The sequence below is a fragment of the Bombina bombina genome, chromosome 6, assembly GCF_027579735.1.
Source record: "Bombina bombina isolate aBomBom1 chromosome 6, aBomBom1.pri, whole genome shotgun sequence".
NCBI classification, from domain to species: Eukaryota; Metazoa; Chordata; class Amphibia; order Anura; family Bombinatoridae; genus Bombina; species Bombina bombina.
This window is the reverse complement of record NC_069504.1, coordinates 958186426-958330604: the sequence shown is the minus strand read 5'-3', so window position 1 is coordinate 958330604 and position 144179 is coordinate 958186426. Positions and strand designations below refer to the sequence as shown.

At 38.6% G+C, this 144179-nt stretch overlaps 1 protein-coding gene across 1 annotated transcript; it reads left to right on the top strand.

The window, feature by feature from the left end:
• Window positions 1–40380: 40380 nt before the first annotated feature.
• HDAC3 (histone deacetylase 3) lies at window positions 40381–114829 on the top strand. Its single transcript, XM_053718608.1, has 15 exons — window positions 40381–40518; window positions 54445–54527; window positions 64687–64829; window positions 65597–65678; window positions 73736–73792; window positions 73877–73932; window positions 74121–74254; window positions 75033–75113; window positions 75255–75328; window positions 77278–77342; window positions 81215–81304; window positions 91241–91299; window positions 92312–92391; window positions 113676–113833; window positions 114238–114829. The coding sequence occupies exons 1-15, from the start codon at window positions 40464–40466 to the stop codon at window positions 114305–114307; spliced, it is 1287 nt and encodes a 428-aa protein (XP_053574583.1). The 5' UTR covers window positions 40381–40463; the 3' UTR covers window positions 114308–114829.
• The last annotated feature ends 29350 nt before the right edge of the window (window positions 114830–144179 follow it).

Genomic DNA, 144179 nt, shown 5'->3' with positions numbered 1-144179 from the left:
CCAAGCGGGGGGCTGAAGAGCGACGTCCATCCTCGGGCTGAAGTCTGGATCCAAGCGGCGACTGAAGAAATCCATCCTCGGGCTGAAGTCGGAAGTCCATCATCTGGATGAAGTCTTCTATCAAGCCGCATCTTCAATCTTCTTTCTTCTGGAGCGGAGCGGAACCATCTTCTTCCAAGCCGACGCGGAACATCCTCTTCAACCGACGACTAGACGACGAATGACGGTTCCTTTAAATGACGTCATCCAAGATGGCGTCCCTCGAATTCCGATTGGCTGATAGGATTCTATCAGCCAATCAGAATTAAGGTAGGAATATTCTGATTGGCTGATGGAATCAGCCAATCAGAATCAAGTTCAATCCGATTGGCTGATCCAATGACGTCATTTAAAGGAACCGTCATTCGTCAGGAAGTCATCGTCGGAAGAAGATGGGTCCGCGGTGGAGGTCTTCAAGATGGAGCCGGTCCTCATCGGATGAAGATAGAAGATGCCGCTTGGAAGAAGATGGTTGCTGGTCCGGATCTACTTTTCTTCCCGGATAGGATGAAGACTTTGGACCCTCTTCTGGACTTCTTCAGCCGTCGGATGATGGATGTCTAGCCCCCTCTTGGGTTGGATGAAGATATCGGAGCCAGGACGGATCGGTGTGATACCCGGTGAGGTGAAGACAAGGTAGGAAGATCTTCAGGGGCTTAGTGTTAGGTTTATTTAAGGGGGGTTTGGGTTAGATTAGGGGTATGTGGGTGGTGGGTTGTAATGTTGGGGGGGGTATTGTATGTTTTATTTTACAGGCAAAAGAGCTGAATTTCTTGGGGCATGCCCCGCAAAGGGCCCTGTTCAGGGCTGGTAAGGTAAAAGAGCTTTGAACTTTAGTAATTTAGAATAGGGTAGGGCATTTTTTTATTTTGGGGGTCTTTGTTATTTTATTAGGGGGCTTAGAGTAGGTGTAATTAGTTTAAAATTGTTGTAATATTTTTCTGATGTTTGTAAATATTTTTTTATTTTTTTGTAACTTAGTTCTTTTTTATTTTTTGTACTTTAGTTAGTTTATTTCATTGTATTTATTTGTAGATATTGTATTTAATTAATGTATTGATAGTGTAGTGTTAGGTTTAATTGTATGTAATTGTAGGTATTTTATTTAATTAATTTATTGATAGTGTAGTGTTAGGTTTAATTGTAACTTAGGTTAGGATTTATTTTACAGGTAATTTTGTAATTATTTTAACTATTTTAGCTATTAAATAGTTCTTAACTATTTAATAGCTATTGTACCTGGTTAAAATAAATACAAAGTTACCTTTAAAATAAATATAAATCCTAAAATAGCTATAATATAATTATAATTTATATTGTAGCTATATTAGGATTTATTTTACAGGTAAGTATTTAGCTTTAAATAGGAATCATTTATTTAATAAGAGTTAATTAATTTCGTTAGATTTAAATTATATTTAACTTAGGGTTAGACTTAGCTTTAGGGGTTAATACATTTATTAGAATAGCGGTGAGCTCCAGTCGGCAGATTAGGGGTTAATGTTTGAAGTTAGGTATCGGCGATGTTAGGGAGGGCAGATTAGGGGTTAATACTATTTATTATAGGGTTAGTGAGGCGGATTAGGGGTTAATAACTTTATTATAGTAGCGGTGCGGTCCGCTCGGCAGATTAGGGGTTAATAAGTGTAGGCAGGTGGAGGGGACGTTGAGGGGGGCAGATTAGGGGTTAATAAATATAATATAGGGGTCGGCGGTGTTAGGGGCAGCAGATTAGGGGTACATAGCTATAATGTAGGTGGCGGCGGCGTGCGGACGGACGGCAGATTAGGGGTTAATTATTGTAGGTAGCTGGCGGCGACGTTGTGGGGGGCAGGTTAGGGGTTAATAAATATAATATAGGGGTCGGCGGTGTTAGGGGCAGCAGATTAGGGGTACATAAGTATAACGTAGGTGGCGGTCGGCAGATTAGGGGTTAAAAAATTTAATTGAGTGGCGGCGATGTGGGGGGACCTCGGTTTAGGGGTACATAGGTAGTTTATGGGTGTTAGTGTACTTTAGAGCACAGTAGTTAAGAGCTTTATGAACCGGCGTTAGCCCAGAAAGCTCTTAACTACTGACTTTTCTCTGCTGCTGGAGTTTTGTCGTTAGATTTCTAACGCTCACTTCAGCCACGACTCTAAATACCGGAGTTAAAAAGATCCCATTGAAAAGATAGGATACGCAAATGACGTAAGGGGATCTGTGGTATGGAAAAGTCGCGGCTGAAAAGTGAGCGTTAGATCCTTTTTTGACTGACTCCAAATACCGGCGGTAGACTAAAACCAGCGTTAGGAGCCTCTAACGCTGGTTTTCACGGCTACCGCCAAACTCCAAATCTAGGCCTTAGTTACAAAAAATAAAAAAACACAGTATCAAAAATAAAAAAGAATTACACCTGGGGGGGGCAGAGCTTAGCCACGCAGGCGAATGGCTGTGTTTTGAACAAGCTCCTGAATTCTCTGGCAGTACAGCAAGATAAATATGGCATTTCCCTAGCCCACTTCCCCAAACTTATGGGGGATAACAAGGCACATCTCCCTGCCTAGCTGGACTTTGTAAATTCTGTCTGTTTGCCCTGGTATATCTTTTGAGAGGAGCAGGGGGGCCCGGAGCACACAGGCCGGACGGAGCAGGAGACCTTTTGCACCGGATCTACCACCACAGGCACCACTTACCGCTCTCAATCCGGATACACAGAACGGGAGAGGAGGCACAGAGGGGAGAAACGGTCTGGAGCCAGTGGCGAGGAGTGCGGAGACGATATTGCAGCCGCCGCTGCAGGGTAAGAAACAAGCATAAATACACGCACCGCCACGTGGCCACACTACATGCGCTCCGCTCCCTATATACCGCTTTCCCTGCACACATAATCCTCTGGGACTGTACTTGGGCAGCACTAGAGCTGAATTCATGCCACCAACATACCACCTATCGGATGTGAGACCCTCTAACACATGCACCTTTGCGAAGAACGCTGCGCAGCACTGTGGCACCATCCTCCATCTTCTCAGCTCATAAACAACACAGCATCCCTTATCAGAGTAAAGTGATCACAGCATTGACCACCACGCTTCACTCTGGCTCTGGCTGAGCACCCTAGTCATCTTAATATCGTAACCTCAGGATTATTGAATACTTTCTGCACATAAAAAAGGGGAAGAAAAATATTCTATAAATAAAAAAAAAGCAGGCAAGGTTCAGCTCACACATTCTCCTGGAACAGGGGCCTGCTCAGTTATGCCTTGCAAGAAAAATAATAAAACAGATAAAAATACACCTGTCCGCACTCTGAGTGGCTATCTAAAACAAGTGGAACACAACACTTTGGAGAATCAGTGCAGCACAGACTCCCACCAAACTGCACCTCTACCACCTTTGCAAATCACAGACACCTGTAGACAGGGGGACCCTGGTGTTCCGGGACAGAACTGCTTCTACACAGTTATCAGGGGTTCGCCCTGGGCCTGTGATGGGTGCTTGGGGTGACGGAGAAACACAGAACTATTTCAAAAGTTATCTTTATTGCTAAGTGTTTATAGTTCAATGTATGCATGCGTTGTCTAGTTTTAACACCGAGTAAAAAATGTAAAAATGAAGCTCTCCAAAATGCCAAAGTTTCAAAGCTTTATTTTAGAAAGTGCAGAGTCAAACAGCCACGACGTTTCGGGGAGCTATGCCCCTTAATCATGTGGTAAGTGATAGTACAGGTACACCTGTTTAAATAGCTCACCTTGGGATTTTAACCCTTACAATCTTGTATTCCACATTCTATAAATGCAACAGCACCATCTGCTGGTGGAAAGATAGGTAGACCATGTACAAAAATTAAAAACAAAAACAGCTATGAAGCCCCTATACCAGAACCACATCTACACAAACAATAAACACTGCAATTTATGTATTAGAGCTTATTTAAACAACATTAGGCTCCAAGATTTAAAACCAATATTGCAGAATATAAGAACACAAGAGCAACACCAGATTAGTAGAACACAGACCAGTCTATCTCTCTATTGAGCCCCCTAGGTTCCAGGGTATCCAACTTAAAAATCCAATAGGATTCACGTTGTTTCAAAAGGATATCCCTATTGCCACCTCTACGGGGGGTCCTAATTTGTTCGATTACCTGGAACCTAAGTTGGCTAATAGGATGTCCCATAGCCAAAAAATGATAAGCTACTGGTGCAGTGAATACCTTACACCTGATGTTGCTCTTGTGTTCAGTGATCCGATCCCGTACCCTCCTAGAGGACTCGCCAATGTAGGCTTTCCCACATGGGCATTTGATCATGTAAATAACATAATTGCTATTGCAAGTAAAGTAGTCCCTATAATGAAATTTATAACCACTATGTGGGTGTAAAAAATAGGGACTCTTTATTATAGAATAGCAATTGCTGCACCCTAAACAGGGAAAACAGCCCAAATTCTTTTTGGTGATAAACCGCTGAGATAGTGTTCTACCAGGGCCAATGTCAGCTTTAATCAAAGAGTCCCTCAAGCTCTTACTACGCTTATATGCTGGCATAGGCATTTGGTCAAATTCAACAACCTCCGAATTGCAATCTTTCAGGATACCCCAATGTTTTCTGATAATTTTCCACACCTGATCACTTTGTCTGGAAAATTCAGATACAAAAATCATTCTCTTTGAATCTTTTTTAGAAGACAACCCAGGTTGTAACAATGATTTTCGATCCAATTGGGACACCTGATTGATGGTGTCAACAATAAGATCTCTGGGGTACCCACGTTGCACAAATTTGTCACCCATTTCTGAAAGTCGCAAGGGTACTAACGATTCCTCTGCAACTATGCGCTTAACTCTAAGCAATTGACTCTTTGGCAATGATCTGACTAGTGAAGGATGATGTGCACTGCTATATAATAGCAGGTTATTCCTATCAGTTTTCTGGCTGAAAATATCAGTCTTGAAATTGCACCCATCCTTCAAAACAGTCACATCCAAAAAATCAATTGAAATTTCGCTATAAGTAAGTGTAAACTTAATACTGTTTGTCGAATCATTTAACTCCCTAACAAAAAGTTCAAGGGCTCCAACGCTGCCCAACCATATGCCGAAAATATCATCAATGTAGCGCCACCAGGTGGCGCCACACTGACGAAATAAATAATTTTCAAAAACAAATTTTTCTTCAAAAAGATTCATAAAAATATTTGCATAGTTAGGGGCAACGTTGGAGCCCATGGCTGTACCCTGTAACTGAAGGTAAAAAAAGTCTTCAAATAAAAAATAATTGTTAAAAAGTATAATTTCCAACAGTTGCATAATAAACCAAATCTGTGAAATGGAATATAAACCAGAAGTAAAAAGTGCATGTTTAACAGCTCCCAGTCCGCTCTCATGGGTGATTGAGGTATATAAACTTGTCACATCCAGACTGAAAAGAATGAATTTATCAGTCTGGAGTTGCAAGTTGTTCAATTTGACCAAAAAATCATTAGTATCTTTAATGAAAGTACTTGACTGCTCCACCAGGGGTCTCAAAAGTTTATCCAAGAAGATGGATATCCCTGAGAACACAGAGTTAGTTCCAGCCACAATCGGTCGCCCAGGTGGAGCAGTCAAGGACTTATGAATTTTGGGCAGTACATATAGTACTGGCGAGATCGGATCTTTAACAATAAGATATTTAGCTGTTTTATCATCAATGATGCCATTGTTGAGTGCAAATTTAACAGTGACAGATATCTCTTTAGTAATCTTAGATAGAGGATTAGCAGCAATTTTTTTATATACATTCCCAGCACTTAACTGACGATAAACCTCAGACCTATAGTCAGTTTTGTTCAAGATCACAGTAGCACCGCCCTTATCAGCTTGCTTTAAAATCACCTTGTCATTAGATTTAAGTGACTTCAGGGCAAGATGGTCAGCTGCTGTGAAGTTGACAAAAACAGATTTTACCTTATGCCTCTGTTGAGAAACCTTAGACTGCAATTTCTGTACGTCCAAAAGGACAAGTTTCTCAAAAGTAGCAATGCTATGATCAGTGACCACAGGATAAAATGAACTCTTATTAAACAACCCCACATTCTTAATGCTTAAAGTATTAGTTTTATTGACACATTTCTCAGCAGGGTCAGAGCTAACAGCAGTGGTACCAATATCGCTATTAGACTGTGATAACCCCTTATCCTTACTACAATGCCAGAATTTTAATCTTACATTTCTGAAAAATTTATGTAAATCCTTGTTAAGGTTAAAGAAATCACAGTCACTCAATGGGCAAAACGATAGTCCTTTTTGCAGAACATCCGCTTCCCTTGGATCAAGCGGGCAATCAGATATGTTGACCACTATATCTTCTTGCGTGCCCTGGTGATCCTGTTGGTTAACGCTCTGTTGGTCTTGTTTACCTTGGTTGCCTTGCTTGTGCCCCCGATGTTTCCGGCCCCTTCTCCTGCACTGTCGGAGGCCTCTGTTTGTAAAAAATCAGAGGATGAGTCGGAGCTGCTGCCTGACGCTGCATTGCGTCGCTGTTGCCTTCTCCTTGCGCCGGAAGTGACGTAGCGCTCTTTTCCCATAGGGTCGTATACCCAGCGGTAAATTCGATTGGAGGAATAATCATCAGAGTCCCTTTGGAACTTTAACCTCTTCCTTTCCTCGATCGTAGCCCTCATCTCAGTGAGTAATTCTTTATTAGCAGATATTAGTTTGTCCCATTCATCTGTAGAAATGCTCTGACGAATTTCCTCCTCCAATGTAGCAATGGCCACTTTGATGTTATTGAGGTCAATCTGTAAATATTCTACTGTGAGGACAATCAGGTCAAAGGAGCATTTGTTTAAAATCTGCTCAAACTTCTTGCAATACTCCTGATTGTCCTTCAACAGTGTCGGTCTAGTGTTCATCCGTAAACCCCTGGGAATCCTCTTAACTCTGTGGTATTCAGCCAGAGTAGTGGCGTGGAGGTCATATGCCAGCTGCCTCTTAGTTAATTTCTCATACTCGTTACTTGCCATTTGTTTAGGTGCAGTGTGTAGAAAATTCCGTGATCCTTTCACCAGTGTAGTGATTCTAGAGGCTTCAAATTCTGTGTAGGTAAAAGTTTGTGACCCTGCAGGCTCCTCTTGGCTTAACATCCTCTAGAATCACTACACTGGTGAAAGGATCACGGAATTTTCTACACACTGCACCTAAACAAATGGCAAGTAACGAGTATGAGAAATTAACTAAGAGGCAGCTGGCATATGACCTCCACGCCACTACTCTGGCTGAATACCACAGAGTTAAGAGGATTCCCAGGGGTTTACGGATGAACACTAGACCGACACTGTTGAAGGACAATCAGGAGTATTGCAAGAAGTTTGAGCAGATTTTAAACAAATGCTCCTTTGACCTGATTGTCCTCACAGTAGAATATTTACAGATTGACCTCAATAACATCAAAGTGGCCATTGCTACATTGGAGGAGGAAATTCGTCAGAGCATTTCTACAGATGAATGGGACAAACTAATATCTGCTAATAAAGAATTACTCACTGAGATGAGGGCTACGATCGAGGAAAGGAAGAGGTTAAAGTTCCAAAGGGACTCTGATGATTATTCCTCCAATCGAATTTACCGCTGGGTATACGACCCTATGGGAAAAGAGCGCTACGTCACTTCCGGCGCAAGGAGAAGGCAACAGCGACGCAATGCAGCGTCAGGCAGCAGCTCCGACTCATCCTCTGATTTTTTACAAACAGAGGCCTCCGACAGTGCAGGAGAAGGGGCCGGAAACATCGGGGGCACAAGCAAGGCAACCAAGGTAAACAAGACCAACAGAGTGTTAACCAACAGGATCACCAGGGCACGCAAGAAGATATAGTGGTCAACATATCTGATTGCCCGCTTGATCCAAGGGAAGCGGATGTTCTGCAAAAAGGACTATCGTTTTGCCCATTGAGTGACTGTGATTTCTTTAACCTTAACAAGGATTTACATAAATTTTTCAGAAATGTAAGATTAAAATTCTGGCATTGTAGTAAGGATAAGGGGTTATCACAGTCTAATAGCGATATTGGTACCACTGCTGTTAGCTCTGACCCTGCTGAGAAATGTGTCAATAAAACTAATACTTTAAGCATTAAGAATGTGGGGTTGTTTAATAAGAGTTCATTTTATCCTGTGGTCACTGATCATAGCATTGCTACTTTTGAGAAACTTGTCCTTTTGGACGTACAGAAATTGCAGTCTAAGGTTTCTCAACAGAGGCATAAGGTAAAATCTGTTTTTGTCAACTTCACAGCAGCTGACCATCTTGCCCTGAAGTCACTTAAATCTAATGACAAGGTGATTTTAAAGCAAGCTGATAAGGGCGGTGCTACTGTGATCTTGAACAAAACTGACTATAGGTCTGAGGTTTATCGTCAGTTAAGTGCTGGGAATGTATATAAAAAAATTGCTGCTAATCCTCTATCTAAGATTACTAAAGAGATATCTGTCACTGTTAAATTTGCACTCAACAATGGCATCATTGATGATAAAACAGCTAAATATCTTATTGTTAAAGATCCGATCTCGCCAGTACTATATGTACTGCCCAAAATTCATAAGTCCTTGACTGCTCCACCTGGGCGACCGATTGTGGCTGGAACTAACTCTGTGTTCTCAGGGATATCCATCTTCTTGGATAAACTTTTGAGACCCCTGGTGGAGCAGTCAAGTACTTTCATTAAAGATACTAATGATTTTTTGGTCAAATTGAACAACTTGCAACTCCAGACTGATAAATTCATTCTTTTCAGTCTGGATGTGACAAGTTTATATACCTCAATCACCCATGAGAGCGGACTGGGAGCTGTTAAACATGCACTTTTTACTTCTGGTTTATATTCCATTTCACAGATTTGGTTTATTATGCAACTATTGGAAATTATACTTTTTAACAATTATTTTTTATTTGAAGACTTTTTTTACCTTCAGTTACAGGGTACAGCCATGGGCTCCAACGTTGCCCCTAACTATGCAAATATTTTTATGAATCTTTTTGAAGAAAAATTTGTTTTTGAAAATTATTTATTTCGTCAGTGTGGCGCCACCTGGTGGCGCTACATTGATGATATTTTCGGCATATGGTTGGGCAGCGTTGGAGCCCTTGAACTTTTTGTTAGGGAGTTAAATGATTCGACAAACAGTATTAAGTTTACACTTACTTATAGCGAAATTTCAATTGATTTTTTGGATGTGACTGTTTTGAAGGATGGGTGCAATTTCAAGACTGATATTTTCAGCAAGAAAACTGATAGGAATAACCTGCTATTATATAGCAGTGCACATCATCCTTCACTAGTCAGATCATTGCCAAAGAGTCAATTGCTTAGAGTTAAGCGCGTAGTTGCAGAGGAATCGTTAGTACCCTTGCGACTTTCAGAAATGGGTGACAAATTTGTGCAACGTGGGTACCCCAGAGATCTTATTGTTGACACCATCAATCAGGTGTCCCAATTGGATCGAAAATCATTGTTACAACCTGGGTTGTCTTCTAAAAAAGATTCAAAGAGAATGATTTTTGTATCTGAATTTTCCAGACAAAGTGATCAGGTGTGGAAAATTATCAGAAAACATTGGGGTATCCTGAAAGATTGCAATTCGGAGGTTGTTGAATTTGACCAAATGCCTATGCCAGCATATAAGCGTAGTAAGAGCTTGAGGGACTCTTTGATTAAAGCTGACATTGGCCCTGGTAGAACACTATCTCAGCGGTTTATCACCAAAAAGAATTTGGGCTGTTTTCCCTGTTTAGGGTGCAGCAATTGCAATTCTATAATAAAGAGTCCCTATTTTTTACACCCACATAGTGGTTATAAATTTCATTATAGGGACTACTTTACTTGCAATAGCAATTATGTTATTTACATGATCAAATGCCCATGTGGGAAAGCCTACATTGGCGAGTCCTCTAGGAGGGTACGGGATCGGATCACTGAACACAAGAGCAACATCAGGTGTAAGGTATTCACTGCACCAGTAGCTTATCATTTTTTGGCTATGGGACATCCTATTAGCCAACTTAGGTTCCAGGTAATCGAACAAATTAGGACCCCCCGTAGAGGTGGCAATAGGGATATCCTTTTGAAACAACGTGAATCCTATTGGATTTTTAAGTTGGATACCCTGGAACCTAGGGGGCTCAATAGAGAGATAGACTGGTCTGTGTTCTACTAATCTGGTGTTGCTCTTGTGTTCTTATATTCTGCAATATTGGTTTTAAATCTTGGAGCCTAATGTTGTTTAAATAAGCTCTAATACATAAATTGCAGTGTTTATTGTTTGTGTAGATGTGGTTCTGGTATAGGGGCTTCATAGCTGTTTTTGTTTTTAATTTTTGTACATGGTCTACCTATCTTTCCACCAGCAGATGGTGCTGTTGCATTTATAGAATGTGGAATACAAGATTGTAAGGGTTAAAATCCCAAGGTGAGCTATTTAAACAGGTGTACCTGTACTATCACTTACCACATGATTAAGGGGCATAGCTCCCCGAAACGTCGTGGCTGTTTGACTCTGCACTTTCTAAAATAAAGCTTTGAAACTTTGGCATTTTGGAGAGCTTCATTTTTACATTTTTTACTATTGTTGGGGAGTTTTGTAGTGACTCCTTGAAGCTCTGACCTGTGAGTATTGCTGCTGGATGTATTGCACTATTTTGTTAGTTTTAACACCGACACAGAAAATTTCATGCACTTATGTTGTTGTTTGAATAGGTTTATGCTGCTGCCCCATTGGGCAAGGTTTTCGTGATGACAATGTAATTGACTGCCTTGTTCTCCCCTCCTTCCCACCCTTGCTCTTTCCTCCCCCCCATTTCCCCCCTCCTTCCTTTGTCCTCCCCTCCCCCCCTTCTTTCCCCTTCACTTTGGGCCCTCAACGAGTTTGTGCGATACAAAAAACCATAGAGCTGTTTCAAAAGTCACGTTTTATAATTGAATGGCTATAAATGTCTATCTGTAGAAGTAGGTCACCTCAACTACTAGTTTTAAAAAAAATATTACAGTACTCCCTGAACCCACAATAGGTTCAAGAGGTGACATAGAAAAATTAGGCTACTCTAAAAGTCATTCCCACTGCTATATGGTTACAGCTTGTAGTATGTATGTGTTTAATAATTATGCCATTGACACTGAAAATACCCTGTTCTTATGTTGAGGCTTGAAAACATTTATGCTTCTACTCTGTTGGGCACAATCTCGCGTAAATAATGTAACAAATATCCTTGCTCCCTCCTCTCCTCCACCCTCCACTTCCTTCTTCCATCCCCCTCCTCTCCCTCCCTCCCTCCCTCGTACTTCCCTTTTCCCCCCTAATACTCTGGGTCTTATATGAGTCTTTGAGGCGAATAGAATTACAAAAACACCTCAGAAGGCACACTCTACTGCTCAATAGCTATAGTTATTTTAGCAAATGATAGCCAATGTCGCTGATGACACGGAAAACTGCATTTATTTTTGATGATATTTAAAAATTGTTCATGTTGATACTCTGTTAAGCATAGTTGTGTGATTATAAAGTAATTGATTATTTTGTATACCTCTTCCCCAGTAGTCCTTCTCCTCCCCTCTCTCCTTTCCCCCTCCCATTCACCCTTCCCCTTCCCTACCTCCCCCCTCCCCTCCTCCCTTCCCCTCCCCCCTCCCCCCACCCTCTCCTCACCCCTCCCCCACCCTATCCCCTTCCCCCCCTCCTATCACCCTCCCTCCCCTTTCCCTCTCCCTTCCCCATCCTCCCTCCCCTTCCCCTCTCCCCCCTTTTTCCCCCTTCCTCCATTCCTCTCCTCATCTTTCCCTTTTTCCACCTTCCTTTCTCCATCATTACTTCTTTCCCCCTCTTCCCTCCCCACTTGCCCCTTTTCCCCACTCCCCTTCCCTTACCTGATGCCATACCAGTAACACCTTCAGGGCCTGGGAATTCCTACACTCTGGAAATCTTTAATGACGTAACAAAGTTTGTACTTGCCAGAGGATTACTATCCCTTTCTCACCTCTACTTCTACGCGGGTGGTTTCCTTTAACGACCCGAGTAGCTGCTACTTCCTTCACTTCAACAGAGACCTCTCTCTTTTTCTTTCCCCTTGTCTTTTTACTCTTCATCCCACTTTCGTTCACTTCTTTTAGTTGTCTGCTCTACGTTAGGCAACTCTTGTTTTTCTTCTCCCCTGCAGTGTACCTTCCCTCTCTACGCTCACTTGCTCGCCACATCACTCTCTCTCCTTTCCCTTTTTTTTTTTTTTTCTCCCTTGTCCTCCCACACAAGATGCCCCATTCACAAAGTAAGTTTGGCCTACATAGCCTTAATCTCACCACAATAAATGCAAAAGGTCTTAATGACCCAGGTAAAAGATCAATAGACGACTACTTATCCAAGATAGGACTACCTCGACTGAGTGGCGAGGATAGGGACTCCCTCGATGCTCCTATCACCATCGATGAACTTTCCCAGGCCATAAAATACCTCCCTGGTGGGAAGAGCCCTGGCCCAGATGGGTTTACTCCTAGATACTACAGGACATTCCAGGAGATTCTGGACCTCCCATTCTAAACCTATTTAACTCTCTTATACACGAACCGGCACTTGCGAGCTCGATGCTAGAGGCCCATATTGCGGTCATACCTAAGCCCGGAAAGCCCCCTACCTCCCCTGCCAATTTTCGCCCTATCTCCTTGCTCAACTCTGACGTGAAGATCTTTGCCAAGGTTTTAGCAAAGAGACTCAACAAATTCCTTCCCGATCTGGTCGATTCCGACCCGGTCGGATTTATACCCGGCCGAGAAGCGCGTGACAATATGAACAAGGTGATTCAACTAATCAACCACGCTCAAATTGGAGGCACGCCCATGGTCCTCTTCTCGACCGACGCGGAGAAGGCCTTCGACCGCGTCGATTGGCTTTTTCTGCGCCGAGTCATGACAGCCATGAATTTTGGCGAACCCTTTATTAATATGGCTTTCGCATTATACTCAAAACCAAACGCACGAATTCGGGTTAATGGCACGCTCTCAGAAACTTTTAAAATCACGAACGGGACTAGGCAGGGCTGCCCCCTATCCCCGCTTCTTTTTGCGCTGTCTATTGAAGCACTAGCGCACAAGGTGAGAGAGAACCCACTGATCACAGGGCTGCGAGTTGGCGAAATCGAAATTAAACAAGCGCTCTATGCGGATGACATTCTGTACACACTCACAGATGTGGAAACATCTGTTCCAGAGCTACTGCGCGAGTTAGAGCAATACGGGAGACTTTCAAACTTCCATTTAAACTTATCTAAATCCGAACTATTGAATATTAATGCCCCTTCAGAACACATACAGAACCTAGCCTTAAATCACAAGATCACAATAGCACCTTCCAAGCTGAAGTATTTGGGTATATACCTGTCTGCCAATTCAGCTGACCTCTTCAAAAACAACTATTTAACAATAAAAAAGGAAATTACCAATGACTTATCCTCCTGGAGAAATAAAATGTTGTCATGGCTAGGAAAAATTGGCTTAATCAAAATGAATATTTTACCCCGCATTCTTTACATAATGCAAAGACTCCTTACCCAAAGACTTTATAGCCCAACTACAACGCTCCATTGAACAGTTTGTATGGTCTGGTACAAGACCTAGGGTTCCTAGGAAAACCTTATACCTCCCTCGTGACAGAGGTGGGCTGGGATTTCCGGACTTGTCTTGATATAGACGAGCTATACTACTACAGAGACTGATCGAATGGTCACGAAACACGACGCAAAAACAATGGGTCAGATTAGATGGTCAAATTTTTAAACAAAATAACATTGGCGCCATGGCGTGGATACCTGCCTCCCGCCGCCCCAAACTGATATTTAAATACCACCTAACCCTCACAACCTTACAGGAATGGGATAAACTTCTAGCCACTAGCACTCACATTTCGTCGATTTATTCCCCAATGATACCTATCATAGAAAACCCCGAGTTACCATATTATACCTTAGGCACGCGACTGGGCTCTAGCTACAGCCTTCGCGACGGTATCTTGCATTCTGCTCTTGATGCAGGAAAGCTCTGCTCGCAACGTGATCTTGCAGAACAACATGGAGACATTTTTCAATCCTGGCTTAGGTATCACCAGCTATCACACTTCCTACTACAACATAAACATAGGGAGAGCTTCGGAAGAGAGCTTACCCCGTTTGAAGCCCTATGCGTGGCCGTTTCCTCGCCTAGAAGGTTGATCTCTAAAGTTTACAAACTTTTACTTCTCCCGCCTGACGCCCAGCTCCCTGCCTATACACGGGCCTGGTGTAGTGATCTAAACAATACAATAGACGAGGAGGCATGGCTAAGAGCATTTATTCTAACAAAAAGATCCTCAGTCTCAGCGATAGTTCAAGAAATACACCTTAAGTTGTTAACCAGGTGGTACTACACCCCGGTGAGGCTACATAGGCTCTTCCCATCAGCCAGCCCCTTGTGTTGGAGGGGCTGCGGTGGTCATGGCACACTTCTTCACATATGGTGGACATGCCCTAAGCTACAGGGTTACTGGACAACTGTACTTGACGCTATGTCACACAAATTACGTACCCCTATCCCACACACCCCTGAGACAGTTTTACTCTTACAGCTCCCCAAGACTAGAGACGTTCCCACTGCGGCCCTCATGCTAATTATGCTCACAAGCGCCAAGAAACTTATTCCTAAGAGATGGATATCCCCAAGAATTCCCACTCTTGACGAATGGCACTCCACAGTAGAGGAACTACTGAACCTGGAAAGACTACATTACCTAAAAATTAAACAACTAGGAACCCATGAGATGATGTTAGCAACATGGAATGACACCTTACCTTAATTACCACCACAGGGTGGAGTAGTATTTACTCTGTAGACGTCCTTTAACCCCAAACCAAATTTTTTTTTTTTTTGTCTCTTCCTTTCCCTCTCTTCCCTCTCCCTTACGGAATCTTCCCCCTCTTTTTCTTCACTTCTCTCTCCTTATTCATCCTCTCCAGAACTCTACCAGTTATACACAATTTTGTCTTATAAGATTGATGTTGGATTGAATATCTTCTAATGTTACAAATTTTTTGAACTATAAAACTGTCAGGCTTTGTGGATTGGATTGGACTCAAGGACTGATACGAATGTTTTTGAAAGCTACTACTGGAGAACAAAAACATCTCTCTCCCCACTGGGGGACAAGACCTAAGACGGACTTTGTTTACAGTTTTACATCTCTCTGCTTTTGTGAGCCACATTGTATTCCGAAGTATTTTTTTTTTTAATATTGTATCGATGTCTGATGTTTTCAATAAAGCCTGTTTAAAAAAAAAAAAAAAAGAATTACACCTAATTAAATAGCCCTATCAAAATAAAAAAGCCCCCCCCCCAAATAAAAAAAAACCCTAGCTTACAATAAACTACCAATGGCCCTTAAAAGGGGCTTTTGCAGGACATTGCTCCCAAGAAATCAGCTCTTTTACCTATAAAAACAAATACAAACACCCCCCAACAGGAAAACCCACCACCCACACAACCAACCCCCCAAATAAAAACCCTATCTAAAAAACCTAAGCTCCCCATTGCCCTGAAAAGGGCATTTGTATGGGCATTGTTCCAATCAGCCAGTAGGATTTAGCTCTCATCCTATTAGCTGATTGGAACAGCCAATAGGATTTTAGCGGCTCTAATACTATTGGCTGATTGGAACCTTTCAGCCAATAGGAATGCAAGGGACGCCATCTTGGATGACGTCACTTGCATTCAAGATCTAGTTTACGGTGGAGACCGTATTGAAGAGGAGCTCCTCGTCGGATGTCTTCAGGATGGACCCGCTCCGCGCCGGATGTCTTCAGGATGGACCCGCTCCTCGCCGGATGGATGAAGATAGAAGAGGCCGCATGGATGAAGACTTCTCCGGCTGGATGAAGATGGAAGAGGCCACCCGGATGAAGACTTCTTGCCGGCTGGATGGATCCTTTAAGTGGAACTTCAAAAACTGTAAGTGGATCGTCGGGGGTTAGTGTTAGGTTTATTTAAGGGTTTTTTGGTGGGTTTTATTTTTAGAGTAGGGTCTGGGCAGTAAAAGAGCTAAATGCCCTTTTAAGGGCAATGCCCATACAAATTTTTTAGATAGGGTTTTTATTTGGGGGTGTTGGTTGTGTGGGTGGTGTTTGTATTTTTTTTACAGGTAAAAGAGCTGATTTCTTTGAGGCAATAACCCGCAAAAGGCCCTTTTAAGGGCCATTGGTAGTTTATTTTAGGCTAGGTTTTTTTTTATTTTGGGGGGGCTTTTTTATTTTGATAGGGATATTAGATTAGGTGTAATTCTTTTTTTATTTTTGATACTGTGGTTTTTTATTTTTTGTAACTTAGTGTTTATTTTTTTGTAATTTAGTAATTTTTAACTGTAGATTTCAATAATTTGAGTAGGGTTAGGTTTTTAAATATGTAATATAGTTAATTTAATTGGTAGTTTAATGTAATTTTAGTATAATAGTCAGGGTAGATTAATTAATAGTTTAATATAGTTTAATTTAATTCTACAGGTAAGTTTAAATTTATTATAAGATAGGGATGTTGTAATTTTAATGTAAAGTTAGCGGGTTGTTAGGTTAAGGGGTTAATAGCTTAATTTAGTTTATGGCGATGTGGGGGGCTGGCAGTTTAGGGGTTAATAGGTTTAGTAAGTGGTAGTGATGTGGGAGGCCAGGGGTTTAGGACTTAATACATTTATTTAGTTGCTGGGGGGTCCAAGAGGGGCGGGATAGGGGTTAAAATTTTTAGTATAGTGGCGGTGTTTAGTGACAGGGTATAAATAAAGTTGATAAAAAGCCGAATAGCAGCAAGATCGATGACTGCTAGTTAACAACAGTCCGCTGCTCATCGCTCCGGACTTGGTGCATGGCTTTTTGACGGCTTTTTTAATAAATATGGAGATCGTATTCAGGTCCGCGGCTGTGATGTTAGGCGATGTTAGGCAAGCGTATTGGTGCCGTTGAATACAAGAAAGTTGACGGCTTGATAGATAGGCCTCTATGTCTACACAAGACAACAGTGACATGACTAGCACTGATAGAGAGATAAATGAAATTGAGACAGATTTTCAGATGCCCCCCAAAAACTCAGCAGGAGGAGGAGGAAGAGGAGCCCAGGGAGGGGAAATCCCAAAAACCCATCAGGCACACTATCCTCAGAGACAGGGGAAGAAATCAAACAAATACCAACTATAGGAAAGGAAAAAGGTCATCTTAATGTAGTTAACCTTAGTAGTTATACACCTAGTGACACAGAACTAAAAGTTTTGAGCTATGGGCTTGGTTTTGTTCCCACTTCCAGATTTAATCTTTTCCAGACCCTAGTGGATGTCAATAGATTAATACGGCTAGTCACATTGAAAAAACACTACCTTTCTCAGCCTGAAAAACTTAGTATAGACACACAAGTTTCCCCTCATACTAATCAAAGCATTGATGTAAGTACACTATACCTAAACTTTGATGAACAAAGAGATCTAACTAACCTAAGATCTTTAGAAATGGAAAATTATACTGATCCGGTCACCATCAACTCTTATATAGGATTTAAACCAAAGTCTATTTTTTATCCTGTACAAGATAGAGGTGATATTTTGGTTGGCTTTCAAAAAAGAGTGGAAGCTGACCTGATCATTTTATCAAAACAGCCTAGACACAATAATCACTCTAATCTGTCTAAAGAGGAACGAGACTCAGTAGAGAAATTAAAAAACAATAAAGAGCTAGTGATTAAATCAGCGGACAAGGGAGGAAGTGTTGTCTTATGGGATAAGTCCTCATATGTCGAAGAAGTTATGAAACAAATCACTAATACTGAAGATTATAGAGTATTACCCTATGCTAAAATTTCAGAAAGAACTATATTCTTTACTAGATGGTGGCTTACACCTAGGACATGTAGATAGAGAAACATTTGATTATCTCAATGTAGAAAAACCAGTAATCCCAATATTTCACATTTTACCAAAGGTGCACAAGTCTATTGAACAAGTAAAAGGTAGACCAATTGTGTCGGGTATTGGTTCCTTGTGTGAGCCCCTTTCACAATGGCTCGATAGCATACTGCAACCACTAGTGGTTAAGCTAGAAAGCTATCTAGGGGATACAAAACATCTTCTCCTGAAACTTGAACACATTAAATGGAAAGATTACTATGGGTGGCTCACTATAGATGTAGTGTCACTTTATTCCTCAATACCACATGAGATGGGAATGGAAGCTATAAAACTGTATTTAAATACAGAGACCACTTTTAGCAAAGAATTAATTAATTACATACTTGGGCCTCGATCCGATATACAGCGTCGCCCGCAGAAGCTGGCGACGCCAAAATTTGCGTGGGTTTTGTATCCTATATACAACGTAACCTAGAAGTTACGCTCGTATATTACTTCCCGACAAATGTGGTTCCTTTAAATGACGTCATCCAAGATGGCGTCAGTCGAATTCCGATTGGCTGATAGGATTCTATCAGCCAATCGGATTTTTCCTACCTTAATTCCGATTGGCTGATAGAATCCTATCAGCCAATCGGAATTCGACTGACGCCATCTTGGATGACGTCATTTAAAGGAACCACATTTGTCGGGAAGTCGTCGTGCCGGATGGATGTTCCGCGTCGGAGGAGCGAAGAAAGAAGATTGAAGATGCCGCTTGATTGAAGATATAGCCCGGATGGAAGACTTCTTCTTTGCCGCTTGATTGAAGACATCGCCCGGATGGAAGACTTCTTCTTTGCCAATTGATTGAAGACATCGCCCGGATGAAAGACTTCTTCTCTGCCGCTTGATTGAAGACATCGCCCGGATCGGATGAAGAGTTCGGCCCGGCTGGGTGAAGACAAGGTAGGGAGATCTTCAGGGGGGTAGTGTTAGGTTTATTTAAGGGGGGTTTGGGTTAGAGTAGTGGCATGTGGGTGGTGGGTTGTAATGTTGGGGGGTGGTATTGTGTTTTTTTTTTACAGGCAAAAGAGCTGATTTCTTTGGGGCATGCCCCGCAAAAAAGCCCTTTTAAGGGCTGGTAAGGTAATAGAGCTGTTAACTTTTTTTAATTTAGAATAGGGTAGGGAATTTTTTTATTTTGGGGAGCTTTATTATTTTATTAGGGGGCTTAGAATAGGTGTAATTAGCTTAAAAATCTTGTAATCTTTTTTTATTTTTTGTAATTTAGTTTAGTTTATTTAATTGTATTTTAGTTTAGATATTTGTAGTTTATTTAATGTATTGATAGTGTAGGTGTATTATTTTACAGGTAATTTGGTAATTATTTTAACTAGGTAGCTATTAAATAGTTATTAACTATTTAATAGCTATTGTACCGAGTTAAAATAAATACCAAGTGACCTGTAAAATAAATATAAACCCTAAAATAGCTACAATGTAATTATTAATTACATTGTAGCTATCTTAGGGTTTATTTTATAGGTAAGTATTTAGATTTAAATAGGAATATTTTAATTAATAATATTAACATTAATTAGATTTATTTTAATAAGAATTTAGTTAGGGATGTTAGAATTAGATAGAGTTATTATACTTAATATATATATAATATAATAACGATATTAACTATATTAACCCTAATATAATTAGGGTTAATATAGTTAATATATATAATATAATAACTATATTAACTATATTAACCCTAATATAATTAGGGTTAATATAGTTAATATAGGTGGCGGCGGTGTAGGGGGATTAGATTAGGGGGTAATACATTTATTATAGGTGGCGGCGGTTTAGGGGGATTTAGATTAGATGCAAAAGAGCTGATTACTTTGTGACAATGCCCTGCAAAAAGCCCTTTTAAGGGCTGGTAAAAGAGCTGATTTCTTTGGGGCATGCCCCGCAAAAAGCCCTTTTAAGGGCTGGCAATAGAGCTGTTACTTTGAGGCAATGTCACGCAAAAGGCCTTTTTAAGGGCTGGTAATAGAGGTGATTACTTTGAGGCAATGTCACACAAAAAGCCCTTTTAAGGGCTGGCAATAGAGCTGTTACTTTGAGGCAATGTCACGCAAAAGGCCTTTTTAAGGGCTGGTAATAGAGGTGATTACTTTAGGGGGATTAGATTAGGGGGTTAATTAATTGAATATAGCTGGCAGCGGGGTAGGGGTATTAGATTAGGGGTTAATAATTTTAATATAGCTGGCGGCGGGGTAGGGGGATTAGATTAGGGGTTAATAATTTTAATATAGCTGGCGGCGGGGTAGGGGGATTAGATTAGGGGTAAATAATTTTAATATAGCTGGCGGCGGGGTAGGAGCTCACATTAGGGGGTAGTTTAATGTAGCTGGTGGCGGTGTAAGGGGCTCACATTAGGGGGTAGTTTAATGTAGGTGGCGACGGGGTAGGAGCTCACATTAGGGGGTAGTTTAATGTAGGTGGCGGCGGGGTAGGAGCTCACATTAGGGGGTAGTTTAATGTAGGTGGCGGTGGGGTAGGAGCTCACATTAGGGGGTAGTTAATGTAGGTGGCGGCGGGGTAGGAGCTCAAATTAGGGGGTAGTTTAATGTAGGTGGCGGCGGGGTAGGAGCTCACATTAGGGGGTAGTTTAATGTAGGTGGTGGCGGGGTCCGGGAGCGGCGGTTTAGGGGTTAAAACATTTTTTATTATTAGTAGAGTGAGGGGGGATAGCAGATAGAGGGTTAGACATGTCGGGCTATGTTTGGGAGGCGTGTTAGACAGTACAGGAGATTTAATAATTTAGTCAGGTTTTGTAGGCGCCGGCAGTTCCTAAAGTGCCGTAAGTCACTGGCGACTCCAGAAATTTGTACTTACGCAGATTTCTGGACATCACTGGTTTGTCAGACTTACGGCACTTTAGCATCTGACGGGGCCGTATATGTGATAGCTCCTATCAGCCAATCGGAATTCGAGGGACGCCATCTTGAATGACGTCACTTAAAGGAACCTTCATTCGTCGTCTAGTAAGGTCAAGAAGGATGTTCCGCGCCGGAGGTCTTGAAGATGGAGCCGCTCCTCGTCGGATGGATGAAGATAGAAGATGCTGCTTGGATGAAGATGTCTGCCGGTCTGGATGTCCTCTTCTGCCCGGATAGGATGAAGACTTCTGCCGCTCCGGATGTCTTCTTTTGGTCCATCGGTGCCCGGTTGGGTGAAGACGACTCAAGGTAGGGAGATCTTCAGGGGGGTAGTGTTAGGTTTATTTAAGGTGGGTTTGGGTTAGAGTAGGGGTATGTGGGTGGTGGGTTGTAATGTTGGGGGGTGGTATTGTGTTTTTTTTTACAGGCAAAAGAGCTGATTTCTTTGGGGCATGCCCCGCAAAAAGCCCTTTTAAGGGCTGGTAAGGTAATAGAGCTGTTAACTTTTTTAATTTAGATTAGGGTAGGGAATTTTTTTTATTTTGGGGGCTTTGTTATTTTATTAGGGGGCTTAGAGTAGGTGTAATTAGCTTAAAATTCTTGTAATCTTTTTTTATTTTTTGTAATTTAGTGTTTGTTTTTTTGGTAATTTAGTTTATTTAATTGTATGTAATTGTAGTTAATTTATTTAATTAATTTATTGATAGTGTAGTGTTAGGTTTAATTGTAACTTAGGTTAGGATTTATTTTACAGGTAATTTTGTAATTATTTTAACTAGGTAGCTATTAAATAGTAAATAACTATTTAATAGCTATTGTACCTAGTTAAAATAAATACAAAGTTGCCTGTAAAATAAATATAAATCCTAAAATAGCTACAATATAATTATTCGTTATATTGTCGCTATATTAGGGTTTATTTTACAGGTAAGCATTTAGTTTTAAATAGGAATACTTTATTTAATAAGAGTTAATTTATTTTGTTAGAATAAAATTATATTTAAGGGGGGTGTTAGAGTTAGGGTAAGACTTAGCTTTAGGGGTTAATACATTTATTAGAGTAGCGGCGAGGTCCGGTCGGCAGATTAGGGGTTAATAAGTGTAGGTAAGGTAGCGGCGACGGTGGGGGGGGCAGATTAGGGGTTAATAGATATTATGTAGGTGTGTCAGAACTTCTGTGTAGGTGTATATACCTTTAAGTATTACCTCCAATCAAACCACCTCACCTGTTTTAAAACCACACCTTTCACTAAGCACATTGCTTAGTATTTTGTTTGTTACCGACATAGGAACATTCTCCTCTAAGCTTCTGATTTCTCTTATTGGAAATCTCACTCAAGAACTTTGCTTTTCAATTGCAACTACTGTCTAAACTTTTGTGTGAGCTAATTCTCTTTTCAGCCCTGCCGTTCATTGGTCCTTACCGCAACAACTCTGGATTACTGACTGGATATATTTCTGTTTCTAACAATAGCAGCAGTTGCCAAATCAAGTGAAGGATTTGCTCCAAGGTACATTTATTACATTTGTGTCTTTTTCGAACTGTTACAATTTCAAAGCTTTCTTACCGCAGTAACTACGAGTCAGCTCCGCTGACGTCAGACTCCATACCACGGTTTAGCTAATCGGAGCATCCGATCTCTCCGCCGAGTCCGCTCCTCTCTGCCACTCAGCTCCGTGTTACACGGAATGGACTTTCCACTAAACAACAAGGTATGCACTCACTCTGTGATAAAGTACGGATTCTCTCCTTAAGTATTATCCTGATTTACTAAGCATATGAACTTTATGATACGGTCTATCTAAACTGCTGCAATACAAATAGTATACATTTATCCTGACTTTCCTGGTCACTCATTAAGTCCATAGAAACTTTTGGGCTCTTTATAAATCACACTGAAACTTAATGTTCATACTTCCTCTTAGTGTGAATTACGATTTTGGGGTAACAAATCATATATTTTGAGACCAGTTTGTTTTTGCACTCTATATTTTTATCACGATACTGAAACATTGTCACCCATACACTCAGAGTTTCAGTACTCGTTACATAATACTAAGCCTGAAAACAAAAGGGTAAGGTTAAGATGGAACAACCCGAACTGCCGCAGGTTGTATATAACCTCTCCCAAAAAGTAGATCAGATGGGACAAGCCATTCATGACTTGCAATTAGAAAATCAGGTGCTTAGGGAACTACTTAAAGAATCTAGAGAGCAACATGCTGCCGCTCCTGAACCTCAAGTATGTGTGCCTGAAATTTTTACTGGTGAAAGAAAATTGTACAGGCAATTTAAAAATGCTTGTCAGTTATTGTACAATCTGAAACCTAGAACATATCCGTCTGATAGAGTAAAAGTTCTCACCACGATTTCTTTCCTAAGATCTGAACCAAGGATATGGGCTGACCAATTGTGTGAAGCTAATGCCCCCATCCTAAATTCGTTAACTGATTTCTTCCAGGCAATGGATGAACTATATAGTGATACTGACGTACAATTATCAGCTGAACAAAAAATGAGAAACTTAAGACAAGGTAAAAAACCAGTGGAAGATTATATTACTGAATTTAAGCTTTATGCTTCAGATTCATCTTGGAGTTTGGTGTCCTTGCGTAACCAGTTCAGATTAGGACTGTCGGAGACGCTTAAAGATGAGCTTGCACGTGTAGAACTGCCCACTTCCTTAGAATCTCTAATGAAGCTTGCCACACAAATAGACAGGAGGTTGAGAGAAAGAAAGGCTGAGCGGGCTCATACCGAATAAGGCCACAAATCTCAAGCCTCAGGATATTCCTCACCATCTACAGTTACTCAAGAACAAGTTACTCCCATGGAGATAGGCATCTTAAGGGGACCATTATCGCCTCCGGAAAGATTACGCAGAAGGACGCAGAATTTATGTATGTACTGCGCAAATCCTTCACATACTGTCACAGACTGTCCTGCTCTAAGAAAAAATAAAAAAGAGTAAGTTCATGTTTATTCATAATTCTTATACAGTAAAAAATAAACAAACTTACTGCAATCTCTCTCTCCTCTTACAGTGGGACCTTAAAAGGATAAAGACGAACGCCATAATCGATTCAGGAGCCTTTGGCAACTTTATTGATAAATCCACTGTTATGTCTAATAAAATACCTGTTATAGCAAAGAAAAACCCTGTCTCTCTCAAAGTCATTGACGTTTCCACAATTACAACCGGACCAATAACACACCACACTATTCCACTGTTGGTCACTACTGAGTCAGGTCATATTGAACATTTAACATTTGACGTTATTCCTTCCCCCCATTTTACTGTAGTACTAGGATTACCTTGGTTGCAACTTCACAACCCAATTATCAACTGGAACAGTTTAGAGATAGATTTCCACTCTGACTACTGTACCAATACTTGCTTCCCTCAACAGTTTCTACTACAGACTACTTCAGCTAAAATTTCTCTTCCAGATCAATACTCTGATTTCGCAGACGTATTTAGTAAAACCGAAGCCGAATCCTTACCTCCTCACCGGGTGTACGATTGTCCTATCGAATTAATACCTGGTAGCACACTACCTGTAGGACACCTATATCCCCTCAATCAACCAGAACTTATACACCTAAAACAGTACCTACAAGATAACCTCCGCAAGGGTTTTATTCGACCATCAACCTCACCGACAGCCGCTGGCATGTTTTTCGTGACAAATAAGGATGCTACATTAAGACCAATAATTGATTACCGTGAGTTAAATAAATGCACAGTAAAGAATCGCTATCCCCTTCCTCTTATACCTGAATTAATTGAAAGGTTGAGTAATGCTGTAATTTTCACCAAACTAGATCTTGTGGTGCGTATAATTTAATTCGTATAAGAGAAGGGGATGAGTGGCTCACAGCCTTTAGGACCCGCTACGGGTTGTTTGAGTATCTTGTAATGCCATTCGGCTTATGCAATGCCCCAGCGACGTTCCAGCATTTTATAAACGATATCTTCAGAGATCTCCTGGACGTCTGCATGGTGGTATACCTCGATGACATCTTGATTTACTCAAACAGCTTGGAAGATCATATCAAACACGTGAGATGGGTCCTATCCAGGTTAAGGGTTCATAAACTATACGCAAAACCAGAGAAATGTTCATTTCATAATACAACTGTTTCCTTTTTGGGCTATAAGATATCCTCGTCTGGTATACAAATGCAACCCGAGAAGGTTGACGCTGTTAACAGTTGGCCAATACCTACCAATAAAAAAGAACTACAAAGGTTCTTAGGATTTTCCAATTATTATAGAAAATTTATAAGGAATTTCTCCCATATCGTAAAACCACTCACCCATTTAACAGGTTCCAACACACCTTTTGTTTGGACTCCTAATTTAACTCACATTTTCAACTATTTGAAGAAATGTTTCACAACTGCACCTATACTATCATTTCCTGACGCCAACCTACCATATATCTTGGAGGTGGATTCATCTGATCATGCTATTCGAGCAGTATTATCTCAACAGGATTCCACATCAAAAACCTCTCATCCGATTTCGTTTTTTTCTAAAAGTATGACATCCGCTGAAAGGAATTATGCAATAGGTGACAAAGAACTTTTGGCAATCCGACGTTCACTAGAATTCTGGAGACATCTTCTAGAAGGGGCAACACACCCAATAACAATTTACACGGATCACAAGAATCTCCAGTTCCTTCAAAGTAACAAAACCTTGTCAGCCAGACAGGTCCGATGGAGCCTATACTTTTCGAGGTTTGACTTCCAAATCATATATCGTCCAGCCTGCAGAAATACCAAAGCAGATGCACTCTCAAGACAACATAACCCACCTATGGTCCCAAACAACCCAACTTCAATCATTCCTCCTGAAAAATTTATCGGACTGACCACCGACTTCCTAACAGAAATAAGGAAAGCAACCAAAGACTCATCTGAGGTTCTAAATAAGACTCTACTCAATAACAATGGAATATTTTACTACAAACAAAGAATGTTCATACCTCCTAAATTCAGACAAAACTTACTTGAAGACCATCATGATTCTCCCATGGCAGGACATCCCGGAGTCAAACAAACTCATGATCTTCTTTCCAGAACATACTGGTGGCCAAAGATGTTTCAGACTGTAAAGGAGTATGTTAAGACTTGTGCTACGTGCCAGACTTACAAAACAGAAAAGAAGCCTCCTTACGGACTATTAATGCTATTACCAGTATCAGATAGACCTTGGCAACAGATAAGCTTAGACTTCATAGTTGAACTTCCGCTATCAAAAAACCAAAACACAATTCTAGTCGTCGTTGATACATTCACAAAAATGGCTCACTTTCTACCATTTCACATAATACCAACCTCATCTGAAACAGCTACTCTCTTCCTCCAGCATGTAGTAAACAAATGTGTATTGTTGCACTATGAAATATGTGATGGTTATTATTCTTATTTTGGCAAACATATTTAAATACTCTAAAATTATTTTGTATTAATTTCAAACTCTATATGGTTCAATTTTCATTTTGTTAACAACTAGTAAGGTTGATACAATTAATTCCTATTGTGTTTTCAATGGTATTGTGATTAGTGAACATTGTATCGAAAAGCACTGTTCTGTTCTGACATTATTATTTTGAGTTAAGTTAAACATTTATTTGTCTAGAAACTGTGTATGCTTGACATGATCTCGATATTGTGTCAGTCTAGTATCAGTGTCTTTTATAACATATAGCAAACTAGAATTTTTGATAAATTAGAATATTAATATGTTAGTGCTGAGCAAGGTTCTTTACAGATTATTTTCTGGGAAAATAAGATTTATGTGATTTAACTTCTAGCAACATTACAGTACCGACAGATTAAATAATATTTTATATAATTTAGGATTAATGTATCTTTATGATTTCTTATCCTGTAATATTTGGTTTAGATCTGTTGCGTTTTACTAGTATCAACTTTAGTCGATATCTATTTATTTATCTTGTAACTTTGAGCTCATATGCTATGATTCTACTATGTATTTAAAGTGCATCAGAAGTATAATAGCCCTTTAAATGTAACCAGAAGCTAAACATGTGACTAAAATGTACTACCAATAGAAATGAAGGCTTTCGTTTAAATTATACGTTTTTTTTTTAAGTAAGGTCATGTCTATGATTAAGGCACCTATGCCAAAACATGTTAGACTCTCCTAGCTGACTTTTTTAATTTGGTAAAATAAAAGCTTAGTTTTTAATTAGCATTGAGGATTCTTGCGGTTTTTTTCTTGATCATGTTTGCAACTTATCCTCACACACCTGGCGTTTTCCTCATTTGCTGAATTGGGCTGGAATCATTTGGAAGCAGGTGCATAGCGGTCAGGTGAGCAGGCAAACACTGAGGGAGTTGACATCTGGTCTGAACAAACAGTACACCGCAGTGGATACGTTTCACTGAATTTGCTACAACAGCGAGGAAAAATACAGCACTAAGGACTACCGTACTGGCAATCAAAGGGAGAAGCCTGAAGGTGGAGTTGCATAGTTCCAGAGGAACTGATGGGGAGCATAGCTTGCTCCGCACATTGATCGAGGCACATACATAGTGCACCCCGAAGCTGGAAGGTATTTCTTCTATGACAGCAATGTGATATTGGCTATACAAGGCATCATAAGACTGTTTGTATTCAGAATCCCTACTCCCGCCTGCCACTGATACATTTTTTGATTCATTATATATATATATATATATATATATATATATATACAGTAGATTTGCACTCTCACCTTCCAATGCCACTACCAGGGTTTCAGGATATTATAATAAATGCAATAGTCATAGAATCCGCACTCACTGGATTTTCACAAATCCCAAGCTTTATTTGGTTTGGTGACATTTTGTGGAGTATCACTCCCCTTTCTCTGAGCAAAATATTTAGGCAGATACTGTAAACTGAAAATGCTTTCAAAAAAAGAAATATTAATAGTTTTGTTTTTATCAATTAACAAATTACAAAGTTAGTGCGTTAAAGTGAAAGTCAACCAGAGCGTTTTTGTAACGCTAGGATTGACTGTTGAAACAAATAAAGGGCACTTTCATTCATGAAGTATAAGATACTTCATGCAGAAAGTGCCTTTATTCTTTTCAACCGTTCGCCATTCTTAGCTGCTACAGCAGCCCACATCAAAAAAATATTTTGATAAGAGGTGAGGTTATCTTATACTTCATGAATGAAAGTGCCCTTTATTTGTTTCAACAGTCAATCCTAGCGTTTCAAAAACGCTATGGTTGACTTTCACTTTAACAGAAGAAAAATCCACATCAAATCAGTATTTTGCTGTGACCACCCTTTGTCTTCAAAACAGCATTAATACTTCTAGGTACACTTGCACACAGTTTATTTTAAGGAATTCAGTAGGTAGGTTGTTCAAAACAGCTTGGATAACTAGCCACAGTTGTTCTGTGGATTTAGCAGCTTCATTTGTTTCTGTATCTTCATGAAATCACATACAGACTTGATGATTTTAAGTTCTTCTTTACGCTGAAGATAGTTCTTAATGACGTTGGCTGTATGTTTGGGGTTGTTGTCATGCTGCAAAATAAATAAAATGCCTCCCTGATGGTATTGCATGATGGATAAGTATCTGCCTGTACTTCTCAACATTGAGGAGACCATTTATTTTCACCAAATCTCCAACACCATGTGTCTCTGTTGTCTGCAGACACTCATTTTTGTACCACTCTCCAGGCATTCAGTAAGCAAATTGCCTTATACTACAGTCAAATGTTGACTCATCAGTCCAAAGCACCTGCTGTCATTTTTCTGCACCCCAGTTCCTGTGTTTTGATGCCTAGTTCAATCAAGCCTTGTTTCCACATCACAAATATGGCTTTTTGGCCACAAGTCTTCCATGAAGACCACTTCTGACCAGACTTCTTCGGACAGTACATGGGTGTACTAGGATCCCACTGGTTTCTGCCAATTCTGAGCTAAGTTAATTGCACTGCTGGACATTTTCCATTTGTGAAGGGAAGTAAGCATGATATGTCATTCATCTGCTGCACTCAGATTCCAAGGCCAACTCAACATCGGCTGTTTCTTTGTGCTTTTTCAGAAGAGCTTGGAATGCACATCAGGAAACCCCTGTCTGCCTTGAAATTTCTACATGGGAGAGACCTTGCTGATGCAGTATGTCTTGCTGCTGTGCTCAGTCTTGCCATGGTGTGTGAGTTTTGTCAATAAACTGTCTTCAGCACCCTCACCTTGTTAGTGGAGTTTGGTTGTTTCTCACTAACAAGAAATGCTTGTTTGGTGCACAGCTGGTTAACAGCATAGACGCTTCTTGGATGATATTGATTAGCAGTGATAGAGAAACAAGCAGAAAAACAAAAAGTCTTTATTTTCTACAAATTAACACTAAGCCCCTGAAGATCTTCCTACCTTGTCTTCACCATCCAGGTATCACCGATCCGTCCTGGCATCCGGTGCTGAAGAGGTCCAGAAGAGGGTCCAAAGTCTTCCTCCTATCCGGCAAGAAGAGGACATCCGGACCGGCAAACATCTTCTCCAAGCGGCATCTTCGATCTTCTTCCATCCGGTGCGGAGCGGGTCCATCTTGAAGCAGCCGACGCGGATCCATCCTCTTCTTCCGTTGTCTCCCGACGAATGACGGTTCCTTTAAGGGACGTCATCCAATCGGAATTAAGGTAGGAATATTCTGATTGGCTGATGGAATCAGCCAATCAGAATCAAGTTCAATCCTATTGGCTGATCCAATCAGCCAATCAGATTGAGCTCGCATTCTATTGGCTGTTCCGATCAGCCAATAGAATGCGAGCTCAATCTGATTGGCTGATTGGATCAGCCAATTGGATTGAACTTGATTCTGATTGGCTGATTCCATCAGCCAATCAGAATATTCCTACCTTAATTCCGATTGGCTGATAGAATCCTATCAGCCAATCGGAATTCGAGGGACGCCATCTTGGATGACGTCATTTAAAGGAACCGTCATTCGTCGTTCAGTCGTCGGCCAGGATGGATGTTCCGCGGTGGAGGTCTTCAGGATGCTGCCGCTTCGCTCCGGATGGATGCCGCTTGGATGAAGACTTCAATCGGATGGAAGAACTCTTCTGCCCCGCTTGGATGAAGACTTCAGCTGGATCATGGACCTCTTCAGCCCCCCGCTTGGGCTTGGATCAGGACATCGGAGGAGCTCTTCTGGACCGATCGGTGAACCTGGTATGGTGAAGACAAGGTAGGAAGATCTTCAGGGGCTTAGTGTTAGGTTTATTTAAGGGGGGTTTGGGTTAGATTAGGGGTATGTGGGTGGTGGGTTGTAATGTTGGGGGGGGTATTGTATGTTTTTTTTTACAGGCAAAAGAGCTGATTTTCTTGGGGCATGCCCCGCAAAGGGCCCTGTTCAGGGCTGGTAAGGTAAAAGAGCTTTTAAATGTATTAATTTAGAATAGGGTAGGGCATTTTTTTATTTTGGGGGTCTTTGTTATTTTATTAGGGGGCTTAGAGTAGGTGTAATTAGTTTAAAATTGTTGTAATATTTTTCTTATGTTTGTAAATATTTTTTTATTTTTTGTAACTTAGTTCTTTTTTATTTTTTGTACTTTAGCTAGTTTATGTAATTGTAGTTATTTGTAGGAATTGTATTTAATTTATTTATTGATAGTGTAGTGTTAGGTTAATTGTAGGTAATTGTAGGTATTTTATTTAATTAATTTATTGATAGGGTAGTGTTAGGTTTAATTATAACTTAGGTTAGGATTTATTTTACAGGTAATTTTGTTATTATTTTAACTAGGTAACTATTAAATAGTTCTTAACTATTTAATAGCTATTGTACCTGGTTAAAATAATTACCAAGTTGCCTGTAAAATAAATATTAATCCTAAAATAGCTATAATATAATTATAATTTATATTGTAGTTATATTAGGATTTTTTTTTACAGGTAAGTATTTAACTTTAAATAGGAATAAGTTATTTAATAAGAGTTAATTTATTTCGTTAGATTTAAATTATATTTAAGTTAGGGGGGTGTTAGTGTTAGGGTTAGACTTAGCTTTAGGGGTTAATACATTTATTAGAATAGTGGTGAGCTCCGGTCGTCAGATTAAGGGTTAATAATTGAAGTTAGGTGTCGGCGATGTTAGGGAGGGCAGATTAGGGGTTAATACTATTTATGATAGGGTTAGTGAGGCGGATTAGGGGTTAATAACTTTATTATAGTAGCGCTCAGGTCCGCTCGGCAGATTAGGGGTTAATAAGTGTAGGCAGGTGTCGGCGACGTTGTGGGGGGCAGATTAGGGGTTAATAAATATAATATAGGGGTCGGCGGTGTTAGGGGCAGCAGATTAGGGGTACATAAGGATAACGTAGGTGGCGGCGCTTTGCGGTCGGAAGATTAGGGGTTAATTATTGTAGGTAGCTGGCGGCGACGTTGTGGGGGGCAGGTTAGGGGTTAATAAATATAATATAGGGGTCGGCGGTGTTAGGGGCAGCAGATTAGGGGTACATAGGGATAACGTAGGTAGCGGCGGTTTACGGAGCGGAAGATTAGGGGTTAATAATATAATGCAGGGGTCAGCGATAGCGGGGGTGGCAGATTAGGGGTTAATAAGTGTAAGGTTAGGGGTGTTTAGACTCGGGGTACATGTTAGAGTGTTAGGTGCAGACGTAGGAAGTGTTTCCCCATAGAAAACAATGGGGCTGCGTTAGGAGCTGAATGCTGCTTTTTTGCAGGTGTTAGGTTTTTTTTCAGCTCAAACAGCCCCATTGTTTCCTATGGGGGAATCGTGCACGAGCACGTTTTTGAGGCTGGCCGCGTCCGTAAGCAACTCTGGTATCGAGAGTTGCATTTGCGGTAAAAATGCTCTACGCTCCTTTTTTGGAGCCTAACGCAGCCTTTTTTTGAACTCTCGATACCAGAGTTATTTTTATGGTGCGGCCAGAAAAAAGCCCGCGGAGCGTTAACAGCCCTTCTACCGCCAAACTCCAAATCTAGGCCTTTGTCTTCAAAACCCTTTGTCTTCAAAAGCATTAATACTTCTAGGTACACTTGCACACAGTTTTTTTAAGGAATTCAGTAGGTATGTTGTTTAAAACAGCTTGGATAACAGTTCTTTTGTGGATTTAGGCAGCTTCATTTGTTTCTGTCTCTTCATGAAATCACATACAGACTTGATGATTTTAAGTTCTTCTTTATGCTGAAGATAGTTCTTAATGACTTTGGCTGTATGTTTGGGGTTGTTTTCATGCTGCAAAATTAATTTGGGGCCAATAAAATGCCTCCCTGATGGTATTGCGTGATGGATAAGTATCTGCTTGTACTTCTCAACATTGAGGAGACCATTTATTTTCACCAAATCTCCAACACCATGTGTCTCTGTTGTCTGCAGACACTCATTTTTGTACCACTCTCCAGACATTCAGTAAGCAAATTGCCTTATACTACAGTCAAATTTTGACTCATCAGTCCAAAGCACCTGCTGTCATTTTTCTGCACCCCCGTTCCTGTGTTTTGATGCCTAGTTGAATCAAGCCTTGTTTCCACATCACAAATATGGCTTTTTGGCCACAAGTCTTCCATGAAGACCACTTCTGACCAGACTTCTTCGGACAGTACATGGGTGTACTAGGATCCCACTGGTTTCTGCCAATTCTGAACTAAGTTAATTGCACTGCTGGACATTTTCCATTTGTGAAGGGAAGTAAGCATGATATGTCATTCATCTGCTGCACTCAGATTCCAAGGCCAACTCAACATCGGCTGTTTCTTTGTGCTTTTTCAGAAGAGCTTAGAATGCACATCAGGAAACCCCTGTCTGCCTTGAAATTTCTACATGGGAGAGACCTTGTTGATGCAGTATATCTTGCTGTTGTGCTCAGTCTTGCCATGGTGTATGAGTTTTGTCAATAAACTGTCTTCAGCACCCTCACCTTGTTAGTGAAGTTTGGTTGTTTCTCACTAACAAGAAATGCTTGTTTGGTGCACAGCTGGTTAGCAGCATAGACGCTTCTTGGATGATATTGATTAGTAGTGATAGAGAAACAAGCAGAAAAACAAAAAGTCTATATTTTCTACACATTAACATCCTCTTTCCAAAAAAAGAAAAGAGATGTAAACTTTTTAAAATGGGTGTGTGTTACTCAATCAGACAATCTCAATTCAGGACCAAAATGGGGAGGGAAACTACAAGACCCATGGTGCAATAGGGTGTAGATTCAGTGGCGAAATAAGGTGCAAATACTACAGTCAAAAGAAATATGAGTTTGAGCCTAATTTGTATTTTTTTACTGTATTTTAAAATGTCATCTTTTAGATGTAACAGAAAATATGAATTTCATGTTCATTTAAGCTAAAGTGATCCTATATATGAGTCAATACATTAAAAAAAAAATATTTAGGCACATGATGGGTTACATCGGAATTATTTTGACATATTATAACTACTTGTTGGTTCGTTACCAGTCTGGTGTGCATTCTTTAAAGGTACAACCAGGTAATATAATGTATTAATTAATCTACTAAATTGTTTACTGTCTAAATTTGGTTATACTTATTGTACAAAATAAATGTTATACAAAGTGCAGGTGTTCTTTGTACTTTGTATGAATATCAATGGAAAACAATGACATAAAATAACTTTCAATGCAAAATAAGGATTTTTTTTTTTTTTTTTAATAAAGTTTTTTTATTGAGGTGTTCGGAACATACATCAAATGATCAGACTTTAACATTCTAGAGACAAATTGCTCACAGTACAAACTAAGAAATTACAATTCTATTAACATCACAATTGTCGACAAAGATATGATATTGATATACAAAAAAAAAGAAGGATATAGCGATCCATAAAGTACTGTGCAGAAAAGTATTTTACTTTAGATATAAGGAGAAGTAGTGAAGAATGATGTTAAGTCTGTATGGTAAGGACCTCATTTTCTGTATTATAAATTGAGTTATGGTAACTACTGCTCAGGTGTTCTACAAAAAGAGGAGAAAAGTGACAATGGCACTATTTAAATAGGCAATCCCCACTTAGTTTTTAATACTATGGTCACACTTGATTTAGAGAATATACAAATGTGCTGTAATCCACTGTTGATTATTATGTGGGTTGGTGCTCTGCATAAATTAATTTGACACTGGAAATAGTGGATAAGAATTACCCACAAAAAAAGTATGCAAATAGCACTCTTATGCCCAGACTTCAGAAGTTAGCGGTATTCCTAAATTAAAACATAACCTTTATTTCAATAACGTAAAATTGTGAACACTCCAACACAACATCCATACATTTAAAATATCTAAACTCTGAGGTCATAGATTAATAATTAAAGAAGGTGAAATCAGTTAATAATACCTGGCCTTGTAGACAGTTAAGTTTCCACGCCAGTGATATACAGTTCATGACAATATGTGATTTTCTCAATATATCACATTAGAACATTTGACTGTCAGAATTTCTCTAATCTGAAATTTCATATAAAACAGTATATCTCACTAGCAACTGAGTGGAATTTGAAATTAATGTTTGAATATCAAGTAGTTGTTCTACAACTATACTCTCTATAGCTTCTCACAAAAGTGTATTAACACACATATTAATATTAGAAGGTGTTATTAACTGTCTACAAGGCCAGGTATTATTAACTGATTTCACCTTCTTTAATTATTAATCTATGACCTCAGAGTTTAGATATTTTAAATGTATGGATGTTGTGTTGGAGTGTTCACAATTTTAAGTTATTGAAATAAAGGTTATGTTTTAACTTAGGAATACCGCTAACTTCTGAAGTCTGGGCATAAGAGTGCTATTTGCATACTTTTTTGTGGGTAATTCTTATCCACTATTTCCACTGCTCAGGTGTTGTATGGTCTAAATGGAAAACAACTTATGTAAGTTAAAAGTAGCTTGAAGCGTTAATTTAAGACTAATTAATTATATAATTGCAAAAAATCATTCAAGTGTATATATGGTGAGCATGGTTAATTAGATGATAAATGGGATAAGGGGATGCAGCGGGCAAGAGCCGCTCGAAATAGAGTGGGGGGTGGGATTGGATGGGGAGCTGAGCCATTTAGGAAGTCAAGATGGTATAGCGGGAGGGAAGAGTGGAGGTCATGCTGTCTGAGTATAGGGATGAGTTCCTGTGGGATTAATTTTCTGTTGGTTTAACAACAAAAAAGAAGGGGCAGGGTCTAGTCTAAGAATCTTAGCTCATAGAAAAATGCCTATCTGTTGTGTGTGATGGACAAAAGAAAGCTCAAAATATAGTACCCGCAGCCTGGGAACAGCAGGAAATGATAAGTGATGCTCCGTATGATGTGCAGTAACTGATCTATTTCACTGTAAATAGAGCCTAGTGTTAGGTCAGATATAATGGATAAGTAGTGAGACCCCGGGGTCCCGGCCGCAGAACCCAGAGCACTCCACTATAAATATTAAATATAATGAACTAAACAAATTTGCTGCCCAAGCTGAAGACCTTCTGACTATAAATATAGTTATAGGCTGCTATCTTAATAAATTATTTCTCTTACAGCTTCAGAAAAGAACCCCAGTCCTTATAGAAATAGAGAGAGTAACTATCCAACACGGTGGGCCCTATTGAGACTAGTAGATTTGGTGCTTTGTACATAGTATATGTTAGGGCTTTGCACTATGTAAATCTCTTGTGTCCAATTGTCCCAGTAAACATAGAAATCTGTGAAGGAGCAAGAGCATTCTGCTAAGAGTTAGGTGGGTATGTTTTGAAAAGGGGTCAGTGTTAGGTGCCTAACCACTATACCTATATGGCACATGTACATACAATGACAAACATAATGGATGAACATGAAATATCTGTCTGGATGAGCATAGTGAGTAATCTCTCCTAAGTAACAACAGGTGTAGGGCATGCAGAAAGTGCATTAAGTAAACCTAGACTAAAAACTGTACCCATGAGAGAGGCATACAAGTGGCTCCTAAAGTGTGTGGGACATCATACATGAGTAGTATGGACCTATGTTGAGTACTGTGCTGGCTAATAAGTTAGAGATATATTCTAAATGATAATAATAGCCCTGAGGAAATATATGGGTCTGTTACCTCATTTGAATTACCAGAATATCCTATACGAGATACAGTCAAAAGTGTGAGTTTATATAGGATCGAAATTATTATTAAAAGGAGGTCTCTTGATATAAGGATAGGCGTATATGACCTGGTCCGGGCTGCAAGTATTGTGATATGGCCACCCAGATGTAGAGACCTGCCTTTATGAAATATAATATAGGGTCTAGGGAAGGCTGAGTGGGGTGCATAAGGGAGAAGGCAGAGTAATGAGTTACTGAAGTGACTAAAATAAAGTGAACCACATACATAACAATAGTAACTTGTATCCCAGGCTAAGGAGAACAACTATCTTAGGTATACATTTGAAATTATCTAGGGTAACTCAAGTATGGGTAGCTTACAATAGATTAACATAAAAGCCATAATAATAACATTAAGCATGCTATGCAAATATGATCTAAACCATTTAGTACATACTAAGATTACCCATAAAACAAACACACATAGAAAAAGTATAATAAAACTTGTAAAAGAAAGAAACTAGATTACCAAGATCAGGTTATGTGAATGACTAGCAGTTCACCCCTTAGGTAAAAACAATGCTAGGAGATATAACATTTTCCCCCAATATCATAAATTAAAGAGAAAAATAAGCACGGTAAGGGGGTTAACATGCATCACTAAACAACATTAAAAATTAGAGCATAAACAGGAAACTTGTTGTAGAATAAGCACAGTCCCATGTATTTTAGTGATTATTAATGTAAACCGGCAAGTTATAGTTAGAAACCCTTATACAACAATATTGTGAAATGGCTAAAAACGCATGGGCATGGTATGAATTAGGGTATCATTGCTAAGCATTTGCAGCTAAGTTATAGGGTTTAAATAAATACTGTGGTAAAGAAGGTATAAAGTAGTAATACAAGCACAATAAGTACTAGGTTCACGGTTAAGGATTCAGCCTAGCTAACTGTGTCCCACTAGACAGAGTTAAGTATGGATACCTGACTAGGATTACTTGTTTAATTTCAGACCCATAGTTAAGTGTCTCCTATAGCGCACAACTTCTAAATTATATAGCTATATAGACATAAAGAGGAGGATCTCTTGATAAACAGCTGAATATCTGTGGCCTGGCCAGGGCCACTAATATTATGTAATATCTACCCAAATGTATAAACATACAGATATGACCTAGTATAACAACAGCGCTATTCTTTCTTTAATGTGTCTCTATAACGTAACAGCTTATGCTAATGTTTAGAAGGGACTAAGTGGGATGTACATGGGAACAGATAGGATAAGGGATTGCTGGAGTGAATGAGAGAAAATAGACTACACACTCAGTATCCTTAACTGATACCCTGATCTAATTAATTCAGGACATTAGTGCACATATTGCTAGGTATCCAGGGTTAAACAGTAATAAACATCATACCAAGATCTAAATCTAAACTCCAAACAGAATAAACAAATTGCGGCTGTCTAATATATCAACCTACCTAATATGTATAATTAACGTCCATGATGAAGGAGGGGATAGCGGCTGAGTCTTTTAGCCTACTCCGATTACTGGTAACCCCAAACGTGTAGACAATAGAAGGCTTAGGCCTCTTAGGGTTAAAAGAGGAGTTGAGGTGTTGCAGGGCGAACCCAGAGAATTTACTGTGACGGAGGGTCTATGCATTAGGCAACTCAGCTGGCTTGTGGGCCTCCTTAGAATCTTCAGGTTACCATCTCCAAAGGGAAGAGATATGCCTGTGTCGCTAGAGATTTTAGTTGTAGGCTTATCTTCCTTAACTCCCGCTCCGACCGGAGCAGGAGCCGGGTGTACTGCGGCCAAGTCGAGAGCAACCTCAGGATATGCCTTTGGACTAGGAGCAGGACTGACCTGAGACTCCGTCCTAATAGGCCACTCGAACAATGTGGATAAGTCTCCATGTGTCTCACCCGTCTTCTTGTCTTGGGGATGTAGATTCTGCGGGATGGCCTCTTCCGGCGAGTTAGCCGCAATAGCTTGCAGTTTGTTTAGTTCACCCTTAGCAGCGTCCATCCGGCCCTCCCGAGCAAGAGCTAGGTCCAGTAGAAGAGTATTAAACTGAGTATCCATCCGTAGTTCTAGTGCAGCTAGTGCGCTTTTAATTTGGGAGTCCATCTTTGCGTCTGGTTGCGGTATCCAATCTGTCCGCACAAAATGAGCTTTAAATGAGAGTCCGGGATCTAGGCTCTAATAGATTAAAATGTTTGGGGGTTCAGATGACAGTGGTGGAGGTAACTGGCCCTTCTACCTCAGTTAGATCACTGTGTCCGAGACATCATTTGGGATTGGAATTTAAGTATGGGGGTAGTCTTGTATCGACCTAGGTGTCTTTTATTTATAGGGTAAAAGTTTATTATATCTCCACTAGCCTCTCCTGGATATCTAGGTGGTAGGAATCATATGATATGCTCAGCATCAAGTAAATCAAGCTCCAACCGAACAGGGTCCGTGGCCATGATGTTAATATGAGCTGTAGATAACCTTGTGGCCTTACCGAAAGACGTTGGTCAGGACTGCAGATCAATTTCGGCTTCAAACCTCTAGAAAGTGATGATGAGGATAATATATATGGTTGAAGTGTAGATAAACTTTCTAAATAGTATGAAAATCCATATATAAGCCACTAAAATCAGACTTATAGCTAGGAGCTCTTGATGTGTGCTTCCGGCTGCTTCGGTAGTTGGCTCCGCCCCCCCCAAATAAGGATTTTAAACAACATCCAGTAAATGTTTCTTTAACAGGCCTCGTTTAACCCCTTAGATGCAGGTGATGATTCATTGTTGTCATGTGTATCAATTCTTCAGTGCAGATGATGACCATGTGTTATCATCCTGGGAATACCCACACTGTATTTGGGGAAAGAGCTTGTTGCCTCTTGATGAAAGGTATGGTGACGTCATCACGGGCACACGTAGTGAAATCGTGGGGGGAGGAGGGAACTCATAGAAAAGTGAGCCTGGGGTTTGGGGGAAGGTCTTTGAAAGCCTATATTAAAGGGACATGAAACCTAATTTTTTTTCTTTCATGATTTAGAAGGAGCATGCAATTTTAAACAACTTTCTAATTTACTTCTATTATCTAACTTGCTTCGTTCTCTCAATGTACTTTGCTGAAAAGCATATCTACATAGGCTCAGTAGATGCTGATTGGTTGCTGCACATAGATGCCTAATGTGATTGGCTCACCCATGTGCATTGCAATTTCTTCAACAAAGGATATCTAAAGACTGAAGCACATTAGATAATAGAAGTAAATTAGAATGCTGTTTATAATTGTATTCTCTACTTCAATCATGAAATAATTTTTTGGGGTTTAGTGTCACTTTAAAGTTTCTTTTTAGAAGCCTTTCTTGGGCATTTTCACTGCAGAGCTCTCTAGTGTTCCTGCACTTCCTGAACTTCCTGAACTAAAGGATAGTGCTTTCACATATAAGGGTCCCAGACATGAGCACAACTGAAAACATAATCAGGAGTTTGTACGTTTAAAACACAATATAAGGGGGGGGGGGGTTAGGGTTTAATCTCTAAATTGGGTCTTTTTAGGACTCATTGGTCAAATGTAAACATATATTTCCCCCTAGGCTTTAAAACATAAAATTAAAATGTTGTGAGTAAATCAATAGAAACAAGATAGGTTCACCTCTAAAAATCCAGGCTTTAGAAATAACTTTTACTAGAAGCATACAACATACACACATCTATATAAAGACTGCAGTAGGTATTGCCAGGGCTGCTGTAAATGTCTGTATACAGTAAACAGTTACAAATGTATAAAATCTGAGTTTAGCGTTCTAAATTATTTTCTCGGCCTTATAGTATTATTTTACTCAAAAAAATGGTATGGTGTTCAGATGAGGTCTACTAACAATACTCAGTGTCTATGTCTCCAGGAACAAAAAGGGGAGCCATAATGTTGGGGTGCAAGTCCCTGTTTTCCCCATAGACTTTCCCTAGCCAGCTCTTCTCACCTACGTGTATACATTGTATGAAACCTTGAGCCTACATGTTTTTATACATTTCTGCAGGATTGTTATAAAGCATACACGCACATTTCAATTGTAACTACAATTGTCCTATATATACAGTATATAAATGTAAATTGTGCGAGTGCGTATAATAAAGAGAAAAACTTGAGACAGGAGAGACTTGAAACCGGGGCTTGACAATAAAATCTAGATAAATCTAATTTTGAAAACAGAAAAACATGTTTTATGCCAACACCAAAACGAGCCTTTACTGTGTGCAACTTTAAACCCTATTGTTCTCTACGAACAAAATTTACTGCGACATCTGCCGGTGAAACAAGAAATATACGTCTAAGAAGAGTTACCATTCCACATAGCAACTAATGATGCCGTCGGGCTGGTACTGTTGCAGTACTGCGCTATGTTACTTTCAGTTACAGCCGACTGATGACGAAGTTCCGGTGCGTCTCCGGAATTGGTTTTGAGCCTGGTGGTATAGAGAGTTTGCAGCTTACTATAGTCGTGTCGTTTGCTGTCACTGAAATGTCAAAAACTGTCGCTTATTTTTACGACCCGGATGTGGGGAACTTTCATTATGGTAAGATATTGTCTGGAAGGTATAAGTTTGTGAAAACTAGAGATTCCTCCATTGTTATTAGGCTAATGCAAATAAGGACGAGCAAGGAGAAGTTACATTTCTGGACACTTGTTTCAATGGGAAATAAATGGCCACTTGTGATTTCTACCCCTTTTTCCTTTTCTGCTGTAACATAAACAGTCTTATGTTGATAATACTGATATTCAGTACTTTGTTTAATTGTACCTTTGCACTGCTAAATTGTTATTTTAATATATTCACTCACCCTGACTCTGTGTATGGTCTCTTACAACCCATGGCATGTTAGGGACATCAGCTCCCCATGACACACAGACACTGAGTAAGAGCTCGCCTCCAAGGCTACCTATTGCTTTTTGATAGCCAATGTTAGACTTTACTTTTTTTATGGCTGACTTCATACTTCAAAGAAAATATAATTTTGTACTTTATCTCATTCTTATAATTTTTTTTTTTTTTAAATCAATTCGAGAAATAATACACCATCATAGGACAATTTCAGCTAAATGGTTACTGCAATTATGTGACAGTGTAAAGAAATGTAAAACTGAGAGAGTGGACCTGAGTTGCTGTAAAACATGTAAATAACAATGAATGGATTTTAATCTATCTCTAAGAAAAAGCTAATCTGAATAAATACAGTATTCTTAGTAATAATTGGTTTGTAGTATTATGTTCATAATCTAGAAACTGGCAGACTTGGTTTGTCCAGATGTATATTGGGTACTACTTAATTGAAGAGTGCATGTTTAAATAAGTTTTAGTGACCTTAATATATCCTCCTTTTGGCAGTGATTATAATTCAGTATTTAAATACAGAGGAATACAATGTTTTGCACATGGGTGGCTTTAATGGACAGATTGTTTAAATTACCATGTTTGTCAATTTGCTCACTAAGGTTATATGCTAAACCAAAAAAACACATATGCTGTGCTTTAGCTTGTTTTCACTTGACAAGCTGCAATATCTTTGACAGTGTGGTGTATTGATGTACCTGTTTAATTAAGCAGAACTAGACAGACACATACAGTATATTGGACATCCTTCAGTTTTTTTTATCACCTATAACTGCTGCTCAAACATCAAAACTGTTATTATAAGAACATAGTTTTGAAAAAATCTTTATTTGCTCAGACCCATACAGTTACCATAAATAAAAAGAGAGAAGCGCTCAACCTGGGAAAGAACAATAGCATAATAGCTTGTTCTATGGTTAGTTACCACCCTAGAAGCAGCCTCTTTTTACTCAATGTGTGCCTTTCACAGAGAAGAACTTTCCTGTAGCATATCAGTCTGATCCTGACTTCACAGTACAGTCCAGCACCGAAATACCAGGCAATCCCTCTCTGAACGAGAGAAACGGCAAAACCCCAGACGTACGTTTCGGCCTATTGTGGGCCACATCAGTGAGGTGCAGCCATATCCCTCTAGGCACACTGAGCAACGGGTCCACGTCTGGATTCCCGCATCACACTTAGGGAGACTTCCCTAAGTGTCATAATTTGCATAAATAAAAAGAGAGTTACCAGTATGGATAAGTTAGATTTGGAGAGTTAGATACAATTAATTGAACTAGCCTGGTGTAAAAGAAGGGAACTTTAATCTGTTAAATTATATAGCTAGTTCTGATAAATCAGGGGACCTATGTTTTAAGTTTAGAGTTTTAAAGGGATAGTCAACATATAATTGTTGTTTAAAAAGATATATAATCCCTTTTATCTTGGCCCCCCTGGTAATACTTACCAGTGAGAACCCCCTCTCCCGAGGGGCATAGACAGAGCTATCCACTCCCCTCATTTACCACATAAAGCTTCTAGAAAGACACCACCCCTTCCTTCTCCTAGTTCTGTCCAGCCTGCTAGGTGGACAGGGCTAGGAATCCCTCTCCGTTTCTTACCTTCTGGGCTTTAAGTTTTCAATTTTTTCTTTGGCTTCCTGTTGCCGATTGTGAGCTGGTAATCCTTCCAGCTGTCAGCACCAGTTGTCACTGGATTGGCAATTTTGGCGGTAGGAATTCCGTTTCCTACGGTTTCCTTGTGGGGGCCGCCATGTTACAGTAGCATCATCAGTAGGGGATGTCAAGGGGACTACGTCTGAACGGTGCACGCACACAAATCCATTTTTAGACTTTGGTGTGGTTTTCGAGTGTAGTACTTTACTCCTACTCTCTCGGAGGAAAATACTTTTCTACGAAATCTCTTTGTGGCGTTTGGTATCTGTATACTGGTAAGCGCTATGCACTCGTTTTTTGGCACCCAAATGCTTTTATATTAATAATTCTCGGGCTTAACATATTTTATTACAAATTAAAAAATTGCATTTTAAGCTTCTTGCGCTTAAAGTGAAGGTAAAGTTACCCGGTATTGCAGCTAACCAACCATTTCTCAATAGTACTTTAATGTATTCGCAAAGTTTTTTTTTTTTTACTACTGGTATTTTTATCCATAAAAATATATTTCACATTCCCTCACCGTTTGGCCGCCGACTCCTCCCAAGCCCTACTTCCCTGTTCTGCAAGCTGTGACCTCTTGAGCAGTCCCACCCGCTCTCAACAGCGCGTTCATGATTCGGAATTAAACTGTGCATGCGCTACTCTCCGATGCTGCCTACCACTTATTTAGGGATTCCTACCTGAAACTATAACGCATGTTCAAAAGGGGTGCGCGCGCAGTGTGGAATCCACAGAAAAATTTATTGCGCATGCACTCTTGAATAAGTGGGCGGATGACGTCTAGTGACGGTCACCTAACGGCCTACATTTCAATAGGACAATAAAAAAACGTAATCAATAGGTAAAAAAAAATATATATATATATATATATATATATATATATATATATATATATATATATATATATATATATTTTCGGGTTGACTAAAAATGTTTAATAAATTGCATTAAAACAGTTTATAACTTGGTTTATACATAGAGCTGAAAAAAATGATGAGTGAAACCTATATTTATTTGACTCCATAAACGGAATACTGGATAGAGACTAAGGTTACTTTACCTTCACTTTAACATATTTTATTAAGATATGTGTTCAGCATTTTCATAGAGGATATAAATGATCCAGGTCAGCTTCAACCTCCAACTTACAGCCTGGGAGGAATTAGGGCTAACTACAAGGTGTGATATTTTTTATGTCTTGTAAATTCATATTGTTTATTCATTATGGCTGGTTATACTTTTTTTTATGGTAATACAGCCCAGCCTATGCCCACCTGTTCCCTTTGTGCTAACCCTTGCTGGCAAGACAATAAACTTTGTAAAGTGTATATTGGGCAGATTTATAGTGGAAGCTTCTTTTTCTGAATCACCTGAGGGTTCTATGGATAATATTAAAAATCCTGACTGTGCCTGTGATAGTGAAGATTTAGAAACCGACTTTCCTATCATGTTTGAATATGCAAATATTTCTAAATAAATTGATTGTGTCCTGTATTGTTGACTGGTCCTTTAATGGGATTTAGAGTTCCCTGGGCATTGAAGATGAATTGTCTCAAATATCACCTGATTGGTTTAGTTCAAATTTTTCATCAGACCAGTATTCCCATGTCTCTGACGCTTTAAAGCATTATATGTTCATATATTTTTTGTAAGATCTGTAAAGCAGTTTGCGATATATGAAAACATATATAAAAATGTTTTCACATTTTTATGATGCTAGATCTTTTACAGATGTAATAGATAAAAGAATGGAGCATAATCTGAGAGGAATTTATCTCCATCAGGGAGTCTTATTTTTTTGTAGGCAAAGCTAGTCTACAAGCTGTATACTTTTCATTATGTGATAATATAAAGTTTTAAGCACAATTACAAACATGTAAAATGTATTTCATCTCCTTTTTGGTGAAAACATTTACTTTTTTCTGAGCTTTTGTTTAAAGTCAGATAGTATTTATTCTTGCCTTTTTTGGTTTCTCTGTTTTTATGCTGCATGTTTTTTTCCATGGTCTAATTTTTTACCTATGCTCCTTTTTAATAACCTACCTTTAATTATCTAGGGAGCATTTAGGAGACACACCCTGATTGATTTTCTCCTGCTTGTACTTGAGTTAAAAAAAAAAAAAGAATTGATTTTTGAGTATTTGAGTCTAAAATTTACATTTTTGGGTTAGAATATATAATTTGCATTTATCTCTTTTTTTTCTTTTGAGTTTTTATAGTCGGACTTTGTTTTATACAAAAAGTATAAAGGAAGTCAGTTATATTCTACCCAGGCTGGGCTTTACATGTTCAGCCTCTTGATGTATTTTCTGTCTGTTTTTACCTTGGCTATGCTTTAACTGTGTAGCCTGTTATGTTTTTCCTGATTATTTTTTTTCTAAAGCTAACAATCTTTTTACCTTCTCTTGCAGATTTTCAGAAAACAAAACACTTTTCTCTGTCAAACTATGTACTAGTTATTTTAACATTTTTCCTGAATTTATGGTTTCCACAAGTCTGGTAAGAAGGGCCTTAAGGCTCCAATATTTTTTATCTCATTATGTTTCAGAAATTAACTTAATCCTAGCTGTTTTGAAAAACATAAATGGTTGTGCTTGACATAAATATGGTTTAAGTGATTGTTACACCACTAAAAAAAAAAGAATGTTTATTGCACAAAACTTGTGTTTATTTAAAGTATTTTGATTATTTATTTCGAAAAATAAATAAATAACACTACTTTTCTTTATAGGCAAGAAGAATCAGAATTTAGATTCTTTTCACATAATACTTTGTTTAGTACATTTTGGAGCTAACAGCCTGGTCTGTGATCTGATACAGAGTACACAATTTTTTCTGTGATTCTATTGTAATTTTTCGTACAGGGCATTCTTTTCCAGTCTTGTTTTTTTATCCTATTAATTTACTTTTTTTTGCCTCTGCTTGTAAGCAACTTTCCATCTTGGAGACATTTTTAATCTTGATTTTTGCTCTGGTATATTTCCACTCCCTAAGAATCTTTGAAATTACTGTGAAATTTCAGTTCATTAGAAGTCTTTAGTAACTGAGGGTTATAGTTTCAAGTATTTATCTGTTATTTCTAGAAACAGTTGATTTTTTCTTTCACTGCATTCTCCCTTTTCAGTTATTTATATATATTTTTTAATCTGTCAGAGGTCTGTCCTGTTAGAACCAAATTGAACCAAATTGGTTCATTTTGCAATGGAGTAACAAGAACTCCGTTAGTCCTGAAGGAGAATTTTATTATGTATTTTTACGGGCTTAATGCAAGTTTCTAATAGCCATTCATATTTCAGGTTTTATGTGCCTCTGCACAAACTTCCTTATCAGGGAGAAGGTATTTCCAACAGATTGTTAAGTCTACAATTTTAGTTTTTGTAGGATTATGGACAAATGGAATCTTCCATATATAAATCTATGGCTTCTAGTTTATTTTGTCAATTTCACAATATATCTATTTTTTCCAGATGTTCAAGTCCTAGGATTGGATACTCCTGTTTTGGAAGTTCACTCTGATCTATGGGTTTTCATTATTTTTCTGATTCCTTATCTACAAGATACTTTTTAGGGGAAGAAATTATTTGTAATTCTTCCCTTTTTTCATGCAGGCTTTCCTCTGGGGCACTGGTTTTCGGGTCTGTTTTCTGGCTTCCCTAAGTGGGCCTCATTTTTTGGGGCAAAGGTGTAATATCAGCTGATTGCCTATTTCTATTCTGTTGGGAAGGCCTGGAGGCAAATTTGGGGACCGGCGCCTAGTGCTAAGGTCAACGAGCTCACATAGTTATTTTCATATTTTGAGTTTTAGATTTAAGGCTTGGTTGATGAAAGTGTCGGTTACTGCAGTTTCATTTGTTGCCTTAATGTTTTGTTTACACATTCTTGATCTATTTTTTTCTTTTGGATAGTCCAATATTATATTTGTATAGCAGATATTCTGCTTTCTGTTGGCATTCTGCTAATAAGGTTATATCTTAGTTTATTCCAAAATTTTTGCCTTTTTTGTCAGACACTTGTGCTCCAACACCTGAGGCTTTAGATCTTTTAGTTTTGTTAACTTTTCAAGTCTTAGTCCATTCCCAATTTACTTGGAGTTTTACACATTCATCCTGGGTTTTTACTTTTGGATCCTTCTTAGTTTTATCTATATCTGGTCTCTCATTGAAACTATTTTTTCCAGAGACTATTTCAACACCAGGTATGCTTCGGATTTTAGTTACTTTATGTGATATTGTTATACCTTATTTTATCATGATGGAATAGTCTTGAGATCTGTTACCTATATTGTCTCTGACTTTTATTTAAGTCAAGACATTCTTTTTTCCTTCCTGCAGTCTTGGTAAGTAGCGGTATCAAATTAACTCATTTTTAACCTCTTGGTTGTGATCTTTTTTAAGTTCTCTGCTAGAGGACTCAATTCCTTTTTGTAGCTGTTTTTTCTTTTTGAAACAAGGTCCTCATTTTGAGTAGACATTCTAGGTCTACCATCTTTACTTGGTTTGTTCGTTATTTTTGTGTTCAAACAAGTAATAGAATGAGCAAGTTGCAGAGGGCTCATCATATTCTCGTTAGGTCTGGCTCTTTCTGGATCTACCATCTTTAATTTGGTTGTACAGATGTTTTATATGGTTTCAGAAAAAAGGGAACTTTATTTTTATTTTCAACTTGTTGTTTGCCTATCAGCTTCTGCTAAATTTGGTTGTAAGATTTTGTCTTCAGTTTCATTTGTATGGATTTATATTATTATTAGTATCAATGTTTTTATTTATTTACCACCCTTTCTTTAATTATTGCTCTGTATTACCAGGGGGACCAATATAATTGGAAATTAACAACAAAATATAAGCAATTTCTATATCTTGTCCAATACCCTGGGTAATACTTACCAGGCCCCCTCCCTTTTGCCTTGTTCACCCATTTTGGCTGGACCTCACTAGGAGGAGGAAGGGGTGGTGTCTCTCTAGAAGCTTTATGTGGTAAGTGAGGGGAGTGGATAGCTCTGTCCACGCCCTTCGGGAGAGGGGTCTCACTGGTACGTATTACCCAGGTTATACTTGGGTTATTACTTGGTTATTCTACCACCAAGTAAGACACTTCCTGACTACTCATAAGTCAAACAAAGATATGTTAAGACAACTTACAGTATTCAAAACTCTTTGCACATCGTTGCTACATCCAAAAAAAGTTATTTCATTAATGTACCGATACCTTCTCAAATCACACTACCCTACATTCCCGAATTACACTCTTAAATGGGAAAAGGAAATTAATTTACCAATCTCCACTAAACAGTGGTCCTCATGGTTCAAGGCCACTGCCAAATCTGCCCATTCTGCAGCGGGTTTAGAAACTAATTTAAAGGTTATTACTAGATGGTACTTAACCCCTAGCAAGTTAAAACATATGTTCAAAAATGCAAGTGACAGATGTTGGAGAGGCTGCGGCCGAGCAGGTACTATGTATCATATTTGGTGGGATTGTGAGGTGATAAATCTCTTTTGGGCACAAATTCATTCACTAGCTTGTCACATTATAGGCATCCATTTTGACCTCTCCCCAGAGACAATTTTATTTAATGCTTTATTTGATATTCCATGTAAAATCAGGAGACACCTATACCAAATTTTGTTAAATGTGGCCAAGAGACTCATTCCTACACTTTGGAAAAGTCCCTTGATGCGTACTATCCCCCAATGTATTGACCTAGTAAAAAATACTTTGACCCTAGAGAGATATTATTATTTTAAGATTGGCCGTATGGATTTCTTTCAAGATATGATGCTGTTATGGGAACAATACATTTATAATAAATAAAGAACTTTATGGCCAATATATGCTGACTTAGTGTGACGGGAGCCCTTGAGCCTTTCACTCTTTCTCTCTTGAATAGAATCTTATAGAATGTCACTTTTCGAGCTTATACTGTTTTAACACTGTTTATTGTGTGATGTTTGTATTGCAATTCCCTGACTGTTTAGTTTTGTTGTTGTTTGTTTCTACTTTATTTCTGTTTGAATAACCACACAGCCTTTGCTTGGATCATAGAGAGACTTTGTTTTTCTCCCAATCCGGAAACCACTTGACTCACCATACTTGGACTAACTCCTCATAGATATGTGTTGTTCTTGTATGTAAAAAATAGATATGAAGTACAGCGCTTAAAACTCTGCCCACCTAGCCTATCTGGGATTACTACCTCCTTCCTAGGTAGTTATTTGGGTAATTAGAGATTTAAATGTATACAGATGGCGCTGAAAAGCTGTGGGTTTTTAGTAATAAAAATGGCAGATTATTCTGTTCTTACTAACCTTTAATCTACTTCTAAGGAAACCTTTATATTAATAGACTGTAATTGAATCTTATTTTAGATTTATAAAATATTCCTTTAAACCAATGTCACTTTCTTAAATAGTGCCTTTATTTTTACCGAATTTCTTTTACAAAAAATTAATTAAACCATATATCTAAAAATTCATTTATTTATTCAATTAATAGTTGCACATAAAATAACTAACTAAAATACATTCAATATCAGACGTTCCACATTCATTCACTCTTACTACTAACAGTTCATCTAATTGCGATTAAATCAATCAATATTGCATTAGATCAATCAATTTTGCATTAACATTTATAGTATTGCAACATTTAATTAATAACCTAAGAAGCCAATATTAAAATATTTGATAAAAAATGCTAGTAAAAAGACCGGTATAATAAACACTATAGTTGAAACAATATTCTTTAGATAAGCAGCAGTTGCGATCTTGTGTTATACACAACAGTAGTCCCAATAGCACACAGGTTCTTTACAAGTAGCGTGATATTAGCCCCTCTCTTATTCTCAAAAAGTTTGTCCGGCTATGGGAAAAGGCTTGTCCGGCTATGGGATAAACACTCCTTACAGCTTAGCGATGATAGATTTTAAATTTAAGTCTATGAGCCTTCTCCACCCTGGGGGCTCTCATACCTCGCCTCTCAGCCAAGGGTTTCTCTGGGGTGTGAGCTACGATAATTCTCCTCCTGTGTAATGCCGCACCGATGTGCTCCCTTCCTCCGGGTCTTCCACGCTGTGCGTGTGACGTCACCCGGTTACCTGGTGATACTTGCGCAAGTATAGAAAATATTATGGTTCTTTATTCCAGCTTGTCAAATCCACACTCTGCCCTTCAGTACAACAGTACACAGAGATATCGGAACTTTCTCACCAGTTATCCTTCAACTGGCTCAACGGTGTGTAGATTTTGAAATATCTCATCACAGATGCACAGTTTCTAACTAACCTCATATATATTTTTATCCAAAGTTACTACATAGTATGACTACTCATTTTAGAATACTGGAAGTGACTATTCCCATCTTCTAATTAGTCTAACTTTAGTAACCTTTTTTATTAATTTGTGTTATTTTGAACCAAGAGTCTAATCCATATATGAAATATATGGACTTATACATCAGATATGTAGATGATGTCTTGATTCTGTGGACAGGCACACGGATGGATTTTGAAAATGTTATGCTATGGCTAAATAACAACACAGATGGGATTTTGGTATACCTCCACGATAAATCCTGCACAAATTTCCTTTCTGGATTTGATAATCAGAAAAGAAACTGATGGTACTCTGAACACTAAACTTTATAGAAAAGAGACATCAACCAATAGTCTTCTAAAATGGGAGAGTTTTCACCCTAAAAAAACAAAAAATGGGCATTCCGTTTGGCCAATATTTAAGAGCTAGACGCAACTGCAGCACTGAATCAGACTTCGAAGCAGAAGCAGGGGAACTAAGAAGAAGATTTAGGGAAAGGGGGTACCCAGGAAGATGTTTAAAAAGAGCATACCAGAGAGCAAAGGCCCTAGATAGAGCCTCACTCTTGGATAATTCAAACAAGGTGAAACCGGAAAGTAATGAGCCACAGCCTGTAAGAATTATAGGGACCTTTGATGATAAAAATGTATGTATCAGAAACATCTTCCAACGACACTGGCATGTACTCCAAGAGGAAGAGGACCTGAGAGAGTTAATCTCAGACAAACCAGTAATAACATATAGAAGGTCACGAAATCTGAAAGACCTTCTAATGAATAGCCATTATTCAAAGGAACAACCTAGAACTTGGCTTAGAGAGACAAAAGGCTTCCACAAATGTGGGAGATGCCAAGCCTGTAAAAATATGGCCCCCACTAAAATCTTCATACATCCAGATATAAAGAAACAATATGAAATTAAAGATTTTTTGAATTGCAGATCTAAAAGAGTGATCTATGTTGCTATGTGTAAATGTCCCAGAATCTATGTGGGTGAAACCTCAAGAGAGCTACGTACCAGAGTACTAGAACACATAGGTGATATAAAATGGAACAGAAATGTACCAGTGGCACAACATATGAACAGTGTGCATCAGGAGCATAAATACGATATTTTCTTTTTTGCAATAGAGCAACTAAAAGTAAAAGGTAGACGGGGTGACATTACGAGAATGTTGTTAAAAAAGGAATGCAGATGGATTCATGAACTAAAATCCACTGCACCCAGAGGCCTGAATGAGGCTATATCATATAAATGCTTCCTATAAATCTGACAGATATTAAGAAGCCTGAATTAGGTAGTAACATACAATGCTTTTGGTTATTTTGACAGATACACAACATATAATCTGGACTTAAGAGGACTATAAGTACTATACACAGCATCTCTTTATCTTATTTATTATAAGAGTAAGTTGAACTGGGTTAATCAGCGGTATTCCTCAATTAAATTTATAAGTCTATATTAATTAGTGCATGGACGTTTTTACATGATCATACGTAATCGTTCTAATATGAAGGCATGACTGTACAGACCGAAATTGAATTAAGAATACATATACTTTTCCCTTAAAACGACGAGGGGATTACCCAGCGTGTTTTTGATGATAATTATCACAGAACACATAATATAATAATGTATTAGGATGCTGTGAGTACTTCTGGAATGAGGATATGAGGATAATACAGGATATATATATATATATATATACACAAATTTTTCTCCACTTTTTTGTGTTTTTGTATCCTGTACACAGCATTACTAGTCTGTCTATATTCCCTTTCTCCAACAATACCCATTGTCACAAATACATTTTCTGTAAAAGTATGTATTTTACCCCTGAACCAAATGAATGAAATATATGCTATATACTAATTGAATAGAACTATTAACTTGTGAAGATAATGTTTAATAACATCTGATGTTCCTCAATTTAGTCACCAAACTTGTGTATTTATAATATGCAATTATCGCTATTCTGAATCATTACATACTGATCAGACTGAGTACATATGAATGATTTTTATAATTGTTTTTGAGACATACCAATAAAGTAAATACTTGTTCACAGAAATGATCTCAAAGTTTACATCGGAATCAGCCAGGGCGGTGTTACACTTCCGCAAATAACCAAGGAGGCAATAAACACGTTACTATGACAACCGCTGATAATAAATAGCGTAGTCTTACGCTGGGCTGGCCCTATGCCCTGACGAAGTCACGTTCAAGTGACAGAAACGCGTCGGTGGGCGTGGCCTGGTGTACAGCGTATCTCAAAACAAACACTGAGCATTCGTTATAGCTGTCCTGTATTACAACCGCTATTGGATATTTTAAGTGCTTGTACTGTGGTGTGATATGATGTTGGGTATAATTAAGGAAGGGTTACAAATTTGCTAATCCATGTTGAATATGGCAATATAGTCCTAACAACATAACGCAGTTACCATAAGCACAGCTTATATATTGACAATTCTTAGTGTATATTGGTTTGGCATAAAATCGATCACTTAGAGCTATTACCTATTTGTCATACTCTGTGAAATATGAATGCTTTGGATGTATGTTATTTGTATATGCAATTTACTATTTAGAGATTTTAGCTAGCAATCGGCTGACTTTGTTTAATCAAAGCAGTACGCAGGTAGGAGGACACCTTTGAGCGCATAGCTTGTCCTGCATGATTTGTGAATACATATGCAAGTGTGATTGTGATCCCCTGATACCCTGCTACTAGCCTTATCCCTAGCTTTACTACACGCTCACTGGGTCCACTAGCCCTCATATATATTTTTATCCAAGGTTACTACATAGTATGGCTACTCATTTTAGAATACTGGAAGTGACTATTCCTATCTTCTAATTAGTCTAACTTTAGTAACCTTTTTTATTAATTTGTGTTAATACCAATAGGTAGGTGCTGAACAATAGGGAATCTCTGATAAAGGGTTTTGGAAGTGATAATACCCTCCTTACCTATGGCAGCACCTTCCCCTTGAAATTGTCTATTTTGCATAAATGTTAATTAAAGTGTAATTTTTAACCCTTTTTCTAGATAAAATGAACTGTTAGTAGTAAGAGTGAATGAATGTGCAACATCTGATATTGAATGTATTTTAGTTAGTTATTTTATGTGCAACTATTAATTGAATAAATAAATGAATTTTTAGATATATGGTTTAATTTTTTGTAAAAGAAATTCGGTAAAAATAAAGGCACTATTTAAAAAAGTGACATTGGTTTAAAGGAATATTTTATAAATCTAAAATAAGATTCATTTATAGTCTATTACTATAAAGGTTTCCTTAGAAGTAGATTAAAGGTTGTTCTTGTATGTGCCATGAAGAAAATGGCTATGTTTTTACTTTTACTTTCAACCGAATGTATATGATGTAACGTGTTTTTGGAAAATAAAGAAACAAGATGTAAAAAAATAAAAATAATAATAAATGATAAATAATGGATCCTTGAGGGATAGCGAGTTCCTTCCCAGATTTGGTGGGAAATGTGAAAAAAGTATATTGTGAAATTATAAAACCTAAAAATCCGTGTTAGTGAGCAAAAACTGGCTAAAAAAGGACTAAATAGTGACTTAAAAATGGAACAAGTTTAAAAAGTGAAAAAAATTGCAAAGATGAAAAAATAGGTAAAAATAAGAAATAAAAAAATAATAAATTATTAAAAAATGAAAAATAAATGAAAAATGAAATGATGAAAAATTGTATGTGTAGAGAAAAAGTAAAAATGGTGTGGTTTTAGAAGCTGGGAAATACAGTTTAGGTGCTTTTAGTGTTAATCCTGTGGATGAAAAAAATACAACATGGTGCAATAATGCTAAAATATTGTATGAATAATCAGAATGAAGCTTACTATAAATGTCTTGATAAAGGCCTAAGGAAAGGCCGAAACGCGTTGACTTTTATGGTAAGCTTCAGGAGACCCAGCAGATTCAAACTATACCATTTTTTTAATGATGTGCGAAACCTGCCACAAAAAGTGTGAAAAATGCATTTGTCATTAAAATTTAATTAAAAAAGGTTATATGAATAGTATGTGTGTGTTTGTTTCCTAAACAGTAGTAAAAAGAAGTGGTTATCCTTGCCCTTAAGGCCTCTTTTTTTATTTAAAGCATACCTAGGTAGGCTTAGAAGAAGCAATTATTGTTTATTCGTATAGTGCGGCAATATCTTGTAGCACTGGGTACAGAGATAGGGCTACACAATGACAGAGATTTGTGATAAGATACAACAAAACATAACAGACCAAACAAAACTAGTAGAGGAGGAGGAGAGCCCTGCTCCGAAGAGCTTATAGTATACAGGTTGAGGATGCAGAGACCTAAGATTTGGGGAGTTTGTCACATGGATTGCAGCTGCAGCAGTGAGTCAAGGCAGTTAAAAGATTTATTTTGGGTAGGGTGAGAAGAGATGGTAAGCCTATCTGAATAGGTGCGTTTTCAAAGAGTGTCTACTCTAAAGCTATACAAGGTTGGAGACAGTCTGATGGAGCAGGGTAGACAGTTCCAGAGGACAAGAGCAATGTGTGAAAAGTCTTGGAGGCAAGAGAAATAGTAAAGCATAAACTATTTGGTCTAAGAAATTCTAATGCAAAAATTAGATGCACTAACCTTTTTCCCTGTCTCGTAGGCACTGGTCATCCAATGAAACCTCACCGTTTGGCTCTTACACACAGTCTGGTTCTCCACTATGGTCTTTATAAGAAGATGATTGTAAGTGGCGCAAGTTATTGTTGGCTGCTGATTTTCTACATCTGTGTGTTAAATTTGTATTGCAATACAAATTAATAGTCAACAAAACTTTTAAAGTTGTTCCCCATTGATCTTATGCAGACATTCAATTTCTAAGAAAGTCATTGTGACGAATCAAACCTTCTCAACGTCACAATAGAGGGGTGTGAGCATAAAGGGGTTAATGGCACACAGCTTTGGTTCCCTTAACCTTGCAACTCCTTTCTGCCACCACCAAAACTTCTACATTAAAGGGGCGTTTTGGGAACCCCCAAAAACTCACACAATTTAACAATTAGGTAACGTGCCTTTCAACGGAGTGTGAATTCAGATATTAGAGCCCAAAAGACAGAATGAGATTTTCAATGTGTTTAATAAAAAAAATATCAATACAGGTTACACTGTGCAAAATTATAAAGACATTTAAAATAACATACAATTGCAAAGTTACAATTCTTTAAAACGAGAAGGGGGCACAAAAATAATAGAAACACAATATCTTACTTATTACCAAATTCCTTTAGATATGTGGAGAACTGCTGTTAATGATGTTAGTGGCTTGGGTCCCAGGACAATTCTACCCAAAAGTCTTTCTGTTACATACCCTTAAACTGAACTTTCTTTGTCTTGTTAAAGACACCGCCCTGGTTATAATTTACGAGTTCAGCCAATGCAAATAAGTCTTAGCTCCCAGTAGGGGAGGAGCTTTTTGCATTCCTACACACAGTTACAGGTATACCTCACTTTACAGCGCTTCGCTAATACAGCGCTTTGTGGAGCTGAAGTACAACCTCCAAGGATTTTGAAACAGTGCTGTAATATTTGTGAGAAAAGTGACTGGCACCATTTTGTTATGCGCAGTTCACTCTGTTTACAGCATTACAGTGCAATCTGTGTCTCAGTGTTATAGTCTGGAAAATTTTACTACAGTAATTGTCACTATTTCTCCTACATTGGTGTATCCGGTCCACGGCTTCATCCTTACTTGTGGGATATTCTCAATCCCTACAGGAAGTGGCAAAGAGAGCACACAGCAATGCTGTCCATATAGCTCCCCTCCGGCTCCGCCTCCCCAGTCATTCTCTTTGCCGCTCTAACTAGTAGCATCTCCATGGGGGTGGTAAAGAGTATGTGGTGTTAGTTGTAGTTTTTTATATCTTCTATCAAGAGTTTGTTATTTTAAAATAGTGCCGGCTTGTACTATTTACTCTGCAGCAGAAAGTGATGAAGATTTCTGCTGAGAGGAGTATGATTTTAGCACCAGTAACTAAAATCCATTGCTGTTCCCACGCAGGACTGTTGAAACCAGAGAACTTCAGTTGGGGGGAACAGTTTGCAGGCTTAACTGCTTCAGGTATGATCAGTCATTTCTCTTGTTAAGTGTATCCAGTCCACGGATCATCCATTACTTATGGGATATTAACTCCTCCCCAACAGGAAGTGCAAGAGGATTCACCCAGCAGAGCTGCTATATAGCTCCTCCCCTAACTGCCATTACCAGTCATTCTCTTGCACCCAACGACTAGATAGGATGTGTGAGAGGACTATGGGAACGAAAAGAAGAGTTCTCTCTTTCCACTCACAAGAGTTCCCTTCTTGGGGACTCTTATAGATTCTGTAGAAATGAAGATTTATCTGACAGAAGACAGGTTAACAAAGCTTCAAAATGCATGCCGTGTCCTTCATTCCATTCAACACCCGTCAGTAGCTCAATGCATGGAGGTGATCGGCTTAATGGTAGCAGCAATGGACATAGTACCCTTTGCACGCCTACATCTCAGACCGCTGCAATTGTGCATGCTAAGTCAGTGGAATGGGGATTACTCAGACTTGTCCCCTACTCTGAATCTGGATCAAGAGACCAGAAATTCTCTTCTATGGTGGCTTTCTCGGCCACATCTGTCCAGGGGGATGCCATTCAGCAGGCCGGACTGGACAATTGTAACAACAGACGCCAGCCTACTAGGTTGGGGCGCTGTCTGGAATTCTCTGAAGGCTCAGGGACAATGGAATCAGGAGGAGAGTCTCCTACCAATAAACATTCTGGAATTGAGAGCAGTTCTCAATGCCCTTCTGGCTTGGCCCCAGTTAACAACTCGGGGGTTCATCAGGTTTCAGTCGGACAACATCACGACTGTAGCTTACATCAACCATCAGGGAGGGACAAGAAGCTCCCTAGCAATGATGGAAGTATCAAAGATAATTCGCTGGGCAGAGTCTCACTCTTGCCACCTGTCAGCAATCCACATCCCGGGAGTGGAGAACTGGGAGGCGGATTTCTTAAGTCGTCAGACTTTTCATCCGGGGGAGTGGGAACTTCATCCGGAGGTCTTTGCCCAAATACTTCGACGTTGGGGCAAACCAGAGATAGATCTCATGGCGTCTCGACAGAACGCCAAGCTTCCTCGTTACGGGTCCAGATCCAGGGATCCGGGAGCGGTTCTGATAGATGCTTTGACAGCACCTTGGACCTTCGGGATGGCTTATGTGTTTCCACCCTTCCCGATGCTTCCTCGATTGATTGCCAGAATCAAACAGGAGAGAGCATCAGTGATTCTAATAGCGCCTGCATGGCCACGCAGGACTTGGTATGCAGATCTAGTGGACATGTCATCCTGTCCACCTTGGTCGCTACCTCTGAAACAGGACCTTCTGATCCAGGGTCCCTTCAAACATCAAAATCTAATTTCTCTGAAGCTGACTGCTTGGAAATTGAACGCTTGATTTTATCAAAACGTGGTTTTTCTGAGTCAGTTATTGATACCTTAATACAGGCTAGGAAGCCTGTTACCAGAAAGATTTACCATAAGATATGGCGCAAATACTTATATTGGTGCGAATCCAAGAGTTACTCATGGAGTAAGGTTAGGATTCCGAGGATATTGTCTTTTCTACAAGAAGGTTTAGAAAAGGGTTTATCCGCTAGTTCCTTAAAGGGACAGATTTCAGCTCTGTCCATTCTTTTACACAAACGTCTGTCAGAAGTTCCGGACGTTCAAGCTTTTTGTCAGGCTTTAGCTAGGATCAAGCCTGTGTTTAAAACTGTTGCTCCACCATGGAGTTTGAACTTAGTTCTTAATGTTTTACAGGGGGTTCCGTTTGAACCCCTTCATTCCATTGATATCAAGTTGTTATCTTGGAAAGTTCTGTTTTTAATGGCGATTTCCTCGGCTCGAAGAGTCTCTGAGTTATCTGCCTTACATTGTGATTCTCCTTATCTGATTTTTCATTCAGAAAAGGTAGTTCTGCGTACTAAACCTGGGTTCCTACCTAAGGTGGTCACTAACAGGAATATCAATCAAGAGATTGTGGTTCCATCTTTGTGTCCTAATCCTTCTTCGAAAAAGGAACGTCTGCTACACAATCTAGATGTAGTCCGTGCCCTGAAATTTTATCTACAGGCAACTAAGGATTTTCGACAAACGTCTTCCCTGTTTGTCGTTTATTCTGGTCAGAGGAGAGGTCAAAAAGCTTCGGCTACCTCTCTCTCCTTTTGGCTTGGTAGCATAATACGGTTAGCCTATGAGACTGCTGGACAGCAGCCTCCTGAAAGAATTACAGCACATTCTACTAGAGCTGTGGCTTCCACTTGGGCCTTTAAGAATGAGGCTTCTGTTGAACAGATTTGCAAGGCTGCAACTTGGTCTTCTCTTCATACTTTTTCCAAATTTGACACTTTTGCTTCTTCGGAGGCTGTTTTTGGGAGAAAGGTTCTTCAGGCAGTGGTTCCTTCCGTATAAAGAGCCTGCCTGTCCCTCCCGTCATCCGTGTACTTTAGCTTTGGTATTGGTATCCCATAAGTAATGGATGATCCGTGGACTGGATACACTTAACAAGAGAAAACATAATTTATGCTTACCTGATAAATTTATTTCTCTTGTAGTGTATCCAGTCCACGGCCCGCCCTGTCACTTTAAGGCAGGTAATTTTTCCATTAAACTACAGTCACCACTGCACCCTATGGTTTTCCTTTCTCTGCATGTTTTCGGTCGAATGACTGGTAATGGCAGTTAGGGGAGGAGCTATATAGCAGCTCTGCTGGGTGAATCCTCTTGCACTTCCTGTTGGGGAGGAGTTAATATCCCATAAGTAATGGATGATCCGTGGACTGGATACACTACAAGAGAAATAAATTTATCAGGTAAGCATAAATTATGTTTTTTCTAACAAGACCAAGTAATGCTAGAAGACTGTCAGAAATCCCCTCTGGGATAGGTAAGCCATTTTTCTTAGACTCTGTATAAAATTATGGCTTATATTAAGGGCTCTATGCTGGTTGACACTATTGTGGGCTAAATCGATTGCTTTTTGGCATGTTTGAAGTAGAAATAAGGTGTTTTTTTCAGACTTTGAAACACTTATGGGGTTTAATATTACGCCTGGCAGTTACTTAGACACCTAATCTAGTCAGAAAGGCCCCTCCACTCTGGAATGTAGAGGAAGGAGGCCTCATTTTCACGCCTCAATTGCGCAGTTGTTTTCACTAGGCAGTTCATACAGCTTCACGTGGGGAGTCCAGAGGCTTCAGAAAGGACTTCAGAGAGGCTTATTTCTTACTAAAATAATCCCTAAGGAAGGTAAAGGCCACAGTAGAGACTGTGGCATGGGACTGTAGTGTTTTTAACCGGTTAACTGCTGTTATTAGCTCTGGTTTAGGCATTATGGGGTTAATTGGTTTGAAAATTTGTGTGCAATCTTCTCAAAGCATTAAGACACTGTGGTGAAAATTTCATTAAAATCGGATGTTTATTTGATGGTTTTCTGATGTTTCAGTAATAAAGTGTGCACTTTTATTATTTAAAGAGACAGTATCGTTTTTGTCAAAAATAATTTTTATTGCATTGAAGTTCTGTCTAAGTCTGTCAAACATGTCTGACCCCTCAGATAGCCTATGTTCTGTATGTGTAAAGGCCAAGGTGGTTCCCCCATTAAATTTATGTGTGAAGTGTGCCATAGCGTCCAAGCAGCTTAAGGACCGTAAAATCACGCTTAAAGATGTAGCCCAAGATGATTCTTTAGCTGAAGGTAGTGAGGATAGCTCGCTATTCCCTCCTTCTGTGTCAACACCAGCTATGCCCGCGCAAGCGATGCCCAGTACATCTAGCGCTCCAATTGCTATTACTATGCAGCAGTTAGCAGCAGTAATGGATAATTCTCTCGCAGCATTTTTATCCAAACTGCCAGCTTTTCCAAGGAAGCGTGATTGCTCAGTTTTAAATACAGAAAATGAGCAAGCAGACGCAGAGGATAATTTATCTGTAGTGCCCTCACATCAATCTGACTTGGCGGTGAGGGAGGGCCTGTCTGAGGGAGAAATTTCTGACACAGGAAAAATTTCTCAGCAGGCAGAGCCTGATACCATAGCATTTAAATTTAAGCTAGAACACCTCCGCGCCCTACTTAAGGAGGTCCTAGATACGCTTGATGATTGTGACCCCTTGGTGTTCCCAGAAAAATTGTGTAAAATGGATAAATTCTTAGAGGTCCCAGTACACACTGATGCGTTTCCGATACCTAAGAGGGTGGCGGATATAGTGAATAAGGAGTGGGAGAAGCCAGGTGTACCTTTTGTTCCCCCTCCTATATTTAAGAAAATGTTCCCAATTGTTGACCCCAGAAGGGACGCGTGGCAGACGGTCCCCAAGGTAGAGGGGGCAGTTTCAACGCTAGCTAAGCGCACGACTTTACCAATAGAAGACAGTTGCGCTTTCAAAGATCCTATGGATAAAAAATTAGAAGGTTTACTTAAGAAAATTTTTGTTCAACAAGGTTTTCTTCTTCAACCAATTTCTTGCATTATTCCTGTAACCACTGCAGCGGCTTTTTGGTTTGAGGAACTAGAAAACTCGCTCCAGAAGGAGACTTCTTATGATGAAGTCATGGACAGAATTCACGCCCTGAAGTTGGCTAATTCTTTCATTACAGATGCCGCTTTTCAGTTAGCTAAATTAGCGGCGAAAAATTCTGGTTTTGCAATCGTGGCGCGCAGAGCGCTTTGGCTAAAATCTTGGTCGGCGGACGTGTCGTCCAAAACAAAATTGCTTAATATTCCTTTCAAGGGTAAGACCCTATTCGGACCAGAGTTGAAAGAAATTATTTCAGATATCACCGGGGGAAAGGGCCATGCCCTTCCACAGGATAGACCTTTCAAAGCTAAAAATTTCAGGAACGACCGGCTTCTACCTCTACAGCCTCTGGGCAAGAGGGTAATGCATCCCAGCCCAAACCAGCATGGAAACCATTGCAAGGCTGGAACAAGGGTATACAGGCCAAGAAGCCTGCTGCTGCTACCAAGACAGCATGAAGGGGTAGCCCCCGATCCGGGACCGGATCTAGTAGGGGGCAGACTTTCTCTCTTTGCTCAGGCTTGGGCAAGAGATGTTCCAGACCTCTGGGCTCTAGAAATTGTCTCTCAGGGGTATCTTTTAGAATTCAAGGACCTTTCTCCAAAGGGAAGGTTCCACATGTCTCGCTTGTCTTTAGACCAGATAAAGAGACGGGCATTCTTACATTGCGTAGAAGACCTTTTAAAAATGGGAGTGATAAACCCAGTTCCAACAGCAGAACAAGGACTGGGTTTTTACTCAAACCTGTTTGTAGTTCCCAAAAAGGAAGGAACTTTCAGGCCAATTCTGGATTTAAAAATCCTAAACAAATTCCTCAGAGATCCATCATTCAAAATGGAAACCATTCGGACAATTTTACCAATGATCCAGGAGGGTCAATATATGACTACCGTGGACTTAAAGGATGCGTACCTGCATATTCCTATCCACAAAGATCACTATCAGTTCCTAAGGTTCGCCTTTCTGGACAAGCATTACCAGTTCGTGGCTCTTCCCTTCGGATTGGCCACTGCCCCCAGAATTTTCACAAAGGTGCTAGGGTCCCTTCTAGCGGTGCTAAGGCCAAGGGGCATTGCAGTAGCACCTTACCTAGACGACATCTTAATACAAGCGTCGTCCTTTCACAAAGCAAAGGCTCGTACGGACATTGTTCTAGCCTTTCTAAGGTCTCACGGGTGGAAGGTGAACATAGAAAAGAGTTCCCTGTCCCCGTTCACAAGGGTTCCATTCCCGGGAACAATAATAGACTCGGTAGAAATGAAGATCTTTCTGACGGAGGTCAGGAAGTTAAAACTTTTAAACACTTGTCGAGTTCTTCAATCCATTCCTCAACCCTCCATAGCTCAGTGCATGGAGGTAATAGGACTAATGGTTGCGGCAATGGACGTGGTTCCCTTTGCTCTAATTCATTTACGACCACTGCAACTGTGCATGCTCAAACAGTGGAATGGGGATTATGCAGATTTGTCTCCCCAAATACAAATGGACCAGAAAACCAGAGACTTACTCCTCTGGTGGTTGGCTCAGGATCACCTGTCTCAGGGAATGAGTTTCCGCAGACCAGAGTGGATCATCAAATGGGCAGAGGATCACTCCTGCCATCTATCAGCAATTCACATCCCAGGAGTGGACAACTGGGAAGCGGATTATCTGAGTCGTCAGACTTTCCATCCGGGGGAGTGGGAACTTCACCCGGAGGTTTTTGCCCAGTTAACTCAACTATGGGGCCTTCCAGATCTGGATCTGATGGCGTCACGTCAGAACTCCAAAGTTCCACGTTACGGGTCCAGGTCCAGGGATCCCAAGGCGACATTGGTAGATGCCTTAGCGGCGCCTTGGTCGTTCAATCTAGCTTATGTCTTTCCACCGTTTCCTCTTCTCCCCCGGCTAGTAGCCAGGATCAAACAGGAGAAGGCTTCGGTAATTCTAATAGCTCCCGCGTGGCCACGCAGGACTTGGTATGCAGACCTGGTGAATATGTCATCGGTTCCACCATGGAAGCTACCTTAGAGACAGGACCTTCTAATCCAAGGTCCATTCGAACATCCAAACCTAGTTTCTCTGCAACTGACTGCTTGGAGATTGAACGCTTGATTCTAGCTAAGTGTGGGTTTTCGGAATCCGTTATAGATACTCTGATTCAGGCTAGAAAGCCTGTCACCAGGAAAATTTACCATAAGATATGGCGGAAATATCTTTGCTGGTGCGAATCCAAGGGTTACTCATGGAGTAAGATTAGGATTCCAAGGATACTATCTTTTCTCCAAGAAGGATTGGAGAAAGGTCTGTCAGCTAGTTCCCTAAAAGGACAGAGATCTGCTCTGTCTGTTTTGTTGCACAAGCGTCAGGCAGCCGTGCCAGATGTTCAGGCGTTCGTACAGGCTTTAATCAGAATCAAGCCTGTCTACAGACCTGTGGCTCCTCCATGGAATCTTAATTTAGTTCTTTCAGTTCTTCAAGGGGTTCCGTTTGAACCTCTACATTCCATAGATATTAAGTTACTATCTTGGAAAGTTTTGTTTTTGGTTGCTATTTCTTCTGCTAGAAGAGTTTCTGAATTGTCTGCTTTGCAGTGTAATTCACCCTATCTGGTGTTTCATACAGATAAGGTCGTTTTACGTACCAAGCCTGGTTTTCTTCCAAAAGTGGTTTCCAATAAGAATATTAACCAGGAAATAGTTGTTCCTTCTCTGTGTCCTAACCCAGTTTCTAACAAGGAACGTCTGTTACACAATCTTGATGTGGTTTGTGCTTTGAAGTTTTATCTAAAAGCAACTAAAGACTTCAGACAAACATCGTCCTTGTTTGTCGTCTATTCTGGCAAGAGGAGAGGTCAAAAGGTGACTGCGACCTCTCTTTCCTTCTGGCTGAAAAGCATCATCCGGTTGGCTTATGAGACTGCTGGAAGGCATCCTCCTGAACGAATTACAGCTCACTCTACTAGAGCTGTGGCTTCCACATGGGCTTTCAAGAATGAGGCTTCTGTTGAACAGATCTGTAAGGCAGCGACTTGGTCTTCACTGCATACATTTGCCAAATTTTACAAATTCGATACTTATGCTTCTTCGGAGGCTATTTTTGGGAGAAAGGTTTTACAAGCAGTGGTGCCTTCCGTTTAGGTTACCTGACTTGTTCCCTCCCTTCATCCGTGTCCTAAAGCTTTGGTATTGGTTCCCACAAGTAAGGATGAAGCCGTGGACCGGATACACCAATGTAGGAGAAAACAGAATTTATGTTTACCTGATAAATTTCTTTCTCCTACAGTGTATCCGGTCCACAGCCCACCCTGGCATTTGGTCAGGTTTAAATTTTTATTTTTGTAAACTACAGTCACCACTGCACCCTATGGTTCTCATTTTTCTCCTAACCGTCGGTCGAATGACTGGGGGGGCAGAGCCTGAGGGGAGCTATATGGACAGCTTTGCTGTGTGCTCTCTTTGCCACTTCCTGTAGGGATTGAGAATATCCCACAAGTAAGGATGAAGCCGTGGACCGGATACACCGTAGGAGAAAGAAATTTATCAGGTTAACATAAATTCTGTTTTTACAGGTACAGTATTTATTGAATACTGTGCTGTGCGATTGTTAAACTAAACCTAGCACTATTGCACCCCTAATATATGTTAGTTCAAATATGTTTTAAAGTTTTTAAACACACTGATAATTGAAAAGAAAAGTTATAACTGCCATGTTTCGCTTTAAGGCAGTTTTCACTTTACAGCGGGGCTCCAGTCCCTAACCCGCTGTATGAGCGGGGTATACCTGTACACAAAGAACACTTCACCTCAGACCTGTGACAGACTCAGGAGGGGGGGGGGGTCTCAGCTTACAGCTTTTCTGAAAACCGATTTCACACAAAGAAAAAGCAATTCACATTAACCCTTTCCAGGCTGAGACCACAATACCACCTCTGCCAGGTAACCAATCCAGGTAGCAACTACTCCACATGATTGTATGACAGTCATCAGTTTTACTGTGAAATAACACGTACTAAAACCTGTTATTGGGAATAAATAATGAATAACTGATATAAATAACAAATAACTTTTCATCATACATAATGTAATAAAAAAATGCAGGATTTCCATGTTTTTTAATTAAATTTCCAGCACCCACTCAGAATTTTAAATCTTTAAAAGATGTATGTTTTTTTTTTGTAATATACATGAAATGAAAACAATTTAGTTTAGTTTTATTACAGGCATAAGTAGATTATTGAGACTATTACTATGTGTAAATTCAAGCAATAATTTGTGTAACTGTCCAGTTTCACCCCTCTCTTTTTTATTTTATAGATGTTTAAGCCCTACCAGGCTTCACAACATGACATGTGCCGCTTCCACTCAGAAGATTATATAGACTTCCTGCAGAGGGTTAGCCCCAATAACATGCAGGGCTTCACCAAGAGCCTCAATGCATTCAACGTTGGTGATGACTGGTAGGTGACTGTACAAGTACCATATACAGTATCCTGTTGGAGACAGAAAAATAAGACACAGTGTCTGAATAAAAAACGCAAGTTTAAAAAGATATGGAATTATCGGTCTGTTCACTGATAATCTATACTTAACACAGTGTGCCTTTGTGCTTTTAATAAATAAGTTGATTATTTAAAAAAACAAAAAAACATTGAGAGCACATCCACTTCTTCAGAAATTGAACCTGTTGAGTTGATTGATGTTTTCATAGTTCTAGTAACCCAATGCTTCATTCAGCATATATGTAATGCTGATGTTAGTTTCTTCTAATTAAGGGGTCATTAAAAATCGTGTACAAAGATATATCTAATGATATTTCTACAAAATTCAACATTAAAGGGACAGTGTACTGTAAAATTGATCTCTCTAAGGGCTTGATATTTTAAAGCTCACCAGCATGGAGAGACATCTTGCAAAATATTTTGAATTTTTTTTTTTTTTAGACCTTGTGTTGTAATTTAGGTGTCTCTTATTCGAATGCAAAACCCTGCGCAGTGAGATAAATATCTTTCAAATTAAAATTTGTGTTTCTAACATTTTTTTAGGGACCTCTCCATAATGATGAGATGTCTTAGTTCATCTCACTTGAGCAGCGAGCTTTTTAATATCATGCCCTAAATGTCTTTTCAGTGACTTGTTCTCTTTTCTCTTTCGTTTTCTCTTCTCTCTTTTTTTGAGAAATTAAGTAGACTTTTTATCTATTACATTTTTTTCTTTTCTTTTTCAGCCCAGTTTTTCCCGGCCTGTTTGAATTCTGTTCTCGTTATACTGGAGCCTCTCTCCAAGGAGCAACACAGCTAAATAACAAGGTGGGCAAGAGGTTTTGAAAGGCCCTTCCCAACAACTAATATTTTTATAGTCCAAAGACTAGTATTTTATTTCGTCAGATACCTGGCATAACAAGAACACGACCAATTATTTTTTGTATTTTTATATGTTTTAACCCCTTGTTGACCGTTTGGGACCAGGGCTATTTTTACATTTCTGCTGTGTTTATGTTAAGCGGTAATTTTCCTCTTACTCATTTACTGTACCACACATATATACTGTTTTTCTCGCCATTAAATGGACCTTCTAAAGATACCATTTTTTTCATCATGTCTTATAATTTTCTATAAAACAATTTATAAAATATGATGAAAAAATGGAAAAAAAACACACTTTTTCTAACTTTGACCCTCAAAATCTGTTACACATCTACAACCACCCAAAAACACCCATGCTAAATAGTTTCTAATGTTTGTCCTGAGTTTAGAAATACCCAATGTTTACATGTTGTTTGCTTTTTTTTGCAAGTTATAGGGCAATAAGTACAAGTAGCACTTTGCTATTTCCATTTTTTTTTTTCTTCAAAATTAGAGATAGTTACAATGGAACACAGATATCTGTCAGGAATCCCTGAATAACCCTTGACATGTATAAAAAAAAAAATTTTTAGTAGACAACCCAAAGTATTGATCTAGGCCCATTTTGGTATATTTCATGCCACCATTTCACTGCCAAATGCGATCAAATAAAAAAAATAGTTCATTTTTTCACAAACTTTAGGTTTCTCACTGAAATTATTTACAAACCGCTTGTGCAATTATGGCACAAATGGTTGTAAATGCTTCTCTGGGATCCCCTTTGTTCAGAAATAGCAGACATATATGACTTTGGCATTGCTTTTTGGTAATTAGAAGGCCGCTAAATGCTGCTGCGCACCACATGTGTATTATATAAGAAGAGAAAGGGCGCCTCCTAGTGTAGCCAATACACAATTAGATAATAATACAAACGATGTGAAATGGTACTCACAATTTTGGAAGGCAAAGATAATGCCTAGGGCCTAGATTTGGAGTTTGGCGGTAGAAGGGCTGTTAACGCTCCGCGGGTTTTTTTCTGGCCGCACCATAAATTTAACTCTGGTATAGAGAGTTCAAACAAATGCTGCGTTAGGCTCCAAAAAAGGAGCGTAGAGCATTTTTACCGCAAATGCAACTCTCGATACCAGAGTTGCTTACAGACGCGGCCAGCCTCAAAAACGTGCTCGTGCACGATTCTCCCATAGGAAACAATGGGGCTGTTTGAGCTGAAAAAAAACCTAACACCTGCAAAAAAGCAGCGTTCAGCTCCTAACGCAGCCCCATTGTTTCCTATGGGGAAACACTTCCTACGTCTGCACCTAACACTCTAACATGTACCCCGAGTCTAAACACCCCTAGCCTTACACTTATTAACCTCTAATCTGTCGCCCCCGCTATCGCTGACCCCTGCATATTTTTTTTAACCCCTAATCTGCCGCTCCGTAAACCGCCGCAACCTACGTTATCCCTATGTACCCCTAATCTGCTGCTCTAACATCGCCGACCTCTATATTATATTTATTAACCCCTAATCTGCCCCCCTCAACGTCGCCGACACCTGCCTACACTTATTAACCCCTAATCTGCCGAGCGGACCTGAGCGCTACTATAATAAAGTTATTAACCCCTAATCTGCCGCTCCGTAAACCGCCGCAACCTACGTTATCCCTATGTACCCCTAATCTGCTGCTCTAACATCGCCGACCCCTATATTATATTTATTAACCCCTAATCTGCCCCCCTCAACGTCGCCGACACCTGCCTACACTTATTAACCCCTAATCTGCCGAGCGGACCTGAGCGCTACTATAATAAAGTTATTAACCCCTAATCCGCCTCACTAACCCTATCATAAATAGTATTAACCCCTAATCTGCCCTCCCTAACATCGCCGACACCTACCTTCAATTATTAACCCCTAATCTGCCGAGCGGACCTCACCGCTATTCTAATAAATGTATTAACCCCTAAAGCTAAGTCTAACACTAACACCCCCCTAACTTAAATATAATTTACATCTAACGAAATAAATTAACTCTTATTAAATAACTTATTCCTATTTAAAGCTAAATACTTACCTGTAAAATACATCCTAATATAGCTACAATATAAATTATAATTATATTATAGCTATTTTAGGATTAATATTTATTTTACAGGCAACTTTGTAATTATTTTAACCAGGTACAATAGCTATTAAATAGTTAAGAACTATTTAATAGTTACCTAGTTAAAATAATAAAAAATTTACCTGTAAAATAAATCCTAACCTAAGATATAATTAAACCTAACACTACCCTATCAATAAATTAATTAAATAAACTACCTACAATTAACCTAACACTACACTATCAATAAATTAATTAAACACAATTCCTACAAATAAATACAATTACATAAACTAGCTAAAGTACAAAAAATAAAAAAGAACTAAGTTACAAAAAATAAAAAAATATTTACAAACATAAGAAAAATATTACAACAATTTTAAACTAATTACACCTACTCTAAGCCCCCTAATAAAATAACAAAGCCCCCCAAAATAAAAAATCCCCTACCCTATTCTAAATTAAAAAAGTTAAAAGCTCTTTTACCTTACCAGCCCTGAACAGGGCCCTTTGCGGGGCATGCCCCAAGAATTTCAGCTCTTTTGCCTGTAAAAAAAAACATACAATACCCCCCCCCCCCCCCAACATTACAACCCACCACCCACATACCCCTAATCTAACCCAAACCCCCCTTAAATAAACCTAACACTAAGCCCCTGAAGATCTTCCTACCTTGTCTTCACCATCCAGGTTCACCGATCCGTCCTGAAGAGCTCCTCCGATGTCCTGATCCAAGCCCAAGCGGGGGGCTGAAGAGGTCCATGATCCGGTCAAAGTCTTCATCCAAGCGGGGCAGAAGAGGATCTTCCATCCGATTGAAGTCATCATCCAGGCGGCATCTTCTATGGTCTTCCATCCGGAGCGAAGCGGCAGGATCCTGAAGACCTCCAGCGCGGAACATCCATCCGGCCCGACGACTGAACGACGAATGACTGTTCCTTTAAGGGACGTCATCCAAGATGGCGTCCCTCGAATTCCGATTGGCTGATAGGATTCTATCAGCCAATCGGAATTAAGGTAGGAATTTTCTGATTGGCTGATGGAATCAGCCAATCAGAATCAAGTTTAATACGATTGGCTGATCCAATCAGCCAATCAGATTGAGCTCGCATTCTATTGGCTGTTCCGATCAGCCAATAGAATGCAAGCTCAATCTGATTGGCTGATTGGATCAGCCAATCGGATTGAACTTGATTCTGATTGGCTGATTCCATCAGCCAATTAGAAAATTCCTACCTTAATTCCGATTGGCTGATAGAATCCTATCAGCCAATCGGAATTCGAGGGACGCCATCTTGGATGACGTCCCTTAAAGGAACAGTCATTCGTCGTTCAGTCGTCGGGCCGGATGGATGTTCCGCGCTGGAGGTCTTCAGGATCCTGCCGCTTCGCTCCGGATGGAAGACCATAGAAGATGCCGCCTGGATGATGACTTCAATCGGATGGAAGATCCTCTTCTGCCCCGCTTGGATGAAGACTTTGACCGGATCATGGACCTCTTCAGCCCCCCGCTTGGGCTTGGATCAGGACATCGGAGGAGCTCTTCAGGACGGATCGGTGAACCTGGATGGTGAAGACAAGGTAGGAAGATCTTCAGGGGCTTAGTGTTAGGTTTATTTAAGGGGGGTTTGGGTTAGATTAGGGGTATGTGGGTGGTGGGTTGTAATGTTGGGGGGGGTATTGTATGTATTTTTTTACAGGCAAAAGAGCTGAAATTCTTGGGGCATGCCCCGCAAAGGGCCCTGTTCAGGGCTGGTAAGGTAAAAGAGCTTTTAACTTTTTTAATTTAGAATAGGGTAGGGAATTTTTTATTTTGGGGGGCTTTGTTATTTTATTAGGGGGCTTAGAGTAGGTGTAATTAGTTTAAAATTGTTGTAATATTTTTCTTATGTTTGTAAATATTTTTTTATTTTTTGTAACTTAGTTCTTTTTTATTTTTTGTACTTTAGCTAGTTTATGTAATTGTATTTATTTGTAGGAATTGTGTTTAATTAATTTATTGATAGTGTAGTGTTAGGTTAATTGTAGGTAGTTTATTTAATTAATTTATTGATAGGGTAGTGTTAGGTTTAATTATATCTTAGGTTAGGATTTATTTTACAGGTAAATTTGTTATTATTTTAACTAGGTAACTATTAAATAGTTCTTAACTATTTAATAGCTATTGTACCTGGTTAAAATAATTACAAAGTTGCCTGTAAAATAAATATTAATCCTAAAATAGCTATAATATAATTATAATTTATATTGTAGCTATATTAGGATGTATTTTACAGGTAAGTATTTAGCTTTAAATAGGAATAAGTTATTTAATAAGAGTTAATTTATTTCGTTAGATTTAAATTATATTTAACTTAGGGGGGTGTTAGTGTTAGGGTTAGACTTAGCTTTAGGGGTTAATACATTTATTATAGTAGCGATGAGCTCCGGTCGGCAGATTAGGGGTTAATAATTGAAGGTAGGTGTCGGCGATGTTAGGGAGGGCAGATTAGGGGTTAATACTATTTATGATAGTGTTAGTGAGGCGGATTAGGGGTTAATAACTTTATTATAGTAGCGCTCAGGTCCGCTCGGCAGATTAGGGGTTAATAAGTGTAGGCAGGTGTCGGCGACGTTGAGGGGGGCAGATTAGGGGTTAATAAATATAATATAGGGGTCGGCGGTGTTAGGGGCAGCAGATTAGGGGTACATAAGGATAACGTAGGTGGCGGCGCTTTGCGGTCGGAAGATTAGGGGTTAATTATTGTAAGTAGCTGGCGGCGACGTTGTGGTGGGCAGGTTAGGGGTTAATAAATGTAATACAGGGGTCGGCGGTGTTAGGGGCAGCAGATTAGGGGTACATAAGTATAACGTAGGTGGCGGTCGGCAGATTAGGGGTTAAAAAATTTAAATCGAGTGGCGGCGATGTGGGGGGACCTCGGTTTAGGGGTACATAGGTAGTTTATGGGTGTTAGTGTACTTTAGGGTACAGTAGTTAAGAGCTTTATGAACCGGCGTTAGCCCAGAAAGCTCTTAACTCCTGCTATTTTCAGGCGGCTGGAGTTTTGTCGTTAGAGCTCTAACGCTCACTTCAGAAACGACTCTAAATACCAGCGTTAGAAAGATCCCATTGAAAAGATAGGATACGCAATTGACGTAAGGGGATCTGCGGTATGGAAAAGTCGCGGCTGAAAAGTGAGCGTTAGACCCTTTAATCACTGACTCCAAATACCAGCGGGCGGCCAAAACCAGCGTTAGGAGCCTCTAACGCTGGTTTTCACGGCTACCGCCGAACTCTAAATCTAGGCCTAGGTGTGTAGTCTGGAAACTCTGCAGTGTCCCAGTAACTGTGCACGATTGCAAGGGCAGCTCCTCTTAGCTGTAGTGGATTCTGCAGTCTAGAAATTGAAAAGAAGGAAGAGGGCGACTCCTAGTGCAGATCAATCATTCATATAGGCACCCACTGGTAGCTACCAATAAAATGGATACTCACATGGCCTAAAGCACACTATAGTGCTAGTGAAGCGAGCTAGGACTATTGTAGTGGCACAGCGCACATAAAATCCTAGGTTGTAGTCTTATTCCAGGAACATCAGTAAGAAACAGGAGACTTCAGTAAATAAAAAAAAATTGCTTTATGATCCAAAAAAGTTCATGTACAGTTAATCAAATAAAATACAAAGTAATAAAAAATCAGTAAAACACGCTACCCGTTTCTCAGCGCTAACCACGCTGTTTCTTCAGGCAGGTAGTACTGATGTTGACTGAAGTCTCCTATTTATGCTGCCTCTAGCTACTGGTATAGCAGGCTCCACCCTGGTGCAACCTTAATTAGCAGGTGTTACAATCATTAATTGTTTAGACATATTCTTTTAACAAACATCTCACTGAAATTATTTGCAAACAGTTAGTGCAATCATGGCACAAATGGATGTAAATGCTTCTCTGGGATCCCCTTTGTTCAGAAATAGCAGACATATATGGCTTTGGCATAGCTTTTTGGTAATTAGAAGGCAGCTAAATTCTGCTGCGCACCACACGTGTATTATGCCCAGCAGTGAAGGGGTTAATTAGGTAGCTTGTATGGTTAATTTTTGCTTTAGTTTAGAGATCAACCTCTCACCTGACACATGCCACCCCTGATCCCTCCCAAATAGCTCTCTTCCCTCCCCCACCCCACAATTGTCCCCGCCATCTTAAGTACTGACAGAAAGTCTGCCAGTACTAAAATAAAAGGCTTTCTTATTATTATTTTGTTTTTAAATATATATATATATATATATATATATATTCAGCAGTGATGGATCCCCCCCTTAGCTTCCAACCTCCCTGATTCCACCCCCACCCCCGCTACCTATTTGCACCCATAGCTGTTTGCCAGTACCCAGTTTGCCATATAATTTTTTTTGTTTTTTTAAAAAGTCAGTCCAAATTTTTCTGTAGGGTAGCCTACCCCCCACCCCCTCCCAGGTCCCGTGGATAATATTTACCCTTCCCTGCATCAATTACACTTTTACATAGTGTAGCGGTGCGCGCTCCAGGTGCCCCTGCGCACAATCCAGCCCCCCTCTGATGCATTTCCCCCAGCGATGGGCCACCTCCCTGCAATGGCTCCCACCCACCAACGATCGGCACCATCGCTGGTCGATGCAGAGAGGGCCAGAAAGGTATTGCAGTGATGCCTCAATATTGAGGCATCACTGCAATAACTTGAAAACTTTTTTTGTTATTGTTTATTTGTTTTGATACAAAGTATCGTATAACAGTTATCTTTCTGATATTTTTGTGATATTTTTACCCTTCCTATTTCTTTAACTATTACCTTATTTACATATCCTTAGGAAGAGGATTGTTTGGGAGAGGCAGTGAGTAAGGAGTACAGTGCAGCACTTATTTTTTAAATACTAACATGAATTGCACGCCAGACCATCGCATCCAACATCAGTGCCTAACTTCACAAATGCTCTTTTGGCTGAATGGGCACAAATTGCAACAGACACACTAATAGACACACTAATAAATCTTGTGGAAAGCCTTCCCAGAAGAGTGCCTTCTGTTATAGCTGCAAAGGGTGATGGGGGTAGCAACTAAGGTCATATAGGTGTGATGGTCGGTTGTCCACATATTGGACATATAGTGTATATACAGTATTTGATATATTGTATAGATATATACTGTATATGTATTTAGATATATATACACAGTGGAAACTGAAACTATCTGGCTCTTGGATTTTTATCAATGTTTTAAGCAAATGATTAAAGGGACAATCATGTCCAAAAAAAACTTTCATGATTCAAATAGGGCATGTAATTCTAAACAACTTACCAATTTACTTTTATCACCATTTTGCTTTGTTCTCTTGGTATTTTTAGTTAAAAGCTAAACCTAGGAGGTTCATATGCTAATTTCTTAGACCTTGAAGGCCGCCTCTGCATTTGGCAGTTTTTCACCACTAGAGGGCAATAGTTCATGTATTTCATATAGATAACATTGAGCTCATGCACGTGAATTTACCGAGGAGTGAGCACCGATTGGCTAAATAAAATGTAAGTCTGTCAAAAGAACTGATATAAGGGAGCAGTCTTCAGAGGCTTAGATGCAAGATAATCACAGAGGTAAAACATGTATTATTATAACTGCGTTGGTTATGCAAAACTAAGGAATAGGTAATTAAGGGATTATCTATCTTTTAAAACAACAAAAATTCTGGTGTTGACTGTCCCTTTAAGATGAGATAAAGAGGAGTAAAATACCATAGCACACAGTTGTTGTTGTTTTTTTTCTAAATTCAGAGGTATCAAAATCTACACAAATTATTGATATTTATTTTACCTAAATATGTCTTACAGTTAATTTTTTTAATGTTTGCTTGAATAAATGTAAGCATTTTAACATCATCTGCTTCTTACTTTTTATGGGGTTAACATGCAGATCTGTGATATTGCAATTAACTGGGCTGGAGGACTGCACCATGCCAAAAAATTTGAGGTAAACTTTGTAAAACTTGCGTAAACAAAAGAAATGTAAGGATTTTTTTCCCCGTATTTTATAATGGATGTCTCTCCACAATAGGCATCTGGATTTTGCTACGTTAACGACATTGTTATCGGCATTCTGGAACTACTCAAGTGAGGATATTATCTATATTTTGGAATGTTTGATTATAATGTGAGGCAAAGTAATATTTTCTGGTGATTTCAGTTTACATACTACATTTTAAAAGTATACATCTTCTATGTCTATATACTATCTTGTTGATTGAAGTTTTTGTACATGTATTAAAAATAAACTTTTTTGTATTTATTTTTCTTTTCAGATATCATCCACGAGTTTTGTACGTAGATATTGATATACATCATGGAGATGGGGTACAGGAAGCATTCTATCTTACTGATCGAGTCATGACAGTGTCTTTTCACAAATATGGAAACTATTTTTTCCCTGGCACAGGTGAGCAAAGTTCATGATACTTGTTCTAAGCCAATGGAAAATGAGTTATTTGGTTGAGTATTACAATAGAAAAGATTTAATACAGATGATTAATATTTTAGGACTGCTTTTATAACCTATTTGGCCATGTAACACAATTTTAGGGCTAGATCCCATGCTATGTGGTAGCATTAACCCAGTGCATACTCTTACTCAGTCCGTTACTATGCTATCCTCCCAACTTAAACACTCGCCCTCCTCCTTGGTGATGTCTCTTTAAGGGTGAACTGATCCATGTGAAAGGTCAATGTTAAACCCCAATAAGAATAATGCTGCATGAAACTTTGATATTACCCCACTTATGTTGAATGGCAGATTGTTTTGTTTTTATTTTTACTAGTATTTCTTTACTTTCTTTAGGATTCATAAAATCCTTTTTTTTTTTTAAGTTATGACTCTTGGTGGCAAAGGTCAAATGAAACATGGTAGTGACATCATGCAGCATTATAGTTACGACTATAGGATACTGACTCTACAATGCTATTGCCGATCCTATACAAAGTATACCAGGTTGCTACCTACAACTACCTGGCTTGCGATATGATTTTTAGTGCGAGTAGGATAGCTAGAAGTGCTGACCTCATTGTATACAAATTAAAATTAATTTATTTTTTGTGAGTAGCTTACCAAATTATGATGAAATTATTAAGCCTTTACTGTGTAAAGAGAAAACTGTGAGGCGAGGACAATAGAACATTTGTTGTTATGTCACAATCCTGATTTTCAAATTTTGGTTTAGGTGACATGTATGAGGTTGGAGCTGAAAGTGGGAGATATTACTGTCTGAATGTTCCTTTGAGAGATGGAATAGATGATCAAAGTAAGTGTTCACGTTTTACACAACTGTTATCAAATCTTACTTTAATAATTATTTTTATAATGTGTTGTACTGATTTATATTTACATCTATACTCTGTGATGGGAGAGACATAAAATGATCTTGTTGGGTTTTTTTTTTCAGGTTACAGACACCTTTTCCAGCCGGTCATCAAACAAGTAATAGACTTTTACCAGCCAACCTGTATTGTTTTACAGGTAAAAATATAAATCTAGGGATATGATTTTCTTGCAGATTAGTCTTAGAATTGATGAGTGAAGTTTGGCTTATTTACCATTTGTTAGAACTTACAATAGGATTACTTAGATACCCTGTGCATAAAAGAATACAAATCATCCATTTTAATGTGTCATCCATAACCAAAGAAGCATATGGTCATTCATTTTTTACATAAAACGACGCTAAAGTATGTATGTTTTATACATTAAATATAAACACAATCAATTAAAGGGACATTGCCGCCAAAATTTAAATCCACATGGATGAGTTTCAGTTTTTTATTATACATGTATTAGCAAAAATGCTTCTTCTAATAAAAACTATAGCTGCTTCAAAAGAGTATTTAAGTATGCACGTGCACCAGCATTTTAAGCACAGTACTTGTTCAGAGAGCCTAAGGTGTTTGTACCATCTGGCAAATGACTCAATTTGTTAATTGCGGACATGATACAATCACCACAGGCGCTCTGAGCAGCTGCAGTATTTAAAATGCTGGTGCACTGAGAATATCTAGCTATGCTTCACATGCACGTGCATAGAAAAATGTTAACACTAAAATAGTGATATGTTTTACTAGAAGCATTTTTGCCAATACATGAATATTGTAAATATGTTTCTATTTAAAGATGTAATTCATCTATGTGCACAATTTTTACCGGAATGTGCCTTTTAAGCACTGCAAAATATCTTTATACAAAATAATAGTTTTTTAAACTGCCATTTGTTTGCACTCCAGGGATATACCCATTGAAAAGATTTGGGGGGTTTTTGGCATTAGTTTTGGCAGTGAAAAAAAGTATAATTTTTGTTATATAATACCTCTTTAAAATTGTTTGGTATTGCCTTTATAACTTATGGAAAAATGTATAATTTCAGCTAGGTTACATACATGGAAGAAAATACCTGCTAATTTAACCTAAACATGAAACATTTTTTTCTGTAATGTCATATGGTTTCATTAAATCTACATTCTGTATTAAAGGGACGAAAAGGGAAAATTAAACTTTAAAGTTTCATGATTCAGATAGGGCATGCAATTTTAAACAACTTTCCAATTTACTTCTTTACTACATTAGCTTTGTTATCTTGGTAACCCTTGTTGAAGACTAAAACTAGGTAGACTTATTGTAGCTTAGGAGCATGCACGTGTCTATGGCAGCAATATTTGTAACTATGTATAACACTGTTGTATACAATGTTGCAAACACTGCTGCCATATGTCTTAAGACAAGTGCCCTCTCCTGAGCTCACCCAGGATTACTTTTTAACTATGGATACAAAGAGAACTAAGCCAAATTGATAGCATAAGTACATTTGGAAAGTTGTTTAAAATGTTAAGCTCTATCCAATTAATTTGTTTAATTTTGACTTTACTGTCTTTTTAAAAGTTGAATGTGGTTGTCCATTGAATTTTACCCAGTCCCCACTTTCCCATCTAAGCTATTCCATCAATTTTTGCAACAGTGTGGTTTTCTCCAATTAAGTCATTGCTTTGCTTTCGATACGTATATGAATTCAAGGACACGTTTTATACATTTTAGTTATTCTTTTGACAAATAAATAAGAGTACAAATATTTTGTCTAACATTCATTATTTTATTCAGTGTCTCTATCTAGTAGAACAAATAAATGAACAAATGTTGTGTTTGTTCATTCTGTTAAATATTTTGCCCAAAACATTTGTTCATTTGGTACACAATTTTTTTTTTTATCCATGTGTAGTTTACACCCCTGGTTTGAAATATAGTATTTTTTGTATTGCAAGGTGAGATATTTTCATGCTTTATGACATATTTGTTTATGAGTGTAGGCTTTTACCAAATTTAATAAGTGGAAAACAAATACTGTTAATACTCATCTAAGTTCTACTTTGACTCTTTTTAATTAAGCTTCTGTTCAGCTATATTTGCTTACATATCTTTTTCAGTGTGGAGCAGACTCACTTGGCTGTGATCGTCTGGGCTGCTTTAACTTGAGTATAAGAGGACATGGGTAAGCTAGAAACCACAGTTCATATCAATATGATATTATAGCTAATCACATCATAAGTTAAAGGGACATGACGCCCAACATTTTTCTTGCATGATTCGGATAGACAATACAATTTTAAACAACTTTCCAATTTACTTTGTGCTTTGTTGCAGTGGAGTATTTAGGTTTCGTGCTGTCATGGGTACTCATAATTCTGCTGCTCCCCCTCCCAGGTTTTAGGCATTTTTAGCCATATTATAATAGAATACAGGAGAGAAGAGAATGGAGAAGGGGTGGGAGAGATGTCAAATGAGGAAGGGGAGTAGAGAGGGAGAGGAGATAAACTTGATTTTCATTGGTGGCACACATAAAGACACTTTCTCACACACACATAAAAAGACACACATGGACATAAAGACACTGACCTACACAGACACTTACTCTCATGCGCACACATAAAGACACTTTCTTACTCACGCACATACACACAAAGATACTCATGCGCACACAGAAACCTTTCACACTGACACACGCACAAACAGACACTCTCACATACACACACTGAGCATTACCCAGGTGGCACTATCACTGCTAAACTTGTGTAATAGAGCAGAGTACAGTGCATATGGTAAGACTGTGCTTAGAAATATCAGGAGAGAATAAGCAACAACTGTTACAAATCATATTGAGTGGCCTGACCTGCCCACAAGATAGGTGATTAGAATCTTCCCATCTCTGGGCATTGTGTGGGAAATTGGTGGTCAGGACGACCTATGAAGCAGATAAAGTTTTGTGTGGTCGCTGTCACCTCCAGTCCAGATAAACCCACAGGGAGGCAACACATCACACAGCATAAATATCTGCAAATTAACCATGTGTGCTGCCAGCAGCAAAATGTGTCAATGCATAATTGTATATGATATATGCATTTAACCCCCGACATCATTCAACTGCCAACCCCTTACCTTTTTGTGCTTCTACTGGTAGGGCAGTGCCAGCCATGACATGTCTGTAAGAAATTGCTGCCACATTTTATTGTCTGGGTCAGAGGAAACAAAAACGATCTTCACGCAGTTCTGGGTTTTGTAGTAGGCCTGGCAGGAGCTACAAGCAAGGAGCGCTCACTCTGCAGCCCAACAGGGAGACTCCGAAAGCCAGAGCCTGTTCATCCAGCTCAGCTGTCACAGCTTCTCCCCTAGCAACTCCAGTCCACCATTATCCCAGGGTCCGACATACTGCTGCTTAGCCTGACCCCTCCTGATTTGTCTAAACGGTTTCACAATTATTTGTAATCTGCAGAAAATAACTACTGTGAAAAATAACCTGTAACAAGACCAGCCCTTTAACTGCATAAAGGGTCAGTGTACATACATGCTATCTAAATATAATTTATATGAAATAACGCAAAAGCCACTTTAAGCATTATGAAACATGAAATAGTGGGGGGTTTTTATTTTTACCTCCAATTTTACAGCTCCCGTGCATCCATCGTGAAATCCTGGCAGGCCCTCAAAAAGGGCTGAGCATAGCTCTCATAGTAACCCTCCCCCCCCCCCCCCCCCCCCCACACACACACCTATATGTAAATTCCAATTTCTGCAGGATAAAAATAGGTTCAAATTATTATTATTTGCATAGTGCGCTTTACAGACAGACATATGTGTTTTGTTAACTTAAGTTATTTTTTTTATTTTTTTTTTTAATGCTTCCACTAAATGATTACAAAAAGAGTGAAAGGAGTCAGGACTGCAGTCTCATCCCCGCAAGCAGTCACCTTCTTGGCTTTGCTGTAGATCTTGGCCAAGGAGGTGGCATTCTTTTCACCCAGTTTGCGGGATCATGTTTATGACCAGCTAGCTATATCTGCCTGGCTGGTTGTTCTTAGCATAAGCTGTATCACTTGTAGGCGCCGTGATGCCGTCTGCTGTGTCTTAGAGCCGCTGGCTCCTCCTATTTATATCCACGGAGTGCAGACCGTTTTGAGAATAACCACTTCCGGCACCTGTCAGCTCCCAGTTGTTTTTTTTTCCTACCACATACTTGCCTTATTTCCACATCCCATGCACAGAGGCACCATGCAACGGCCACATTAGAATCTCCAGATGGTGATTTGTGAATATCAAAGGAAGAACTGTGAATATTCTGTCAGATTATCGGAGAAATCCGCCTGGGAAGCCGCACACCCCAGCCAGAGGGAGAGACGCTGCAGAGGGGAGGCGTGGGATTTGGGGGGCTATAAACTCGAGGGGTAAACGGGAGTGAAGCATAGGGTATGCTAGTACAGGTGACATGCTTGGGGATGTGTACACTCTAAATATATAAATTCTTGAAAATATCAGCTGGTGAAATAAACATAAGACATTATCGCCCCTCCCCACAGGAGCAGGGAACTGTACAGAACGTATGTTTGATTCTTACTAACTAAGGCTTGGCTGGGGGAGTTTATTGTTTTAACTACGGTGGATGGGGGAGCGGGCAGCGCCTAGAACTATATACCTGCTACACTATAAAGAAGACCCCCTAATAGGTCTAATAGGAAATATAATTGTGGGTAAATAGGAGCGCCAAAGGCTAAGGTATAATTCAGGTACCAGTACTCTGTTCAATCAAAATGGTTTAAACTATTTATTACATTATCATGAAAAACAAACAAAAAATGGTAAATAAAAACCACATTAGTTAAAATCGCAATGAGTATATAAAAACAATGAGTATATTAAAAATCACAATGAGAATATTAAAACGTGTGTTAGAAAGTGGATCCACATGAAAGAAGGAGCTTAGCTGGAGGCAAAAAAGGGGAGGAGGAGGGGGAGACAGCTCCACCATCCAATTCAATAGAACCAATAGGATACTTCAATAAGAAGATGGCGATCTGGTGTTTCACCACATACAATAATGAATAAAGGTGCTTATAGTATTGTGTACAAGAAGTCCATTCCAGAAAAAATAGAACCATAAAAAACATAAAAATAAATCAATCCGATGTGGAGTGACAACTCAAAAAATGTGTGTAACGGCGTGTGATAAAACAGCGTGTAAAAAATAACGTGTGAAAAATAAAAAATATATGAATATAAAAATATTGAGGATAAACCGGTTGGTACAATGAAAAATAATATTGCTATTGTGTTCAAAAAGATGAAAACGTTTTCAAAATCAAAAATTAAAAAATACTGAGTGATCCAAATCTCAGATACAAAAGCTAACCGTGTACATAGGGGTGTATTAGATCAAAGTCAAATTAAATATTCAAACAGCGTGTGGCAAATATCAAATGGCAAAACATAGAACAATTGATAACTTGGAACATATGAATAAAACAAAAAAAACAAGTGGGTAAGATAAATCCTAGAAACATCCTATAAAATGTTCATTACAAAAGTCCAACTTGTGGTAAGGAACCACTGAATAAACGATCCAAGGAGCTTGTCCTGATCCAGTATCCTAGTCTGTCAAAAACATGGACCTGAAATCAAAAGGAAAAAAGAACTCCTCAACAAACAGGGCCTATGGGGTGTAGCTTATCGGTAAATAAACTTACCCCAAACGCCGGTTGATCCTGGTAGAATATGAAGCCTCACAGATCTCTTAGTTAGTCTACGCGTTTCGGCCCAACAGTAGGGCCTTTTTCAAGACATCTTTATTGTTTTAAATATTTTTTACTTATTTTCAAGCTAAACTGTTGACAAAATGACCTCGACAGACAATAGTAGTTAGGCATGTAGAATTTATTTAAATGAACATAATGTCAGTGTACAATGTCCATTTAACCATTCAGACAGTGTTTGAGAAGCCGCTTTAATGTACAGCATTTTATTGGTCCAATATAACATCTATTTTTAAATTATTTTTGAAGAATTGTATTTCTAATGTTTGTTTTCGGTATTTAGGGACTGTGTGCAATACGTGAAAAGTTTTAATATTCCACTACTGGTCCTAGGGGGAGGAGGATACACTGTGCGTAATGTAGCACGATGCTGGTGAGTACACTTGACTATGCTAAAGACATTTGTAAAAGTAGATTTTCCTGGATATAATTTGCTGGATATAGCAATGTGAGCCAAACTGTTCTAAATTAGTAATAACTTTTTAAAAGTAATAGTCTGGGCAAGCATCAGTTTGTAAATGTATATGATCAATGTTTATTATGAAGCTTTTGATTAATCATGCAAAAGTATATGGAGCTAAATGTGTTACTTATTACAGAATAGGAAAATGATGTGTACCTTTTAACCTTCATTGTCTTTAAGCGTAGCTTTCACTCTAGCAACACAGCATGCTCCCCTTGTTAAATAACCAGTACTTGCATGTTTGGTGATTTCATGACATACAATGTATTCATTGGATCTCCGAAGCCCAGCACAAGTTTGTGACTACTCAGAATGGTACTTGAAGCAGTAAAGAAACAAGACTGTTCATTTAAAATACATTATATTTTTAGAATTGAAAGAAAGAGGAATACTTTGTGCTTTCAAGTGTAAAGAGGAAACTTTATTTTCAAAAAAGTGAATATCAGCAGTGTGCACTATGGGCTGCAAATAGTTTAATGTTTACATGGTATTATACGTATTTGCCCATGTTGCAGTTATCCACAGTATTGATTTGTTTAAATATATTAGTGATATATTTTTTTTATTTATATTTTAATAACCTAAAGAGAATGTAGTCAACCTCAAATTTACTTATTGGAAGGGAACCCCAGTAAATTGCTGTTTCCAGACAGCCTCATCATTTTTTATTGTTATTTCTGTCACTATTTTAAAAGTATACATTTGGCTTATCTACTGGTTCTAATAACGTCACAAAATTAAGTAAACGTAAATAAAGAAATATCTGTAAATTGTGATCTGCTCAAGGCTACCATAAGAATAATAATATAAGTGAAATATAGCTTTTCCTTACCTTATAATCATGATATTGTCCAACACATCAATTTTTATGTTTTTTATGCTCAGAAAATATTTCTAGATGAGCTACTTATTATAAATTTATACAAAATCAGCTTTCTTTCATGTAATTAGCAAGAGTCCATGAGCTAGTGACGTATGGGATATACATTCCTACCAGGAGGGGCAAAGTTTCCCAAACCTCAAAATGCCTATAAATACACCCCTCACCACACCCACAAATCAGTTTTACAAACTTTGCCTCCTATGGAGGTGGTGAAGTAAGTTTGTGCTAGATTCTACGTTGATATGCGCTCCGCAGCAGGTTGGAGCCCGGTTTTCCTCTCAGCGTGCAGTGAATGTCAGAGGGATGTGAGGAGAGTATTGCCTATTTGAATTCAATGATCTCCTTCTACGGGGTCTATTTCATAGGTTCTCTGTTATCGGTCGTAGAGATTCATCTCTTACCTCCCTTTTCAGATCGACGATATACTCTTATATATATATACCATTACCTCTGCTGATTTTCGTTTCAGTACTGGTTTGGCTTTCTACAACTTGTAGATGAGTGTCCTGGGGTAAGTAAGTCTTATTTTCTGTGACACTCTAAGCTATGGTTGGGCACTTTTATATAAAGTTCTAAATATATGTATTCAAACATTTATTTGCCTTGACTCAGAATGTTCAACATTCCTTTTTTTCAGACAGTCAGTTTCATATTTGGGATAATGCATTTGATTCAATCATTTTTTCTTACCTTAAAAAAAAAAAATTTGACTTTTTCCCTGTGGGCTGTTAGGCTCGCGGGGGCTGAAAATGCTTCATTTTATTGCGTCATTCTTGGCGCAGACTTTTTTGGCGCAAAAAATCTTTTCTGTTTCCGGCGTCATACGTGTCGCCGGAAGTTGCGTCATTTTTTGACGTTCTTTTGCGCCAAAAATGTCGGCGTTCCGGATGTGGCGTCATTTTTGGCGCCAAAAGCATTTAGGCGCCAAATAATGTGGGCGTCTTATTTGGCGCTAAAAAAATATGGGCGTCGCTTTTGTCTCCACATTATTTAAGTCTCATTTTTCATTGCTTCTGGTTGCTAGAAGCTTGTTCTTTGGCATTTTTTCCCATTCCTGAAACTGTCATTTAAGGAATTTGATCAATTTTGCTTTATATGTTGTTTTTTCTCTTACATATTGCAAGATGTCTCACGTTGCATCTGAGTCAGAAGATACTTCAGGAAAATCGCTGCCTGGTGCTGGAACTACCAAAGCTAAGTGTATCTGCTGTAAACTTTTGGTAGCTATTCCTCCAGCTGTTGTTTGTATTAAATGTCATGACAAACTTGTTAATGCAGAAAATATTTCCTTTAGTAAAGTACCATTACCTGTTGCAGTTCCATCAACATCTAATGTTCAGAATGTTCCTGATAACATAAGAGATTTTGTTTCTGAATCCATTAAGAAGGCTATGTCTGTTATTCCTCCTTCTAGTAAACATAAAAAGTCTTTTAAAACTTCTCTTTATCCAGATGAATTTTTAAATGAACATCATCATTCTGATTCTAATGATTCTTCTGGTTCAGAGGATTCTGCCTCAGAGGTTGATGCTGATAAATCTTCATATTTATTTAAAATGGAATTTATTCGTTCTTTACTTAAAGAAGTCCTAATTGCTTTAGAAATTGAGGATTCTGGTCCTCTTGATACTAAATCTAAATGTTTAGACAAGGTCTTTAAATCTCCTGTAGTTATTCCAGAAGTTTTTCCTGTTCCTGGTGCTATTTCTGAAGTAATTTCCAAGGAATGGAATAATTTGGGTAATTCATTTACTCCTTCTAAACGTTTTAAGCAATTATATCCTGTGCCGTCCGACAGATTAGAGTTTTGGGACAAAATCCCTAAAGTTGATGGGGCTATCTCTACCCTTGCTAAACGTACTACTATTCCTACGGCAGATGGTACTTCCTTTAAGGATCCTTTAGATAGGAAAATTGAATCCTTTCTAAGAAAAGCTTATTTGTGTTCAGGTAATCTTCTTAGACCTGCTATATCTTTGGCGGATGTTGCTGCAGCTTCAACTTTTTGGTTGGAAACTTTAGCGCAACAAGTAACAGATCATGATTCTCATAACATTATTATTATTCTTCAACATGCTAATAATTTTATCTGTGATGCCATTTTTGATATTATCAGAGTTGATGTCAGGTTTATGTCTCTAGCTATTTTAGCTAGAAGAGCTTTATGGCTTGAAACTTGGAATGCTGATATGTCTTCTAAATCGACTCTACTTTCCCTTTCTTTCCAGGGTAATAAATTATTTGGTTCTCAGTTGGATTCTATTATCTCAACTGTTACTGGTGGGAAAGGAACTTTTTTACCTCAGGATAAAAAATCTAAGGGTAAAAACAGGGCTAATAATCGTTTTCGTTCCTTTCGTTTCAATAAAGAACAAAAGCCTGATCCTTCATCCTCAGGAGCAGTTTCAGTTTGGAAACCATCTCCAGTCTGGAATAAATCCAAGCCTTCTAGAAAAGCAAAGCCAGCTTCTAAGTCCACATGAAGGTGCGGCCCTCATTCCAGCCCAGCTGGTAGGGGGCAGATTACGTTTTTTTAAAGAAATTTGGATCAATTCTGTTCACAATCTTTGGATTCAGAACATTGTTTCAGAAGGGTACAGAATTGGTTTCAAGAGAAGACCTCCTGCAAAGAGATTTTTTCTTTCCCGTGTCCCAGTATACCCAGCGAAAGCTCAAGCATTTGGCTGGAGTAATTATGCCAGTTCCAGTTCTGGAACAGGGGCTGGGGTTTTATTCGAATCTCTTCATTGTACCAAAGAAGGAGAATTCCTTCAGACCAGTTCTGGATCTAAAAATATTGAATCGTTATGTAAGGATACCAACATTCAAAATGGTAACTATAAGGACTATCCTGCCTTTTGTTCAGCAAGGGCATTATATGTCTACAATAGATTTACAGGATGCATATCTGCATATTCCGATTCATCCAGCTCACTATCAGTTTCTGAGATTCTCTTTCCTGGACAAGCATTACCAGTTTGTGGCTCTGCCGTTTGGCCTAGCAACAGCTCCAAGAATTTTTACAAAGGTTCTCGGTGCCCTTCTGTCTGTAATCAGAGAACAGGGTATTGTGGTATTTCCTTATTTGGACGATATCTTGGTACTTGCTCAGTCTTCACATTTAGCAGAATCTCATACGAATCGACTTGTGTTGTTTCTTCAAGATCATGGTTGGAGGATCAATTCACTAAAAAGTTCATTGATTCCTCAGACAAGGGTAACCTTTTTGGGTTTCCAGATAGATTCAGTGTCCATGACTCTGTCTTTGACAGACAAGAGACGTCTAAAATTGATTTCAGCTTGTCGAAACCTTCAGTCACAATCATTCCCTTCGGTAGCCTTATGCATGGAAATTCTAGGTCTTATGACTGCTGCATCGGACGCGATCCCCTTTGCTCGTTTTCACATGCGACCTCTTCAGCTCTGTATGCTGAACCAATGGTGCAGGGATTACACAAAGATATCTCAATTAATATCTTTAAAACCGATTGTACGACACTCTCTGACGTGGTGGACAGATCACCATCGTTTAGTTCAGGGGGCTTCTTTTGTTCTTCCGACCTGGACTGTAATTTCAACAGATGCAAGTCTTACAGGTTGGGGAGCTGTGTGGGGGTCTCTGACGGCACAAGGGGTTTGGGAATCTCAGGAGGTGAGATTACCGATCAATATTTTGGAACTCCGTGCAATTTTCAGAGCTCTTCAGTCCTGGCCTCTTCTGAAGAGAGAGTCGTTCATTTGTTTTCAGACAGACAATGTCACAACTGTGGCATACATCAATCATCAAGGAGGGACTCACAGTCCTCTGGCTATGAAAGAAGTATCTCGAATTCTGGTTTGGGCGGAATCCAGCTCCTGTCTAATCTCTGCGGTTCATATCCCAGGTATAGACAATTGGGAAGCGGATTATCTCAGTCGCTAAACGTTGCATCCGGGCGAATGGTCTCTTCACCCAGAGGTATTTCTTCAGATTGTTCAAATGTGGGAACTTCCAGAAATAGATCTGATGGCTTCTCATCTAAACAAGAAACTTCCCAGGTATCTGTCCAGATCCCGGGATCCTCAGGCGGAGGCAGTGGATGCATTATCACTTCCTTGGAAGTATCATCCTGCCTATATCTTTCCGCCTCTAGTTCTTCTTCCAAGAGTAATCTCCAAGATTCTAAAGGAATGCTCGTTTGTTCTGCTGGTAGCTCCAGCACGGCCTCACAGGTTTTGGTATGCGGATCTTGTCCGGATGGCTTCTTGTCAGCCGTGGACTCTTCCGTTAAGACCAGACCTTCTGTCGCAAGGTCCTTTCTTCCATCAGGATCTCAAATCCTTAAATTTAAAGGTATGGAGATTGAACGCTTGATTCTTGGTCAAAGAGGTTTCTCTGACTCTGTGATTAATACTATGTTACAGGCTCGTAAATCTGTTTCTAGAGAAATATATTATAGAGTCTGGAAGACTTAAATTTCTTGGTGTCTTTCTCATCATTTTTCTTGGCATTCTTTTAGAATTCCGAGAATTTTGCAGTTTCTTCAGGATGGTTTGGATAAAGGTTTGTCTGCAAGTTCCTTGAAAGGACAAATCTCTGCTCTTTCTGTTCTTTTTCACAGAAAGATTGCTAATCTTCCTGATATTCATTGTTTTGTACAAGCCTTGGTTCGTATAAAACCTGTCATTAAGTCAATTTCTCCTCCTTGGAGTTTGAATTTGGTTCTGGGGGCTCTTCAAGCTCCTCCGTTTGAACCTATGCATTCATTGGACATTAAATTACTTTCTTGGAAAGTTTTGTTCCTTTTGGCCATCTCTTCTGCCAGAAGAGTCTCTGAATTGTCTGCTCTTTCTTGTGAGTCTCCTTTTCTGATTTTTCATCAGGATAAGGCGGTGTTGCGAACTTCTTTTAAATTTTTACCTAAGGTTGTGAATTCCAACAACATTAGTAGAGAAATTGTGGTTCCTTCATTATGTCCTAATCCTAAGAATTCTAAGGAGAAATCATTGCATTCTTTGGATGTTGTTAGAGCTTTGAAATATTATGTTGAAGCTACTAAGTCTTTCCGAAAGACTTCTAGTCTATTTGTCATCTTTTCCGGTTCTAGAAAAGGCCAGAAAGCTTCTGCCATTTCTTTGGCATCTTGGTTGAAATCTTTAATTCATCATGCTTATGTCGAGTCGGGTAAAACTCCGCCTCAAAGGATTACAGCTCATTCTACTAGGTCAGTGTCTACTTCCTGGGCATTTAGGAATGAAGCTTCGGTTGATCAGATTTGCAAAGCAGCAACTTGGTCTTCTTTGCATACTTTTACTAAATTCTACCATTTTGATGTATTTTCTTCTTCTGAAGCAGTTTTTGGTAGAAAAGTACTTCAGGCAGCTGTTTCAGTTTGAATCTTCTGCTTATATTTTTCATATTAAACTTTATTTTGGGTGTGGATTATTTTTCAGCGGAATTGGCTGTCTTTATTTTATCCCTCCCTCTCTAGTGACTCTTGCGTGGAAAGATCCACATCTTGGGTAGTCATTATCCCATACGTCACTAACTCATGGACTCTTGCTAATTACATGAAAGAAAACATAATTTATGTAAGAACTTACCTGATAAATTCATTTCTTTCATATTAGCAAGAGTCCATGAGGCCCGCCCTTTTTGTGGTGGTATGATTTTTTTGTATAAAGCACAATTATTCCAATTCCTTATTTTTTATGCTTTCGCACTTTTTTATCACCCCACTTCTTGGCTATTCGTTAAACTGATTTGTGGGTGTGGTGAGGGTTGTATTTATAGGCATTTTGAGGTTTGGGAAACTTTGCCCCTCCTGGTAGGAATGTATATCCCATACGTCACTAGCTCATGGACTCTTGCTAATATGAAAGAAATTAATTTATCAGGTAAGTTCTTACATAAATTATGTTTTTCTTACTTTAATAATTGATGTACCTTATACACTGATATCTAGTCCAGCCATAAATGTATTCAACAGCAAAAGACTTTCATTAAATGTATACTAAACCCAAATGTTTTCTTTAATGATTCAGATAGAACATGCAATTTTAAGCAACTTTCTAATTTACTTCTATTATCAATTTTTCTTCGTTCTCTTGCTATATTTAATTAAAAAGCAGGAATGTAAAGCTTACAAACCAGCCAATTCTAGGTTCAGCACTATGGATAGGACTTGCTTATTGGTGGCTACTTTTAAGCCATCAATAAGCAAGTATAACCCAGGTTCTCAACCAAAAATGGGCCCAAATTTCCCATGGTGCACTTTGTTGAAGAGGTACCTAGTTGAGTGTCTGGAGCACTACATGGCAGGAAATAGTGCTATCATCTAGTGCTCTTGCAAAACTGGTGTTATAAAGTGCTCGCTCATGAGCTTGTGTCTGCTTTTCAACATAAGATACCAAGAGAATGTAGACATTTAGATAATAGAAGGAAATTAGAATGTTGTTTAGTACTGCAAGATCTGAATCATGAAAGAAAAAAATGTGGTCTTCAAGTCCCTTTAATGTGTTACAAATTCTTTCTTATACCTTCAGCAGAGTATACAATGTATGGGAAATGTTCCTTTGTGTTTATTTTTGTATTTGAAATAGCTTGTTTCGCTCACTAAAACCATCACCTGTTGTTTCTAAGGTCATGCTCAAACAGCAGGCTATGCTTGTAAGTAAACCTGCTAATGGTATCTGTTAGGTATTGAAATGTTAATTATGGCTGGTGAGTTGTATGAGCACAACCAGATAGTTCAGATACAAAATGTCTCTCTCTCCTTCCCCCCACTAGGAGATTAAAGGGACAGTCAACACCAAAATTGTTATTGTTTAAAAAGATAAATAACGCCTTTACTACCCATTCCCTAGCTTTGCACAACCATCATTGTTGTATTAATATACTTTATAACATTTCAACCTCTAAATGTCTGCCTGTTTCTAAGCCACTACAGAAAGCTTCTTATCACATGCTTTTTATTAGCTTTTCACAACAGGAGAATGCTAGTTCATGTGGGCCATATATAAAACATTGTGCTCACGCCCGTGGGCTGTGGATGACACTGCACTAATTGGCTAAAATGCAAGTCAATAGATAATAACTATATATAGCCATGTGATCAGGGGGCTGTCAAAAGAGGCTTAGATACAAGGTAATCACAGAGGTTAAAAGTATATTAATATAACCATGTTAGATGTATAAAACTAATGATTGGTTAATAAAGGGATTATCTATCTTTTTAAACAATACATTTTTTTAAGTTGTCTGTCTCTTTAATTGGCGCTATTGCCTCCTGTTTACAAAGCTTTTCTGCATAGAAAATGTTTGTTACTCATTTTTTCAGTATATATGGGGATACAATAAGCAAAAGTGTGTATTTCAAATAACAAAATGTAGGTAAAGGAGTTATTTGTGAACAATGAAATACACTCCACCAGGTAAAATGGACTATTGGGAACACATTAGCTATTTAACAATGTCATAGTGTTATTAAACAATACTAATAATACAAAGTACTAATGCCAATGTTTTACTCATAATAAAGTAATACATCTGTTTCCTTATTTAGTCCTGATGGATAATTTTGTTTTGTTTCCAAAATCATTATTCTAAAAATAATTCTTCCTAACAAAATAGACAAATTATAATCAGCTTCTTACCATGCCAAGTGTACACAATACAGACATATCCTAACACTACACATCTTTTTTTCTTCTCATATGAGCTTGCACTTTTGATATCCTTAATGGAAGATTACTTAACTTCATATCGCCATTATGGATTACTTTTATGCAATACCTGTGAGTGTGTGAACTAGTGCTGAAACCACTTATGTATGTGCTAGTGTATAATTAGATATATCTCTGGAATCCATGCTTCATATGTTAAACTTTTTAATATATCTAGTTGATATTCTCAACTATATAGGGAGCTACTTCATCAAAACCAATCTTTTCTTTTGGGGGCGATTTATCAAAGGCTAGGCGAATTATCTATGTGCTTCGCCTGTAACTGCACCCCAACTCGCCTCCAGAGAAGCGCACGTGTGCCTGAATTTATAAAAAAAAAAAAATAGATGTAACTTTGCGCGTTTAGTAGAAGGCGAGCTGGGCGTAATAATGATACATTTCGCCTGTCGGAAAAAGCATTTACTCCCTATTTATCATAGTACATCCCTATAAATATTTACGCCGCCATGTCTTGATGATTAAAAATGCGTTTTTAAGTATCTATTTTGTGCATATTTATATGTCATATCTAACGTGTGGAGTTAGCTACAGTACATAATTTAATAATGTGTTAATGTTATATTTTCTATTTTTGAGGTATTTATAATGTTTCCCTGCTGTTTTTTTCATAATTTCTTCCTTGTTAGTAATTTAAAATCCCCACAAATCAAATTAAAAATATATATATATATATATATATATATATATATCATTGTCAGTCAAGGCTTATAAAGACCACAATGGGCAACAAAACTCTTGGAACCCGTATGCGCCTGTGGAAGCGCAAATTTCTGGCAAATATCAGTCTCTTCTTGGCGCCGAGCCTTGGATAAAGCAGTTAAAAGAAGAAAGTACGTCATCATAAGCTGTAAAAACATGTATGATAATGGTGTTCGCCTATGTATGTATGGCGAAATATAGAACATGCAATTTAAGGAGAAATTTCTGTTCCCTATCAGCGCAAAGCAATGATAAATAAGAAACTGGGCGTATTTGTAGGTCTGGCTGTTAAATTACGCCTATTACTAATGTATATTGGTGCACTCGGGAGCGCGCCTGTGCGCCTAGGCGAATGCAAGCGGAGTGCGAAGAAGTTTCTTTCAGATTTGCGCAATTATAGGCGCAGATTGCTTACATAAATATGGAGATAGGGTCGTTTGCATAGTTTTGGGCGCAATTGCGGGCGGATTACTTTGATAAATCGCCCCCTTTGTAGCAACTTCCAGTTTCCATTTTTCAACATTTTACTTGTTTTCCAGGACTTATGAAACCTCATTACTGGTAGATGAGACGATCAGTGAAGAGCTCCCCTACAGTGGTAAGTGTTACTGTATTCTGTGGAGGAAAAAAAATTCCAGCATCAGTCTTGTATATCATATTGCCCCAATATTCTTTCATGCATCAAAAACATGATGCAAGTGTTCCTTACCTGATGGGATTTTCTTGTTGTGCCATAGAAAAACCATGTGCTTGCAAGCAATGCTCTGCCCTTTCCTCTATAATAGTGAGACATTGGCTTGTATGTTTCTTTGAAAGCAATGCAAAACGACTTTCCCACCTCTTATTTTCTTAGAGCAAGTTAAATTATTCAAGTTGAGGGTGTGTGGGCTGTGAACCATTATTAAAGGGACAAGAAACCCAACATTTTCTGTTTATAATTCACAATTTTAAACAACTTTCAAATTTACTTTTGTTATCAAATTTGTTATATTCTCTTGGTATCCTTTTGTTGGAGTAGCAGTGGACTACTTGGGAGCTAGCTGATCACATCAGGTCAGCCAATGATAATTTATATATGTGCAGCCATCATTTAGCATCTAGCTTCCAGTAGTATGTTGCTTCTCCTGAGCCTTCCTACGTATACTTTTCAACAAAGGATACCAAAAAACAAAGCAAATTAGATAATAGAAGTAATTTGGAAAGTTGTTTAAAATTGCATATATTAATCATTAAAGTTTAATTTTTACTTTACGTCCCTTTAAAGCTGAGTGTGTGTGGGGGCTTTTGTATCTGTATGTAAAAAAAATATATTTTTTATTTTTTTTGGGTAGGAGGGGGTATTTGTCATTGTTTAAACATTATATAATCTTACCTAGTGTTTTAGAAATTACAATACAATATCTGACCCAAAAGTTGGCGTTTATTGCACTTGCTTACTTTATGTTCTTTCTCTGAGTGATGTAAATTTTATCACAGACAAATCCAAAAGTTGTCATTCTGAACAATATTAAAGTTTTATGAGCATAATGAAGATGATTTGTTACATAATCCATATATGTGCAGTTGAGGGTTGATTTTTTTTCTTTTTGTTTCATTAAATCTTTTTACAGAATACTTTGAGTACTTCGCACCAGATTTCACACTCCACCCAGATGTTAGCACCAGGATTGAAAACCAAAATACGAGACAGGTGAGTGAAATTACATTAGTGATTGAAAGCATAACATTTTATCAGGGCCTATGATTACTTAAAAATTATACTTCAAAGGATTGATCACATTGGAATTACCAAAAACTTCAAAGCAAATATACAATTGAAAAAAAAACTGAGTAGCTAAACATCATTCACTGTATTAAACTCGACACAGAACTACCTCATTTATGTACAAGTTGCATTGTTGAAACTTAATGGGACACTGAACCAAAATAAAATATTTTGTGATTCAGATAGAGCATAAAATATTAAGCAACTTTCTAATTTACTCCTATTATCAAATTTTCTTCATTCTCTTGCTATCTTTATTTGAAAAAGAATGCATCTAAGCTTTTTTTTTGGTTCAGACTATGGACAGCACTTTATTTGTGGATGAATTTATCCACCAATCAGCAAGAACAACCCAGGTTGTTCAACAAAAATGGGCCGGCATCTAAACTTACATTGTTGCATTTCAAATAAAGATACCAAGAGAATGAATACAATTTGATAATATGAGTAAATTAGAAAGCTGCTTAAAATGTCATGCTCAAACTGAATCACAAAAGAAAAAATGTGGGTTTCTTTCATAATTAAGATAGAGAATACAATTTCTCTTGTTAAGTGTATCCAGTCCACGGATCATCCATTACTTATGGAATATATTCTCCTTCCCAACAGGAAGCTGCAAGAGTCCACCCACAGCAAAGCTGCTATATAGCTCCTCCCCTAACTGCCATATTCAGTCATTCTCTTGCAAGCCTCAACATAGATAGGAGGTCGTGAGAGTCTGTGGTGCTTTCTACTTAGTTTATTCTTCAATCAAAAGTTTGTTATTTTTAAATGGCACCGGAGTGTGCTGTTTATCTCAGGCAGTATTTGGAAGAAGAATCTGCCTGCGTTTTTCTATGATCTTAGCAGACGTAACTAAGATCCATTTGCTGTTCTCACACATTCTGAGGAGTGAGGTACTTCAGAGGGGGAATGGCGTGCAGGTTTTCCTGCAGATAAGGTATGTGCAGTAAAATATTTTTCTAGGAATGGAATTGACTAAGAAAATACTGCTGATACCAAAGTAATGTAAGTAAAGCCTTAAATGCAGCGATAGCGACTGGTATCAGGCTTATTAATAGAGATACATACTCTTATAAAAATGTGTTTTAAAACGTTTGCTGGCATGTTTAATCGTTTTTTAACGTACATTGGTGATAACACTGTAATGTTGGTATAGCCTTAAATGCAGTAAAAGCGACTGGTATCAGGCTTATTAATAGAGATACATACTCTTGTAAAAATGTGTTTTTAAAACGTTTGCTGGCATGTTTAATCGTTTTTTAACATACGTTTGGTGATAAAACTTATTGGGGCCTAAGTTTTTTCCACATGGCTGGCTTAAATTTTGCATAGAAACAGTTAACTGAAGCTTCCCACTGTTGGCTGTGGCAGTTTGTTGTGTCTGTTTTTAAAAACGTCTATGTCGTTTTTTTTATCTGTTTTTTGCATTAAGGTGTTAATCATCCATTTGCAAGTGGGTGCAATGCTCTGTTACCTTATTACATCATGTACTGTAAAAATTTCGTTTGTTTTACTGCCTTTTTTTCACTGTTTTTCAAATTTTGACAAAATTTGTTTCTCTTAAAGGCACAGTAACGTTTTATATATTTGCTTGTTAACTTGATTTAAAGTGTTTTCCAAGCTTACTAGTCTCATTATTAGTCTGTTCTAACATGTCTAACATAGAGGAAGCTCTGTGTTCATTATGTTTTAAAGCCATGGTGGAACCCCAACTTAGAATGTGTACCAGATGTACTGATTTCATGTTAAACAATAAAGATCATTTTTTGTCTTTAAAAACATTATCACCAGAGGATTCTGTCGTGGGGGTAGTTATGCCGACTAACTCTCCCCACGTGTCAGACCTTTTGACTCCCGCTTTAGGGACTCACGCTCAAATGGCGCCAAGTACATCAAGGGCACCCATAGCGTTTCTTTTACCAGGGGATTCTGTCGAGGGGAAAGTTATGCCGACTAACTCTCCCCACGTGTCAGACCCTTCGACTCCCGCTTCAGGGACTCACGCTCAAATGGCGCCAAGTACATCAAGGGCGCCCATAGCGTTTATTTTACAAGACATGGCAAAGGTGGTGAATAATATTCTGGCAGCAGTATTAGTCAGACTACCTGAAATTAAAGGAAAGCAGTTAGCTCTGGGGGTAGATACAGAGCATACAGACGCTTTAAGAACCATGTATGATACTACCTCACAATATGCTTAGTCTGTGGGTGATTTTTTTTGACTCAGGGAAGATGATTTAACCTGATTCTGATATTTCTACATTTAAAATTTATGCTTGAGAACCTCCACTTGTTGCTCAGGGAGGCTTTGGCTGCTCTGAATGTGTACAATCGCAGGGCCAGAGAAATTGTGTAGACTGGATAAATAATATGCAGTGCCGGTGTGTACTGATGTTTTTCCAATACCTAAAGAGGTTTACTAAAAATTTTTTAATAAGGAATGGGATAGACCAGGTGTGCCGTTCTCTTCCCCTCCTATTTTTTAGAAGTATGTTTTCTAATAGTTACCACCACACGGGACTTTTGGCAGACAGTTCCTAAGGTGGAGAGAAGAGTTTCTACTCTAGCTAAGCGTACCACTACCTCTGATGAGGACAGTTGTGCTTTTTAGATCCAATGGATAAAAAATGTTTATTCAACAGGGTTTTATCCTGCAGCCCCTTGCATACATTGCTTCTGTCACTGCTGCTGCAGTGTTCTGGGTTGAGTCTCTTGATGAGGCTTTACAGTTAAGCGACTCCATTGGATGAATATATTTGACAAGCTTATGCTAGCCAATTCCTTTGTTTTCTGATGCCTTGTTCATTTGACTAGACTAACGGCTAAGAATTCTGTTTTTTACTATACTGGCGCGCAGAGCGCTATGGCTTATATCATGGTCAGCTGTCGTGACTTTAATAAATAAGCTACTTAACTTCCCTTCAAGGGGCAGACCCTATTCGGGCCTGGTTTGAAGGAGATTATTGCTTATATCACTGGAGGAAAAGGTCATGCCCTTCCTCAGGATAGGTCCAAATCAAGGGCCAAAAAAAAAAAAAAAAAAAAGTCTAATTTTCGTGCCTTTTAAAAACTTCAGGGCAGGTGTGGCATCCTCTTCCTCTAAGGCAAAACAAGAGGGAATTTTTGCTCAGTCCAAGGCGGTCTGGAGACAATCGGACCTGGAACAAAGATAAGCAGGACAAGGAGCCTGCTGCTGCCTCTAAGGCAGCATGAAGGAACGGACCCCTATCCGGTAACGGATCCTATAGGGGGCAGACTTTCATTCTTCGCCCAGGCGTGGGCAAGAGATGCCCAGGATCCCTAGGCATTGGAATTTATATCCCAGAGATATCTTCTGGATTTCAAAGATTCCCCCCCAAAAAAGGGGAGATTTCGCCTTTCACAATTATCTGCAAACCAGATAAAGAAGGAGGCATTCTTACATTGTGTACGAGATCCATCCAGTTCCAAGAGAGGAACAGGGACAGAGTTTTTACTCAAATCTGTTTGTGGTTCCCAAGGAGAGGGAACCTTCAGACCTATTTTGGATCTAAAGATCTTAAACAAATTCCTCAGAATTCCGTCATTTAAGATGGAAACTATTCGTACCATCTTAACTATGATCCAGGAGAGTCAATAGAGGACTACAATGGATTTGAAGGATGCTTATCCTCACATTGTGATGCATAAAGATCACCATCGTTTTTCAGGTTTGCCTTTCTAGACAGGCATTACCAGTTTGTAGCTCTTTCTTTGGGATATCTACAGCCCCAAGAATCTTTATGGAGGTTCTGGGGTCGCTTTGGCGGTCCTTAGACCGCGGGGCATAGAAGTGGCCCCTTATTTAGACGACATCCTGATACAGGCGTCAAACATCCAAATTGCCCAGTCTCATACGGACGTAGTACTGGCATTTCTGAGATCACATGGGTGGAAAGTGAACAAGGAAAGAGTTCTCTATCCCCAATCTCAAGGGTTTCCCTCCTAGGGACTCTGATAGATTCTGTAGAAATGAAAATTTACCTGACGGAGTCCAGGTTGTCAAAGTTTCTAAATTTCTGCCGTGTTTTTTCATCCCATCCGCGCCCTTCGGTGGCTCAGTACATGAATGAAATCGGCTTAATGGTAGCGGCAAGGGACATAGTACCGTTTGCACGTCTACATTTCAGACCGCTGCAAATATGCATGCTCAGTCAGAGGAACGGGGATTACACAGATTTGTCCCCCTTTTAAACCTGGACCAAGAGACCAGAGATTCTCTTCTCTGGTGACTATGTCGGGTCCATCTGTCCAAGGGTATGACCTTCCGCAGGTCAGATGGGACAATTGTTACAATAGATGCCAGCCTTTTAGGTTGGGATGCAGTCTGGAACTCCCTGAAGGCTCAGGGATAGTGGACTTAGGAGGAGACCCTCCTTCTAATAAATATTCTGGAACTGGGAGTGATATTCCATGCTCTTCAGACTTGGCCTCAGTTAGCAACTCTGAGGTACATCATACTCAGTCGGACAATATACACGACTGTGGCTTACATCAGCCATCAAGGGGGAACAGAAGTTCCCTAGCGATGTTAGAAGTCTTACAATAATTCACTGGACAGAGACTCTCTCTTGTCTATCAGCTATCCATATCCCAGGTGTTGAGAACTGGGAGGTGGATTTTCTAAGTCGTCAGACTTTTCTTCCGGGGGAGTGGGATTTCCTCCGGAGGTCAAGACCAAGCAGGAGAGGGCTTTGGTGTTTTTGACAGCGCCTGCGTAGCCACGCAGGACCTGGTATGCAGATCTGGTGGACATGTCATCCTTTCCATCACGGTCTCTGCTTCTGAGACAGGTCCCTCTACCTCAGGGTCCTTTCAACCATCTAAATAGAATCAATCTGAGATGGACTGCCTGGAGACTGAACGCTTGATGTTATCAAAGCATGGCTTCTCCGAGTCAGTCATTGATACCTTAATACAGACATGAAAGCCTGTCTCTAGGAAAATTGAACATAGATATGGTGTAAATATCTGATTGTTATGAATCCAAGGGTTACTCATGGAGTAAAGTCTGGATTCCCAGGATATTATCTTTTCTCCAAGATGTTTTTGAGAAAAGGGTTGTCAGCTAATTCCTTAAAAGGGGACAGATTTTATGGCAGCAAAGCTATCAATAGCTAGATTATGGAGACAGAAACCTTCACCAGGATGGAGCGAAGTCATTAAGATTATGTCGTATCTTGAGACTATGGAGCTCCCGATCTTCACCCAGAACAATAAAGCCCCACTACACTCGCAAATATGGGACCAATGGAAGCCCCTCAGATAATCTTGTGCTGGGTAGGTCCCCTTGGCTTCCTTCCCCTTTGCCAGCCCCAAGCAACATCATAAAATGTACCACTCCAGCCCCTTGCTAACCTCTCTGCCCTCTCCCCTCTCTCCCCCCCCCCCTTTTTTTTTTTTTTTTTCCTTTCTCTCTTTCCCCCTCTTCTTCACCTTTCCCCCTCCCCCCCTTACTCTACAGTATCTGACCAGCACACTTCACTTTCTAAATCTATCTACTCTCCCATTTCATGGTGGATATGTTTTTGCCCATGTTTCTCAATATTGACAAATTTCTGTTTCCTACAAGGTATTATAATAACACCTACATTTTCTCAACAGCTTACAAAAATTGGACTGAGTACTTAATATTTGTTTTATGAGCCTTAATTTCAACATCCTTTGTTTTCATATGTGTTGTAAGGTTCATCCTGTAAGGCAAAAATGCCATTCAATCTTTTATTTTGTATTGTGTGCGCTTGTTTGTACTCTTGTGTCCATCTTTCAATAAAAATTATTTACAAAAAAAAAAAAAAAAAAAAAAAAAAAGGGGGACAGATTTTTACTCTGTCTATTTTTTTGCACAAGCGTCTGGCAGGTATTCTAGACGTTCAGGCATTTGGTCAGGCTTTGGTTAGATCCAAGCCTGTGTTTAAAACTGTTGCTCCGCCATGGAGCTTAAACCTGATTCTTAAGGTTCTTCAAGAAGTTCCGTTTGAACCTTTTTTGTTCCATAGATATCAATCTTTATCTTGGAAAGTTCCTTTTGGGTAGCTAATTCCTCGACTCGTAGAGTCTCCAAGTTATCTGTGTTACAATGTGATTCTCCTTATCTGGTCCTTCGTACGGATAAGGTAGTCCTGCGTACCAACCTGGGTTTTTTCCTAAGGTGGTATCTAACAAGTACATCACTCAAGAGATAGTTGTTCCATGCTTGTATCCTAATCCTTCCTCAAAGAAGGAACGTCTATTACACAATATTGGAGGTGGTTTGTGCTTTAAAGTTTTACTTACAAGCTACTACAGTTTTCATCAAACGTTCACCTTGTTTGTTGTCTATTCTGGACAGAGGAGAGGTCAAAAGACTTCAGCAGCCTCTCTGTCTTTTTGGTTAAAAAGCATAATTCATTTAGCTTATGAGACTGCTGGACAGCAGCCTCCTGAAGGGATCACAGCTCATTCTACTAGAGCTGTGGTTTTCACTTGGGCCTTTTTTAAAGCTGGCTTCTGTTGAACAGATTTACAAGACGGAGTCTTGGTCTGCGCTTCATACTTTTCAAATTTAACAAATTTGATACCTTGCTTCTTCGGAGGCTATTTTTGGGAGAAAGGGTTTTTTACAGGCAGTGGTAACTTCCGTTTAAGTACCTGCCTTGTCCCTCCCATCATCCGTGTACTTTAGCTTTGGTATTGGTATTCCATAAGTAATGGATGATCCGTGGACTGGATACACTTAACAAGAGAAAACATAATTTATGCTTACCTGATAAATTTATTTCTCTTGTAGTGTATCCAGTCCACGGCCCATCCTGTCACTTTAAGGCAGGTAATTTTTTCATTTGAACTACAGTCACCACTGCACCCTATGGTTTTTCCTTTCTCTGCATGTTTTCGGTCGAATGACTGAATATGGCAGTTAGGGGAGGAGCTATATAGCAGCTTTGCTGTGGGTGGACTCTTGCAGCTTCCTGTTGGGAAGGAGAATATATTCCATAAGTAATGGATGATCCGTGGACTGGATACACTACAAGAGAAATAAATTTATCAGGTAAGCATAAATTATGTTTTTAAACTACATTCCAATTTACTTCTATTACCTAATTTTCTTCATTTTTTTAGGAAATAGCAATGCACATGGGTGAGCCACTCACACGAGCATCTATGTACAGCTACTAATCAGTAGCTACTGAGCCTATCTAGATATGCTTTTCAGCATAGAATATCGAGAATTAAGCAAATTAGATAATAGAAGTAAATTACAACGTTGTTTAAAATGGCATGCTCTTTCTAAATCATGAACGAAAACAAATTGGGTTTCATGTCCCTTTTAAGTAACATTCAGAGTCTGGGAAGTTAAAGTCCACAATAAAAGTCGCCCACCAAGTCTTCACAGCTCAAACTCTTTTACTTCCTTCTGCATCATCTACCTTCTTCTTTGAGGGTTCACTGACATTATTAAGATAATGCCACATTGTTAAACCAACACTTGGAAATGGAACAACAAAATATAGATTAATGCAAACCTGAGCAGCGGTTTCTTTTTCTTAATTCCACTGGTATTGTGCTCCCAAAAAAATTGACATTGCTAAGCTAACATCTGGAACAAGCTAGTTTTGTGTTCCCCAAAAAAATAGTGTGCTTGCTGTGTCATTGCAAAGCTAAATGAATCTGTCCTGCTTCAAAGAAAATGTAAGATCACCATTCGGGCTGGTAATTTAAATATTCTAGCTGCTGCACTGCAAAAATGTCTTCCTATAGAACTCTAGAAGTTAATTCAGAGTACTTGGGTTTTCTAGCTAACTCTCATTCAGTCCACAATTTCTAGAGATACTCAGAATTGAATAAATATTTCAAAAGCACCAATTCATAAAAATTAGAAATGTTATATAATGAACCTCTCAAATGTTATGGTTTTACGTATACCCTGGTAGCTTTTGCCCATGCTCAGTAGGAAAAAAAAATCTACTGCTTATTCAAAATTTAAAGTAAGTGTTATTGCTTTGTCTTTTTATTATGCACTTGTTAATTATGCAGTTTTATTGTATTGAATGGTCCTTTAAGAGGATTAAAGTTTTAACTAAAACTACTAATAAAAAAAAAATCAATTTTGCACTTAAAGGGACAATTAACACCTGATAAAAATCATTTAAAAGGATGTTTTATTATGAATTAAAATCAAGTGATCACTACTGTCTGCTTTATTTGTTCAGCTTACCCCAAAGTGTTGAATAAAATTGATTTGAAGATGAATACTAATAAGGTACTTGATTCTCCCATGTAAGGTGCCATGTTTTAACATACGTTACACTGGGGCACAGCAGTCATGTGACTCAATGCAGAGTCACATGACACGCACTTCATATCTCCCTATAATGTGTGTGTATATATATATATATATATATATATATATATATATATATATATATATATATATATATATATATATATATATATAGGAAATACAGCAGCACTCAATATTATGCAGACAGAGCTTGTGCTACAGTTTGTTACAAATCTGTTACTGAAATAAAACATTTTATTATTATGCTTTTCTATGTAAAAAAGCTTACTTTTTAAACGTTACCACTCTGACATTCCTAAGGTGTGTGAATACTCGGCACTCAGCAGGTTTATAAATGTAAATCTGACAAGCTCCAGACTGGAGAGGGAGGGGCCGAGGGGGGAGAGAGGTAGGGGGAGAGAGACTCCAGTCCGTTGGAGAAAATAGACTGAATAACTCATGCTGCAAATACTTTTTCCTGGAGATTTGTTCAATACAATATTTTATTTTCTTACATCTACATTACAAATGCCACAAATAGTCTTTTTAGGCAGTAATAATCTCCAAGATTATGCTCTTTTTATAGCATTACGTTATATGTATATTTCGAGAAATTATCATCACATGTATATAAAAAGAGCCTAATCTTGGAGACTGTTTGTGGTTTCTAATGGAGAACACCTGGTACTAAAGAAAGCATCAGGTGCAAATTTTTCGTCCATGCATATTTGTGCTTGTTAAGGGTTAAGCACAGGCAGTAATCTCAATTTAGCTGCTATAGCAAAGAGTAAACACCAATTGATTTACATTACAAATATACAGTAATATATGTATATATGTAATGTAGATGTATGAAAATAAAACTAAAAATTGTATTGAACAAATCTCCAGGAAAAAGTATTTGCAGCATGAGTTATTCAGTCAATTTTCTCCAATGGACTGGAGTCTCTCTCCCCCTTCCTCTCTCCCCCCTCCCTAAAGAACTGTACTCAGTATTTTATTATTACTCAGTAGAAATTAGGTTGAACGATTTTTAGCAGTCAAGTGTTTAATGTCCCTTTTAAAGCAGGAAAGAGTCCAAGATTTATTTATTTATGTCAGGCTACTACTTAAAGGCGCAGTTTACTCAAAAATGCTCTCCCCTTTAATTTGTTCCAATTATCCACTTTACCTGCTGGAGTGTATTGAATTGTTTAATTGTCCTTTACCCTTAAATTGGCATTTGAAATAGTTGATTTAGCCGGTGGTATTTCCACCTTTTCTGAAAGTTTCTGGTCCTAGCTATAGATAAGATGTGTAAACACAGCCAGCAGAAGAAATTACACTCCAAGTGGGGCATAGAAGAGATAAGGTAATACAATGTTAATTTTCCATTGTTCTCTCAAAGTATTGCTCTTTGGTTTACGGACAGATATAAGATAAAGAAGTATTTATATGTATACAATCTGATAAAGTAATGAGATCTGCTTATACCCACAAGCTCAACCAATTTTATTTGGTTTTGGCTTCAAAATACAAAATCAGTTATTTAATATACACAAATAAACCTTAAAAAGCAAATTCTCATACATTTTATACTCTGCAGTTGGTAAAAAAAAAGTGGAAACACATTAAGGAAGAAACAATTTTACAGTATACTGTCCCTTTAATAAATTACTGTCAACATTTTAGTTAGAAGCTATCCCCTTTTATCTTTAGATAGTTTTTGATGTTAGTTTGAAGAAGGCTGCTTCATTTCTCTGCTCCATGCATAAGTCTGTCTTTACTCCCAAGATCATACTGGCCACTCTATCCCATTTAAGTGGTAATCATGTTTGGACATATGTGAGCTTCTGCCCTCCTCTATCTTAGCTGTTCTGTGTATACTTTTTCTTTCCTAAAACATGGAAAGTCCACAACGTTATTCCAATTACTAGTGAGCACCACAGCAAAGCTGGTAAGTGTCACTTCCTTTACACATAATCCCCAGTCATTCTCTTTGCTTCTGTCAATGGAGGAGGTGAAGTTTGGTGTCTGAAAATAGATTACTTTTTTGGGTACTTTGCCCTGCAAGCAAGGATTTGGCTTTAGCTGTGTCCACGTCAATCTCTTGAGCCAGAGTAGTGGTGGCTTTTTTTTTTTTTTTTTTTTAAATAGTTTTTTATTGAGAAAATTCCAAGATAACAAGAATATGCAACAATTCCGTGAGTGAGATAAATCCCACTAAAACAAACGATAATAATAAACATGTTACAGGAGACGTTTCCAAATAATTTTCAACATATTCTAAGTAAAGACTTCCAATATCCTAATATATGAAAGGAGAAATGAAATAAATAGATAATAATCTCAACTATCTCCAAACAGACTTCACAAAAATGTTGCTTTTCACATTTAGCTTTTCTCTTTTTCCATATTATAACATTGTAAACAATATCTCTGAGTTTATTCAGACCAAAATAAAGTATAAAGTTAGGAAGGGATTAGAGGAGGTGATAGGGAGGGGTAAGGTGGGGGGACGGGAGGGGAGAGGAATTGCAGTGGATATCCACATATTTCAGCATATTTCAATGTATTTCAATGGGGGAATTTTTCACACCAGGGAGACCAGATCTCGTAATAAGTCTAATTTGTCCTGCACAGAGTAAGAGTATGCTTCCATTTTTAGGAGAAAGTTAACAGTTGCTAAAATCTGTGCGATGGAGGGGGGAGCAGGAAGTTTCCAGGCTTTCGCAATTTCTAGCTTAGTGGACATGAGTATGTAAATGGCCAGTGATTTTTGCGCGGGGGATACATTCGGAAAGTCTAGATGAAGTAGACAAGTTTGTGGGCTTAGTGTAGAAGTGATACCTAATGAGTGTAAAATGTCAGAAATCTGGGTCCAGACTGGAGTTATCTTAGAACAAAACCACCAAATATGAGCTTGGGTTCCTAATTGCCCACAACCTCTCCAGCAAGTGGGAGGATGGGAGCAATATATCTTATGTAATGTGGCTGGAACTAAGTGCCAGCAGACCGTTAGTTTATAGTGCAATTCCCATAAGGTCATGCAATGTAGTAACTTCTTAGTAAAAATTAGTTCTCTATACCAGGAGTCAGCATCAGCCGTGAAGTTTAATTCCTTCTCCCAGGCTATATATTGAGAGATTTTATGTTGAGAGGAGGAGTTAAGTAAAATCTCGTAATGGAAGGAGAGTGTGCCTTTAAGTTTATGGGGTTGTGACCATCTCTGCTCCCATACCGTGACCGATCTAAGGTTTATTCTAGGAAATCCCCATGATCTTACTATTGAGCAAAGCCGGAAGGTCTCGAATCTCAGAGACGCTGGAGTGCGTAGTTTGTCACACACTGCATTATGGGATAATTCATTAACCTGGTCATATAAATCCGCAATATAGGTTGCATTTAGATTTCTCCAGCTTGAGATGTGGGAATCAGGGAGACAAAAGAGGGCACTAGCTATAGTTTGTCTCGGAGAAGGGTGAGGGGCGACAATGGTTAGGTATCTTGTTTGCTCCCAAGAATGTAGAGTCTCTAGAATCACTGGGTGCGTAATGTGAAGGTTTTTCCTACAGTGCGACGCTACCCAGGGCAAATCTATTAAACGCAGGCCTGGTGGTAGGAGAGAACATTCAACCTCTCTCCAAGAAGCCGGGTTCTCATAATGACCCCAACTCATCAGATGGGTCATCCGGGCTGCCTGGTAGTATAGAATGATGTTTGGCAGACTGAGCCCCCCCTATCACAGGTCCTCTGTAAGGTTTGTCTGGAGGTTCTGGGTTTTCTACCTTTCCAAACATAACTAGTGATTAGACTCTGTAACTTGTTGAGGATGGGCCTAGGAACATTGATCGGAAGCGATCAAAACAGGTTATCTTGGGGATGAAGGACATTTTAATGGCAGCGATCCTACCTGTCCATGAAATTTCACGATAGTCCCAAGAATCTAAAAGTTTTCTCCATTCTGGGAGTCTTTCTACGTAATTCTTAGAGATTACCATGGACGTGTTTGGACAAAGGTGGATATCTAACAGCTTAATGGAGCTAGGAGACCATTGAAACTAAAATTTTCTCTGCAAGGAGGACAGTTCATGTGGTGAGACATTAATATGTAAAGCTTCTGTCTTGGCCAGATTGAGTTTGTAATGACTCAGGGCGTTGAACTGAGAAAGTATCCTAAAAACAGCAGGAAGGGACCTGGACGGGTTAGAAGGTAAAAGCGCGACGTCATCCGCGTACAAGGAGATTTTATGTTGAGACAACCGGACCGGGAACCCAGAGATATCTGGGTCCATTCTAATAGCTTGAGCCAAGGGCTCAATGGCCAGAGCAATCAGGAGCAGAGAGAGAGGACACCCCTGTCTCGTCCCATTGGTGATATTAAAACGGCTAGACTGAAATCCAACACCCTTAACCCTGGCCGCTGGGCAAGCGTAAAGGGCCTGAACCGAAAGTATACATTTCTCTGGAAGTTTAAAGTCACGTAATGTTTCCCAAAGGTACTCCCACCTCACCCTGTCAAAGGCCTTTTCAGCTTCCAACGACAGGGCAAGCATGGGAGCCTTGTCCCTTGTACCCTCGATCAGAATGTCAAGAATACGTCTTGTTGCATCTGGACCCTCCCTTTGAGGGATGAAGCCCACTCGGTCCGGATGAACCAAAGTGGAAATAATTTTAGCCAAGCGATTTGCAATGATCTTGGCGTAAAGTTTAGTGTCTATATTGAGTAAGGAGATCGGGCGATAACTCCCGCACTCTGAAGGATCCTTACCGTGCTTGAGAATGTTAGTAATTGTTGCCTCTAAGTACTCACTCCGAAAACGCCCTTTGTTTTGGACTTCATTAAAGGCTCTACAGAGAATGGGGGAGATCTGAGTTATGTATGTCTTGTAAAATTGACCCGTATAGCCGTCCGGGCCTGGCGATTTTGCTGTTTTGAGATCCCTGATGCCTGATCGGACTTCTTCAGGTGTAATCGGGGAAGTAAGGGCAGAGAAGTTTGATTGGTCTAATTGTGGGTGGTTCAGAGCTTGTAAGTACCGGCGAATGTAATCTGAAGAGAGTAGTTTAGTAGATTCATAAGATTCTAGGTTATAATAGAAGTCTTTAAAGGTTTCACCTATTGCACTCGGGGATGACAGTAGTGGTGGCTTTTAAGCAGTTAGAAAGTAATGAGGTGGTCCTTGCTCAGGTTTCTAACATATTTGCTGCCCTTGGTGTTGAAAGCCAGAGTTGGTTACTCTGTTCTTTCTTTTTCTACAGGTCTCTGTAAGGAGTATGTGTCCTTTCACGCCTTGTGAGCTGTCTTTCTGCTGGACAGCTGGATTGCAGGTAAGTGCCTTTGTCTTCTTGGTCTTGGAGACTTGCACTTAAAGTGAAGGTAAAGTTTTCACTTTCTCTATATACAGATACATTAGTCAAATTTTAAAGAATCTAATCGCTACCTTCTTTGCCCCAAACAATTATATATTTTTCTAATAAACATGTTTTTTATTTCCCTACCGTGCGTTAGTCTCCTCCCATCAGTATTGACAGTCTGACGTATAGAGCTCTCTCTAAAGCGCGTTCACGAGTATTCCACGAATTGCGCATGCGCATAGCGTCTTCTACAGTCACCAATAAGCTTGTTATAATTCTATCACTCCGGATTTGAGACACCGATATTCTCAAAGCTTTTAACAAAGCGCCCCACGTCTTACTAAAAAAAACAAAAAAAACATTTGCAATGCATGCAAAAACCAAACATTTGCTATAAGCATGCGCACAACGGGAGCGCGCTTGTCTTCATAGTCAAATAACATTTCAGGAACGCATGCGCAAATCGTCCAAGAGACTAATGACGTAATATGACGGCTGCCTAACGGCCAGTATTTCAATTGGCTACTGTTAAAACTTGACCTGCAAGCCAAAAAAAAAAAAAAAACGGGTTGAATTTTGCGATTGAAATAAGGTAACTATAAACGGCGAAAACTCAGTGTATAATAAAAATATAAAAAAATAATGAATGAAAGTACCATTATTTTAGGGTGACCTGTATACATGACTAATGTGATATAACAAACTTTACCTTCACTTTAAGAGGATTATCTGCATTATTTATTTGGGACATGTTTAATCCTTAAAGGGACACTGAACCCAAATTTTTTCTTTCGTGATTCAGATAGAGCATGCAATTTTAAGCAACTTTCTAATTTACTCCTGTTATTAATTTTTCTTTGTTCTCTTCCTATCTTTATTTTAAAAAGAAGGCATCAAAGCTTTTTTGGGGTTTCAGAACTCTGGACAGCACTTTTTTATTGGTGGATGAATTTATCCACCAATCAGCAAGGACAACCTAGGTTGTTCACCAAAAATGGGCCGGCATCTAAACTTACATTCTTGAATTTCAAATAAAGATACCAAGAGAATGAAGAAAATTTGATAATATGAGTAAATTAGAAAGTTCCTTAAAATGTCATGCTCTATCTGAATCACAAAAGAAAAAATTTGGGTTCAGTGTCCCTTTAATGAAGGATTTTATTTAGGTAGTGTGCAGGCACAAAAAAAAAACATGTGATAACAGGAGACTTAGGGGTTAATTTTCCTTTATGGGTTTGAAGGAGTTAACCTAAAATGTGTGGCTCATTTTATTTTTGGATATTGGGGCTTCTGTCTGTGTTTTATACACTTTTTTTAGCTCAAGAGGGTTAGTCAGAGGGAGACCGGTAGTTTTTAGACTGATTGTGTCAGTTTACTGTTCTGGTCTAACACGGCTTCAGAAACGCTCGCTTTTACTTTTGATGCACAGTTTCTGTTCAGCCTGTCACATGACTCCTCTTCCGCTCCCAGATCTGATAGGCTGTGAGACCGGCAGTTTTATTTCTGGCAAGATTTTCTTACTCCGGTCGGGCAGGTAGGGCACCTCAGTCTGCTGACGTGTAGAGGTCCTTATTTAGGGGTACATTTTAAAGTGACAGTGTCAATTTAAAAAAATATATTCTTATATATATATATATATATATATATATATATATATATATATATATATATAGTCATTCCTCAGTCTCTGGTTTAAGATATGGACATGGAGCAGGATCCTGTCCTTATGGACAAATGTTTGTTGTGTCTAGAGACCCAAATTGTGTTACCTATGCAATTTTGTTCCTCATGTATAGATAAAACATTAAAATGTAAAGATAAATTTCTTTTTTCTGAGCCTAATGTCTCTCAGGATGATGCTGTTCAGGCAATGCCACAGCTTTCTCCTCAAATGTCCCAAGCCTCAATGGCGTCACAGTGCCCTGCAGTTCCTCTCAGCTTCCTGGAGGAGTTTATTTGCCGTCAGATTTTGCTTCACAGATATCCTCTGCTTTCCCTATTATGGGAAAACGCAAGAGGAAATGTAAACATTTGTCAGATGGTAAGGTGTCTGTCCCATCTGCTGCTGTAAAGGTGGACCTCCCTCAAAAGTCTGATGAAGAGGATACCTCAGTAGCCTCTGAGGGTGAAATCTCAGATTCTGATAGTATAATTCCTTTGTCTGATTCTGAAGAGGCAAACTTCAGATTTAAGCTTGAACACCTCTGTGTACTGCTAAAGGAGGTTTTAGCTACTTTGGACGAATCCAACGCTTCTGTTGCTGTCAACACTAAGAAATCTAGTAAACTTAATAAATACTATGATGTTTCTTCTGATGTGGAAGTATTTCCTGTTCCAGACCGTGTGTCAGAGATCATTGCACAGGAATGGAATAAACCTGAGATACCTTTCTCCCCATCTCCCATTTTTAAATAAAAAAAAAAAAAGATGTTTCCTGTTGCTGACTCCATTCGACACTCATAGCGCACAGTGCCTAAGGTAGAAAGAGCTATCTCTCTACTCTAGCTAAGAGAACCACAATTGCTATTGAGGATAGCTGTTCTTTTAAGGATCCCATGCATAAAAAGCTGGAGGCTTATCTAAAGAAAATGTATGTTCATAAGGGCTTCAATGGCAACCTGCAGTTTGTATTGCCATGGTAGCAAGTGCAGCATCTTATTGGTGCGATGCCTTGTCAGAACTGATTTTAGAGGATACTCCGTTGGAGGAGATCCAGGATAGGATTAAGGTTTTTGAACTAGCCAATTCCTTTATCTCTGATGCTAACATGCAAGTCATCAGACTGGGAGCCAAGATGTTGGGCTTTACTGTCCTAGCCCGCAGGGCTCTGTGGCTAAAATCATGGTCAGCTGATGTTACCTCCAAGTCTAAGCTTCTGTCACTACCTTACAAGGGTAAGACCCTGTTTGGTCCTGGTCTGGTGGAGATAATTTCTGAAATTACAGGTGGAAAGGGGTCCTTTCTACCACAAGACAAGAAGAATAGACCTAAAGGACGTCAAAGTAATTTTCATCCTTTCGTAAACTTAAAAAAATCAAAAGTCCTTCCTCTCCTTCCTCCAAGCAGGAGCAGTCCAAGTCTTCTTGGAAGCCCAATCAGTCTTGAAATAAGGGAAAGCAATCTAAGAAGCCCTCTGCTGAGACAAGTCAGCTTGAAGGGTCTGCCCCTGGCCCGGGATCGGATGAAGTGGGGGGCAGACTTACCTTTTTTCATCAAGCGTGGATACGAGATATCCCAGATCCTTGGGCTGTGGACATAGTATCTCAGTGGTACAAAATAGAATTCAAATCTCGTCCTCCCAGAGGCAGATTTCTCCTCTCAATGTTATCTGCGGATCAGGTAAAAAGAGAGGTATTCTTAAAATGCGTTCAGGACCTTTCCTCCTTGGGATTGATTGTTCCTATTCCAGTAAGAGAACAGAGTCTAGGATTTTATTCAAAAAGAGACCTACAGTGTCTCAACAAGTTTCTCGGGGTACCGTCCTTCAAAATGGAAACCATTTGTTCCATTCTTCCTTTGGACCAAGAGGGTCAGTTCATGATGACCATAGACCTAAAGGACACGTATCTTCATGTTCCCATCCACAGGGATCATCACCAGTTCCTGAGATTCGCTTTTCTAGACAAGCACTTTCAGTTTGTGGCTCTTCCGTTTGGCCTTGCCACAGCTCCCAGAATTTTTTCAAAGGTTCTGGGGGCTCTCTTGGCAGTTGTCAGGTCTCAGGGAATTGCGGTGGCACCTTACCTGGATGACATATTGGTTCAGGCACAATCTTTTCAACAAGCAAACTCTCATACAGAGATCTTGTTGTCTTTTCTACGTTCCCACAGCTGGAAAGTGAATCTGGAGAAGAGTTCCCTTGTTCCAGCTACAAGGGTGGTTTTCTTAGGGACTATCATCGATTCCCTATCTATTAAAAAAAATTCTGACGGAGGTCAGATGGTCGCTTCCATGGACATCATTCCCTTTGCTCGATTCCATTTGAGAGCTCTGCAATTATGCATGCTCAGAGGATAGATCTAGACCAGTTGACAAGAGACACTCTCTCGTGGTGTATTTCTCAGGATCATCTGTCTCAGGGCACATGGTTCCGGAGACCTTCCTGGGTGATTGTGAACACGGATGCCAACCTGCTAGACTGGGAAGCAGTCTCAGAGCCGATGGACTCGGGACGAGTCTTCTCTTCCAATAAACATCTTGGGGTTGAAAGCGATCTTCAATGCGCTGATGACCTGGCCTCAGTTGTCCTTAGCCCGGTTTATCAGGTTCCAGTCGGACAACATCACGTCAGTGGCTTACATTAACCACCAGGGAGGAACTCTGAGTTCCTTGGCATAGAAGGAGGTGACTCGCATTCTGCAGTGAGCAGAAGCTCACAATTGTCTTCTATCTGCCACATTCCAGGAATGGACAACTGGAAGGCGGATTTCCTTAGCAGATAGACCTTTTATCCCGGGGAGGGGGCTCTCCAGGTTATGCCTCAAGTGGAGGGTGCCGGAGTTGGATCTGAGGGTGTCTCGTCAGAACACCAAGCTTCCAAGGTACGGTTCAAGGTCAAGAGATCCTCAGGCCGCCCTGATAGATCCTCTGGCGGTTCCTTGGGACTTCGGTCTAGCATACCCGTTTCCTCCGTTTGCTCTCTTTCCAGTCATTGCTCGTATCAAACAGGAGAGAGCGTCTATAATTCTAAAAACTCCTGCATGGCCTTGCAGGATCTGGTTTGCGGACCTAGTAAAGATGTCATCTATTCCCCCTTGAAGGTTACCTCTGAGGAAGGACCTTCTAACTCGGGGTCCTTTCCTCCATTCAAATCGAATTTCTCTAAAGCTGACTGCTTGGAGATTGAACCCTTAGTTCTGGCTAAGCGTGGGTTTTCTAAGTCTGTTATTGATACTATGATTCAGGCTTGCAAGCCTGTTACTCGTAAGATTTACCATAAGATATGGTGTAAATACATGAGGCCTGTGTTTAAATCTGTTGCTCCTCCTTGGAGCCTTAACCTAGTTCTTAATGTTTTGCAGCAGGCTCCGTTTGAGCCAATGCATTCCATAAATATTAAAGGGATAGGAAAGTCGAAATTAAACTTGCATGGTTCAGATAGAGCATGTTATTTTAAGACACTTTTAAATTCACTTCTATTTTCAAATGTGCTTTGTTCTCTTAGTATCCCTTGTTAAAAAAAATGAATACGCACATATCATACACTAGTGGGAGCTGCTGCTGCACACATTTGTCTCTTGTGATTGGCTAAATAGATATTTTCAGCTTCCTTTCAGTAGTGCAATGCTGTCCCTTCAGCAATGGATAACAAGAGAATGAAGAAAATTTGATAATAGAATTAAATTGGAAAGTTGTTTAAAATTGTATGTTCTATCTGAATCATAAAAGAAAATTTTGGGGTTTACTATCCCTTTAAGCTATTATCTTGGAAGGTTTTGTTTCTTATGGCTATTTCTTCTGCTCAGAGAGTTTCCGAACTCTCGGTTTTGCAGTGTGATTCACCTTACCTTATTTTTCATGCGGATAAGGCGGTACTTCGTACAAAATTGGGGTTTCTCCCTTAGGTGGTTTCGGATAGAAATATTAATCAGGAGATTGTTGTTTCTTCTCTCTGTCCTAATCCTTCCTCTCATAAGGAACGTCTGTTGCACAACTTGGATGTGGTGCGCGCTCTATAATTCTACCTACAGGCTACTAGGATTTTCGCCAGTCTTCTGCCCTGTTAGTTTGTTTCTCTGGAAAGCGTAAGGGTCAGAGGGCTACTTCTGCTTCTCTTTCCCTCTGGTTGAGAAGTATGATTCGTTTTGCTGGACAGCAGCATTCTGACAGATTTACAGCTCATTCCACTAGGGCTGTCTCCTCTTCTTGGGCTTTCAAAAAATGAAGCTTCTGTGGAACAGATTTGCAAGTCTGCAACTTGGTCCTCTCTGCATACCTTTTCCAAATTCTACAAATTTGATACTTTTGCCTCGGCTGAGGATTCCTTTGGGAGAAGGGTGCTTCAAGCGGTGGTGCCTTCTGTTTAGGTCTGCCTGTTCTGTTTCTCCCTCCCTATTCATTCTGTGTCCTCTAGCTTGGCTATTGGTTCCCACTAGTAATTGGAATGACATTGTGGACTCTCCATGTCTTAAGAAACAAAACAAAATGTATGCTTACCTGATAAATTTCTTTCTTTCCGGACATGGAGAGTCCACGAATCCACCCTTATTAGACAGTATTTTTTGTTAAACTTCAGACACCTCTACACCTTTGTGTTATCTTCTTTTTCCATTTCCCTTCGGCTGAATGACTAGGGGTTATGGGTAAGGGAAGTCACTTACCAGCTTTGTTGTGGTGCTCTTTGCCTCCTCCTGCTGGTCAGGAGTGAATATCCCACTAGTAATTGGAATGATGTTGTGGACTCTCCATGTCTGGAAAGAAAGAAATTTATCTGGTAAGCATACATTTTGTGATTGCCATTTTATAATGCTTAATCATATTGACCACAGTCTTCTCTATTAATAGCTATTAACAACCTATTTTGTAAAAGTCAACATTTTTCTACAAGTGGATTTGAACACTAGATGGCGTACCTATCCTACATTCTTTACCGTTGACTAGTAGTGCATTTCAGGTTTTATGCTTGTCTGGCCTTGTACTTTTCCATGCAACTGTTCTAATCCACACCATTATTCTTCCTCAAATATCTGATCTGATCTAGCAGACTGGAAGTTACCATTATGTTCTTCTTTTAGCATCCTCTTTCAGTTACTGATTAGAATGTTCCTAATCTAAATCAAGGGCCTATCTAATCTAAAGTTTAGGGACTGTTTGCTGTGTGAGTTTTTATTTTCTGGCCTGATACAGAAATGTCTAAATGTATTGTACAGAACAAGGATGTAGCCCAGCTACCCTTATAAGGACCCCGTGGAAGTACAGCTTTACCTTCTAAGACTTCAAGGGGGGGAAATAAATTTGGATCAGTTGGCTCAATACAACACAATAAGTACTAAATCCACTTTTCTTACAGTGTGGCAACTTGTCTAATAATAGAGTGCATGTGCTAAAAAAAAAATAATACTTCAGATTGAGAAGATTGTTGAGAATTTAAATTGTTGGGGCATTTGGAATTGTGTTTGAGGAAACCTTATTTTTAAAAATGCTAAGATGTCAGACCACAATAGTTGAATTTAAAGACACTGAAAGGGTTAACCACCCAGTTTCCTGTCTCCTGTTTGTGACAGAGAGTTATGTTCAGTGGGCGCAGGCAAACAACTCTATAGCCTATACTAGACCCAGAAAAATGCCCAAAAGTCCTCTTTAATACTACCTATGCTAAACTATCACTGCTGCCATAATAGCATATCCTATTATATAGGAAATGCTAAGTAAGACCCATACTTATCTGGCAAAATGGAAAAAAATTATCTAAAACACAATACTGTTGTTAATAGTCTGATAAAGGGGTTCACATATTAGACAAAGACAAAACTTTTCTTTTACTTTTCTCGCTGTTTCTAAAGTAAATGTCATCTAATTTTATGTAGTAAATGTGTAAATACTTTCAGTAAGCTAAATTATGTTTAACTTTTTATATGTTCCTTTGCAGTATTTAGATCAAATCAGACAGACTATTTTTGAAAATTTGAAAATGCTGAATCATGCACCAAGTGTTCAGATCCATGATGTCCCATCAGATCTTCTGAGTTATGAACGCACAGAAGAGCCAGATCCTGAAGAGAGAGGCTCAGAGGAAAACTACAGTAGGTAAGTGTCTATTTTCTTGTTTGGTTTTGGTATCCAGTAAGGTTCTAAATCAATTTAAAGCACATCATGTTTTTAATCAGATCTTGGTGTTTGCAAAACTAATGAAAGCTGTGTGCTTTGATGTAATATTATAAAAATACCAGTACATCCTGATTATTTATATATATACATATAAAAGCTCCTTTGGAATATAGGCGTTCAAGTAAAACATGTTTGTAAACCAGAAAAAACACAATAGAGTAATCCAGTCTTTAACGTTATTTAGAAGTTTGTCAGTTATCTTATTTACCAATTTATAGGTTATCATTTGTCATTCCAAGTTAATGTAATGGTTAGAAACATTTCCAAACATCAGATTAGTAGACATTTTGTAAACCTTTTAACACTAATTCTTCTTTTTATAGGCCTGAAGCATCAAATGAGTTTTATGATGGAGATCATGACAATGACAAAGAGAGTGATGTTGAGATTTGAGTGAATGCCCATAATTGGATTTTAAATATTTGCGATCATAGTAGACTGACGCATCGCTTTGCCATATTATGGCTCCTATTCATACCTGTGAAGAGTTTGGACCACAGTTGTTTGTTTAATGGATCCAAATTTTGTTATCCTGTGGAGTTTCATAAGACCATGTTATCAATGGAACAGGATCATGATTACCTCTTCTGTCACAATGTGAAAACTTGTATCGGAACCAGGAGGCTAAGAGGGGTTGTAATGCATCTGCTCCAGTTATGAGGTGCCCTAAAAACAGAAGTGTGCTTTGTCAAACATAACAAATACTGTACATACACCCTGTACAATGTTTTACGATACAGCAACTCCTTGGTGGAACATGCTGTATTTATTTTTGCTAACAAAACAAGTTCTATTGTTTTTATCTAAGATTTTATTTGTTCAGATTGTTTCATCAGAAGACTTACAGATCCAAGACTGATGACATATATGCCCTGATATCATGTTGTTTGTTATAGTAAATAATTAGACATTCTATTTTGTTATTTATTTTATTATTATTTTTTCTTCATAAACACTTACTTGCATTGGATATGGGAAAAGACTGATTTAAACGGGGAATTTTTGCATCAAAGTTAAATTGTCAGTTTTGTTTTTTACATAATTTTTATTTTTTACAGCTTTTTGATGTTTTCAGTGTTAAAATGTGAGTGACTGCACACACATTCTGGCATATTTACTAGGCACCAATTATGATTTATTTGACCCTGCTTTCTGCACTTCATAATAACACTTAAAGGGACATTAAACACTAAATAACTGCTAGATAGAATGAAGCATCTAAAGAAAAGATACATTTGAGAATATTATGTAGATGGATATTTTTTTTAATTTAGTTAGTTGTTTAAATATTGACTTAATAACTTTAAAGTTTCAGTGTCTTTTAAAGCAATGGGTGCTGCCATGTTGTTACTTAGGTTTCATTCTCTGCTGAGGCCAAATAGAGACAGTTATAAATAAATCACTAGAGTGTGCAGCCAATGACTGTGTGGAATATAACAGTGTTCTGCTCTTCCACTTCTAACAGGAACTGAAAAGCACACGATTGTCAGAATGAAATTACAGGAAAAGGGAACAAAATAAATAATGAAAGTATATTGCAAAGTTTGGTTTTTTTATATATATAATTTATCATTCTATATTACCATCTCAAAGTGTTTAATGTCCCTTTACGTATTAAATAGAACAGAAAGTAAATGCCAACATTCTAATCCATTATTGCTTTTCACTGGGTTAAAATTCAAAGCCATTAGAAAACCATGCAATAACTTTATTGCATAGTTTACAAATGCATTTGTATAGCGATAGCCCCTATAACTTCCAGAGGGGACAATTTTACATCAGAATTCCAATCGTGCTTTTCCCATGCTTTCTGGATTTTCCAATTTCCTTTGAACTCTTAAAACCAAATTTTGTCCTGTTGTAACAAATCTTAAGCATCCTCAGTTCACATTAGTAAATATGACCAGTTTTTGATTTAGCAAAAAGATAAAATTGTGTGTGTGTGTATATATATATATATATATATATATATATATATATGTAGACCTCAGTTTACACCGGGGTTAGGTTCCAGAAGGAGTGGTTGTAAATTGAAACCTTTGTAAATTGAAACCCAGTTTATAATGTAAGTCAATGGGAAGTAAGGGTATTAGGTTCCAGGCCCCTCTCAAAATAGTCATAAGTAACACCTAAGACATTATTTTTAAAGGTTTGAAATGAAGACTTTAAATGCTAAACAGCATTATAAACCTAATAAAATAACTACACAACACAGAATATATAATTAAACTAAGTTAAATGAACAAAAACATTTGCTAAACAGCATTAGAAACAGTTCTTTCTATGCATGGACTGATTTATAGACAGGAAGATCTTGTTCCTTTGCAAGCTGCTCGATAGCTCAGGTCTGGTTAAACTGATTAATTTCAGCTTGCTTGGCTTGCATATCTTTGCTGCAACATAAGTGGACAGCTCCACCTACTGGCTATTTTAATCAATGCACTGCTTCTCAATGCTTTTCAATAGCAGTCACATGACTGAAAAAAAGGTTGTTATTCTGAAACTGTGCAAATTGAACCGTTGTAAACCGAGGGCCACCTGTATGTATGTATGTGTATATATATATATGTGTGTATATATGTGTATATATATATATATATATATATATATATATACACACACAATATTGGAAACGAGTGCCAATCACAATATTCCACTAGCACAACCAAGGTCCTGTGCCTATCCTGAAAATACACGTAGCCAATAACAAAGCCAAAGAGAATACACAGACCTCCCAAAATGTACATTACTTGCAGGGTTGTACAACACTTCTTCTTTTCAAAACAGTAATAAAGCAAACTTGGCACCAGATGTGTGCTTGCTTACCCTTCACCTTAGACTCTCCGGCTTCCAAGAACGAGGGACCGCTTGTCTCACAGGCATCTGCTCCTCGGTACCCTCCACCTCCCTCGGCGTCTCCAGCCGGAAGTACTCCACAGGTGGCCCGGTGATTCCGGGTGACGTCAGCGTTAGTTGGGGGTATATATATTGCAAATCACACCTTTACACTATGAAAGTTGAACTTGAGTGCTTAGATCTTTGAATTGATAAAGGGATATAAAGCTACAATAAGAAAATCCTCTAATGCATATTCTTATTGTATTATTGCCTGGCTACCTATGTATTTGCAAAGGGGTTTTACACACACATAGCTGACCCACAGAGTTAGCTATGCCTCTACACACACATGATTATTCTGACTGACTGCAGTTGTGTTTAGCTCTGGAACAGTAGTGTATTTCCAATCTGAAGCTGACTTTAACTACTTTAGGCAAGTAATAGTACAATATGAAAATACACTAATGCATTAGAAAATGTTCTTACTGCAGCTTCTTGTCCCTTCAGTTATAAATTCACTAAAATGATTTCACAAATCATGAACTGCTATTCAAGGGGCCTATTACTTTATTTCTTTTCAGATGTGTATTTGAAATAACAGCAGTTAAAGGGACAGTCTACACCAGAATATTTATTGTTTTAAAAGATAGATAATCCCTTTATTACCCATTCCCTAGTTTTGCATAACCAACACAGTTATATTAATACACTTTTTTCCTCTGTGATTATCTTGTATCTAAGCCTCTGCAAACTGCCCCTTATTTTAGTTCTTTTGACAGACTTGCATTTTAGCCAATCAGTGCGGGCTCCTAGGAACTCCACGTGCATGAGCACAGTGTTATCTATATGAAACACAAGAACTAACACCCTCTAGTGGGTAAAAACTCTAAAAATGCCCTGAGCTAAGAGGTGGCCTTCAAGGGCTTAGAATTAGCATATGAACCTCCTAGATTTAGCTTTCAACTAAGAATACTTAGAGAACAAAAGCAAAATTGAAAAATTATTTAAAATTGCATGCCCTATCTGAATAATGAAAGTTTGTTTCGGACTAGACTGTCCTTTTAAGGGGATATGAAAGTCAAAATTGAAATTTCACGATTCACACAGAGCAGGCAATTATAAATACATTTCTAATTTACTTAGTTCCCTTGGTATTCTTTGTTGAAAAGCATACTTAGGTAGGCTCAGGAGCGGCAAAGCACAGCTGGAAGCTAGCTGCTGATTGGTGGCTGCACATGTATGCCTCTTTTCATGAATTGCAAGAAGAAAAGAAGTATACTCCGTCAACCTATCAAATATATAACCATTCTAGCTTCAATAAATGCCTCTTGTGATTGGCTCAGCAGATGTGTTCAGCTAGATCCCAGCAGTTCATTGCTGCTTCTTCAACAAATGATACCAAGAGAATGAAGCAAAGTTTATAAAAGATATTCATTAAAAAGCTGTTTACGGTTAACCTACCTGGAAGTGCATGATTATCTACATCTGCGTATTGGGACTATTTTGCTTACTGGCTGAAAGGGACAGCTCTCATAGAAATAAAGTTGGTTTACTCAGCACATGAATATCCGTTTTTCAAAAAAACTAAGTTCTCTTATTATAGAATTTAAAAATCTCCAAAACCATGGAGAGAAATCACACAAAATCTTTGGGATTTTTTTTTAACCTTCTATTGTAACATAGGAGTCTCTCCTTCACATACAAACCCCTGCATAATGAGATAAATATTTCCTAAAGTAAAAATTTGTGTTAATAAAATTATTTGAGAGACCTTGTTCTATAAACAAGACTTCTTAGATTATCTTGACTAGGGGTGTGCATCTTCACTGGTCTCACGATTCGATTACGATTATCCTGTCAACGATTCGATTCCACGATGCATCACGATTACTGCCTATGATTTCTTTCATGTAATTAACAAGAGTCCATGAGCTAGTGACGTATGGGATATACATTCCCACCAGGAGGGGCAAAGTTTCCCAAACCTTAAAATGCCTATAAATACACCCCTCACCACACCCACAAATCAGTTTTTACAAACTTTGCCTCCAAGGGAGGTGGTGAAGTAAGTTTGTGCTAGATTCTACGTTGATATGCGCTCCGCAGCAAGTTGGAGCCCGGTTTTCCTCTCAGCGTGCAGTGAATGTCAGAGGGATGTGAAGAGAGTATTGCCTATTGAATGCAGTGATCTCCTTCTACGGGGTCTATTTCATAAGGTTCTCTGTTATCGGTCGTAGAGATTCATCTCTTACCTCCCTTTTCAGATCGACGATATACTCTTATATTTACCATTACCTCTACTGATTCTCGTTTCAGTACTGGTTTGGCTTTCTACAAACATGTAGATGAGTGTCCTGGGGTAAGTAAGTCTTATTTTCTGTGACACTCTAAGCTATGGTTGGGCACTTTATTTATAAAGTTCTAAATATATGTATTCAAACATTTATTTGCCTTGACTCAGAATGTTCAACTTTCCTTATTTTCAGACAGTCAGTTTCATATTTGGGATTATGCATTGATTTATCATATTTTTCTTACCTCAAAAATTTGACTTTTTTCCCTGTGGGCTGTTAGGCTCGCGGGGGCTGAAAATGCTTCATTTTATTGCGTCATTCTTGGCGCGGACTTTTTTGGCGCAAAAATTCTTTTCCGTTTCCGGCGTCATACGTGTCGCCGGAAGTTACGTCATTTTTTGATGTTATTTTGCGCCAAAAATGTCGGCGTTCCGGATGTGGCGTCATTTTTGGCGCCATAAGCATTTAGGCGCCAAATAATGTGGGCGTCTTATTTGGCGCTAAAAAATATGGGCGTCGCTTTTGTCTCCACATTATTTCAGTCTCATTTTTCATTTGCTTCTGGTTGCTAGAAGCTTGATATTTGGCATTCTTTCCCATTCCTGAAACTGTCTTATAAGGAATTTGATCTATTTTGCTTTATATGTTGTTTTTTCTCTTACATATTGCAAGATGTCTCACGTTGCATCTGAGCCAGAAGATACTACAGGAAAATCACTGCCTGCTGGATCTACCAAAGCTAAGTGTATCTGCTGTAAATTTTTGGTAGCTATTCCTCCAGCTGTTGTTTGTAATAATTGTCATGACAAACTTGTTAAAGCAGATAATATTTCCTTTAGTAATGTACCATTGCCTGTTGCAGTTCCCTCAACATCTAAGGTGCAGAATGTTCCTGATAACATAAGAGATTTTGTTTCTGAATCCATAAAGAAGGCTTTGTCTGTTATTTCTCCTTCTAGTAAACGTAAAAAGTATTTTAAATCTTCTCTCTCTACAGATGAATTTTTAAATGAACACCATCATTCTGATTCTTTGGACTCTTCTGGTTCAGAGGATTCTATCTCAGAGATTGATGCTGATAAATCTTCATATTTATTTAAGATGGAATTTATTCGCTCTTTACTTAAAGAAGTACTAATTGCTTTAGAAATAGAGGATTCTAGTCCTCTTGATACTAATTCTATACGTTTGGATAAGGTTTTTAAAGCTCCTGCGGTTATTCCAGAAGTTTTTCCTGTTCCTAATGCTATTTCTGCAGTGATTTCCAAAGAATGGGATAAATTGGGTAATTCATTTACTCCTTCTAAACGTTTTAAGCAATTATATCCTGTTCCGCCTGACAGGTTAGAATTTTGGGACAAAATCCCTAAAGTTGATGGGGCTATTTCTACCCTTGCTAAACGTACTACCATTCCTACGTCAGATGTTACCTCGTTTAAGGATCCTTTAGATAGAAAAATTGAATCTTTTCTAAGAAAAGCTTATCTGTGTTCAGGTAATCTTCTTAGACCTGCTATATCATTGGCTGATGTTGCTGCAGCTTCAACTTTTTGGTTGGAAACCCTAGCGCAACAAGTAGCAGATCGTGATTCTCATGATATTATTATTCTTCTCCAGCATGCTAATAATTTTATCTGTGATGCCATTTTTGATATTATTAGAGTTGATGTTAGGTTTATGTCTCTGGCTATCTTAGCCAGAAGAGCTTTATGGCTTAAGACTTGGAATGCTGATATGGCTTCTAAATCAACTCTACTTTCCATTTCTTTCCAAGGAAACAAATTATTTGGTTCTCAGTTGGATTGTATTATTTCAACTGTTACTGGTGGGAAAGGAACTTTTTTACCACAGGATAAAAAATCTAAAGGTAAAAACAGGGCTAACAATCGTTTTCGTTCCTTTCGTTTCAACAAAGAACAAAAGCCTGATCCTTCGTCCTCAGGAGCAGTTTCAGTTTGGAAACCATCTCCAGTCTGGAATAAATCCAAGCCTGCTAGAAAGGCAAAGCCTGCTTCTAAGTTCACATGAAGGTACGGCCCTCATTCCAGTTCAGCTGGTAGGGGGCAGGTTACGTTTTTTCAAAGAAATTTGGATCAATTCTGTTCACAATCTTTGGATTCAGAACATTGTTTCAGAAGGGTACAGAATTGGTTTCAAGATGAGACCTCCTGCAAAGAGATTTTTTCTTTCCCGTGTCCCAGTAAATCCAGTGAAAGCTCAAGCATTTCTGAATTGTGTTTCAGATCTAGAGTTGGCTGGAGTAATTATGCCAGTTCCAGTTCCGGAACAGGGGATGGGGTTTTATTCAAATCTCTTCATTGTACCAAAGAAGGAGAATTCCTTCAGACCAGTTCTGGATCTAAAATTATTGAATCGTTATGTAAGGATACCAACGTTCAAGATGGTAACTGTAAGGACTATATTGCCTTTTGTTCAGCAAGGGAATTATATGTCCACAATAGATTTACAGGATGCATATCTGCATATTCCGATTCATCCAGATCATTTTCAGTTCCTGAGATTCTCTTTTCTAGACAAGCATTACCAATTTGTGGCTCTACCGTTTGGCCTTGCTACAGCTCCAAGAATTTTCACAAAGATTCTCGGTGCCCTTCTGTCTGTAATCAGAGAACAGGGTATTGTGGTATTTCCTTATTTGGACGATATCTTGGTACTTGCTCAGTCTTTACATTTAGCAGAGTCTCATACGAATCGACTTGTGTTGTTTCTTCAAGATCATGGTTGGAGGATCAATTTACCAAAAAGTTCTTTGATTCCTCAAACAAGGGTAACCTTTCTGGGTTTCCAGATAGATTCAGTGTCCATGACTCTGTCTTTAACAGACAAGAGACGTCTAAAATTGATTACAGCTTGTCGAAACCTTCAGTCTCAATCATTCCCTTCGGTAGCCTTATGCATGGAAATTCTAGGTCTTATGACTGCTGCATCGGACGCGATCCCCTTTGCTCGTTTTCACATGCGACCTCTTCAGCTCTGTATGCTGAACCAATGGTGCAGGGATTACACGAAGATATATCAATTAATATCTTTAAAACCGATTGTTCGACACTCTCTAACGTGGTGGACAGATCACCATCGTTTAATTCAGGGGGCTTCTTTTGTTCTTCCGACCTGGACTGTAATTTCAACAGATGCAAGTCTCACAGGTTGGGGAGCTGTGTGGGGGATCTCTGACGGCACAGGGAGTTTGGGAATCTCAGGAGGTGAGATTACCGATCAATATTTTGGAACTCCGTGCAATTTTCAGAGCTCTTCAGTTTTGGCCTCTTCTGAAGAGAGAATCGTTCATTTGTTTTCAGACAGACAATGTCACAACTGTGGCATACATCAATCATCAAGGAGGGACTCACAGTCCTCTGGCTATGAAAGAAGTATCTCGAATTTTGGTTTGGGCGGAATCCAGCTCCTGTCTAATCTCTGCGGTTCATATCCCAGGTGTAGACAATTGGGAAGCGGATTATCTCAGTCGCCAAACGTTGCATCCGGGCGAATGGTCTCTTCACCCAGAGGTATTTCTTCAGATTGTTCAAATGTGGGGGCTTCCAGAGATAGATCTGATGGCCTCTCATCTAAACAAGAAACTTCCCAGGTATCTGTCCAGATCCCGGGATCCTCAGGCGGAGGCAGTGGATGCATTATCACTTCCTTGGAAGTATCATCCTGCCTATATCTTTCCGCCTCTAGTTCTTCTTCCAAGAGTAATCTCCAAGATTCTGAGGGAATGCTCGTTTGTTCTGCTAATAGCTCCGGCATGGCCTCACAGGTTTTGGTATGCGGATCTTGTCCGGATGGCATCTTGCCAACCATGGACTCTTCCGTTAAGACCAGACCTTCTGTCGCAAGGTCCTTTTTTCCATCCGGATCTGAAATCCTTAAATTTAAAGGTATGGAGATTGAACGCTTGATTCTTAGTCAAAGAGGTTTCTCTGACTCTGTGATTGATACTATGTTACAGGCTCGTAAATCTGTATCTAGAGAGATATATTATAGAGTCTGGAAGACTTATATTTCTTGGTGTCTTACTCATCATTTTTCTTGGTATTCTTTTAGAATTCCGAGAATATTACAATTTCTTCAGGATGGTTTAGATAAGGGTTTGTCCGCAAGTTCCTTGAAAGGACAAATCTCTGCTCTTTCTGTTCTTTTTCACAGAAAGATTGCTATTCTTCCTGATATTCATTGTTTTGTACAAGCTTTGGTTCGTATAAAACCTGTCATTAAGTCAATTTCTCCTCCATGGAGTTTGAATTTGGTTCTGGGAGCTCTTCAAGCTCCTCCGTTTGAACCTATGCATTCATTGGACATTAAATTGCTTTCTTGGAAAGTTTTGTTCCTTTTGGCCATCTCTTCTGCCAGAAGAGTTTCTGAATTATCTGCTCTTTCTTGTGAGTCTCCTTTTCTGATTTTTCATCAGGATAAGGCGGTGTTGCGAACTTCTTTTGAATTTTTACCTAAGGTTGTGAATTCCAACAACATTAGTAGAGAAATCGTGGTTCCTTCATTATGTCCTAATCCTAAGAATTCTAAGGAAAAATCGTTACATTCTTTGGATGTTGTTAGAGCTTTGAAATATTATGTTGAAGCTACTAAATCTTTCCGAAAGACTTCTAGTCTATTTGTCATCTTTTCTGGTTCTAGAAAAGGCCAGAAAGCTTCTGCCATTTCTTTGGCATCCTGGTTGAAATCTTTAATTCATCTTGCCTATGTTAAATCAGGTAAGACTCCGCCTCAGAGGATTACAGCTCATTCTACTAGGTCAGTTTCTACTTCCTGGGCGTTTAGGAATGAAGCTTCAGTTGATCAGATTTGCAAAGCAGCGACTTGGTCCTCTTTGCATACTTTTACTAAATTCTACCATTTTGATGTATTCTCTTCTTCTGAAGCAGTTTTTGGTAGAAAGGTACTTCAGGCAGTGGTTTCGGTTTGAATCTTCTGCTTATGTTTTTCATTAAACTTTATTTTGGGTGTGGATTATTTTCAGCAGGAATTGGCTGTCTTTATTTTATCCCTCCCTCTCTAGTGACTCTTGTGTGGAAAGATCCACATCTTGGGTATTCATTATCCCATACGTCACTAGCTCATGGACTCTTGTTAATTACATGAAAGAAAACATAATTTATGTAAGAACTTACCTGATAAATTCATTTCTTTCATATTAACAAGAGTCCATGAGGCCCACCCTTTTTTGTGGTGGTTATGATTTTTTTTTTTTTTTGTATAAAGCACAATTATTCCAATTCCTTATTTTATATGCTTCTTATCACCCCACTTCTTGGCTATTCGTTAAACTGATTTGTGGGTGTGGTGAGGGGTGTATTTATAGGCATTTTAAGGTTTGGGAAACTTTGCCCCTCCTGGTGGGAATGTATATCCCATAAGTCACTAGCTCATGGACTCTTGTTAATATGAAAGAAATGAATTTATCAGGTAAGTTCTTACATAAATTATGTTTTTCATTAACAAATTCAAGCAGTCTGAACTCCCTTTTTTTTATTTTATCTGCTCTAAAAAATACGATACTTTCTGCATGTAGCAAAGTCTGAACACTAAAGTATCTGCAGAACAGCTGACTTACAATGATTTTGTAAAACTGTTCTACCTATGTTCTATTCCATAATTTTCTATATACAGTGTATATATATATATATATATATAACAGGTAAGGATGAAGGGAATAGCTATAATTGTTAACTCCTAAAATTGAGCAGTCAATTGTATCTTATGTTAACAGATACATACAAATACAGGAGTAGCATAGGACCCCATTTTTATTCCTCCTCTGTGTATAGTTGTGTAGTATTTATACTATGAGGGCAAAGGTAGCAGTGCTTTAAGAAAAACTCTCTTTTAGTTTTTACTATATATGCTGCTCAACTCCCATCTATATTTTTACAATCTATGTCCCATATTAATTATATAGAGGTACTTATATTCTAAGGGTATGTTTCTAGGATATAAGGTATTATGGTCCTGGCATGTTAAATAATAATTCTGGACTTGCCTCTTTTGTCAGGGAATAATGCACAGTTTATGAACCAAGGTGTATAAATGATTGACTTTTAGCAGAGCATAACATAGGATATGTGTGATATAGATTATTTTTTTTAATAAATAAAAATAATGGATTCAGATTTAAGGCAATAGATGCTTTTAACAGGCAATAGGTTTATATGTAACATAAACATTTATTTATATACACATACAAAGCACAACTATAATACAATACCCTGTCACATATTGCACTTAGATCATAGATGGGCTGTGATTTTGCCCCCAAAGCTCATATGAGACTAGTATTCTGTGTATTAGAGAGTGGAGAGCTTTGAAAGGAATGCATGGTATGTGTGAGCAGTGCAGTGTCACCATAACTGATCAGGGCTCTTAACTGACATGAACAAAGGGTCACCTAATCAATCATGTAGGCACTCTAAACATGTTTATTACAGCTCTGTGATGATCTGCAGCTGGGAAGGAATGCTATGTAATTTCCTCTTACCGGAACCTTTATCAACAGCTGCACCAACCACTTACTGAACGGCTTCAATAAATTGTCCTAGAGGTAAAGGTGCTGGCCGGGTGAATGGGATTGAGTAAGCCTTCCTGCTGTGCCACCTGCTTCAAGACTAGGAGAGATCTGACAGGACAGGAGCGGTCTGAGGAACTGACAGCAGCCTCGTGTAACACAGTGAATATTTTCTTGTATTATCGCTTCACTGTTTACTGTTGCGGTCTCTGCTGCATGTTTCCTCTTTGTCAGACCCCTAGCCCAGCCCCAAATGAGCATTTGAGTGTTGCTATTAGATACTTTTGTAAAACTTGACTTTTTCTATATCTAATAGCAACACTCAAATGCTCATTTGGGGCTGGGCTAGGGGTCTGACAAAGAGGAAACATGCAGCAGATACCGCAACAGTAAACAGTGAAGCGATAATACAAGAAAATATTCACTGTTTACACGAGGCTGCTGTCGGCTTGTCAGACAACTGCACTGAGCATGCTGAAGTTCAAAAACATAGAACCAATCAATATCTTTTACATGATAAAGTTATTTTACTCTGTCTGCCATCACTTTAAGCCCTCATCATTCAGTGGGAGAGGCGGGGTCACGTGACATTGTGCGATGACGTCACTGACCCCTGAATCGATTTAGATCTGCACTGCATCGATGCAGCATAGTTAACGGCTGCATCGCAATGGCAATTATTTTTGGGACCCCTAATCTTGACTGAGCGGAGAACTTTAGATCATTTGGCCCTTTGGTGGCCTGATGATCTAAAGCTCTCGGCTCAGATGAAATTATATAAAATGATCCTCTAGCACTGGGAGATCCCTCACAAGATTCTAAAAAGGCAGACTTTGCATTTCTGTATATGAAGGAGAGACAAGCCCAGTGCAATAAAGCACTGCGTTTACACTTTGTGCTTTGTATTTTATATTACTTTACTATTTCTCCTGTTAAGTGTGGTCAGTCCACGGGTCATCATTACTTCTGGGATATTATCTCCTCCCCTACAGGAAGTGCAAGAGAATTCACCCAGCAGAGCTGCTATATAGCTCCTCCCCTCTACGTCACCTCCAGTCATTCTCTTGCACCCAACGAATAGATAGGATGTGTGAGAGGACTGTGGTGATTTAATTAGTTTATTACCTTCAATCAAAAGTTTGTTATTTTATAATAGCTCAAAATACCTATAAATACACCCCTCACCACACCCACAACTCAGTTTTACAAACTTTGCCTCCTATGGAGGTGGTGAAGTAAGTTTGTGCTTCATTTTTTCTTCTATGATCAGCGCTTCTAAGCATTCTGAAGCCCAATTCCTCTCAGAGTACAGATTTTGTCAGAGGGGTGTGAAGAGAGTAGCGCCTATTGATTTTTATGGTTTCTCTCGCAGGAAAGCTTTCCAAAGGTTCTCTGTTATCGGTCGTAGGGATTCATCTCCTACCTCCCTTTTCAGATCGACGATATACTCTTATACCATTACCTCTGCTGATAGTTTTCAGTATTAGTTTGGCTATCTGCTATATGTGGATGGGTGTCTTTTAGTAAGTATGTATCATTATTTAAGACACTCTCAGCTATGGTTGGCGCTTTATTTATTTATATAAAGTTCTAAGTATATGTGTTTACTTATATTTTTACAAAATAAGAGAACGGCGCTAACTTAAAGCTACAAATTGAGGTCTCAGAGGAAATATGTAAAATAGCAGCAATTTTATAAAAACAAATATAATGGGCAAATAACATAAAACACAATTAATGTTAAGTACAAAAAATGGGACGTTTCCCAAACACTTGATAAGCAGACTAATGCCTCTATGTAAAATGGGCCTATACAGTGCCTTTATAATTAAAATAACCCTACTGCGGGCTAGTGTAACATATAAATAACAAATTCTCAAAAGAAAGGGCAATCGCAACTTGCAATATAGTGACGATTAGCTTACAACAACAGTTGGAGACCAAGTGGCAACATAAGCATAGGTGTAGGAAATTTGTGTGTCAGAGTCAACACCTCGATTGTGGATAACCATATACACAGTCACTTAAGTCCCGTGGTAAGTGAAGAGATTCAACTTAATCTCCAAAAGGAGATAAAACAGGTTTATTACCTTATTAGATTACGTCCTGACATCCATGCCACTGTTACTCACTGGTATGGTTTTTTACTTCTCCTCTTAGCAGTGTATACCGCAAGATAGAGGGGGCTCAATGCCTGTAAGAATATTACCTGTTGGCTTTGATACTCTAAGCATTTACCTCTGTAGATAATTGTGTCGACGGACATTCGGTTGGCGTCTCCTCTCCTTCATTTGCCTAGGGTTGTGGGAGTCACATGGTTTACTTCTGCATCGTCAGAGAACAGTGATAGGATCCTTGAAGGAATTACAGCTGATCCACTCTGGTTGTAATTATCGCTAGTAGCGATTTTACCCAGGTATCCTATACTGGGGGTGTTAACGGTCTTTACAGCTATTCCTTCTTTAGTTGTTCTTGTTGCAAGTGGCGAATCTTTCCAAATAAACTTACTGATGATAGTATTCAAGTAAATACTGTTATACAATAAAAATAAAGTTTTTTTCTTTCAGTGTACTCAGTTTGGCTCTTATCTTTTTGGTTTGTGCACTGGACCCAATGGTGCAGATAGAGAAGTGTATCCTTTACCGGAGTTTAAGTAGAAAAGTCCTGTAAATTATATCGCTGTGTTAGCCTTTGGTGGGGGCTAGCACACTTGGAATGAATACAGTCCTGGTCAACGCGTTTTGCCTCTTCAAGGCTTTATCAAGACATTTTTTAGTGTATACACTCCAAGCTTTAAAAAGGCCTCCTTTCGTCCTGATTGGTTCATCGAATCTCACTATCAGTTAAGGTGGATTTCCATAATTGTTATTTAAGGTGGAATTTTTGATGATAGTTTTCTATAAACAAGCCTATTTTGGTCTCACAACTTTTTGATTTGGTTAGTTAATATACTTCATATCAAATTTGTGCCATTATAGTCTCACAACTTCTGTTGCATATTCATATAGATTTCAATCAAAGTAATGTTTAGACATTAAGCAATATACATATTTCCATCAGAAAAGAGCTCCTATATTATATAGCTCATAGAGATCTGGAGTGGTAGTGTGGATATTCATTAGTATTTAAATATCCTCTCACTTATCATATTCTCAAATTCATGCACCTAAATTTAGCTTATTTATTTATAATTTTATACCTTCCGTTTTACTTTTAACCTACATCATAGATGGTGATGATCTCTATCCTGGAAACGTTAAAGACATGCATTACTAATTTCCACTCCATATTTTAAAAAATGAACATAGTTAGTGTTAGGGGTATTCCACATACATATGTATCCTATTCTCTTTTATTGAAGTAAATGGACTTTAGGATGTGACATAATTCTCTGTTACATAAATGGTGATATATAAATTTCAGAATTAAAGGGACACTGAACCCAAATTTTTTTATTTAGGGATTCAGATAGAGCATGCAATTTTAAGCAACTTTCTAATTTACTCCTATTATCAAATTTTCTTCATTCTCTTGCTATCTTTATTTGAAAAAAAAAAACAGCTAAGGAGCCAGCCAATTTTTGGTTTAGCACCCTGGACAGCACTTGTTTATTGGTGGGTGAATTTATCCACCAATCAGCAAGAACAACTTAGGTTGTTCACCAAAAATGGGCCGGCATCTAAACTTACATTCTTGCTTTTCAAATAAAGATTCCAAGAGAATGAAGAAAATTTGATAATAGGAGTAAATTAGAAAGTTGCTTAAAATTGCATGCTCTATCTGAATCACAAAAGAAAAAAATTGGGTTCAGTGTCCCTTTAAGTCCATTTGGATGCAATGTGTCTAATTGGTAGATTAATTTTGCTTCAAGTCTTAATAGTTTTTTCTCCCAATCACCTCCTCTCCAATCTGGTTTGACTTTTCATAATACCCCAGTATTTGAAATCTTTTAAGTTATTATTATGAACTTCTCTGAAATGACTATAAAGACAGGTATCTAGATTGCCCCTGTTAATGCAGGACATGTGTTCCCTTATCAGTTATAAAGTCCTGGCCGTTTCTCCTATATATATAATTTTTTGCATTCAATAGCATATATAATCTCCATATCTTGACATCTTATTATGTCTTTGATAGTATATTCACAATTATTTGATGTTGAGATAAGAGTTTTCAATTTGTTACTATGTTGGCATGCTTTGCATCCAAAACAGGGGGAAAAAAACCTTTTAATTTCTGGGCTCCCATACCTACTTCATAGCTTTTCTTTTCGTTTTGTATTAATTCACTTGGAGACAGAAGATTTTTTTTTTAGATTTTTTGCTTTTCTGTATATAATTTTTGGTATATCTACCAGTTTCTCTCCTATAACTGGGTCTGTTTGTACTAGGTGCCAGTGTTTTTCTTAGGAATTTAGTTATTAGTTGGTTATCATGATTAAAATCAGTGATAACCTTTGACCAAATAGGCGGTTCGACGCCTCCTCCACCCTACATGCATTTTGAGTACGTACGGGTCCTCAGCTTTTTATCGAGTTGGGGCTTCAAACCATCCCTCTCTCGACCATTAACTATCTGGGAGGCCAGGTGGCAACAGGGTCTGAGGCTGGGTAAGCCGTTATCCTTCCATTACTCTATCATGGAGGGAGCAGCCCCTGCAGATAAAGCGTCGCACATCACTAAATGGGAACAGAAACTTGAGTTCACTACCCCCGCCAAAGAATGGCACCGTACACTTCTCACAAATAAAACTCTTCACTGTGTCACCATGTACGAGAACTATATTAAATTGCTCACACAATGGTACTTTGTGCCTGCTAGATTAGCTGCAATTTTCCCTGAGGCTTCTCCCATCTTCTGGAGGGGTTGTGGCATGGTAGGAGACATGACGCACATTTGGTGGTCCTGCCCCAAGCTGATTCCCATATGGAGCAAGTGTTTCTCACAGCTCTCGAACATGGGTATATCTCTCCCCAGAACCCCAGAGGCCGCCTTGCTTCATGTGGGCACTAGCAAGTGCCCCAGGCACTACGCGTCATTATGTATTTACCTCCTTTCAGCTGTCAAACTTAATATCGCCAGAGCCTGGAAGAGATCTAGCCTCCCATCTTGGTCTGACATTACCCAAACCCAGGGATGTGCACTCATAGGAGGCAGGGGAGGCAGTGCCTACCCTGCCATATGTGGCCAAAGCTTAAGTACATTTTAATTAAAACAACAACAAAAAAAGTCCAAAAAATTATAATTTTCCCCCCATGTAATGCTATGAAGAGGCAGGTACAGGAACGCTTCTCTCCATTGCAGTACATGGGTCAAAGGAAAAGGTGTGCTGCAGCGCCACCTGTGTTCTGTCAATATATTAGCAGCAAAAATTGGGACAAATAGGAGGCACCCCTCTTGATGCCTCCTAGCAAGTGAAGATTGGTTAATCAGAAGGAGGATGCAGTGAGCAGGGTCATGTGACACAACTGGAAGCTGAGGTAACCTAAGAACAGATGACACCAAGCAGAAGAGTAAGTAGTATTCTACATCTCTTGTGATTCACAAATTGTGTTCAGATACAGCTCATTAACAGGGGGGACAGTAAGTGAGCATAACCCAATACTGACAGGAAGTCAAATGGTCAATTCAAATTTAAATCCATAATTTAAAACCCAGAGTTTGAAGTTAAGTGTGCAGTGTCCACATTATTTAAATTAAAGTTTTTGACACTGAATATTGCTAAGCCTCCCTTTTTCATGGTTATTTGATTTAATTAGGTACAAACTCCATATATGTTATGTCTGTTCAGTCAGAGGATGCAGTATCTATTTTTATTTTTCTCTGTGTCTCCATTTATTTAAAGACTGCTGTTAACTTGTAATTCACAAATCAATTGAAAGCTGTTGCATTGTGTTTTTAATATGTGCTGCTTTTATACAAGTTTATATTAATAAAAAGGAGATAATGAGTCATTTAAAAAATATATGTAATTATTGCAGTTAAATGTTTTTAGGAATAATACCACTGTAAAGTAACTAGTTAAACACATAGTCAAAGGGAGACATTTAAAATTAAACTTTCATGATTGAGGTAGAGCATGCTATTTTAATAGACTTTTCTAGTTATTTATATTTTGAGAATTAGCATAAACTGTTACTGGCCCCATGTCAGCAAATCAAATTAGTTTTTGAAAGGAACATGAAAGTCATAATTACATTTCCATCATTCAGATAGAAATTGCACACACAAAAAAAAAAAACTTTCTATTTTACTTTTATTATTATGTACTTCATTCTTTTGGTATCCTTTGTTGAAGAGCATACCTAAGTGGGATGTGCACGTGCATTTCTTGAACACCATATTGCAGCAGCTGTGTTGGCAGTATTGATAACTTGTCCTTTGTGTAAAACTTGTATGGTAAATTATTTATATTTTTACAATACAGTAGTGAGTAGAGAAGAGATTGTGTATCATTCTAATTGCTTAGTAACTGGCACTGTGCCACAGAATTGTGTGAGTGTGTATGTGAGCAGAGTGTGTGTGGGTGTCAGTGAGCAGAGTATGTGTGCTTTATTCTCCAGGTATTCAATACATTTCCGATGAGCTGGTGCTTTAGTGCAGTGTTTCTCAACAATGGTCCTCAAGTACCCCCAACAGGCCAGGCTTTCATTATAGCCAAATCAGTGCACAGGTGAAGTAATCAGCTGATCAGTAACTCAGTGGTTACTAACTTGCTCTCACCCATCACCTGATTATGTCACCTGTGCACTGGTTCAGCTATCAATTAAACCTGCCCTGTTAGGGGTACTTGCGGCCCTCTGTACATGTGTTTCTCCGGCGTATCATATCTAGTGCCTCACCAGTCTCTGACCTCACTGCATGTCACTGCCCAAACCATGGCCTATACCTACACCATGGAAAAGACTATATATTACTCTAAAGGTAGAATAGACCAATTTGAACTAATCTGGGCAGAATGGAAGAATAGGTTCGACACAACATGGCTACCTAGCTTTGAGACTTAAGACAATATGTCCTCCCTCAGTTTAGGTGCACTTCCCATACCCACTCCGTTATGATATAGCCCTTGGTAAGCTTATACCACACTCTCCAGATCCTGTTCTTCTTCCCCCCCCTCTTTTCCCTTCCCTTTGGATGATCCCCTTCCTCCCTCCCCCCCTCCCTTTCTCTATACTCACTTCAGATTTAAGTGAAGTATGTTTTTATGTTCATTTAATGTACATTTTGTGCATCTCCAAGTGTCCGATATTTATGTTATGCCATTGAAATTGTGCGCTTTGGTCGTACTACTGTTGTTCTTGTTTATTATATTTGAAAACCCAAAAAAGCTTTAAAAAAAAAAAAAAATCAGTGATAAATGCAACATTTATTATATCATCATTCTTTACATTTTGATGTCCACCATTTCTTTGTTTGTATGTTAGCAGACTTTTTCTATCTCTACTGTCAGTGTCTATTTTTGCCTGATCTAGTATGTCTGTGTTATAACCTCTGTAAATTTATGTTCCAAAATTTTAATCTGTGTTTCATAGTCCCTCACAGTTTCTTTTAATTCTAAGGTATTGTCCCTTAGGGATATTATTTTTCCAACTTTTCAAATGGCAGCTATTATAATGAATAAGGTTGTTGGCGTCTACCTCTTTAAAATATGTTCTAGTTGACAATTTTCAATTGCTACCGAAATAGGCTCGCTGTCTGTTGAGGTAAGACAGTTCTCAGCACGATTAACAGAAGCAGAGACTAGGATCTCTGATATAGAAGACCAGACGCATATTCAGGCTGATACCCTACGAAAACAAGAATCCAAAATCAAAAATATGCAGTTACGCCCGGAGGATCTTGAGGATCGCTCCAGGCGTAATAATATTAGATTAGTAGGACTCCCAGAACAGTCAGAATTCGAGGATTTAATAAAATTTACATCCACTACATTACCCCTTTCTCTTGTTATGCCATCCCACTTGTTGCCACTCACAATTGAGCGTGCGCATAGATTGGGTCCCAAGAAGTCTTCTCTGGATGGAGTCGCAAAAAATAGAGTCTGTCTATTCAAACTTCTTAAATTTCAAGATAAAGTTGATCTATTAAAACTATTTAAAAAATCTGATCCCCCAGTATTCGGAGGCAGCAGGATATTATTATTTCAGGATTTCTCTTTTGAAACTTCATCCAAGAGAAGACAGATGGCCCCTCATTGTACACAATTAATAAATAAAGGGCTAAAGGCTCGTATGGTGTACCCTGCCAGAATTATAGTTGAGGATCACTCTGGTACCAGACATGTATTTGATGATGTTACAGAAGTTAAAAAATATATTGAGAGCAGCTAATCGCAGGGAATTTCATTAGCTAGAATTTATGGGGGGGTTTTCTAATATTGCTGAAAACTAATTATTTAATGCGATACAAGGATAGCGAAGTTGCTATTTTGTTCTATAGTATTTTAGGGTTGAGTTATATGTGGGGGGTTTTTTTTGTTTTTGTTTTTTTTTTCCTTCCCTCTCTCCTCTTCCCCTCCTCTCTTTTCTCTCTGCCGCTTCCCTTTCCCCCCATGCCGCGCCCTCAGCTCGCCCCAAATGAATTGTTCCCTTACAAATTAGCTATCGAATTTCAAGCTAGATCGTGGAAGGAACTAAAGTATTATCCTGGAATATAGGAGGAATATCCTCTCCAATTAAACGCAAACTGGTTATTAAGACCCTAGCAAGATATAATCCAGATGTTGTTCTCCTTCAGGAGACACACCTTAATGAGCATGAAGCGGCTAAATTGAAGATAAAATTGGTAGGGGAAGTAGTTTCTACGACTGGTTCATCTAGAAAATGTGGGGTTGCTATTCTCTTCCATAAAGAACTGGAATATAAGATAGAGAAGGTAGAAATAGATCCAGCTGCAAGATATATACTTATCCATGTCTTTATAAAAAACATTAAATTTATATTTTGTAATATATATGCCCCATATATATTATGGGGCATATATAGAGAATTTTGGGAGAAAATAAAAATTAAATTATTTCCTTTTATCACAGAAAATTTAATTTTAGGGGGTGATTTTAATGCCACTTTGTGTCCTGTGCTAGACAGATTGTCTAATAAAAATAGATCAGTATATGCAAAAAATGCAAAATACTTATTACAATTTTGTGCCAGGTTAAAACTAGTAGATGTTTGGCGTCTAAAAAATCCAGATAAACAATCATTCACTTGTGAGTCCAAAGCACACGGCACTTTTTCGAGAATTGATTTATTTTTAATTACGGAGAATCTATCTACTCAGAAGTTGGAGGCAGAAATTGGAGATATTATTATCTCAGATCATGCTATTATTTCTTTGACTTTTTTTACTAGGTTAAAACAACGGATTCAAACACCCAGTTTCTACTTTCCTCGATATTTGTACACTAATCCGAAATTTGTTAATTTTTTGAGATCACGGTGGCAGCAATATTACTCCGATAATGTTATTCTAATAAACCGGAAATTTTCTGGGAAGCTTTTAAAGCAGTAATGCGGGCAGAAATACAAACATATCTCAGTATAGCAAAGAAAAAGAGTAAAGTTTGGGAAATCCAAATTATGCATAAAGTCAAGAATTCATATAGTAAATATTGCCTAAGCCGCACTTCGGCAAATTGGAAAAGATACCAAGATAATAGGAAGGAAAGAGATTTATTTTTAAAACAAAAACTTTTAGAAGAAGAAGCGAAAATTAACCTCCATTTTAAAGGAACCCACGGATCCTCTGCTAAATATTTGGCTAGACTCATTAAGGTTAGAAAAAAGAAAAATCTTATCTCTGTGATTCAAACTGATAAGGGAAGATACACAGAGACTAATGGAATCATGGAGGCATTTTTTGATTACTATCAACAGCTATACTCTGGAGTTAAGATAGATAATATCAATCAAGATCTTTTTTGGTCCAGGATAAAGACACCTCAATTAAGTAGCGAGGATTTAATATTAATTAATGCCCCAATATCTATCGATGAAATCAAAAAAGCCATAGACCACTTGAAGATGAATAAAGCTCCTGGACCAGACGGGTTCCCCGCAGAGTTCTATAAATGTATTGGCGAGGTTCTTTTGCCCACTTTAGAAAAATTATTTAACTACTATTATAGTTCGAATAATATGATTTCTATCTACTTTTCTGCAGCTAATATTTCTCTCATCTTGAAGAAAGGTAAAAATCCCGAAAATTTGGCCTCTTACAGGCCAATTTCGGTTCTGAATACAGATTATAAGATCTTAATGGCCATTATCGCCTCGAGGTTATCTGTTTGTCTAGCTAAAATTATCCATCCAGACCAGACTGGATTTATGGTAGCTAGAAATCCAGTAAAAAATATTTGCAAATTGATTAATTTCTTAGATTATGCTTGGAATGTGGATAGGGAGAAGAAGAAGCCTTCATGGCAAGAGACTGCTATACTCTCTTTGGACGCGGTCAAAGCCTTTGACTCGATTGTATGGGAATATCTCTTTAGAGCGATAGATCAATTTGGCCTAAAAGGGGAATTTGTCAAATTTATTGTTAGATTATATCATAATCCAATCTCCTTTTTGCTTATTAATGGCTCCTTATCTCCTAAAATAACATTACAGAGAGGCACCAGGCAAGGGTGTCCTTTATCTCCTTTACTTTTTAACATAGCGCTGGAACCGCTTGCGATTCGATTTAGAGATGTATTGGTAGGAGTTCCATTCGGTGCACACCATCTTAAAACGCTACTTTATGCAGATGATGTGCTGGTTTTTCTTACCAATATCCAGCAGTCTATCCCTATGATCATACATGTGTTAGAAGTTTTCAGTTCCTTCTCAGGTTATAAGATTAACTTAGAAAAGAGCGAATTAATGTGTATAAATAACCCTCAGTTAGTAGGCATTGATATCCCATTTAAAATGGTTGATGTTATTAAATATTTAGGCTTAATTCTACATAAAAATCCTAAATTTTGGTATAAAGCTAATTTCGAGCCTCTGTTCCAAAAAATTGGATCTGATTTACATCTATGGGCCGTCTTTCCATTGTCTATCACAGCTAGAGTAAATCTGATAAAATCAATCATTTTTCCGTGTTTATTATACCCTCTTCAGAATCTGCCCCTATTTATATTAAATAAAGATTTAAAGCTTTTTAATGCTCAAGTCTTCAAATTTATTTGGAATAATAAAAGGCCTTGAATTGCACTGGCTAGACTAATGCAAAATTACGGATCGGCGGGTCTGGCGCTTCCTAACCTCAAATTATATAACCTGGCTGTGATGGTTAAAACGGCAGTAGATTGGCTAACTGGTACTAATTTAGTTTCATCAGCAGAAATAGAAAACCATCTGATTACCCCATTTGCGTTAAAGGCTATACTACATATCGCTGTCCAGAAACTACCTCAGAATGTTAGCTGTCTCATTACTATCAGAAATATAGTATTGGCCTGGCAGAAGTTTTGTGCAATACTAGATATAGATTATTCATTTTCTGAATGGCTTCCTATTATAAATAATCCAAATTTTTTGCCAGGTCTTTATCAAAAAGCTTTTAAAGTCTGGTCTGATAAAGGTCTATATTATGTAAAACAGTTATTTGATGAGAATGATCAATTTTTAGAAGCGGATACTATTTTTAATAAATATGATTTAGCTAGATCCAATTTATTTGCCTACTTTCAAATTCGCCATTTTGTCTTATCACAAAGTTGGTCTCTTTTTTTCTGACTGGTCGGATATTAAGCTTCTTATACAAAAATTTGTAGGAGGAAACTCTTCTATATCCTTGATGTATGATATCATGTTGAACAAACAGAGTCTACTATTTAAGGACAATATTTGTAAATCTTGGTTTCCGTTAATTCCCTTGATAAACCATGATAAGATCACTCAGAGTTTTGACTCTTTACATAAGTGCAAAGTCCTGATTTCTTGGAATGAATCTCACATGAAGCTGGTTAATAATTTTTACCTTTCCCCGTGGAAAATCTCTAGAATTTTTCCGTCCTTGGTTAATTTATGTCCTCGTTGTTCACATGATAGAGCTGATGTACTCCATATGTTTTGGACATGCCCTATGGTAAGACAACCGTGGCTGAAGATTATCTTCTGGTTTAATAAATTATACAAAATATCAAGTGCTCTATCTGCGGAGGATATTATTTTTCTATGCCCCCCACAGGAGGCTCTTAATGTGAATACTATAAATAGCCTAAATACCATTATTCTTACGGTTAGATATTGTATACTCAAAAATTGGAAAGCTAGGCGGATACCGGGATTAGCTATGGTCTTTAGATCACTACAAGATCAAATTGTTTTTGAATCGTTTCATCTTCATGAAGCATCTGAGAATAGGATCAAGAAGTTTTTCTGGAAATGGACGCCAGTTATTTTATCTTATCTATATTCCTTGCAAAAGAGGATTCTGTCGCCTTTTCTTTCCTCACAGACCTTCGCGGAATTAACACTACTAGATATTTTTCCACATATTTGGATTAATGGTACTACGAGAGAATCCTAGTTGGTGGCGCTCTGGGGGGGCGGGGTGGGGGCGAGGCGGTGGCGGAGATAGGGATTGGGAGAGAAATACCCCGGTATATTGACCCTTCCTTTTTCCCCTTTTTTTTTTTTTTTTTTTTTTGGTTTTTGTCTTGTTTTATTTTATGTTGCTTTGTTTCATTTTGTTTTTATACTTGTTATGTTTTGAGAAGGAAAATTTAGGAAAGTACATTAATGGATTACGGTTCATGATTTTAGATACACAGGGTAGAAACACTAAACCATATTATGTCATGTTAGCTACTTGATAAGAAATGTCTAGGACTTAAGTTCAGAATGATCAGCTAATAATAGTTAGTTTGCTGCATATTTTTGTAATAATCTTTGTGTCTCTTTTCGTTACTTCATTTGTACATTGATAAAGAGAGGTTTAAAATTTTCCATCTCTATGTATTAGAAAATAGAAAATAGGAGGTTTATTTATAATTGTCTTGTTATAACTGTGATGTAACAGATTTGTTTATTTTTTGACAACTTGATTGTTATAATCTTTTTCTTTTTGCTGTTGACTGTTATATTGAACCTCAATAAAAGAAAGAAAAAAAAAAAAAAAAAAGACAATTTGTTTTCCACAACCTCTATATCCAAAGCCAAGAAAGTTATATGTTCCTTACTATACGTACTAGTGCATTTTAATCCTATATTGTTTTGATTCATATCTCCAAGTATAGTGTCCAATTCCTTTGATTCCCCTCTCCATATAAAGAACACATCATCGATGTACCTTTTGTAGAGCACAAGATTCGCACCTAAACTATGTTTCGGGGAAAAAAATAATTTTCCCAATTACCCATGAAAATATTTGCATAGCTGGGTGCGAATTTTGTGCCTATAGCCGTACCTCTCATCTGTATGTAGAATTTATCTGAAAACTAAAAATAATTCTGATTCAAAATGAATTTAATGCTGTCTAGAATAAATATTTTCTGCTCAATGGCTAGTGTCTGGTCTTTGTAAAGCTCACATTGTACGGCCTTTATTCCTAGTTTGTAGTTAATGCTAGTATATAGGGACGATACATCACATGTTACTAGCATATATTGTGAATCCCATGTTAATGCTACCAGGCAATTCAGGATATCTGTAGTATCCTTCAAATAAGAGGTCAGTTTTTTTTTTTTTACATAATTCTGGAGAAAACCGTTGATGTATTGGGATAAATTTGACGTTGGGGAATTAATCCCCAATATTATGGGTCTACCTGGGGGATTAGCCAAACTCTTGTAGATGCATTCTCTGGATATTAAACTACTTTCTTGGAAAGTATTGTTCCTTTTGGCTATCTCTTCAGCTAGAAGAGTTTCTGAGTTATCAGCTCTCTCTTGTGAGTCTCCTTTTCTGATTTTCCATAAGGATAAGGTTGTTTTGCGGACTTCATTTTAATTTCTTCCTAAGGTTGTGAATTCTAACAACATTAGTAGGGAAATTGTTATTCCTTCCTTATGTCCTAATCCTAAGAATACTCTTGAAAGATCTTTACATTCTTTGGATGTTGTAAGAGCTTTGAAATATTATATTGAAGCTACTAAAGACTTCAGGAAGACTTCTAGTCTATTTGTTGTTTTTTCTGGTCCTAGGAAAGGTTAGAAAGCCTCTGCCATTTCTTTGACATCTTGGTTAAAGCTTTTGATTCACAAGGCTTATTTGGAGGTGGGGCAGTTTCCGCCTCAGAGAATTACAGCTCATTCTACTAGATCAGTCGCCACTTCTTGGGCTTTTAAGAAAGAAGCTTCGGTTGATCAGATTTGCAAAGCAGCAACTTGGTCTTCTTTACACACATATACTAAATTTTACCATTTTTATGTATTTGCTTCTTCTGATGCAGTCTGGTAGAAAAGTTCTTCAGGATGCTGTCTCAGTTTGATTCTTCTGCTTATGATTTGTTTTTTTCTTGAAATTTATGAAAGACTTATTTTTTTGTGTGGATTTAATTCTTTTCAGCGGAAATAGCTGTTTTTATTTTCTCCCTCCCTCTCTAGTGACTCTTCTGTGGTCTTCCACGTCTTGGGTATTTCTATCCCATACTTCACTAGCTCATGGACTCTTGCCAATTACATGAAAGAAAACATAATTTATGTAAGAACTTACCTGATAAATTAATTTATTTTATATTGGCAAGAGTCCATAAGTCCCACCCTTTTTATGGTGGTTATGATTTTTTGTATAAAAGCACAATTATATTTCCAGTTCCTCTTTGTATGCTTTTTTTACTCCTTATTTTATCACCTCACTACTTGGCTATTCATTAAACTGAGTTGTGGGTGTGGTGGGAGGTGTATTTATAGGCATTTTGAGGTTTGGGAAACTTTGCCCCTCCTGGTAGGATTGTGTATCCCATACGTCACTAGCTCATGGACTCTTGCCAATATGAAAGAAATTAATTTATCAGGTAAGTTCTTTCTTAAATTATGTTTCTTTTACAAGATATGACGAGTCCACGGATTTCATCCTTATGGCATATCGCCTCCTGGTCAGCAGGAGGAGGCAAAGAGCTCCACAGCAGAGCTGCATAAATAGCTCCTCCCTTCGCTCCCACCCCGGTCATTCTCTTTGCCTGCGTTAGTGATAGGAGAGAGGTAAAGTGAGGTGTTAGTTTAGATTCTTCAATCAAGAGTTTTTTTTATTTTTAAATGGTGCCAAAGTGTGCTATTTTATTACAGGGCAGCTTCTGGATAGTCTTTTTAGGCTATGGGAACTGGTGGACTTTTAACTCCACTGCGCCTCCCATGATTGTGCTGCCTTTCTGTATATGGTCTTAGAGGTTGTAACCAAGACCCTTCTGCTTTCACAGGACCTCAGGAGGAAGAGTGGACCTCTTGACACTGTGAGATTGACATGCTGTTCCTCAGCATGGAGGTAAGTGCAGTTTTTATTCTGCGCTGCAGCATATCTCAGAATAACTGTGCTTGAATTTTTTATGGGGGCTAGTTGCAAGAAGGCATCCCTTTGACACATGTGGTAATACCCAGACATTCTGGCATTGTAAGTAGTTTAGAAGCGCTGGGGTATATAGAGAAATCCAACATAGTGTATTTATCCAGACACTCTGGCATTATTGTTTAGCCTAGAAGTGCTGGGTCATACTGTATGGGTATTCTCTGTAACGGGCACATGGAATGAAAGGTTCCGGTTTATTTTATTTGAGGTGGCTGATGCTGGGGACTGTTCCGGAGGGGATATGTTTGGTTTAAGGCCCCGGTACATGGCGTTTTTTTACTGGTGTAACTTTAATTCAGCTAGCCGTTTCATAACACACACACAAAGGGCGGGGCTTGGTATTCGCGCGTTTTGTAGCGCAGTTGCTATTTGAGTTCCGGTTAAGCAGCTTCTCACGACTCCTAAGTCTGCTTGTGGTGACATTTTACAAGCGACTTTAAGGGCGTCTTACTGCGGAGTTAAGATTGTCACGTGGGGGCAGGTAGGAGCCGCAGCAGAGCTGCGGCGAGCTGGCTGAGTAGCTTTAGAAGTATGCAGTGTGTTTTTTCTCTAAAGCCATAGTACAGAGAATTTGTCCCCCATGTATTGAGAGGGCTTTACAGTATAAAGAGCAAATTTTCTTTAATAAAGATATGGCTAATGAATGTTCTCAGACTGCTGAGATTCAGGATAGGCCGCATCTTTCTCCCCAAGCGTCACAGCCTTTAACGCCCGCGCAAGTGACGCCATGTTCTGCAACGGCGTCGGCGTCATTTACTCTGCAGGATATGGTTGCAGTCATGTCATCTACTCTTTCAGAAGTTTTGTCTAAGTTGCCAGTGTTGCAAGGCAAACGTAGTAGAGGAGAGGCCCAGGTGGTCTGTGCGACTTCTGATTCTTTGATGGCGATCTCCGATGTACCCTCCCAGGGTTCTGAGGTGGGGGGTAGGGAGGCTCTGTCTGATGGGGAACTGTCTGACTCAGGCAGTGCATTACTTCAGACAGATTCAGACGTGATGTCCTTCAGATTTAAGCTTGAACACCTACACCTTTTGCTACAAGAGGTTTTGGTGGCTCTGGACGACTGTGACTCTATTGTGGTCCCAGCAGAGAAATTGAGTAAGATGGACAGGTACTTAGAGGTTTCTCCTTATTCCGATGTTTTTCCGGTTCCTAAGAGAATTACGGAAATTGTGGCTAGGGAATGGGAGAGGCCGGGTATCCCGTTCTCCCCTTCCCCTATTTTTAAGAAAATGTACCCTATAGCTGACACCGTTCGGGATTCTTGGCAGACGGTCCCTAAGGTGGAGGGAGCTATTTCTATCCTGGCTAAGCGTATGACTATCCCTATTGAGGACAGTTGTGCTTTCAAAGACCCCATGGATAAGAAGTTGGAGGGTCTTCTCAAAAAACTCTATGTTCATCAGGGGTTCTTGTTACAACCGGCGGCCTGCATTGTAACAGTCACGACTGCGGCTGCTTTTTGGTTTGACGCTCTAGAAGAGTCTCTTAGGACTGAGACTTCCTTGGAGGAAATACAGGATAGAATTAAGTCCCTTAAGTTGGCTAATTCTTTTATTACGGCTGTTTCCTTTCAGAACTCCAAATTGGCGGCTAAGAGTTTGGGCTTCTCCATCATAGCACAAAGAGCCTTATGGCTAAAATCTTGGTCTGCGGATGTGTCCTCTAACTCCAAGCTTTTGGCTATTCCTTTCAAAGGAAAGACCCTGTTCGGGCCTGACTTGAAAGAGATAATTTCTGACATTACGGGAGGTAAGGGTCACCTCCTTCCTCAAGATAAAGCATCTAGATAAATGCGAAGCCATAGGAATCCATCTACCAAAACATACTAAAAAACTGTTAGAGGCAAACTTTTCCTTCAAATGGGCAAGCAAAACTATAAAATATTTAGGAATTCATATCACAACTGATGTATATGCCCTTTTAAATATAATTATAAACCTCTTTTTGCACAACTACGGCAACTTATGTCTAAATGGACGAAATACAAAATATCATTCCTGGGAAGGATTATAGTGTCCAAAATGACAATCCTACCAAAACTTCTATACCTGTTTAGATCATTACCTATAACCATCCCAATAAGAGAACTCCATACCTTACAAAAATATATTCTCTCTTTTATTTGGCAAAACAAAAAAGCGAGGATTAATAAGCAAATTATGACCAGAGACGGGGGAGGAATGGGTATACCCCATTTGATATCATACTACAACACTGCCAGAATGGCACAAACAGCTTTATGGTGTAAAAGAGATAAAGACATGCAATGGGTAAAATTAGAAGCTGACATAATAGGAGTTAATAATATACCTAACCTACTATGGTCCACAAAACAAAACAGGCCCCAGCAGGGGAAAAGATTCATAACCATTACACACACTTTGTATACTTGGGATAAATTAACGCATTGCTATCAAATTACAAGCGCCAAATCTCTGATAACTCCTCTAATTGACCTTAACTCCTCCATAGATAGGATAGTACAGGATAAATGGGCCAACAGAGGACTGTATAGAATAGCGGACACTCTTATTAACGAGACGTTCATAACACATAACCAATACAATGAACTGGACCCTCTAGATACACATGGTACCATTACCTTCATCTACGCTCTAGAGTACATGAAATTATGGGTACATAAGCCTCACGCAATATCACCCCCTATGAATCCATATGTCTCTCTAAAACTAGACCAAAAGGCTCCATAACCAAGTTATACCTGATATTTCACATACCTAATAACACAAAGAAAACATTGACAATGGACAAATGGGAGGCTGATTTAGGAAAGGAATGGACAATTACAGACTGGACTCAGACAGGGTACTAAGTTCACGATTAACTCCGCATTACAGGAAAACTACCTAAAATCAGCATACAGATGGTATTTATACCCCACTAGATTACATAAGATAGGAAACCAAAACAGTAATTTATGCTTTAGGGGCTGTGGAGAGATTGACACTTATATGCACATGTGGTGGCACTGTGAAAAAATCCAACACTTATGGCGAGAAACCAACAAATTTTTACATGACATATATGACAAAGAAGTAGCATTATTACCAGAACATGCTTTACTACACC

Excerpts from the sequence above, each read along its gene's own strand:
- HDAC3 (XM_053718608.1), top strand. The coding sequence starts at position 40,464 with ATGTCAAAAACTGTCGCTTATTTTTACGACCCGGATGTGGGGAACTTT. Across the intron at positions 54,528-64,686 it reads GTCTTTATAAGAAGATGATT|ATGTTTAAGCCCTACCAGGC; the intron begins GTAAGTGGCGCA and ends TTTATTTTATAG. Across the intron at positions 77,343-81,214 it reads TTGAGTATAAGAGGACATGG|GGACTGTGTGCAATACGTGA; the intron begins GTAAGCTAGAAA and ends TTCGGTATTTAG.